General features: G+C 38.5%; 8 protein-coding genes, 1 long non-coding RNA gene and 2 pseudogenes across 14 annotated transcripts; 7 read left to right on the top strand and 4 right to left on the bottom strand.

Moving 5' to 3' along the window:
- Positions 1–14,346: 14,346 nt before the first annotated feature.
- Positions 14,347–16,666, bottom strand: LOC147490966 (uncharacterized). The gene is made up of 5 exons (XM_086565482.1): positions 16,385–16,666; positions 16,075–16,209; positions 15,486–15,827; positions 15,285–15,398; positions 14,347–15,165 (listed from the first exon to the last, which is right to left on the bottom strand). The coding sequence occupies exons 1-5, from the start codon at positions 16,571–16,573 to the stop codon at positions 14,521–14,523; spliced, it is 1,425 nt and encodes a 474-aa protein (XP_086421608.1). The 5' UTR covers positions 16,574–16,666; the 3' UTR covers positions 14,347–14,520.
- A 528-nt stretch (positions 16,667–17,194) lies between these two features.
- LOC147490965 (pentatricopeptide repeat-containing protein At5g18390, mitochondrial-like) lies at positions 17,195–20,018 on the top strand (annotated as a pseudogene).
- A 14,105-nt stretch (positions 20,019–34,123) lies between these two features.
- LOC147490964 (protein-protein interaction regulator family protein) lies at positions 34,124–37,962 on the top strand. Its single transcript, XM_086564710.1, has 10 exons — positions 34,124–34,282; positions 34,358–34,465; positions 34,552–34,617; positions 34,757–34,930; positions 35,012–35,101; positions 35,404–35,475; positions 36,152–36,235; positions 36,462–36,562; positions 36,879–36,963; positions 37,400–37,962. The coding sequence occupies exons 1-10, from the start codon at positions 34,190–34,192 to the stop codon at positions 37,784–37,786; spliced, it is 1,260 nt and encodes a 419-aa protein (XP_086420836.1). The 5' UTR covers positions 34,124–34,189; the 3' UTR covers positions 37,787–37,962.
- A 1,531-nt stretch (positions 37,963–39,493) lies between these two features.
- LOC147490963 (Late embryogenesis abundant (LEA) hydroxyproline-rich glycoprotein family) lies at positions 39,494–42,623 on the top strand. 2 transcript variants are annotated; one of them, XM_086564711.1, is made up of 2 exons: positions 39,494–40,284; positions 42,214–42,623. In XM_086564711.1, the coding sequence occupies exons 1-2, from the start codon at positions 39,628–39,630 to the stop codon at positions 42,298–42,300; spliced, it is 744 nt and encodes a 247-aa protein (XP_086420837.1). In that variant the 5' UTR covers positions 39,494–39,627; the 3' UTR covers positions 42,301–42,623. The 2 variants fall into 2 exon arrangements, with proteins under 2 accessions (XP_086420837.1, XP_086420838.1); XM_086564712.1 differs by having other exon boundaries at positions 42,236–42,376.
- A 2,041-nt stretch (positions 42,624–44,664) lies between these two features.
- Positions 44,665–48,151, bottom strand: LOC147490962 (transmembrane 50A-like protein). The gene is made up of 4 exons (XM_086566238.1): positions 47,795–48,151; positions 47,604–47,691; positions 45,529–45,681; positions 44,665–44,972 (listed from the first exon to the last, which is right to left on the bottom strand). Exons 1-4 carry the CDS (start codon positions 47,925–47,927, stop codon positions 44,939–44,941), a joined length of 408 nt encoding a protein of 135 aa, XP_086422364.1. The 5' UTR covers positions 47,928–48,151; the 3' UTR covers positions 44,665–44,938.
- Positions 48,152–71,589: 23,438 nt separating this feature from the next.
- LOC147490961 (PHD finger family protein) lies at positions 71,590–86,806 on the top strand. 2 transcript variants are annotated; one of them, XM_086563883.1, is made up of 19 exons: positions 71,590–73,121; positions 76,802–76,887; positions 76,995–77,405; positions 77,530–77,613; positions 77,778–78,194; positions 79,138–79,204; positions 80,359–80,500; positions 80,585–80,697; positions 80,888–81,112; positions 81,242–81,489; positions 81,574–81,789; positions 81,872–82,093; positions 82,193–82,246; positions 82,431–82,496; positions 82,590–82,730; positions 82,810–82,863; positions 83,419–83,478; positions 85,619–86,020; positions 86,095–86,806. In XM_086563883.1, the coding sequence occupies exons 1-19, from the start codon at positions 71,801–71,803 to the stop codon at positions 86,260–86,262; spliced, it is 4,497 nt and encodes a 1,498-aa protein (XP_086420009.1). In that variant the 5' UTR covers positions 71,590–71,800; the 3' UTR covers positions 86,263–86,806. The 2 variants fall into 2 exon arrangements, with proteins under 2 accessions (XP_086420009.1, XP_086420010.1); XM_086563884.1 differs by lacking the exon at positions 71,590–73,121 and adding an exon at positions 73,818–73,898.
- Positions 86,807–87,896: 1,090 nt separating this feature from the next.
- Positions 87,897–91,874, bottom strand: LOC147490960 (vacuolar protein sorting-associated protein 9A-like). Its single transcript, XM_086566169.1, has 5 exons — positions 91,504–91,874; positions 91,127–91,274; positions 90,370–90,540; positions 89,767–89,946; positions 87,897–88,996 (listed from the first exon to the last, which is right to left on the bottom strand). The coding sequence occupies exons 1-5, from the start codon at positions 91,611–91,613 to the stop codon at positions 88,139–88,141; spliced, it is 1,467 nt and encodes a 488-aa protein (XP_086422295.1). The 5' UTR covers positions 91,614–91,874; the 3' UTR covers positions 87,897–88,138.
- Positions 91,875–92,760: 886 nt separating this feature from the next.
- Positions 92,761–94,037, top strand: LOC147490959 (proteasome subunit alpha type-4-like). The gene is made up of 2 exons (XM_086566299.1): positions 92,761–92,803; positions 93,139–94,037. The coding sequence occupies exon 2, from the start codon at positions 93,151–93,153 to the stop codon at positions 93,901–93,903; it is 753 nt and encodes a 250-aa protein (XP_086422425.1). The 5' UTR covers positions 92,761–92,803; positions 93,139–93,150; the 3' UTR covers positions 93,904–94,037.
- A 28,761-nt stretch (positions 94,038–122,798) lies between these two features.
- Positions 122,799–123,770, top strand: LOC147490958 (uncharacterized). The gene has a single exon (XM_086567149.1). It carries the CDS (start codon positions 122,799–122,801, stop codon positions 123,768–123,770), a length of 972 nt encoding a protein of 323 aa, XP_086423275.1.
- A 4,987-nt stretch (positions 123,771–128,757) lies between these two features.
- On the bottom strand, positions 128,758–131,494 carry LOC147490957 (uncharacterized). Of its 3 annotated transcripts, XR_015198876.1 has the most exons (5): positions 130,487–131,350; positions 130,316–130,400; positions 129,834–130,139; positions 129,495–129,580; positions 128,758–129,390 (listed from the first exon to the last, which is right to left on the bottom strand). It is a non-coding gene; the product is annotated as an uncharacterized LOC147490957 (long non-coding RNA). The 3 variants fall into 3 exon arrangements; XR_015198877.1 differs by lacking the exons at positions 130,316–130,400; positions 130,487–131,350 and adding an exon at positions 131,361–131,482; XR_015198878.1 differs by lacking the exons at positions 129,834–130,139; positions 130,316–130,400; positions 130,487–131,350 and adding an exon at positions 131,361–131,494.
- Positions 131,495–133,107: 1,613 nt separating this feature from the next.
- Positions 133,108–139,444, top strand: LOC147490956 (cytochrome P450 CYP736A12 pseudogene; annotated as a pseudogene). The gene is made up of 2 exons (XR_015199405.1): positions 133,108–133,733; positions 138,557–139,444. The product of XR_015199405.1 is annotated as a cytochrome P450 CYP736A12 pseudogene (transcript).
- Positions 139,445–144,179: the final 4,735 nt, after the last annotated feature.

Raw genomic sequence — 144,179 nt, 5'->3', positions numbered from 1 at the left:
TGAGATCTTTGAGGTAGTGCTTTAGCCCCCAGCATGCATTAGTCTTGTGACATTTGGCTCGGTGAAATGCGCAGTACGGTTTGTCAGGTCGGTCCACTAGTTGTCGCACATCAGGTCGGAAATATGAAGCTCGCTTGATCTTTTCTAGGATGTAACTGGGCGAGCGTGTCAGGACGGTGAGCTCGCAGTTGTTATTCATTCTGTTACCCGGCTTCCTCTCTTGCTGTCGGGGGCGCTTTTTGGAGACTGGGGAGTCATCTGATATTGCTGCGACCTCTTCTTCTTCTGGTAGGCCTTGACGCTTCAGGCCTTCTTGCAACTTTATATACTTGTCAACTCGAAATGCATATTTCGGATAAAATCTCGACGCTCTTTCATCAGCGATCCGGCGAAAGTGCGTGTTACATTACGGCAAAGCGTTGTAAAATGCCAAGGTGGCGAAAGACTCTTTCAATCCTACTTCTATGCACAGTAGTTTGGCTTTGAACCAACCTAAAAATTCACGAATTGTTTCGTCTTCGCCAAGTGAGAGCTGGAACAAATGAAGTCTAGATCGACTTTTTTAATGCGTTATGCACATACCGCTAGCAAATGAATCGGTAAGTTGCTCGAAGGTCTTTATCGAGTCTGGCTCGAGTGAGAAGAACCAATCGAGTGCTCCATCTTTGAGACTGGCAGGGAACAAGCGACAGTGGAGATGATCGAACTCTGGTGCACTATATAATGCCAAGCTTTAGATATAACAAGCCACATGTTGCCCAGAGCATGTGCTGCCGTCGTACATCGGAAAACGTGGCTGAACGAAATCCTGAGGAGAGGGTTTATTTAGTTCCTCCGTGGTGAATGGCGATGCACGGTACATCTTGAGCATTTTCTGGACGATCTGGGTTGTGTCTTTTCTCACTGCGCTTTGACTGATTCTTTGCGATAGTTCGTTAATTTGCTAATTAACTTCATTGATGCCGTTCTCAGCAACGTTCCGAGCTGGTAGTTGTTGTGCGTCTACTTGTGCACGAAGAGCAGCATTTTCCTGCCGGAGCAAAGAAATGCTCTCATTGGTTAAACCTAGCTGGTTCGCGAGGCTTTGAACTTGAGCTTCGAGGCTTGCCATGCTTCGTGGGTTTGAGACTTTTGGTTTTTTGGTTTTTGATTTGTGTGAAGGTGGTTTCTCAAGTAATCGAGACCACAGACAGCGCCAATGTAAAGGAGCGTTTTTCCCTTACATATACAGGAGGAAGAATAAGGGGATTGGATTTGGGAAAGACCAGGTTCGCTAAGTAGCGAAATGCTTCACTTCTCTTGATTCGGGGAGAGAAGAATCAGTCTCACGTAGTTCATGTAGGTGGTATTTATAGGCACAAGAGAGTGTTGATCTTCGAGACACGTGGTACTCCCTTGTACATATGTAGGGTGGAGATTACGAATGAGTGTTAGGTTGGTTCTGGTAGGAAGGCGGTGATCATTGGGAGTGGGTGCAGTAGTTCATAATTCCCGATAATTGGAAGTACAGATATGACTTTGGTAATGATTATCCTTGGATTAAGGAAAAAGTCTTTATTCGAAGCGTTCTGTTCTAGGTCGTTCAGTCTTCTTGGAACGTTTTGGAGCAAGCTGGAGTGTACCACCTACATAAAGCGACCTGCTTGCGAGTCGCAGCGATCTCTATTTATACTTAGCGCGTGCTTAATATTCTTTAATGAGGATATTGCTCCCTTACATTCTCCTTTGCCAATGAGAAAAGAAGAAATAATACAAAGATAAACTACAAATATATGAATGTTTACATAGGTATTTGCACTCAGCACAACTCTCTGGCAAACACATTATAGTCTCAAACAAATGTATTAATTGGACAAGTATGGTATCTTCCATACTTGTGGAGCGATCCTCGTACAATTTTCTCATGACACACTCATCCTCGAGCCTTACTTAAAAGTGATTATCATGTTCTATCACCGGGCATTCTCTTGATATTAACAGAACAAAACAGGACAACTATTTCGATTATTAACAGGACAAAGCAGCACAACTTTACATTGTAAGTTCTAAAACACTTAAGTGATTGTAGTAGAGTAGAAACTCATACTACTAAATTTATTAGACACCAAATCTTTTTATTTTTATCAAAAAGATACCAAATCAGGATAGCACCTAAACGTTTAGGAATTATACTGAACCACATTCTATATCTTGGGGACTATAAGGCTGAAATTTCTTAATTCAGAGGTTCTAATTAAATCGATTCGTCTTACTAAATTTACTATATTCTAAAGTTATTAACCGTCTTGTCAATTACTTAAGAATATATGGATAGCCATTCTTATAGAGCTAGTTATACCTTATAGAGCTAGTTATAGCCATCCACATTGTTTTGGTGAAACTGCTAAAGGCAGAGGAACATGGTTCCTAGTTCATGTGCTTTGGTCGTTGTATCCGTATTATTGGTTTTAGCTCACAATGTGTAACTTTTCGCAATATGTATACTCATGTTCTTTATTTTTTTACTTCTTTCTTTTGTCAATTTTAATTAAAACTAATCTCTTAGTGTTTGTACTTTGACGTAGTAAATTAGTAATACTGTTTCCAGGAACATAATCTTTCACTGCTAAATATTTTGTTGGAAGAATTGTTATTTTAACTTAAATTCCAAGATTGGTTATTAATATATACTACTAGCGTGTAGGCCTGTGCATACGCACCGGTTCTTTTGAAAACATTTAGATTTTTTTTAGAAAATTGGAACTACCGTTTTGGTCGCTAATTCGTTTTAGTTTTCTAACAAATTGTTTTAAATGAAGTTTTAAAAACCCGTTTTTTCAATTGGGAGAGTGATTCTGTTTTAATAGAAGAATGATTCCCGTTTAATTAGATACGCAAGATTTTCCTTAATTTTCAATAGGAAATGAATTCTCATTTTAATAGGAGAAGAATTCTCGCTTTAATTAAAGTGTTATAGTTTGTTTTAATAGGAGAAAAATTCTCGTTATAATATGAGAGAAATTCCTGTTTTAATAAGAGATGACGTAGAATTTTAATAGAGCTCGAAAAATACCCCTTGTGAGAGCTTTAATATTAAAATATAGATAGTAAAGTAGATTTTACTAGTATATACCAAGTTGTTTGGTTGTGCGTGGATGTGAAGTCTTTTATGTGTGTTCAACTGCAGACAGCATACTCGATCACTTTGCATGCATTGTAACCTCGTGTAGAAGTCTTCAAATCTAGACGTGGGTATTTTAACAATTGGCGCCCTAAGTAAATTGTAATAAGTAGATTGTATAATTAACCACAACTTGTAACTTTGACCAGATATACACTTTTAGTATCAGTACTAGATTTTGGATCTGGGCATACGCCCAGGCTCATTTGGATATTTTACTCGGCTTAAACACTTTTAGTAAAAAAGATAAATCACTAAAATTCATCATAGTTAGATTCCAAAACTAAAATTCCATATAAGCTATGTCCGTGGTAAACTAATAATTCAGTTAATTCCCTTTTAAATCTGATGCTCTTAAAAATATGAGAGAATCACATAAGATTTGTACATTTGGAGTATTTCCATAACATATCACTCGGTGTACTTCTTTCATAATAATAGCTAGAGTTAGTGATTATTTGTCATAAAAATACACATAGCTATAGAAGTGAATTATGTACATGAATAATTTGAAAATACTACCAAGCTCGGCATAATGATCTCTGAGTTCTATGTTACTATAAATTCTGCAAAGATTCACTAAGGATTTCCAAACTTCTATATTCGGGTCAAACAACATCTTTTCAATGAACTCCATGGCCTATTTCAAACATTTTGAACTCCCCAACATGTTTTTTACACTCAGATAATGTTCCATGGTTGCTCATTGATTCAAACTGCAATATCCCCTCATCAAATAGGGCACCATATGCTATAAATATTTGTGCATCGGGTGTTAGTCCCATTTATATCTTCTCCACACCCTTTTTTTTTTTTTCGAGACCCATTATCATGGTACTTCTAATAACATTATATTGTTAAGTAGTAATATAACGCTTAGCAACGCATAAAGATTTAATATTTAGAAAATTTATTTTCAGTTCCACGGGTAAGAAATAAGTTATGCCACTGTCCTACTGTGCTTATACAATCAACCTAGCTAGTTAAGAGTTAAGACCCCTTCTGATAATTAACCTCCAAAAGTTTTCAACAATAAAAACCTTCTAAGGCAAATTGCATGGTTACAACAAAAAAAATGTGACAAATATATGGCAATAAAGTAGGGAAATAGACATATAAAACATTATTTGTACAGGACATAGATATAACACTTTCTAGGATTGTTTATTTGTTCAACAACTCCCAAAACGGTATTTAACATAAATAAAATTGTTGCCACAAAAGGAAGCGATTTTGAGTGGTAATGCTCCGACTCCTTAAGTCCATAGATGTGTTTCTTTCAGCAAATTGAGTTAGAAATCTACCAAAGACAATCAATTTTGTTAAAGAATGAAGTCTGAATATTATTGATGAAGTTTTGCAATAAAAAAACATAAGTGAAACACTACACGGAATGATAGACTTTTTGTTTCTCTTCTTCTCCCTTTTATATTTAAATAAAAATATATACTAAAAAGTGACAAATATATGACAATATAAATAAGAAAATAGACAAATAAAACATTATTTGTACAGGAAATAGATATAGCACTTTCTAGGATTGTTTGTTTGTTCAACAACTCCCACAATAGTATTTAACATAAATAAAATTGTCACCACAAAGGGAAGTGCTCTTGAGTGGTACATGCTCCGACTCCTTAAATCCATATATGTCAAAGATCGAGCTTACATGTGTTTCTTTCAGTATGTTGAGTTAGCAATTCACCAAAGACGATCAGTTTTGTTAAAGAAGTCTGAATATTATTGATGAGGTTTTGCAATCAAAGAACATAAGTGAAACACTGCCCGAATGGGACTCTTTGTTTCTTTTCTTCTCCCGACCCTTTCATATTTAAATAAAAATATATACTAAAAAGTGACAAATATATGACAATAGAAATAAGGAAATAGACAAATAAAATATTATTTGTACAAGAAATAGATAGAACACTTTTTAGGATTGTTTGTTTGTTCAACAACTCCCACAACAGTATTTAACTGACTTAAAATTGCCGCCACAAAGGGAAGTACTCTTGAGTGGTACATGCTCCGACTCTTTAAATCCATAGATGTCAAAAAGCTTACATGTGTTTCTTTCAGTATGTTGAGTTAGCAATCCACCAAAGACTATCAGTTTCGTCAAAGAAGTTTAAATATTATTGATGAGGTTTTGCAATCAAATTAAAGAACATAAAATTCATAAACAAAGTAGAGTGAAACACTGGCCGGAATTATAGACTCTTTGTTTATCTTCTTCTCCTTTTTTCTAATTTTTATTACTAATAAAGAAAAAAATTAAGTTTGGCGGCAAATTTGGAAAATTGTAAAGAAAGTCATATTGACGGTCTGAAAATGCATATGAATAGTAGAATGAGTTGTCAAGTACTCTTTTATATTAAGTACTTGGCAAAAGTAAAAAGGGACAACCGGATTTCATCAAGCAAATTTTTAGCAAATAATCTTTAGATCTAGCCAACTTCCAAATAAGCATATTAAGTATTTGGCAAAAGTAAAAATGGACTACCTGATTTCATCAAATTTTAGCAAATCTTTAGATCTAGCCAACTTCCAAATAAGTCGATCGGTGATTTATAATATACACTAAAAGTGTTTGATTCGTAATAGGAAACTAACTTCTACAAATCACCTATTTTCACCTATTTTTTAGCAAATTTTTTTATTTGCTAAATTATAATGACATAAAATTAAAGAACATAAAATTCATAACCCCAATGGTCACTAGTTCAATTCCCCTCAAGGCCATTGGCGAGGCAGTACCCGATTGAATTTCCAACCAAGGCCCCAGAATTAGTCGAGGTGCGCGTAAACTGGCCTGGACACCCGGTTAGCAAATATATATATATAACGACAAAAGTGGAAATACACTCAAACTCTCCAAAAAAAAAATGTTTCACGTGGCATTTAGGTTATTAGAAAATATTATCTCTCTTATTTGAGTGTCACCTAAGAGAGAAAAATCTCTTTTAGAGGTCTCTACTTTAATATACGTGGCATTGTAGATTATTAGAAAAAGGTTATCTCATATTAGAGTGCCACCTAGGAGAGAAAAAAAATCTCTTTTAGAGGTCTCTACTTTAGTATATAGATAGTAGATAGATATAATCGATATAGACCTTTTTATAATTGAAAACAATGCTAAACTAATTCTTAGTTGAGTGTATAAGTATGTATTAAGCAGTACTTATGAATTATGATATATGTACGAGAAAATGACGAAAAAATACATTGAACTTTACACGGGGGGGGGGGGTGTTTCAACATACTTTTTTTATATTAAAATAAACACGTACTGTACTTTCAAAGTTTCAATTTAGACAAACCGTCCAATTAATTGGATGTCCATCTTACGTGCACTGTTAAAAATTTCCCCAAATCTAATTTGCCTAGGGTAAATTCCTGATTCGGCCATGATAATGTCAATGTGTTCCCAATTCGGCCACAAATTGCAACTTAGTGCATTTTGTCAGCAACTAATGGGGTAATGTCAACAATTTTTAGCACTGAGTTGCTGACAATGGTCGGATTATGAACAAAATGACATTATCATGGCCAAATCAGGAATTTACCCATTTGCCTATGGCATTTGTTTCAACTTTGAGGTGGCATCCATCCAACATTTTGACACACCAACTCATGAAATGTCAACTGAAAATCTGATATTGTAGTGAAACTAAAATTTAAGTAGTTCGAAATAAATCAAGATCAAATAAAACCCAACACTTAACCACATTACTGATTAATTACTCTCACAACAAAGTGAACAAACCAAACTCTAATGCCCCAAGTTACATATATATTAAACAATGACCAAACTACTATACCTCTTCCTGGTGTTAGTCACCACTGTTACTGAGTCAGTCCGATTCACATACCTAGAAGTATATTTCTGTACTTAGAAAGTTGTGAAGAGAATCTAGATCTTTATTGCTCTCTCCAGGTGGGCTTGTAACTTTGATTGGCACTATAGTAATCTGATTGGGCTTAAGAAGTAATGATGTGTTTTCAGCAACACATGCTGATTTAGACGGTGGAATTCATATGTAAATTGTGATTAGAAAGGATTACATTGGAAAGGAAAGAACTTTTTTTTCTTCTTGATAGATGATTGGCTACATGGTTGGTGTTAATGATAAAATTTCTCATGGGGATGTGCTTAGTGAAGTATGGATTCTCTTAATAGGCTATATAAACCAAGTTCAATTTGATTTTTCCTTCCTCACACTTCTCATCAGTCAAGTTTGTTACTACAACCATGGCATCATCAAAAGGAAAATCTCCCATCAACCTCAACAATACTAACCCAATCGAAAACCTTTCTTCTAACTTCGCCAGAAAAATCAAGATGTCCTATCGATCGGCCCCATCAATCAGTTACTTAGACCGAATGAAAGCTAAGTTACTGGAACGAAATAAACTTAGTCTCTTTGTCAAAATTCTAGATGGGAAACTCTTGTCTGGTACTTTCAAAGTGAACCTTGAAAAAACATGGGCTCCATTTTGGATCACTGAAATGCATCTATATAAAGGAGATATTTATCAAGTGTGGATGGAAAATCAACATCAGATTGAGATGATTTTACGAGCTCAACCTTGGGTGGTCTCTCAGCATATTCTACAAATTGTGCCATGGATGGAGATGAAGGAGAATCAAGAACCAAACCTTAATAAGTTTTATGTGTGGATGCATCTCATGAACTTCCCATAACTATTTCAAGATAGGGAAATTGTTGAGGGCAACTTGATAGACTTAGGCTGTTTTGCACCCAATCAATTGATTCATCTGGAATTATACCCCAAATACAATGAGTTTGCTCAGCTGACTTGAGTCAAAGCCCTAATGGATATTTCTGATCCAATCCCACCGGGATTTAAACTGCCTGAAGTTGTTAATGGTGTCGAATGGGTCCAATTCTCTTATGAAAATCTCCCGGTGTGCTGTTTCAAATGTGGTTTCATTGGCCATCATCAAGCTTCATATAATTTAGCATCTGCGGATTTAAGTGTGGAACCACAGTTCACATCAAATGGACAATGCTTTGATCTTTATAATCCAAAAACAAGGATCTTCCCTAAGGCAATGGCAGATCGTCCAATTATTGAAGTATCTCTGCTCAACCAGTATGACTTACCACGAGTGTATCAACAGCTAAGGATTCAGGAAGACAATAACCAAGAGAAAAGTAATAGGCTTTCACCAATCAGAGATGATATGCATGAAGAACATTGCCACCATATGCAGGAGAAAGGAAAAGGACCATTGATCATGAAAATTAACTCCCCGGAACCGTATGTTGGACCTACTAATAACATTGGACCTTCTTCACGGATTAACACTGAATGGACTATTAACAGCAACCCTATCAACTTTGAAACGCAGTTTCTGAGTACATTGGTTTTTACTTCATGTACAAATGTCAGTTCAGCAGATGAATGTTTTATCAAATCCAGCCTATGTTATGACATCTCAAGCTATGATTAATGATCCAACTAATATCCCTTTTGTGGACCTCTCTGGGTATTCTGAATCAGATCTAATTGGTGACAATTCATTGCACTTTAAAAGATAGAAAATTGAACATGGAGCCGCACAGCCAGATAACAGTGAGTTGAGGAATGCACAGCACCAAAAAGAATTTGATGGGAGTATGTTTCAAGACCGTGAATACAGGTGCAAATCATCTTTGAATACAAGGGGCGATGAGAATTCAATCTCCTCAAATGGGAACACACTTGGCCTCTCTGGTAGGCGAAACAAATTCCAGATTGTGAAGGCAGCTGCCCGAAAACAGCTTCAAAGGGCACCATGAGTTGTCTAATATGGAACTGTCGAGATATGGGTCTCCCCTCGACGGTTAGAGAGATTAAAGATGTTCTCAAGAAGCTGAGACCAAAAATCATCTTTTGTGTGAAACTAAGGCTAGCTTAATTAAATCTAATAGTATTATTAGAAGTATTACGGGTGGTTATAAGTCTTTTGCATATCCAGGAAGAGGTCTTTTTGGTGGTTTATGGTTATTGTGGGATGGTGATGTAGACCTTGATATAATGTATGTGGACTCATGGATCATTCATGCAAAAATCAATGAGAATATATAGTGCATCTTTTTGGTATTTTTCTGGAGTTTATGGCAACAATAACTTCTCTGTAAGGAAAGAACAGTGGAAAATGTTGGAATTGTTAAATCCTGGAACTGACCAAGCCTAGTTTTGTGCTAGAGACTTTAATGACATTTTGTATAGAGAGGAAAAAAGAGGGGGCAGACCTGTGTATCAATGGCAATGTCAACCATTTGCAGAGATGATTCAAAATTGTGCTTTCATGGATTTGGGATTTGTTGGTCCAATCTTCACTTGGAATAACAGACAAAGTTTTCTTAACAAAGTATCTAAAAGGCTTGACCGTAGGGTAGGGAATCGGGTTGGGTTTGACCCGAATCCAATCGGACCCGAACCCAAACTATTCAGGTTTGGGTCGATTTTTATATCCGTTTACTTATTCGGTCGGATTCGGGTTTGGATATATTTTTTGGGCTTTTTTTGAATTTTTAGTGTTATCCGATCTAGTTAGTCAGATTTGGGTCGAGTTCGGATATTAAATTTTAGATATAATCGGGTTTGGATATTATGAAACTATTCGGATTCAGATTCAGATATAGCCATATCCAACCCGATCCCTACCCTACTTGACCGTGCTTTGTGCTCAAGCAAATGGAGAGGAATGTTTCCAAACCCAATGATATACCATAAAGCCACATTGGCATCAGACCACAAGATACTTCATTTGAGCCTTGATCCAACAAAACCAAAGCTTAAGAGGCCTTTCAGGTTTGAAGCTATGTGGACCAAGGATGAAGGCTGCAGAAGAGTGATTCATAATATCATGGCACAAGATTTTTATAGGTCTCCTTCATACACTTTCTCTAAAAGGCTGGCAGCATGTAGGATTGATATGATCGAGTGGAATCATAAAAGTTTTGGAAACCTGGATTATAAACTAAATCAGCTTGACTTGGAAATAAAACAATGCCAACAGCAACAACATCGAATTGGGTGTCCCACTGAACAACAACTGCAACAAGAACAAGATCTTCTCATGGAGTATGAAGAGGTTTTGAAATTAAAGGACATACACTGGGGACAAAAGGCTAGGCATGACTGGTACGGAATGGGTGAGTTGAATAGCAAATACATCCACTCTGTTGTGATTCACAGAAGGAGAAGAACTGATATTAACAGGTTGGTGAAATAAAATGGCGAGGTGTTGACATAGAGGCAAGAGATTGGAGATCATTTGATTGATTACTTTTCAAACCTTCTGTCAACGTCAAATCCTGATCCTGATAAAATGTTAATGGATGTTATCCCACTTATGGTGACCCAGGAGGACAATGACACCTTGACTAGATCAATTTCGCATGAGGAGATATGGTTGGCTGTTAAGAATATTGGATCTTTTAAAGCTCTGGGGCCTGACGGATTTCAAGCAGTGTTCTATAAAACATATTGGGAGGAGATTCGCGAAAAGATAGCAAGCCTTGTCCAACACTTCTTTAACTCAGGAACTTTCACTAAAGAGCTCAATCATACCAATATAGTGTTTATTATGAAAGTTCAACATTCATCTGCAGCTAAGCATTTCAAGCCAATCAGCCTAACAAATGTTAGTTACAAGATCATCGTAAAGATAATCGTCCAGAGAATGAGACCGATTCTACAAAGAATTATCGGACATCAACAGAGTGCTTTTCTACCAGGGCGATCCATACATGATAATATATGCTCTTCTGGCTCATGAGGCGTTTCACGTTATACATAAAAGAGCAAATGTTAAGTCCAAACTCTTTGGCCTGAAGTTGGATATGCACAAAGCGTACGACAAAATTGAGTGGCCCTTTCTTGAGGAGGTATTAAATAGATTTGGCTTTGGTGAAAACTAGATCAAGAAGGTGATGTTCTGTGTTAAAAGTCCCACGTTTTCTATTCTCCTAAATGGATCCACTTATGGCTTCTTCTCCCCAACAAGAGGACTTCATCAAGGCCACCCAATATCTCCTTTTCTGTTTGTACTCTGTGCTGAAGTACTCTCTCTTAATATCAATAGACTCCAAGTGCAATGGCTGATTCATGGTCTCAAACTCTCTAGAAATAACTCACCGATCACTCATTTGATGTATGCGGATGATACCATTATTTTCGGGAAAGGAAATGTCGAAGAAGCAAGAAGCGGAAGAAATTAACAGATGTTTAGAAAGATATTGTGATGCCTCGGGTCAAAGTATAAATAGAATGAAGTCACAATTCCTTCACCACAAGAGGCTCCCAGCTAGTGAAATGAGGATTTTTCACCGTATTTTTAACACGCCTTGTACTTGTAAGTTCCCTACTTATCTGGGTATACCACTGGTGTTCAGTGGAAAAAATAAACGAAGGCATTTCTTGCCGTTGATAGAAAAGTTTAACAACAGATTAGCGTCATGGAAGGCTTCCTTACTATCCAAAGGTGGGCGATTGACATTAATAAACTCTGTCCTTTCGGCATTGCCTATACATATCATGGCGTGTATTCAATTACCGGTGAATATTATCGACGAAATGGATAAAATAAGAAGGAATTTTCTATGAGCGCAAGAACCGGTAGAAAGGAAACTGCATTACTTTGCATGGGATCTAGCCTGCACACCACTTCAGTTCGGAGGCCTGGGAATCAAAGACCTTCAAATGCAAAACCTGAAGTTACTTGGAAAGAAAGCTGGGAATTATGCAATCCCCAATCACTCTGGGCGATACAAATGAAAGATAAGTACTTCAAGAACCAAAAAATTATGCATGCTCATCTAAGCACAAGTGCATCAAGAACTTGGAGAACTATGCACTACCTGAGGAATATGTTGGTTATAGGAAGGAGATGGAAGGTAGGTGATGGCATCTCAATTCGAGCATGGAGGGATAATTGGATTCCGAATACTCCTATTAAACTACCCCTCATTGAAAAACCAACTGGTTGCATGATGGACCAAGTGTGTGACTTCATTGACCCAGTTCATAGACAATGGAATACAAGACTTATCAGGGAGCTCTGGCCGGCAGACTATGCAAAAAGGATCATGTCCATCCCACTTACTCTCATTGCGAAAGAAGATTCTACCTTCTTACCTTCTGGTGGCCAAATAAATTTGGGATATATGATGTCAAAAGTGCCTATAATTTGATGCAGAATTATTGTGAACCAAATAGAGAGAAACTCCACCTCTTTTCCAAAATATGGAAATTCAACCTTCCGCAAAAGGTTAGATTTTTTATGTGGCAGTTTACACACCAAGTGCTACCGACTGCTGATCTGTTATGTCATAGAGGTTTTCATGTTGAGTCTATGTGTTCATTGTGTATGGCTGCTGAAGAATCACCAAAGCATCTCTTTCTCCAGTGTCCTTTTGCGAGGGCTGTTTGGTTGGGCCTTGGACTGTCAGTATCGATATCGCACTTTGACATCACAGAAATGAAAGAGTGGTTACACCATATGATGAAATGCTTAGGAAATGTTGATGAGTCAAGTACATGGATTACGCTACTTGGTACTGGACTATGGTATATATGGCTTGCAAGAAATGAAAAGAAGTTCACTGGGACAAAACAATATCCACTTAGTTGTGTGATAAAAGCTAAAAAGATGGCAGCAACAATGCAGGAAATTGATGGCGACAGCTCATCAAACAATCAGAAGATGATGGAGATTAATGTCAAATGGGATTGTCCACAGAGGCGTTGGCTTAAACTAAACATGGATGGATCATCTCATGGAAATCCAGGTGCTGCTGGGGCCATAGCTAGTAATATTCAGTTTTATACCCGTTTTATACGTTTTTCCGTATAATACAAATAATAAGGCGAACGTTTCAAACCTAAGGATTAATACTCGAATTCTATGATCCAGGCTTATAATTGCCAAATAATAAGGTTCGTATTTTTTAAATGAAAAAACACACTACAATTTGGGCAAAATATTGTTTTCTAAACTTATAATGCAACAAAATATGACCGAATTTTTTCGTATTATACCCGTATAAAACACGAATTATATGTTTGACATTTTTTTCATTTTTTTTGGCCGAATTTTTAAACGAATTAGAATCCAAATTTTCGGATTTTTGACGAATAATTTCCGTACCGAATTTTTGCCGTCCACGAATTTACTAGCTATGGCTGGGGCTGGATGTTTATTACGAGATGAGAATGGCAATTTTATAATGGCCATTGCAGTTCCAATATCCTATGAATCAGCATTGATAGCAGAGAAACTATGGCATTAAGGGTAGGAATCAAGGCAGTGAAAGAATTAAACCTTACAAATGTGGTGATGGAAACAAATTGTAGTCTACTACATCAACTAGTGACTAACAAGGCTTCTCAGGTTCCAACACTAATTAAAGACTTGATAATGGAAATACAGGAACTGATGAATGAAGGAAATTTTATCCTGTAGTGGAATTATAGGGAAGTAAATCATGGTGCAGATGCCTTGGCAAATTATGCAGCTCAACAGGCTAAAACTATAGATTGGGATCTTACCACGGCACACATAGATCAATTTCCGGAGAGCTGGAGACAATGGATGCCAAAATTCGCTTTTGTGTGGAATGTAACTCTACCCACATTCTTAGGTGGATGGATTAATCATGATATGAGAGACATTTGTACTACAAGGTTGATTCCTAGATAATGAAATTGTTAGGGATTACACCAATACCAATCGGTTCCCCTACTACACAGATAACTTGTATATGAACTCAATTCAACTCCGGACAAAATCTAAATATCAACTACAACCTATACTAACATGCCCATTCAACTATTAACAACGATAATAATGTAAAAAAAAAAAAGCAAAACCACAACACAAAGATTTATCTGATGCCTACTTAGAAGATTACAATCTCTCCTTACAAAAAAATTCTAATGCCCTAGCTTTAATTTGGCCCTAGCTTTAATTTGGAGAAATTAGTAGTTACGGACCATTTACACGTAGCGGAGTAATCGCTTTTCTTTGTGATAGTTACTGATTCTTGACCACCCTCGTCTCGGGACATGGAAGTAATTAGTTCTTCAGGTGGGGATATTAATGTTAAGTTGGAAACTAGATACAAGTTACCTTTGTCCCTATGCACAAATGAAATGTACAAATTGGAAACTGATACAAAATAACTGAAGTGCAAAACTGCATAATAGTGTCACTGGGCAGAAATAAAAAGTGGAAGTAAAAAAACTGGAGAAATCTGGTACGTTCTCCTAGTCATATCGTATAGACGTATACAGCTGATCAAAAAAAGTCATATCGTATACATATACTGGAAAGACTATTTTCATTACTTCAAATGCTGAAGTGGACCAGAAGCAGGGAAAGATTCAAGAACCCATTTGTTGCTGCTAGAGCTAGCATTCTCCATATTTCTTAGACTTGAATTTGTTGGTGGAACTGTTTGATTTTCTTTGGTAATAAATGATGTTATGGCAGCTGCAACAGCAACTCTAAACTTCGGGTCTGAAGCAATAGCACTTACATTTTCATTATCTACATCTCCCTTGTGAGAATTACTGACACCGTTCTGGTAGCCAGCTGAGTTGTTGGATGCCCAAGGATAATTTATTTGTAGATGTGAATGTGAAGAGGTAGGAGGTGTATATTGTTGTTGTGGACTGTTATACCTATTGTTGGTAAGGTCAAGAACTACACCTTTGGAAGAATCGTTTGAGTTGAACATGCTGTGGATGCTTGATGAATGAGGTGTCGAATGGCTTATCATATGAGGATTCTGGCGAAAATTTGATATTTGCATGTTATCTATGGTGTCTGCTGAAGTATGATTATTTGAATTTGCTCTTGCCAACATATAATTAGCTGTTGCAGATGTTGTGGAAGCCATTGCTGTTGCACCAACTGGTAATGGATGGTTGTGTGTACCTTCATAGGTTGTTATGAGTATCGACATGTCTTCTTGACATCTTTGTACCTATTTGAATGAAACAGTCGTGCAACAGATTTATGAAATCAGTTCAAGTCTAAATATAAGAATTTCAAATTCAGATGTTCTGGCAGGAGTTGAGAGAGGACACGAATTAGTTCTATTACCTGTTTCCTCACCGGGCATCCTGGGGCTACCGTGCATCGATAATAGGCTCTTGGGCAAGGATTTCCTTTTGCAATTTTCTGCCCATATTTCCTCCATTGACACCCGTCATTCATCTACATGAAATTTTGTATCATTATATTATCTATATTATGTTATGTGGAAATGAAATCGGTTTGGATATGTTTGCTATATGAACTTACAGTTGCATCCTGACATCTTGCTCTAACGGAGACCCTGGCTTTTCTATTGGGTGGAGAAGCCATTTGACTTCCCTGCAGTTCACTCTTGCATGTGTTATTCTGGGCTGATGGAGCTAAATTCGGCACCACGTCTTTCTTTTCACCTTCCATGGCTTCTTCCATTTCATGCTCATGCACATGAGCCATCCTCAGTGACAATCCCAATTCATCAGTACTATCAATCTCTTCACCTTGAGGCATTGGACGCTTTTGACTGTTAAGGTTTAGGATTGCTTGTAGCTTCTTCGTTTCTTGAACTGCTTCGTCATCTTTACCCAGAAGTGAAAGAAAGATCTCAGTGCCCTAGATCCAAAAAGAATTATTATCGAATTAGACCCACAAGTATTTTTTTGATAATTGAAAATTTTATTGAGGAACCACATGTACAATGAATAGGAAAGGGCTTGCTATGAAGAAACTAATGACAGTAAGAGTATATACGAAACTTCTGTAGGGAATTATGCACTATACTTTACAGAGATTGGAATTGTAACGGCTTCACAATTAACATAGCTAGCTAGATGCCTAGATTGGAAAAAAAAGTGTCTACCTTTTTGGAGTCATTCTGTTGAAGTGCTAATTTCATTTGGAGATCATAGTAATCCTTCTTGGTTTGTTCAACAACCTTCCTTAGAACTTTGTTTTCTTCTTTGATCCTGTTCATCTCCACCTGCAACACAGACAACTAAAATGGAATTCTACTCGATCAGTAATTTCTGATGCAGCATGGCCGCCTTAATGCTTATTGACAATTACGTTACAGAGTCTCTATACATGCATGCATTTATGCACGTGTGCAGAAAATCAGATCGAGTGGTAATAATAATATGAATGAACTCTGTAGTTTAGTGCATGTGTACCTCTTGTGTCTTAGTTTGTTGCAAGGACTTCCCATGTGATGCATCCTCATCTTGTTCTTGTTCCTCTCCTGAGGAATCTTGGTTTAGTTGGTTTTCTTCTACTTGGTCTACGTCTAATGGAACTTGCTCATTTTCCTGAGTTTCTATCTTGAGTGACAAATCAAATTGCATGGTCTTCTCCAACACCATTGTAGACAAAGCTTCTCTCTATGAGTGTCTACTAGTGCTGCTTTTGAGGTACCAAAGTCAATTCCTCGTTTCTAAGACATATAACAAGGCACACAAGACGCATCTAAGATTGACTTTAATTCTGTATAAAAAACAACAATATGGAAGACAAAGGGATAAAATAGTAGGAGCACACTGGCTTTCAGCCTGGAGTGTATCAACTAAATTCTATACAACAATTTTTTATATGACATATTTATACAACTTAGATAAAGAAACGTTCAATGGAAAGCAATCGTAATGAGAATACACTTAATAAGGAAAAAAGATGATCAAATAGTAAATTCTACAGTCGTACCGCTTGGGTCGAACATCAGAATTAAGGTAGATTAGCGATCTGATATACGTGTATCAGTTTATTCGCATGGCTCTACGCCACATATCATTGACCCTTATTCGAAGAGAGTACCCTTGTGGAATATGCACCTAATACATATCCAAAGGAAAGTATGAGATTTCCGCATTTTGTGAATGAACCCCGCAAAATTTCATAAAATTTTGGATATTAGGTAGCTTTTCAAAATCCTGGCACACAAAGTTTTATGGCATTTTGTTCTATGCTTAAGGAGTTGAGGCTAGGGTATGAGTGTAGCCTTCCTCAAGGTATATATCACTGTCCACACGGGCCTAAGTTACTGCCACAAACCTAACCTTTTGAAATCCATGCCAAAAAAATGTAAAGATGATTCAGTTATGTTGGTTATGGCATTGGACCACCCAGTACTCCTGCATCTGGATCCGCAATTGAAGAGGAACATATATTAGTATTAGTATGTGTCACATACTCACATGTCACAGAAAGATTGGTTCTTGAAAGTATCTCAAAGTAAAATGGCGTACTTTGATTAGTGAAATTAAGAAGTGATATAATACATTTGAGTATTTGACCAAGAATTAGGATCAGGTGTCTCTGGATTTGGAGCACTACCTTGAAGCTTGTTACACTTATCAAAAAGTTGATAGAAGCCGTCTATCCACCAAAGCTGCCTTGAGGTACACGTACACCATAGTCTTAATTAAGATAACAATGGCATTTTGATAAGGGAGGATCGGACCCTCTATCGAAATTTTCTTGCTGGATCTGGCCTTATTCAACCATCACGGTACGCCATGCTTACAACAACTGGAATGATATCAAATGTTATTTTACGACCAATTGATCCGTTCTCTTAGCAGCATAAAATAAACCTAAGTAATGATCTCATGTCATTAGAATACAAGCTCCGGACGCAAACCCATGACAAGGAGACTCTTGATATTAACACTTGAAAATGTCAACTATGTGACCCCGCAACTCTATTTATTTTCTCGGTGAATTCTTTTATATCATTGACCACCCTATTCTTAATCATCATTTGCTCACATTATTTTTCTAACCACATGGCTTGCTCCAAGTAAGATCTCAGTTTCTTATTATATACACTGATCGAATTAGTATTTTAGCATTTTGCATTGATCAATTGAAATGAGAAGAGAATTTCTAATTCTCTTCCTTCAACAAAACACATGTAAACCAGGTATTGTCCATAAATACATTGAAGCCCTTGATTAGTTTTTATTTTAGAAATAATGTGGTATGAACGACGTAGACTATTTAGATTCTTTAGTATGATTGTGTATAACGCAAAGTCATTGCAAAACTCATTCATATAGAAATTGTAAAAGGTTGTTGCTTGTGTAACAAAAGAATCGATAATAAGTAAACACCGTGATGATGAGGTGATAATCATTATTTATGTAAAGATTTTATTTTGCGCTAATATTTAGACGACAATAATCGTTCAATAATAATATGTAAAAGGGTAAATGGTATATATTTGAGAAATGCATTCATAGATATGCAATGTAAGACCTGGATCTTAGTATCGTACATTCCATGGACTTGTATACCTTGACCTGTGTACTCGTGTGGCTTGAATATACAATCATCAAATAGTGCACCAGGGTCTTTCAAAATTCATTCCAACAATTCACCATTAAGTTTTGACAAATGACAATATTAGCATTACTAATTGTGATTATATATGAACACTTGCCAAGTTATTGTTTAACTAATCCTGCATTTATAAGGTTCATGTTCTCCCAGACTACCAAACTGCTCATTCCCCCGTAGACTCTGGAAGAAGTATCAAAGGCTCAAGTCAAAACCCAAGATGGCCAGATCAATTAACACAAATCTGACCTGAGTTTTAGAACTTTAAAATTTTGCGTTGATAAAAAATGTTTATTCAAAAAACAATTCTATAACAAACTAATTAAGTTGCTAGCTAATTAATTCTGTGTAAATAATTATAAATTATTTCTTATCTCATGCCAAAAACGATTACGCGACTAAGAGCTAACCAATGCAAGCATGACTCGCGCCCTGTAGAGTTGTAGGTGGATTTGGATTACGAAGGATGTAATTGGGCCTCAACATGGGCCTTTAATATTAGAAACTTAAAACCAGCCATGTCCGAAACCTTTGTACCGAAAAAATGAAGAACAAAATTTTGTCTGCAACATTATTTCTTCTTCTCATTTCTCACCTAAAACCCTAAACCCTAACCCTAATTTCAAATTCCTAAAAACCCTAACAACACAATCCCATCAAATTCCACCAACTTCCCAGGAACATTCTCGAGAAGGAGTCTCAAATGACAACTATTTCGCAGCAATTCATCACATTTCAAACATAGTACGTCGAGATTTTAACATGGAAAGAATATTACAAAATATGCAAATTAATGTGACGTCAGAATTAGTTTACCGTGTTCTACGTTGTTGTAATAAGTAAGGTATAAACTCATTTAGATTTTTTTAACTGGGCTAGAAACCAACCTCGTTATGAACCAACCACATTAGAATTTGAAGAGTTAATAAAAATTTTAGGGAAAAATAAAAATTGGGAAACAATGTGGAAAATAGCTGAGCAAATGAAGAAATGGGATTTGTTTTAACACCTAATACATTTAGTATGATTATTGAAAGGTATGGGGAAAATGGACTAGTCGATAAAGCGGTGGAAGTTTTTAATAGGATGAAGAATTTTAATTGTGAACAAACTATAGGTGATTATAATTCTTTGTTATTTGCATTTTGTGAAGTTAAGAATTTTCAAGGTGTGTATGCTTTGATTAGAAGATTGATTAAGAAAGGTGGGGTTCCGGATAAATGGACTTATTCGATTCTAGTTAACGGGTGGTGTTCAGCGGGGAAGCTTAAAGAGGCGCAGGATTTTTTGGAGAAGATGAGTCGAAAAGGGTTTAATCCGTCTACTAGAGGTCGTGATCTTTTGATTGAAGGGTCATTGAGTGCAGGTTATCTTGAGGCGGCTAAAGGGCTGGTGAGAAAGATTACGAAAGAAGAGTTTTTGCCTGATATTACAACTTTTAATTCGCTTTTGGAGGCAATTTGTGAAAGTTAAAATTAAAAGTAACTAGATTAAAAAAAAAAAAAAAAAAAAAAATATATAATGTAAATAAGAGGCAACTAAAATAGCCACCATGTGAATCTCATAGAAGTGCATAAACTTATATAAGATATACTAGTATCTCACATGCAACCACCCAATATTTTCGGTTTATAAATTCACACAAAAATGACATATCACACTTTTGTTTCTCCATTCATGGCAGTATGGCATGGACAATATGAGCAAGCTAGATCCTAGGATATGCTCTACCTTGTTTAAGAATACTGCTCGGCATTCTTAGTCATGGAACACGCAAGATTAGTGAAAATAAATTGAACTTATCAAACGTTTAGCTGTGTCACGCTCCATTTCTAAACAATAACAAAGTGAATATTTGAAATATAAATATCTCAAACATCACTATGTTCACTTGTTTAAAAACCCAGACTATGATACAACACATACAAAACCCTAACAGCCATATCATAAAAGAATCAACTTAAACTGCACAATCCCCATAATTTTTTCACCATGACTTTATTAAACTATCTTCCATCCAAATAAAACATCAAACAAACTCTCTGAACAAAATTCCTCACTATCATGTTCTCATGTCATGCTAAAAAGTAAACTACATTATTACATCCTTCTAATAAAAATCAGACCTAATAAAAGAACTAACGGACTGCTCCAGTCAAGAATCCAAATCACACGCCGCGGTTCCACTGTCTTCCACCTATGTTCCCAAGAACACACCCACGTTGCCAAAAACAAAACAAACATGGGTCAGCAAAATGGAATTTGCTAGTATGAGTAGACTAACCACATATAAACATTTTTAATCTTTACTTATCCAACTAACACTTTAAATATATCATAAAATAATTATTCTCAACTTGGAAGACAGGTAGTTCCGTCATTTCAACCGGCATAGTTTCTTCCCAAGCAAGACTCCCATCTTATTAACTCGTTATAATAACTTGTTTTAATAACTAAGTAATTGAACTAAAACTTACCGATATCCACTGTTGTATTAGGGTAGGACCGTGTCCCTGCACAAAATATTATTAAGTCCTACCCTCCTGCAAAAGAAAATTAGAAATCTTATATAACATATGTAGATATCCTATAGGTATTCAAATGTAAGCCCAAACACACTCGCATAATCAAATCAATTTCTCTTATCAATTAATCAATTACTTTTCTTATACACCCATCCTTTAGTACCTACTCCACGATTTGCACTCCACACATTTGCCAAATCACACATTTGTGTGCCTCTCCCCCAATCAATACCACAATATCATAGCTATCTCTCGGGCTTTCATACACATATTTCCACGCCGACCTCTTGGGGCACAAAAACTCGGGTCATTCATGGCACATTCAATGAATACCTTAGGTCATTCCTGCCACATTTAAAGAATACCTATCATATCACTAACGGGTCATTCATGGCACATTCAATGAATGCCCTGGGTCATTTCCGCCACATTCAAGGAATACCCAACCCTACATTTCCGTACACTCAAGGAATACAACTAACATGCAAGGCGAATACCTTAGTTCCTCTCTAGGGCAGTCCAAACAATCTGGTCATTCATGGCACATTCAATGAATACCCATTTATAACGCTAACGAGTCATTTATGGCACATTCAATAAATGTCCACCTAACATATGACATCATCAGTCATAAAACTCATTTCCAAAACTTGAGGCGTGGAGAGTTCTAAAAGGGTGCAGTAAATTTGCTTACACATTATTGAATTTTATTGCATATCTTATTTCAGAGAACGAAGGAGTATCTTGTTTCTTGTATTTTTGGTTTACGTGTTATTAATTATATGGATGTCTAAGTGTCATAGCGTCGTATATAAACTGAAATATCACATAGTAGTTAATACACATACACACGTATATATAAAGGTCTTAGCCTAAAGCCAAGCACGCTAATAGCCCTAGACCTATCCTAATAAACCGAATCATAATCCGAGTTAAAAGTCAAACTAGGTCAACTAGTCAAAGTCAACATTGGTCACCAGTCAAAGTCAACCTACCAAAAGTCAACATCAGTCAACCAGCCATATCAACAGCAGTCAACCAGCCCCAAACTCCTCTAACCTAAAAGCCCAAAGTCAAAGACTTAAGGCCAAAACAGAAATTTCAAAAATTAAACACCCAAGCCCACATTTTTTAGTTCGCCCAAGCCCACATAAAAAAAAACACTGTTCATCTTCCTCTCTCACACTCTCCAGCTTCTCCACCACTAGTCAACCACCGCCATCCACCGCTCGCCACCACTTTTCAACCTAGCGGTTTGCTTCCTTTTGAAAACCCCTACATACCTATACCAACCAATCTCAATTCCTTTATAATGGATAAATCGGGATCGACGCCATTAATGGCTTCTCTGGAGCTTCAACAGCCCCAACCCACTACGAAATCAACTCTCCAATCTAACCAAAATTAACCTACAACAGAATCCCTACTACTTTAATTAAAACAAGAAACCAAATTATCGATTCACCAATTCCTCCCTCAACCTGGATCGATACTTCGACCTCTATTAACGCCTCTTCCAAAGCTTCTTCTCATACTTCCAACACCCAATCAATCCTTAATAATCAACATCAAATCCACAGTATAACATCACAGCAAATTCAACCAAAACAATTACATTCACACAAAACAAAACAGTGCGAGTTGGGTTCTTTGTTTGGACGTCATTACTGCTCCTCTGGAGCTTCAACAGCACACCCAATCACCGATTTTAAAACCCCGACATCAACCAAATCAAAACAAACAACCCACACCACAACAGTATAACAATCCATGAAAATTTGGTCTTTTGGCGAAAACGCGAAAGCGCATAGCCAATACATAAGTCGACCACTGTTTTTATAGCAACCATCATCAATTCTAAAACCCCTCGTTTTAAGTTTTTTCCCGAGACAGACGTTTATTCATAATTGTATAGGTAGTTAACACTAAAAAGTATACAGTCTAAATCAGACTCATACAACAGTATATGAACAGTCAAAATCATATTGGTTTCATCCTCATGCAATCTACAGTAAACAATGAGAACTTTATCAAAACATAATATATCTACTCACAGTTTATAAACTGAACAGCTTTCCGAAAGCGGAACAATCCCGAAAGACCGAAGTCGACTGTCGCGCGAAAAGATGATCTTTCTTGTTCAAAATATTTTCAGTAAAACTCCCTTTTTTTCTAAAACTCTCGTTGTGTTTTTCCCTCAAAAACTCTACGTAAGAAAACTCATTTTTTTTATGTTTTTTAAAACCTCCCCGAAAAACAAGGGTTGAAACTTATCTATTTACTTACGGGACTTTTATCCCTAAGCTGATAGTTATCATATTTTTTGTTTTATCTTCTATCATTATTATTATTATTATTATACTAGGAAAACAAAATAAAAAGACGGGGTGTTATAAGTTGTATCAATTGGAAGTCTACGTTTCTGAAACTAATGTACAAAGCCTCTCAAAGTAAACTACTCCTTCTGAAGTCTAAATACTTTTTGAATGCATAAAAAGTATAGTTCTTACTATAAATTATACGTTCAATATATAGCAATATTGTATAAAAGGGCATCTCTCTTATCAACGCCTGCCTATTGAAGGCATGCCTCCATTATCAAATCTTAAATTTCTCACTAACCATTAGTGTTAACTATTAAGCACTTGTCTTTGACACCACACATACATTTCATAACTACATCTAGCTTATTGTGATTTCCTTCCTTGAATGTATAAGCTTTCATAACTACAAAGAAAATAAAGGCCAAAAAGATTAGAGAAACAAAACTCCATTGAATAGATATGAGTATCAACCTTGGATTATGAGTTCCACAACTTAAATAGCCTAAATAGATATAAGTATCATACTAACAAAAGTAAAAAACAACAGAATTGCATCATCAAAAGTAAATAGCTAGGGTTTGGGTAGAAGGAGAGATAAAACAGATAAGAGAGTGAGAGAAAGAAAGCGTATATACCTGGTTATTTTCCATCTTCATCGGCGAGGGTTTGACAGAGGAGAGGTTATTGCCAGATTGGGCATTTGAGCTCTCTCTACCCATCTTCTCTAAATGTGCTGCTAAACCACCATTTTACTTATTGTATTTGATTTTGAATACAAAAATAATAAAACTAAGAAATTGATCATGGGATCTTTGATGGAGGCTTGAAGACTTGAGAGACACGAGTCATCGGGGAAGAAGTTGTTTTTAGTTATAATCTTTTCCGTTGGCCCTTTTGGTGTTTGTGTTACGTGTTTTTTTTAATTTGTTTCCTAACGGAAGTAATTGTTACCAAACATTAAAATAATATTTTGATAATAATTAGATAAATAAATTGAAATATACCAAAGAACCTCACAGTTATGTCCGTTAGAAAAATAGTAACAGATATTTTCGTTACAAATAAAAATTTTGCCCTATTACAAAATGGCTCTTATGGTGTAATGAATTATAGAGAGGGTGTGGAGAGTTGAGTATTTGTTAAACCAACCATAACCTTAGCAAATTTGTGCCTGTTTTGCTAAGTGTATAAAGATGGAGGCCTTCATCTGTTGAAGTTGAAGCAACTGAGTGACTGAAACTTCTGATAAAGTATGGAATTAAAGCATGAAGTACTATTGTAAGCAGTCTAGTGGATATAATAGGGTTGTCAGTACAGTGGAGATAATAGGTATCTCCACTTATTTATTATTGCTGCGCGACTGTACTTCTATCGGAGTGAACTTTGGAAGTGTCTTTTGTGAATTCCTTGACTTCATGTAAAAGGATTGGACAAGTGCACAAGGCTCTCGCCAATGCTGGGTCTGGGAGGGTCAGATGTACGAAGCATTACCCCAAGTCCCAGCAAGCAAAGGGATGTTACTACCATTTGGACTCTTGACCTTCAGGTCACCAGTGGACAACTTCAGCGTCATCTAAGGCCCACCCTTAAATATGTGGCTCCATGTATTCCTGGATAAATGAAATGTAAACAACCTTGATAATCTTTCTTCATAAAATGCTTGCTTCATGTTCTATTGGCACATTAACGGCCAATCCAGACAGAGAAGGCTGGGGAGTAGCTGAGATACCGTCTGGGTGTGGCAGCTCACGTGGAAGTAGAATGTATGGCTATGGCATAAAGCATTAACGTGGCAATACAGCAACACATTCTGGGACGAAGTTTTGTGGAAGGTATAACAAAGGTGATCATGGAAAGAAATTAATTTCGCAGCAGATCAATGTGCCAGCAAAGGAGTCTATTTGATTTGTATAGAATGGAAACTATGGTAGAACATGTAGGATTTTATCGATATCTCATGCATGATTCCTATGATATATACAATTACGTTATACCACATGCATAAAATAGCGCGTGAAAAAAAGAAGATCGTACCTTTGGTCACGACTTTCAATTTGAAGTTCCAAGCTTTGATCTACGGGGAGAAGATGTTCTTGACACACTTCAAGATCTTCTTCTTCTTAACTTTGCTTGAGTCAAGTTCCAACCACGAACGGAAGCAACCTTTTTTTTTCACGAACCAAGAACCAAGAACCGACAATGGCTAGGAGGATACCACCTATGGAATCTCCACAAATTACCGGGCTTCTACTTTAGAAAATGTTGGAGGCTGCCATTAAAGGAGAGAGAGCTTTTCTTGTTGTTCGGATGATTGATATGTGAGAGGTGGGGGTCTATTTATAGAGGTTCCCACCTCCTCAATATTGGATAGGATAGAGTCCTATACTCATCTAATATCGAGATAGGATAGAGTTATATACTCATCTAATATCGATAGGATGAGTCCTATACTCATCTAATATCGATAGGATAGAGTTATATACTCATCTAATATCCGATAGGGATAGAGTCCTATACTCATCTAATATCGATAGGATAGAGTCATATACTCATCTAATATCGATAGGATAGAGTCCTATACTCATCTAATATCGATAGGATAGAGTCCTATACGATTGGTTTATCCTTATCTTGGTGAAGCCTATCCAACCTTATTTCCAACATCTCCCACTCCCACAACGGCGAAGAAGGTTTCTAAGAGAAGCATTTAAGTAGAATGCTTAGCCATTTGTGTGTCTCACACGGCAAATGGTTCGTGTGACCCTAGCACACGTATCATGATATCTGTGAAGTAGCAAGTCGCAATGAAAAGCACGACCCAGTGATCTACCATGAAAGTGATCTTAAAGAAGATGAATCCGAAAACCTAATATCCGGAGAGTGTGTGTATACCCCAAGATCTGTTTGTTTCATCACTTTGACAAATAGCACTCATCCCTATGAGTCCACACCATAAAGTCAAAAACGTATCACATGATTCACAATTATCATCAATTGTCCCCGCCGTAGAATCCGATGATTGTGTGATAAACCTTCGGTTCTTTTACCGCTTTGCAGACGCAAGTCATTGTCGTCGAGTTCTACCAACTTCCCAAGATGCATCCAAATGGCCTTTTAGTAAGAGCTTGTGGGGAGCAAACCAAAGTTACGAGTAGTCCTCTTATTTTTCTTGACAAGGTCAAAAGTTCAAGGAGGGTACCATTCGATATGTTTTAAACAAAAATATATCAATAGAGCTCACATAGCAAGAATTTTAGGGATATTTCTTTTCTTGCTCTCGTGTGGTCAACTATACACATGTTGTGTGAAAACATGTCATGGCAAGAGTATCTAATTTGTTTACTCAACAATAGATATCTGTATATCCACTCATACCATGCAAGTGTTGTCATCCCTAATGACAATTCCAAGGATACTATGCTCCCACTTGGCAACAACCGTTTGTAGGTTTAGACGAATCTTCCCTATGAAGCCTGTTTCTTCTTATCCAATTATAAGAAGGGGCATGACTCGACTAGGTCCACCCTTCCTATAAAGTTTTAGTGACTTGTCAAGCTAAACTCCCATGTTTAAAATGGAAGTGACTGTTCATGTGAGTGAACCAAATCAACCCTACCCGACATACATATGAGATGATAAAAAGATATAATGAGAATGCAATCGATCCGGAAAGAATGCACTTTTATTCATTAAACCATCAAAGTGTTCTTAACATAATCACATCCTCTTTAACCCAAGCATTTTTACATGTGCAAGGAAGAGTTCCTTTGGAATAGGTTTGGTCGATGGATCCGCAAACCATCCGATCGATGGATATATGTTGTAGAACCACTTTCTTTTTCAAGATCATTTGTCGTGCGTGAGTGGTATTTTAACTCTATATGCTTGGTTCTTCCATGGTACTTTGGATCTTTAGCATATGCAAGAGCGCAGCCATCTTTGTCGATCCGGATGTGAACCGGTTCAAGACTCTTGAGAACACCGACAAGTGTTTGATGAATCGTCGAGCCACCACGGCCTCCTGTGGCGGAAAGCAACATCTGATATACTTTCGGCTTCCATAGTTGAAAGTGCTATGGAAGTTTGCTTCTTTTGCTCGGGGATATAGCACCTCCATTCATTATGTAGGTATATCCCGAAGTTGACTTCCTCTCACCAAGGTCTCCACCCGATCGGCGGCATCGGATTACCCAATCAACTTAAGATCTTTCCTTGGTAGACAAGTGAGTAGTCCACGGTGCCTTTTTAGATACCTCATTATCTTCTTGGCTGACCTTCCGATTAATGCGACCGAGGATTTGTTTGGAACCTTGATACTAACCCTATCTGATAGCAGATGTCTGGCCTTGTACACAACATTGCATACATAAGGCTTCCTGCGCTTGAGTATGGTACATTTTTCATAGCCTGAGTTTGAGTAGGATTCTTGGGAGACATTTTAGAACTCAAAGACTCTCCTAGACTTACTGGGAGATCCACTTGCTTACAATCACTCATGTTGAATCTTTCCAAAACCTTCTTGATATATGTCTCCTGAGACAAAGATAACAAGCGTTTGGGCCGATCACGAGTTATTTTAACTCCTAAGACATAACTTGCTTCACCCATGTCCTTCATTTCGAAGTTTAATGACAACCACTCCTTAGTGGAATTTATCAATGCCTTATTGTTACCTGCTAACAAAATGTCATCCACATATAGAGATAGAATCACAAAACCATTTTTAGATGTCTTGACATATACGCAATGGTCCTCATTTACCATTTCGAATTTGTCTTGAAGCATTGCTTCATGGAATCTCGATTCCAATCGCCTAGAGGGCCTGTTTTTAAACCATATATGGATCTGTTCGGTTTACACACTTTGTGTTCCCGACCCTTGATTGAAAACCAGATTAGGTTGATCCATATAGATTTCCTCTTGTAATTCTCCATTGAGAAAAGCGGTTTGACATCCATCCGGTAAAGCTTTAAATCTAAATGGGCAACCATTGACAAGAGGAGACGTATGGAGGCAAATCTCACTACTGGTGAGAAGGTGTCCTCATAGTCTATTCCTTCTTTTTGGGTGTAACCTTTTGCAACAAGCCTAGCTTTGAATTTGTCTATGTTCCCTTCCGCATTTTTCTTGATCTTGAGAACCCACTTGTTCCCAATAGATCTCCTGTTTGGAGGTAGATCAACTAAGTCCCATACTTTGTTTTTCTTCATCGACTCCAATTCTTCCTTCATAGCTTCCATCCACTTACTTGTATTGGACCCAGAAATAGCCTCCTTGAACGTTTTAGGTTCATCAGATATTTCTGTAAGTGCATTGGTCATATTTATCTCCCCTTCAATCTCAAACCGACGTTTGGGGATATGGCCTCTAACACTCTTACGAGGTTGGGATTGATCAATCATTTGACCAATGCCATTGTTACTAGAATCAGGGTTGATGAAAGTTTCATCTTAAGCCTTGTTCATCGGCCAGCTATAAGGTTATCAACTTCGTAAAGTTGTATATCCTTATCAACCTCACCCCTCATTGGGTATTGATCCTCTAAGAATCTGACGTTACGTGCTTCTATTTCTGTGACATGCCCTTGAGTATCCTCCCCTAGGAAGACATACCCCTTAGAAGTCTCACTGTATCTTATAAAGATACACTTCTTTCCGAGGGAGCACTCAACTTTCCAAATTCTCGATTTTGAGAAGTGACAAAGGCCGCGACACCCCCATGGTCTAAGGTAGTTCAAAACGGGTTGTCTACCAAATCCATAGTTCATAGGGTGTTTTGTCAACAGTTTTGAAGGAACTAGGTTAAGTATGTGCGGCCGTTAACAATGCATCACCCCAAAATGAGATAGGCAAGTTAGCCTGAGCCATCATAGATCTAACCATGTCCAGCAGGGTTCTATTCCTTCTCTCAGAGACACCATTCTGCTGAGGGGTATAAGGAATAGTTAGCTGTCTAGCTATACCCTTATTTTCCGCAGAGTTCCTTAAACTCATCAGAAAGATATTCACGTCCGCGGTCAGTTCTTAAGGCCTTTATTGTCCTATCAAGTTGATTCTCAACTAAGTTCTTGTACTTTTTAAAATAGTCCAAGGCGTCTGATTTGTGAGACATCAAGTACACGGTCCCATAACGTGTATAGTCATCCGTGAAGGTAATGAAATACAAAGCCCCATGCCTTGGCATTTACATTCATTGGTCCACGGATGTCCGAGTGAAATAAGTTGTAAAGGATAAGTTGCCCTTTGGGCTTTCCCAAAAGGTTTCTTGGTGGCTTTTCCAAAGAAGACAACTTTCACAGGTTTTCCATTTTAACAGAGGTTAAGTTACCTAATAACCCCCCTTGCTAAGCGGTCTATCCTATTGGTCCAATATGTCCTAGTCTAGCATGCCACAATTGGCAACCAACCATTTTAGACATAAAACTTCAGTTTGTGCTAAGTGTAATGTCATAAAAGAATTCATTAAATAAGCATGACCTATCAAACCTGTTATTTAAAGATATCTCAAGCGAAGTTCGGGAAAAATTAAACACATAGGATTCTTAAAGTAATTTCAAAATCGATAAAAGATTTCTCCTAATTGAGGGTACAAAGAGTACTTCTTCAATAAGGATGGATCTCCCACTCGCAAAATCCAACCTACAAGTGCCTGGTACCCCAAAACATCAGCAACACTTTGGTTTCCCATGTGGACTCTCCGAGTTCCTTGTGGAAGTTTCCGGAAATCTTCAAATAGGGACCTATCCCGCTTATGTGGTCATCATGCTGAATCTACAATCCAATATTGTGATGAATCGACAAAGATGACAAATACTTATCACATTGATGATCTTTTAAAGTAAAACTCACCTCAGGAGAAGGACATGCCCTAGCATAGTGTCCCATCTGATGACAACGGAAGCATTCAACACTAGTCATGTCTATCGACTTCCTAGGTTTCTTTTGCTGTGGGTTAGGCTTGGCCTTTTCCTTGCCTTTCCCTTTTCCACTTTTCTTGTTCCAAGGAGCCTTCCTCTTTTGGAGTTGACAACATTTGCTTCGGTTTGAACAACAGGCTTTTCATTGAGAAGCCTTTGTTCCTCAAGCTCACATTTCCTTTGCACCTGCAAAAAGTTGTGATATCGTCGCCATCATCGTCAAGATAAAGGCGAAATTGTTCCCAAGTTTTAGGTAAAGACCTAATGACAGCTTTGAATTTGTTTGTTCATTTGACAGACCTCGCCCCGCTTGGGCTAACTCAAAGAACCATGTTTCTCATCACCATGCAATGTTGTGTCATAGAGGTATGGGGCAGCTTTGATAAATTTGTCAAAGCTCATTTGTAGCCTCCTCACCGGTAAGCGGTAGTCATACCCCAAGGTCCGCTTTTATCGCTTCCCATAGCTCTTTTGCCGATCCAAGGCCATCATACCGCATCATGAAGTCATTCCTCATGGTGCCAAGTATGGCAATTCGGGCAACATTATCTTTTTGCTTGTATACTCATTGTACTTTTTTAAGTACGGCCCGAAGATAAGCAGCTTATGTTAATCCTTCAAATGGTAGGTTCTCGCTCATCGTCTCGGTTATTACATCAATGACCTTCCTATCCGCGAAATTAGCCTAACTTTCCTAGACCAAAGTTCGTAATTTTATCGTTTAACAAGTCCTTTTCGTAGCATCGTGAACGGGGGGATTTTCCATCGGGTGCCATTCTATCAAGTTTGAATTCCAAAAATAAGATACTTTAATAAGAATCATCTCTTAAATTTAAATCTAAGTAATCCACATTTTCACATATGAGATGATCATGATAATCTACTAGCATGATTCTAGCCATTAAATAAAATCAATGCATTTGACTATCAATAACATAGAATATGCAAAAAATCTACTACTTAAATTTCCATTTCATAAAATTGTTTCTACAAAAAAAGAGTTTCCTATCTTTCAAAAAACAATGTAGAACTAAACAGAGCTAGTCAACCATGAACATAGAAGCTTCCTGGGTGCCCAGGGGAGTCATCCTCATCCTCACAGAGTCACTATCAGCCATTCGAAAATTACTAGCCACTTCCTCTGTTTCCCCGTGAGGTGGGAAAATAAACCCTGATGACACATCATATGGATTTGGTTCCTTAGCATCGTCCCATAATCGATGTAGGAGAGATTTAAGTGGTCGAGCCTCATTCCTATCTTGAATAGGACTGGGGCTCTTTGGTGTATATTCTGGTGATGGTGGCTCTGCTCTCTATCTTATCGATTTCAAGACAAGGGCTTCAAAGTTCTCCTATATTTCTTTTTTCATACGTTTCTTGGAAGCCCGTCTCCCAAGATCTGGTTCAGTTTTCCTACAAGTTTCGGGTCTATGTGACTTAGGCATTGTGCCTTAGTTTTCATATGACCGTTGATAGAAAACAAACAATTTTATATTCATGCAATAGTAAAAATCCAGATTCAAATAATTACTGCATGGTAAAAATAAACATCCTAATGTCAATTTTTAATTGTGGAAAAATACATGTGAAAAAAAATCCTAAAATTTATAGAGAAATAATCTCAGAAATAAATTTCCATGTAAAAATTTCTAAGAAAAAAATTTCCTAGAAAAAAATTTTCCACTAATTATTTCCCATAAATAATTTATTTTACAAAAAAAATTAAGCAATATCTAATTAATTTTAAACAACCTAATTATTTAAAAATTAATTAAAATATTTTGAAAAAAACGATTTTTTCAAAATTGTAGATCACAAGATCAAAACCGCAAAAAAAAAAACATGCAAACCATGGAAAAACCGCTCGATGCCAATGTAGGATTTTATCGATATCTCATGCATGATTCCTATGATATATACAATTACGTTATACCACATGCATAAAATAAGCAATGAAATGAGAAGATCGTGACCTTGGTCACAAATTTTCAATTTGAAGTTCCAAGCTTTGATCTACGGGAGAAGATGTTCTTGACACACTCAAGATCTTCTTCTTCTTAACTTTTTGCTTGAAATCAAGTTCCAACCACGAACGGGAAGCAACCTTTTTTTTTTTTTCACGAACCAAGAACCAAGAACTCGACAATGGCTAGGGGGATACCACCTATGGAATCTCCACAAATTATCGGCTTCTACTTTAGAAAATGTTGGAGGTCGCCATTAAAGGAGAGAGAGCTTTTCTTGTTGTTCGGATGATTGATATGTGAGAGGTGGGGGTCTATTTATAGAGGTTCCCACCTCCTCAATATTGGATAGGATAGAGTCCTATACTCATCTAATATCGAGATAGGATAGAGTTATATACTCATCTAATATCCGATAGGATAAGTCCCTATACTCATCTAATATCGATAGGATAGAGTTATATACTCATCTAATATCCGGATAGGATAGAGTCCTATACTCATCTAATATCGATAGGATAGAGTCCTATACTCATCTAATATCTGATAGGATAGAGTCCTATACTCATCTAATATCAGATAGGATAGAGTCCTATACTCAGTGGTTTATCCTTATCTTGGTGGGCGTCTATCCAACCTTATTTCCAACAGAACATGAAACCACCCTTTCTTAGCAGGCTTTGAAACCTGATCTCACCCACTATATGTTCATTTCTTGTCTACAATGGGTATGGTGAAATAAGATGTAACCCACCCACCACCTCTTTTTTCTCTCTATTTGGTACTTAACATTTGTTTACGATCTAATACAAAATAAAGTTTAGCAAACAAAAAAAAAACACACTCAGCACTAAGGGGCGCGGTATTGACACCCCACTTTATGGGATTGACACTCCTTTGACAAAATGATAGAACAATAATGGTTATTCCTTATATATCCTTTTACACCCCATATGCCCAAGAGTTCTACGGCATCACGTTGTTGCGAGATCGCATATTTCATGGTATCAAGTTGTCGTAAGATCGCAAAATCCACGGCATCGGGTTGTCGTGAGATCCCATATATATCCCACGGCGAGGAGTTGTCGTTTTTTTTTTTTTTTTTTTAACACACGGCATACGGATATCTCATTTTATTCTTTAGAGCTTATTTATACACTCTAAAAACAACACCAAAACCATGAAAAAAAAATGTACAATCGAGGTATAGTTTTGCTATCTTGCGGCAAATTTTTTTATACGCTATAAGAAAAACTTGTGAACAAATTAATAAAGAAGAGTTTTGATAATTAACACAATTAAATACTCTATTTTGGTTAACACAACCATCTTGCAACTTATTTTTTTTTATAATGACTATCAAAAAAAAAAAAAAAAAAAAACCCACGGCAACAACTTTCTATGGATTTGTCATCTCACGACAACCTCTTATTGTGGCCATTACCTTTTCGCGGCAACTTCTTGTCGTGAGTGATTTATTTTTTTATTATTATTTTTTTTTCAAATTTGAATTGTTATGTGCACTTGTTGTCAAAGTTTATAAGATTGAGTGATGAACGAGGTTTTAGATGCCACAAGTTGAGCACCAGAGTTTTTTTCTTTTGTATTTTTTGTTTGATTATTTTTATGTATAAAAACTATATTTAATAAGAATTAGAAGAGTGGGTGCTTGGTTGATAAAAAGAAATGAGGAGTGTACAACAATTTATATGATTAATGGAGGGATGCCCCACTACCTTGTAATTGGTAATTGGTCGGGGTGCCAATCAGCACTAATGGGATTGTGATCGTTTGCACCGATCCTGTAGACTGTAGTTGTGTTTTTTAGGCCCAATATGAAAGTACGAACCGAGGCCCAAGAGCAAAGGCAAAGAAAAGAGGTGCACACTCGAATCCACAAGAGGAAACGAAAACGATGATGGGGAGCAGCAGCACAACAACAGCGGCAGAGAAAACAGAAGGAGAACTCTTAGATGAAATCCAAGAGCTTCATCGTCAACAAAGAGAGGTGCTTTTTTATCCCAAAAGTTTCATTCTTTTTTAATTTTCTCTCATGTTATTAATGTTACTTTTATTATTTCAGATTACTGATCGTCTTAGAGACCCAAGGGGTCTTCGTCGAGGTGGTTTACCAGCTAATGGACCCAGAAATTTTCCTCCTAATGCTCGACAACGTGCCTTTGTTAGACCAGTAAGTTTATTTTCAATTTTTTATTGGTTTTAGTTCATTACATGTTTTTGGCTTTGTTGGGGTTTTTAATGTTGTATTGTTTTTAGGCGGGTCGCGTGGATCCAGAAGATCAACCAGCTCCCAAAAGGCGTCTTTCTTCAGCTGTTGTCATGGTTTATATTTTACTACTTGTACTCTATTATGCACATTGTAGCTGAGATAGTTATAGATGAAAAGCAATGATTATTTTTGTATGATGAGGTTTTCTTAAGTAAAAGATAAGCAAGTTTTGATTTCTGTGTTATAATGAAGGTGAAGGATGGAGACGCCACTGAGGATGTTGCAGATGGAGCACAGGATGTGAAAGAGAAGGAGTCTACTACAGAAGGTGATACTAGATTGGATACTGAGAAGAACATCTCTAGTGAGTATCAGCAGAGTCGTGATTTCAGGAGGAGAGATGGTAATCGGGGACTGTATAGGAAGGTACTATATGTTCACTCTTCATATAGTAATTTTTTCACACATGCGACTGGAAAGTTTAATATCATGTTTTGTATGTGTTAGGATTCTGGCAGGGCATCGAGGGAAGTTACTGACCCCACCTTGGTTAACAGGAATAGGAGAATGCTTGGATCGCTTTTGGGCACATTGGAGGTAGTTGTCTTTCTGACTAATTATATCATATCAGGTCCAGTTTTGCATTTGAAACTAGTCATTAACAACTCTCTTATATTGGTAGTGACTTGAGTTTTTCAATGAATATGCATGCTGATGTGTACATTATTAAATCTTAAGGATGTCATTATTTCGTCCTACATTATTTAAGTATTGAGGTTAAAATGAAATCCCAAAGCATTTTTATTAGGGATAATTACTACGAGATGAATGTGTAGTATGATTTTGAAACAGTTTGGATTTTCCCCACTTTCCATTTACATCTTTTATTTTCATTTCAGAAATTTCAGAAAGAAGACATACATCTATCGGGAACAGAGGCGTATATGCGCAGGTCAAATTCTATGCAGAAAGTGAGTTCTTGTCAGCTTTTCTTGGTTTACTTATATTTTTAGTGCACTTACTTTCTTTTTCAATGGATGGATTTTGTATACCCAAGAACCAGTAGAAAGCATACAAATACATATTAAACATAAAAGAAATGTCTTGCACTTGAAACAGTGGCATGTAATCATTAGTATGTCCCAGGACTCCATGGTATCCTAATTTTTAAGATTGGGCTAGAATAGCTGAAGACAGAGATAAGTAACAAGATGTACAAAGGAAAGAGTTAGATGACATAATGTGAGGATACTTAGCTTGAAAGAATCAACTGATTTGCGACCGTGTAACCGTCTAACAGAGCCTTGTTAGAAGTGGAAATTGTGGTGGTTCTTTTTGTAGAGGAGAAACCTTAATGATTTGCCATTGCTTATTAGATTTGACTTCCCAGCTTGGAAGTGTCCCAACCTGTACCAAAACATTTCTGTTTTCAAAATGGTATTAATAGCTTGAATTAAGTTGTAAAGAAGCTACTCATTGCTTTCTCATCCCAACTGGCCCTTAAACTTTTCAAAACAATCTAGGAATTTGTCAGTACTGTATCATGTTGAATCCTTAATGCAGCATTTCTTGAATATGTTTATAAATCTCATATATGAAAGCATGATTTTTTCATGTAGTAATCAAAATATCAAACTTTCTATGTAGGCTGAACAAAGGGCGCGAGAAGAAAGCGACAAGTTGAGGCAACAAGAGCGTGAAAAAATTGCAGAAAATCGGAGGAGGGATTTGGTGTGTACTTTCTTCTTTACTTATTTATGAAACTTGATTGGAGACTTTATCAATCATTCCATACCTTCTGTAGGTTTCTCATACCTTTTTAAGGATTTTTACCAAGATATACCTCTCGACTTCTTTACTTTTGTACTATGGCTGAAAGAAAGGAAACAGACCTTCCAAAGAATTTACCTAGGAGTTGATCTCCAGCATAGCCTAATTCCTCGTGTGTTTACTGCAGACTCTCCGAGCTCGGGTAGCTGCCAAGGCAGAAGAAAAAAAACTGGAGTTGCTCTTTCTCAAGTGGAGTGAGCACCATAAAATACTTGGCAATTATTTAAGGTAAATTTTCATATGATTAGATGTGCTATTTCATAAGGTGATTTTGCTGCTGGGACTCTGGGAGGAGTTCACCATTTTTCTTTACTTTGCTGAAGTTGACTTTGTTGCTCCTTTTTCTCAGGTTATTTTTTATTTCGGTCCAAAGTATCCATATTCACAATTTTGTTGAGACAAAGATAAGTTTCTGTTCGTGCGGATAGTTTTTGTTTGAAGCATCTGGAGGCTTTCTAGCTTCCTAGTATAATAGGTAGCATAGCTGCATTTTATTTTGTTTAGTGATACCCTTTTATTTGATTATGCATTGTGCTTGTGTTAGGACCAAAACAGAGCCTTCAATCTGTTACATGCCTGTGAAACCGTTGGATGATGATGAAACTGTGGCTGAGCAGAGAAAAGAAAAGGTTTGGTTGCCCTCTATTTTCAGTTCTTTTCGTTTGAGGATTAACATATTCTGCATCTCTTTTGTACATATCTTTTTGAACGAAAAAGATACAGGATTCATGTATCTTAAGCTATTTCATGACTGTCTTTTATCTGAACGTTGAGCCACCTCAGACCAAATGATGTCTGGCAATTTGTCTGAGTTCTATAAAAGCTCCGTCTTAGGTCTCTAGCACACTAAACATGGTTGGGATTGCAAATTTATATTTCACTAATAAGATGTTGGGACAATTATAAGTGCTATTTATCTGGCTGATCAACTACATTTGTTTATTGATAAGGAAATACAATATTCTGTTTCTTTGACAACTATTGGTAGATAATTAGATATTTGCCTTGGAAGTATAACAATCTCTCCTGGAAGCTGGTTATTTATCTTCTTACACCCTTTTCCAGGCTTTTCTAGAATGGAAAAATGCTAGAAGGGAGGAGCTATCAGAGTATCAAAAGCAGATTGGGGAGCAATACGTAGCAAATGTGGAAAAAGAGCTGGAAAGGTTGCAAAATGGCAGAAATATGAGGAGAGGAAACAACAATACAATTAATTTACAGGAAACAATGGACAAAGAGCTGGAGACTCACCAACTTGAGCATGGTCCAAAGACAAGAAAGATCCCTGGAAGTGCTGAAAACAATGACGATGATGATGACGTGGAAGATATCAATGTCGGGGAAGATGATATAATGGATGACGTGCTTGTGGCTGACGATAACAACAGGAGCCTTGATGTTGCTACCAAGCCTGAAGCAGGTGATGCTAGTCCAAGCCCGGATGATATCTAGTTTATGCTGATATTCATCTTTTTTGGTATTTTGTTATTTTATTTGTCCTGTGTCTCGGTAGTTATAATTCTAGGTTGGTGTATTAGAGCCCTTCTCAATGAATTTATATTTGTTTTTCTTGTTTTATTTTTCTATATTGAACATTTCTCCTAATCTGAATATTGAGTGTGAATCTAGTTACCGTGTGCTTATTGTTGATGCATCAATTACACACCAGTGACACCACTTTGGAGGGTCTGATATTCCATATGGAAAGCAAAACCGTAAAGAATGAAAAGCAAAAAGACAACTAAACAAGAAAGCAAAAAGGAGATAGTGGAGGTAGATCAATTTTACAGTTCCAGCGCACGTGGGGGGTAATGAGATAAGAAAAAGATCTGGGCTACCACGAGAATATCCCTATAGGGATGAGTGTTTCGAGACAGTTGGATCCGAAATCCAACGGTCCGAAAATCAAAAACAAAAAAGAAGAGAGAGAATATGGGTTTGTTTTTTATTTTCGGACCGTCGGATCCAACGGTCTCGGCTGGCGTCCCTATGAAGATATCTTTGGGGTAGACGAACTCTAAGAAAAAAACAATCCAAGCCAGCAAACAATAGTTACTGGAGTCTAGAGAGGTGCTCCACTCGTCCATAAGGAGAATGTGTCTCTGATTTCAGAGCCAGTGGTCACCGAGGCAATTTTGAGCAGTGCTTTCATGTCCCTTGAGAGCTTTGAGGCGAAGACCAGAATTGTAGTAGTTATCAGTCACTAGCACGGCTAGTGACTTGCCAATCATACAAACACCGACCCAGCCTATGGCTAGTGAATTGGTAGAAATGACTACGACACCGTCGGGGATAGGGAAAGCTCTAATGTCAAATGGGGATGCTCTATGTACATCCAAGTCTCTAACTGGAATAATATTGATGGGAGTTAGGAGTATAGCTCTTCATCACCCATATGATGGCTGCTGGGATGGAATTGCTGACAATCACCATGGTGGAATAATGCCACAAACTTCTTTTGGTGGATCACTACTTTTGTTTACGGGCTGCTAAAAGTACAAGTTACTTTCTACGCCTACAATAGCTCAATTTCAATGTACTGTTCCCATTCAATCGTGGGAGTATGGATGCTTTCATAAGAAAAAACAATTGAGACCGTGCTCTTGTCTGCACATGTCTCACGATTGCGTGAACTGCAACAGTTGAACTTACAATCATGTGGTGAACTTGTCAAAATAAAATTTTGAACACTTCATCCATCTTCCTTATTTTTTGCGCACTTGATCATTTTTAACCATTGGAAACATGTTCGGAAACAATGCACAATAAGATGTGGTGGTGCCAATGCACGAAAATGGGTATACATTTTGAGCATGAAGTGATAGACCAAACCAATAATATCCAAATGAGACATGACCTTGACCCTTGACTCCTTGAGACATGCGTGGATGTACAATTTATTCAAAGAATCATTCTGAATTTCTGATGGTAATCTAGCATTGAATTCAAAATTACTACTCAGTTTCTTTCAAAGAACATAGAAGTCCAGCTATAGTAATTTTTCTGCTAATTTTTCCTTGAGTTCCAAACTTCCAATAAAGGAAAACAGAGGTATAATGATGCCACGAGCCCATGATGACAAAATAACTTGTGTTTCCATCCGCCCATTCTCTGCTTTTGTTTTTTGCTTATTTGTGAAGCAAGCAAACAAAGAAAAAAAAGCAACCTCCTCACTCCATCTCTCCTCTCAAAACAAAATCGAAGAAAAACTGATGTTGGCCAAGAAAGAAAGAGACTTGAGCTCATATCCTTAGCTCTCATTCTCTCCATAATCATAATACACTCATAAAAATATGCCTTCAGCAACTAACATGAACTCACACCCAGCTCCACCTCCACCTCCACGCCACCATCCCACTAATCACAGCCACCAACATACTAACAACAACCACAACCAAAACCGTTACCATCCCGATTCTTCATCATCATCAGCATCATTCAAAGGATGTTGTTGTTGTCTTTTTCTACTCTTAACATTTCTTGGTCTACTAGTCCTAGCTGTCATACTTGTAATACTCCTAGCAGTAAAGCCCAAAAAACCTCAATTTGAGCTAGAACAAGTAAATGTTCAGTATGTTGGAATCACCCCAACAAGCTCAACAACACTTGCAAGCCCAGCAATCCCATCAGCTTCATTGTCACTAACTATTAGGATGGTATTTAGAGCTGTGAATCCAAACAAAGTTGGTATAAAGTATAGTGGAATGGAGTTTTATGTAATGTATAGAGGTGTGCCTTTGGGTGTTGCTTCAGTACATGGGTTTTATCAACCAGCTCATAGTGCTAGACAAGTTGTTACTAATGTTAATGTTGATAGAGTTAATTTGCTACAAGCCGATGCTACTGAAATGATTAAAGATGCCAGCCTTAATGATCGTGTTGAATTGAAAGTCATTGGTGATGTTGGTGCTAAGATCCGGATTTTGGATTTCACTTCTCCCCGGGTTAAGGTTAGTCTTGTCCTTGTTCTTGTTTACTTTACACTTTTTCTGGTGCCGGTGATATAATTGATAAAACGTGGTACCCATGTGATTGACCATATTTTAAATAGTTGCATTGTGCAACCCCCATTGTCTAATGTTGCATGCCATTCATATCCTTTGATGTACTGAAAAATGAGTTCATATATAAATGTTTGGAATGATGGATGTTGCTGTGGTGGTATATTTGGCAACTTTGTATGCTATCCACATTTTTTTATATTCCTTCCTTGTGGTTGTTAACTTTATAAGAGGATATCCATGTTCTTAACTTTGTTAAGAGTGTGTTACTTTATTGGGGTGTTTTTTTTTTTTTTGTTTTGTTAATGTTAATGTTGATGGGAATGAGGAAGAATAGTGTCCAATGAGGTTTGGCACAAGTGTGTCAATTTGCCAAAATTCCACATGTATTACTGGTGTGGAATTGATGTTGATTTCCTGTTTTAAAAAACAGCAATTCACTATCTATTAAAGCATAATAATAATGTTGCTGGTGCCCACTAGCAAAGTCGGGATACGAGAGGTCTGGGGCTTGTTGTATATGATAGGTTTACAAACTTAAAGAAAAGTGAGCACCCACAAGAATTCTTATACGAACTAGGGAATGAATCTATTGAGTTGAAGCATAATTATATATGGATCATTATATATTTAGCTGATGTGACAGCATAATAGTTGAAGTGGAACACAATCTAACTTGTGTAGGGTAGATTTTCTCATCTTGCAATGAATTGATTTTCGAGCATGATTATATCTATGAAACGGGTTTGATTTGAAATCTATATAGACTGAGATATTCATAAAAAGAATCAGACATTTTGTTGATGGACCGTGTCAATTGTAATGAGGTCATGTTAATGCTTATAGGACAGACGCATTAACATGGCTTCTGTTTTGGAAGATGGAAGTAGAATTAAGATACTTGTCTCGAATCAAAATTATATTAAGGAAGATTTCATTTTTCATTTTTTCCATATTGAAATGGATTTTGTTCTTTCCTTGTGAATAATTGCGGAGTTTTGGTTTGGCCCTTTTATTTTGTAGGCCGTACACGTAAGTCCTTTGCCCTGTTTTATCATTAGCAGAGACTATGTATTTAGTAATGTGGAAGGAGTAATTTAGATGGAAATTGTACCAATGGAACAAGAAGGCAAAACATAGACTTTAGGGTGCGTTTGTTTATCAGGAATCGGACTTGAGGAATGGAATTAACTGGAATTTTTGGTGGACCATTCACTTTTAGCCTATTTGGAGACATAGTTGGATTCTAAACGGACTCCAATTCTTTTTATTAAGTCTTTAACCGACCCTGTTAATCCAAAAGAATCCAAATAATCGGTTTTTTATTTCTAATCCGAAAATGGAGAAATAAACTAAAAATTGGAGTCTGTTAGAGGATTCTATACGGCAACCAAACACATTAATTGAAGTAGGAATTGAATTCCGATGATTTCTGAACGTTTGCCAAATACACATTTTGTAAGTTGGAATCAAATTCTATTCTAATAGATTCCATTCCAATGGTTTGCTACTTCATTCTATTCCTAATTAGTTTCCAGTCTCAGTTGCCAAACACACTCTTGGTTACTTACTGAAAGTGCTCAGATAACCAAATAGGCTAATCGAACTCTTATTTCAGCATCCCGATAACTTATGCACTTATCTATGCTCTTGTCTAGCTTTGTCTAGAGGTGCTACTTTTTAGTTGAAGAATTATTCACTTGTGTAGATGTGTAAATTTGTATGAATGTTTTCTCAAATAAATTTTTTGTTTCTCTTTTTCATTCCATCACAATTCACTATTGCAGTCTCTTTCACACTAAATATATGATGATCTTTTTGTTTCTGTACACTTTAGAATTAATAAGTGGAAATACTAATGTGAACCTATCACTAAAGGTTTCGGTGGATTGTGCAATAGTGATTAGTCCTCGCAAGCAATCAATGACATACAAACAATGCGGAGTCGATGGATTGACTGTCTAATGTTGACAATGGTGACTTCTTTGTAATATGTTAACTTTTGAATCCAACTTTTAAGGCCATCGAAGAGTATGAGAGAAAGAAAGGCGGTGGAAAAGAAGCCTTCAACCTAGTCTTACGACATTTTGTGAGCAGAGGAGGAGGATGGGAAAGGAGGTTTTGTATGAATTTTTTTGTCCACAGTTTTCAAATTGTAAATTCTTTCCTCCCGCACCATTCTTCATTTTCCATTTTCCATCAAATACTTATTTTGACAAATTACCATCTCACTTGTATGGTGCTTTACAACCAGATAATGATTTTATAACCCTTTGATTATTGACTAATTTGTATCTTGTGCCTTTCCAAATGCCACCCTGCACTCTCTCTGTGGGGCGGACCTGCTTTTTTTTTTTTTTTTTCTATTTATTCATGTTTTAGTATACTTTGGATCCGAAAAAGCTGTTTGAATGATTGGTGGTGTCTATTCTCATACGTAGTGTGGTCGCCCATGGACCTGGCATATGGCATTTTCATTGACAGTGTTTGTCCGCCTTAATCCTATTTTGATTAGAGGTGCCATTGATCGAACAACTTGTTCAAGTGACTTCGCAGGTTCCTTCGAAGTTTGAACAGCTTGTTTGAGAGAAAACTCTGCAAATTGAGAAAATCCAGTGTTTTTCAAGACCATTGTAAAATTGGACCTAAATAAAAGCTAGATTAATATGAGATTGGTTTGAAAAGTTCATCAATTTCCATCATTTGACATACTTATTTAGTTTAACGTTAAAACATCCCCTCCTTATGCTTTTAGGTGAAAAACAATTGTAAGATAGGGAATTTATGCACTTACACTTCTTGCTGTATTAGTCCTGTATCATCTGCTTAATCTTATTGAGCTGTGAACAAGTAGGCGCGCAAGACAGCGTCCACACAGAATCAGAACCCAACAGAATTTCCAAAAGTAGTCTGCAATGTGTATAAGAATCTACGAAAAAGGCCTAAAAAAGGTATCGAACTTTACAAATTTCAATACTATAAACTTTTTTTTTGTCAAATTGGGGACCAAACTTTTTAATTTTTGCAATGTGGGGATATGTGTAACATGACATCTAAATTTTTCACACAGTGTTTTACAATTCGAATTAATTGTTATACACTTTGATAAGAAAGTGTATAACAATGTATGTAACTTGTGAATTATGAAACACCACATGAGAAATTTAGACCACATGTGTAACTAGTCCCCACATTGCAAAAATTAAAAAGTTTGATCTCTAATTTGACCGAAAAAATAGTTTAGTCCCCATATTGTTTTTTTTTTTGTTTTTGTTTGGTAAGCCTATTTTAAATGAGATCAGTAACTCTTTGATGCTGGTGGGATTCGATCCCCATACCTCTGGTATCATCACCCATATTGTCATAACTTGTAAAGTTAGATACCCTTTTAATCGTTTTTCATATCGATTAAAGCATTTTTAAGATGACTTGTAGATATTAGATAATACTAATGGATAATTATATACTTGTTTAGATAAAGTGGACAAAGAAAAAAAGGGATTAGAGGTGGGGGTGGGGTTGTTGTTTTTTGTTTTTTAATCACATGGACACCGCATGATCGGGGGATCTCGATGACAAAGTGAAAGCAGCTCCATTATCCAGCCATGAATTGACTGTGTGTAACCAGGAAACCGCGAGAAAGTTCTTGCTAGATCTACAAAAAGAAAGTGGACTTGCGAAATGCGTAGTCGGCTTGTCTTTGTTTAAACTATTTTTTATTTCTCTTTTTCCTTTTAAGTAACATTTAGTGTCAAAGTATTAAATTTAGTATGGCATTTAGTATCAAAGTGTTACTAGATAACATTTAGTATCGAAGTATTACTTTTAAGTTTTAACAAAGGAAAAACAACTTCCTGCTTCGCAACCGATACTCTCGGGCATAATTTATACGAAAAATTGGAACAAGTGTATCAAAAAATTCAGTTACGTAAAGCTCTGGCACTCACAGGAGTCACAGGTACGGGCTAGTACTTCTGATCAAATTCGAACATATTTCCCTCAAATCCTACTTCAAGTGAAGTCTGGCGTCAATACATCTCCAACCATGTTGGACTTCGTTGCCAAAAGGTTGTTGCAGACTTGCAGTCAATCTAGAGATCTTACAGAGGGTTTCACTTTCCGTGAGGCAATAATTCTCAATCTCAAGTTTTCAGTATGTGACATAGTTGACACCTAAGTGAACGGACACAGGACTGCTCTGTGTGGGCCAATGGAGGCAATCTTGGACGAGCATTCAACGTCCATGGAGAACATGTTCAATCAGCAATAGTCTTACCAGAAATGTCAGTACAATTCTTAAACCTCGAGAATGACTAGCTAATAAAGATGTTTATGACTAAAGATGTACATATAATAATATCTTGAACTACCAATACAGCTGAATCTGTTTAGCAGCACCAACAAGGGAGGCCCACTGCAAGAGATAGACCACCAATAATTTAATAAGAGTAGCATTTAAATGCTTGTACACATTTACAGGAAACCACGCCGCTACAAGAAGAAACTACTTTTCTTTCCACCAACTAGAAAGTTAAAACGTTAATACATGGGTGGTTGCTTGATCTCTGATTCACTTCCCCACAGTAAGCCATGAAACGCCAAACTATTCTGAATGAGATGTCCAGTACATGAGCCCACTGCAGAAGTACATCAAAAAATCAATAGAGATTGGGAACAAAGTTCAGAACAACTAAACACCAACAGCTTGTTGTCTAAAACTTTGGTAGTTCAAAACAAATCTCAGCCAAGTGAAGTGAATATCATCTTTGAGTCCTTTTATATAATCTTAGTTCTTTTCCCATATCAGGCATGAATGATGATGTTAATTGAGACCTTGCAATTTTGTATTTTTGTCTTTTCATACCAATGCTATCCCACGTAAGAGCAACGTTAAGTAGGTCTGGACTACATGTGTAATTAAGCGTGTGTTGAAAAATATAATAGGTAGTTCATTCCTAAGCATGTAATAGCAGCTACACTTTAAGAAGACTATGAAGAAATGGAATATTAAGTTAACAAATTGTTGCTACAGACCATCCATCAATATCTATATTACTATGCAACAAAATGGTACGGTTAAGTTCTGCGCTGTAAGATTATCCAACAAAAGGTCTGCCATTAACAGGGTCCAAACAAGTGATAGCTTTCATATTTATGTACCAAAAAAATACTATGACAATCGACTAAATATACCTGATTAGTACAAACACACACTGCAAAACACCAGCAGTGCCAGTCCACACAGAAGGTCCTGATTTCACTAATGAATCCTGTACCAGTAGGCCGACAGATGCTGCTAGAGACACAAAGGAAACAACATACGCAAAGAAAAGCCAGAGCTTCAACCTGCATTTTAATAAATTACATTAGATAAGAGCTACTTCATGTCGGGAGAAACAAACACACCCTACAGACAGCATAATACTTAAGTTGCGTTTTTAACAAAACCAACCAATGTAATCTCCATAGGCTTAGGACATCAACATTCATTACCAATACACTTCAACCCATCAGAAAAAACTTTTTTTAAAGTTCACCATCCAATTAGAAGAGAATGCAATTTATGGGAAGATGTTTGGACTTTTTTTGTTTATTTATTAATAAAGACAAAACTAAGCATAAAAGGCCTACTTATGATCCGACTGAACTGTAATGAAGATACCCATAAAACTTGAAATGAATATCCAATGATGTCTCATAAGGATATGATAATAAACAAAGACCTGATAAATAAAACTTTACATAACAACGACAACTAGCGGTATCCAGTAGTAGCATTCTATTATAACTCAAAACAGCCACAAGGGTGAATTTCCACTGCTACATTTTTATTTTTCTTTCCTTTTCTTTTTAATCAAAAAATGGTAGTTCATTAGTGAAAGATAACAGGTACAAAGCATAATGACTGTCCCTTTAGCAAGAAGATAAAATGGTAACACGGATCCCAACAACCACAATACCAGTCCTCCACCGAGTCACAACACTAAAATGCAGTTACATGATGAATGGGTTCCAATCAACCGACAAATCAAGAAATGGTCCAGAGAATCAAGTCTGCAATGAGCATGCCCCAATATCCATCTATCTGTCATACTCAGACTGACCATAATACACTTAATCTTTGGAATCAAAAGGAAAGTCAAAATTCGAGAAACTTCCAGTCACATCTTCTACCATGTTCCTTTCCTCTGCCCTCAGTGCTCTCCTCAAACCGAGGACGCATTAACTCCCAAAATTGACAGACTCAAGCCTATCCTTCTTAGATAATTCATTAGTTACTCCAACATCTATCGGATTTTTCATGTTTTTGCAATTACAATGACTAATCCGGTCGGTTGTCCTTTGCAGGGTTAAAGCATTCTTGTGAGCAATTAGCCTATTTTTGGCAATTCTCTCCCAATTTGACATGGTTTTTCAATCCAACACCACTTCTTTCAAACTGAAAAACCGTTTCCCCCTAGTTCACTAGGTGGTAACGCCGTAAGGGTAATCTTTTCTATATCTCTTTGCAAGGTGTTCCACGTTATAGTATACGATCTATCAATCACACCTAATCTGATCAAAATTTGTGAGAAACTGTTGGCAAAAACACTCTGACCAAATTTGGACAGGTAGCAACCACTCACCTTCCAAAACTCTCCATCTCCCAATAACTAGGTCCTGAATAGCATTTGATCTATATCCACACCCACAAGGCCACAATGAGGCCAAACAGGATATGATAAGGATTCAGTTGCATGGTTTAGATCTTTAAACAAAAACAACAAAGAAAAAGAAAACTGAGTAGACCACTTTTCCCCAACCTACTTGTCAATCCATGCACCACCTCAAAAAACAACATCTACTCCTCTGGAGACATTTACCTCGATTAGCATCCCTCTCAAAGGAGACTATGGTGCCATACTGCCATCCACAAACATTGATACTCTCCCCCACATTGAAGCCACTGAACGCATCCTGCATGAACCCACCTATTATCTATCACCTTCTGAACACACAACCCACTACTCCCACAAAATTTAAAAAGATTCTTCCAATTAACTCGCGCAAATTAGCAATTCACTAAAAAATAGTTCCTCCAACACAAGTTTCAACTCGTTTTTCACCCTGATCAGCTCAAATAAAATCCCACACACATATAGTCAACTGATACACACTCTTCTAAACAACATTGAAAACAATTTAACCGTAAAAAATCAGTAAAACAAACAAAAAACTCATGAAACTAAACTAGCCACAAAAGATACAAAATTTATTAAAAATTGCACCTCCATTCGCCTTCTTCATAAGGAGAATAATCAATATCTTCCCTTCTAACACAATTGAACATCAAAGCAGCCAATGATGCAAATATACCTGGTGTTAAAACAACAAACCTCGTTCCCATTTAATCAAAATCACTAAAACATAATCAATTTTGAAGATTGAGTAAAAAAAAAAAAAAAAAAAAAAAACTCACCGGGTAGATAATGAAGGAAAGAGACTTTAACAGAACTACAAACAACAGCATCGACCCAAAACCACCAACCCGCTCCAAATACTGCTCCTGATACACCTGGTCCGAAAATTGCCCATAACTCTCCCAAATCCATTGTTTTGAGTATAAGCTTCGAAATTATGCTTTGGGAGAGATCGAAAGTGAGGAAAGGCCAACTGATGAGGGACGAAGGCCAATATGATGATTTGATTTAAAAGGACAAATCCCGATTTTTTTTTTTTGGCCAATATCCCTTTAAAAGTATTGTTTGTATTTAAAAGGACAAAATTGCTAACGATTTTATTAGAAGCCACTTCGAATGTGTAAATAGGGGTGGGCAACTGTCAATGGGTCGGGTTGGGTCGGGTTCGTATCGTGTCATATTCGGGTTATGTGGTAGGAGAATAGGCACAACAAATCCAAACCCGATCCAATTACTAATCGTGTCGAGTTTGTTAAACCCAAATCCAACCCGCCTATATAACGGTGACCCGCTAAGCCAATGGGTCAATTTTAAATCAGTTTCGAATCGGATTTACAAACAACCTGTATGCAAAATATTTAGTATTTAATGATTTTATTTATCAACAAAATATGTATTAATTCTCAAAAACCATCTATAATTTAATTACATATTAATAAAAATTGAATAATTAAACATATCTTTATTGAATGAGTCAATATGACAATTAATCCTTCTCATTTTAATCATTTATGTTAGGTAGTTGGGATGATAGATGAGATTTTAGATCAGTTTTGGATCGGATTCACTGACAATGTATGCAAAATATTTAGTATTTTACTATTTTACTATTTTATTTATCATATATATATATATATATATATATATATATATATATATAAATTCTCAAAAACCATCCATAATTCAATTACATATCATTGAAAATTGAATATCGATGGCTAATCCTTCTCCTTTTAGTCGTTTATTTTAGATTGTTGGGATAATGAAATTTTAAAAAATAATGAAACTTATCTTAAAACAGGTTATATAGGGGTTGATGACCCGACCCATTAGACCCAACTAATCAGGTATACTATCGGGTTACTTGGGTTAACATATATGACCCTAACCCAACCCATTTATTTGCAGGTTCGACGAGTCAACCCTTAAATAACCCAAAAGCCTTTTTTCTCACCTCAAACCTGCTAATTTCGTATCGGATTCGTGTCGGGTTAGCGGGTCATGTACAAAACTACCGCCCCTAAGTGTAAAGGTTCGCTAACTAACTAGCCATATGCTCCCATGTTTCAGCTGCCACAATAACCAAGTTTCATTACTTCCATCTTAAGATGCACCTCAATAAACATGAATTTACCTATTGCTTAGAGTATTTCCAATGCAAGCCACTATTATTCACCTCCACGTAGGCAGTATTTCTCCTCTTTTCCACCATTTTGGTGAAAAGCAAGGTGAGGCTGCCCAATGCAAAAGTGAAAAATAATCTCAAACGGGACGTTGGATTCCGTCTGAATGTAAAAATCGAAAAAGCGCGGGATGGAATGAAACATCCCGGCCTCGAACGGGTTAAAAAATCGAAAAAGTCAAAACACATGAGACGGATCCAACATCCCGTCCAAAAATTTAAAAAAAAAAAAAAAAAAAAAAAAAAACAAAACAAAACAAAAAAAAAAAAAACACACACACACACACACACACACACACGAGACGGAATCCAACATCCCGTTTGAAGTTCACAACTCAACCACTATCTCGGTTGAAGGTTTCATCCTCGTTTTGACTTAGGAAAATAGTCACCTTGATATTCACCTTTGCATTGGGCAAATGTTTTGAACCATAAAGAGATGAATAAAATCACATTCCCACCATATCCACCTGTATTGGGAATGCCCTTACAAACTTTCTCTGCTCAACTACTTGTTGACTTTTGAGTCTTTTTCTCCAACTCCTTTTTGTAAGTAGGGTCATAGGGGGGCTCCTATTTTTTCTTTAATAATCCAAAAGATATATTTTAATATTTTCCAATATGGCATTGATATTTGTGTTTTGATTTCTAAACTTTCCGGAAAAAAATGATTTGATCATTTTATTTCATATACTAACACTAAATCATAACCACCAATAATTTACAACCAAATTAATAATCCTTATATTAACTAAACCTATCATGTTATTTTACAATTATTAGAATATAATTTTCTTCTTTTAATTGAATAGGTCATAACTTGTGGATTATTAAAATCTAATAATGTCATCGAGACTGATGCCTGTGAACGCTTTCAAGAATAAAATGTTCACAGAACTACCACAATCCACCAGTATCTTTTGCACATCATACCCAGAAATACGCAAAGTGATTAATAATGCATTATCATGCGGCAACATCACCTTAGACAAGTCATTTGGTACGAACATAATTGCTCCTGGAATGCTAACCGATACCAGACTCTGATTTACTGGAATAGACTCGACATTGACCTCGAGCACTTCTTTTACCATCGAAATCTTTCTTATTTTATCTATAATGATTTTCTTCTGTGGTATCTCCCATTTGTAGATCATATTTATTACTCCAAGAGATTTCTCGTGTATAGTTGCAGTTTCTGCAGGTCTGACATTAGCCCTGAACTCTCGCAACTTACCATATCTTTCATCAGCATATCAATTTTTTTTAATAACTACAAACATCTGTTCGTCTCATGGTTTTCAATGTGGAATTAACAATAAAGCCTACCCTTCATCTCTCTGAGTGTGTATTTTGGCCATATCACGAAACCTTCTTTTGCAATCCTCCTTAATATATATTTCGGTGTGGAATTGACGGTAATAATTTTTTTTGATCCAACTCTTCTTTTAGTGTCTTTTCATATCTCCTCCTTTGCTCCGACTAATTATCTTGATTTATTTAATTTTCTTGAGGCCTTTTGTAATCTGATCTCGAGGAATCTCGACTCTCATGTCGATCTCCATTATCCCTATCTTTCTTTTCTGATACTTGCAACACATTTTGTGTCATGGCTGCTTGTATACCTTCTTCTACTCGAATATCTATGTCAACTTTGTCATACAACTTTTGTAGACTTTTAACTTCCTTACGTAAAATATATTTGTGCATATATGAACCAGGTATCATACCTGTTTGGAAAGCCATAACAGCTGTCATTTCAGACTCGTCCAGCCTCTCGACTGATTGAGTTTCAGCCTTAAATCTGGCCAAGAAATCCTTCAACGACTCTTTATTTCCTTGTTTCAATTGGAATATGACCGACACCTGTTTCGGCTTCACCCTCTGATGACCATAATTGGTGAGGAATCTCTATTCAATTTCACGAAAACACGAAATGGTTACCTCAGGTATTGTACATAACCACTTCAGTGCTTTGTCTTTTAGGCTTGAAGAAAATGACCGACATAACACGGCATCCCAATACTCCGTTCCATGATATATTGAGAACTAGTGTCGATAGCTGAAGAGATGGTCTATGAAGGTTAGTTGTCCCATCATATTGGGCGAATTTGGGATTTTTAAATTTTGGAGGTAATGGCACCCTATCTATGTCCTTTTTCAGCGGGTTTCGACCTACATCATCAGCCAATTTATGAATCAAAGATGATACTTTTTCCAGTAGCTAGTCCCTAAATTGCATCTGCATCATCTCTTGCACCATTTCTTTCGTGATTGGTGCTTTTACCTTTCCTCTTGCACCGCCTTTGGTGTCGATTTCGCCACTGATTGCACCTCTTCGAGATGGTTTTTTCTCACTTCCTCGTGATGACTGTTCCTCACCACTGAAGTGCCTGAACTCAATTCCTCTCCATCTTTATCGTACATCACTTCTAATGCACGCTTCTCATTCTCCTCTCACAACTTTGTTTTCGGCCATTAAAACTTTGTTTTGCTTCTCCAATTCTTCAAACTTTCTCACAAGACTTTTAAAGAAACCTCTTCTTCATGTATCTCTTCTACTTCTTCCACCAACCTACTTGCCGATCGCCTTGTTCTGCGTTCCTCATTCTTGGATGTTGCTTGAGAAGTGATTCCTTCGTTAATCATCATCATTTTATTTGTTGTAGCACGCTTAGGAGGCATCTTGACAAAAAAATGAATACTTCACTGATCTCATAGAATTTCCTCGAACACAACCAATTATTCTTTATCCCAAATATGTACAAATGGATTTGATCTTCAAAGAAAAAGAAAAGAAACGATTTTCTTGTCTTTGAATCATGGACATCGCCAATGTAGTGATCAAATTATTCTTCTAAGACCAGTTATGAATTGAATATGTTTGGATTGAATTGAGAATCATAAAGAAGTAAAGTAAAGTTTTGTATTAATCAGTAATGGCGGTTACAAAGTCGCTCAAACTCTCTCTATATTGCTCTGGTTTTACTAGTTTTTCTGGAATGAATGGAATGAATTTTTCTTTCTTTTGATCCTCGCTTTATATAGTCCTTCAGCTATGGTTGTATCCAATCCTGTCCTGACGCATGTCCATTCCCATTTTTCTTCCTCTTCTTCCCGCTTAATCCTACCATTAAACACTAACCAGAGATGTTTCATATTAGTTATGGTATTACGGGCTGAAATATCGGCTTGACAATATTTGCCCACGACAACTTTATTAACATGGTTTTGTATAGTTGTTACGTACGAAATGACTGTGTATAGTAAAATAGATATCTCTTATATATAAACATATAAAACAAAAAGTCTACATTTAGGGTCAAATGAGGTATCCAACCAATACACGAGATCTCCAATGAGTATAAAAAAATATACGATCATAAAAATCCAATCAAAACATGAGAGACTCCCATTTGCACACAAAAGATATTATATCTTCAACTCAATATGCTAAGTACATGCTCAAACTCCCTAAAAACATTTACTACTTCAACTTGGTTAGCTAAGTCAAAAACCTATGAAATGAGCTCGATCACGATCTTAAAAGCCAAGATAATTCAACAAACTCTAGCGATTTTAAAAGCCACAAACGCTTGAACTTAGTCCAATAAGTTAAAACATTGATCTCATGTCTTACATGCCACAAGCATTTCTAAGACAAAATATAAGATCTAACAAGATCTAAACAACATCATTGCTGCAAAAACAATGATAAAATAATAATAATATATATATATATACACAATGTCCCACAACTTCACCCACAAGACGAACTATAACCTAATTTTTTGTGAATATGTCCAACAAACCGTGAAAATCATCTCTACAAAATTTCATCTCATTTGAAGTGTTTAACAATGTCAAAAGATAATTGCAAAATCAAATAATCTAGACCGATAAAAAAAAAATATTCAAAATTGGCAACAATTTTTAACTAGGTTAGTGGTTTCCAAATGAGCCGAATTTTGGTGAATAGCTATCCATAGTTAGTAGATCATATCCACAAAATATTATCTCTTAACTCATCTTGTAAAGGGGCGTGGTATAAACCACGGTATAAAAATCGGGTCTTAATGGGGAGGGATAGAGCCACTCCTGAGACTTACAAATCGAATTAAGACTTGATTTTTTGTGGATATGATCTTCTTATAATGGATAGATTGCCCACAAAATTTTATCTTATTTGGATATGTCTAACCTTGTGAAAACTAGTGTTCAATTTTGAACGTTTATCTAACGGTCCATAATTTTCCGATTTCATAATAACATTATATATATATATATAGTCGTGCATTTTTTCATTAAGATTCATGCCTTCTTCTTGCGCTTAATATTCTTACTATCTCCTTATACATTAGTTAATATTATTGCATGCATTAATAATAAGTTTGAAACAGTTGCACTTATAGAGTTCATCCGTTTACTAAATTTTTCCTACCTTAACCTCCACTTAGAGAAAACCAAACAAATTCCTTAGCGAAACTAAAAACTATTTAATGTTATAGTTTGCCAACTATGTAGGGATTGCAATTGACACGACAAAAGCAGGGTTCCCTCTCGTCCCTCATTTTCCACTCTTGGTGTTTTAATACCCAATGGAAGTAGTAGAGGAAGGTTTACATGTACAATTGCACCAAATTGATAGGTTCTTTGGTAGATTTTATAGTCATCGAAATCAACATGCTCCCCTACCAACTACTACTCGGCTGTGCCTTCATAATCGTCGCCCACGTAACTCTTTCGCCCAAATTTCAACATACCTCAGCAGGTTAAACTGCCTACCAGAAATTGCCTATCCAATTACTTGAAGACGTATAATTCGTTCTGGCCGTACTTCTTTTCGGCGTCTAAGAGTGCTACCATCTCAACCTCAGAGTTCTATGCATATTCATAGGATACTTGATCAGCCAGAATCTTCTAGAAGTAATCACATGGTTAGAATCTCTTCAGCAAGGGAAAGGGTCAATGATCTAGATGAAAATTGCCCACTCATGGAATGGGTTCATAGAGTGGATAATCATGCAGAAAATTCTTTGCCAGGGGAGATTGTATCTGATTTAGCTTAAAATGCATCGTCTATTTGATGGGTTGACAATCTACCAGATCAGGCAGCGACTTCAAGAGGTTATGACAGGGTTGGAAGTCAAGAAGATCAATCTTTGCAACTGGATACTGTATCTAATTCTGATTTAGCCGACAATTGCCCGCTCATTCAGTGGCTCCGTAATTCAAAAGTTGCAGGCCCAGTTGATAATACTTGCCTTACACCGTTTCATGCAGAACCTTCAAGCCGTTATTCTTTGCAGAGACATTGCATTTCTAATCACGATTGTATCTCCCTCCGAAGGCAAACGGTGGAGCAAAATCGGGCTAAAGATACTGCTAAAAAAATAGCTCGTGCAAAACAAACAAGTGAGCAACGTGCATCGACACAATCAATTGATACATCTAGAAGAAAAGAAGCACACATTAGCCAAACCTCCAAGCAGAGAGATACTCATCGTGGCCTAGACACTGCTCGTAGAGCTTTGGCTCGTGGATTGCAAATGGATGAAGTAAGACATTCCAGACAAGCTCTATGTAGAGCTTGTAGAAGAACAACATTTGAAAGGCCAAACCCTATTGAAAGGGCTGTTCAAAATGCCCTCAATGTGCTCCATAGAAGAGTTGTTAGGCGAATAGTTGCACGTTAAGCAATTGCCCGCCAAACAGTGGTTATTTCTCGTCATAGAGTTATTTCGCAAAACGTTGTTCATCAAACCCTTCCGGTATTCAAGTTATGGTGGGTGAAGACAATATCCGTGAAAGCCCTAATCTACCACCTACTATGGACGACTGCATACCACTTTCCAACGCACAAGTCTTTTGGAGATCATGCAATGATATTTCATGGCTCAGTTGTCCTCTATGCAAAAGAAAATTTCCCGATCTAAAGATTTCTACAGGTATTTGCTCTTCTTTGTATATTTTGTTGGAATATGTTTGTATTAAGCGAGGACCTCACCTATAATAACAAATAATGTTGTAGATATTTGTACCTCTTGCAAGTTGGATAACCAGGCCAACCCTGACGCTGGCATATTCAATGTTAATAATAAAATGGATCCGGGCATTGTGCCTCTGAAACTGTCTCGTTTGTCCGATCTAGAAAGAATTCTCATTGCCAGGGTGCACCCCATGATGTCTATGTATCGTGTTAGGGGTCAACAATACAAGTACAATGGTAATGTCATAAAGTTTGCCCAAAATGTCAATCTGATTGCCACTATTCTGCCATTCAAGCCCGCTAATTTGTTTGCAATTCTTGTGGTTAATAGAGGGGGACCACATGCAAGCAAGGAATTTTGTGTTCGGCGAGAATTTGTTTGCACAACATTAGTTTGGTTGAAAACTTATCATCGGTACTATAATAATATAATTATTGACAATGAAACTATAGAAGGATTACATGTAGATGGACAACTTGAAGACATACCACAGATGTGCCACCCTGTGGAAGATACCGAAAATGGAGTTTCTGCCATACCGGGGGGAAGCAGATGAAGATGAGGGACCACTTGAATTGCATAACCATGATTTGCACATTGACGAGTTTTATGCTATTGGAACCATTTCTATTGCGGCACAACCCAATCAACAAGCACGTCTTCAAAGGGCATTCAAAGTACCAAATGTAGATCAAACTAATGTTCATATGCCTTTTACAACTCACATCATTGATGAGTTCTCAACCCCTGGATATGTTGCTATGGCATTTCCAACTTTGTTTTCTTATGGTGATGTTGATCTACGACAAGCTCGCCAGCAAAAAGTCAATCCATTGTCGTACTTCTAGTATCTGATGAAATATCATGATGGGCGTTTTGCTAGAGATTCGAGATTCTGCTACTTTGCTTGGAACTCTCTGTCAAGGTGGCATATACTTTTTTTAGGTGATGTTTTTGTCAGGAAAAATCCCGGGGATGCTGAGTTGTCAATTGAAGAAATTCAAAATATGGTTTCGTCCGGCGACAAGCAACTAGCTAATCGTGTCTCTTACTTTGCTAACAACATACGTGGTACCCGATCTTATTGGTATACAAGATTGAAAGAATTGACTGCCCATGGTTAAACAGTTAGGTGCACTAACCATTTTCTTCACACTCAGCGCTACTGACATGCAATGGCCATAACTGTTCCATATTTTAGATCCTTCTAATGATCTTGAAAAGATGTCTCCTTTAGATAAAAGAAGGGGACGCACAAAGTTAATTAATGATAACCCAAATGTTGTCGCTTGGTTCTTTCAGGCAATGGTGGAATTCTTCTTCCGGGATTATTCACAAGATGAGTTCTCTGTGGTTGATTATTGGTACCGGTTTGAGTGGCAAAATCGTGGTAGTGGTCATGTTCATGGATTTCTTTGGCTATCGGATGCTCCAGATGTTACTAAGATTGGTACAAGTGCTATAGATATAGCTAATGTCATTGAATATTTTGATAGACTTGTTTGCACTATGAATCCAGACTCAAGCATGTTTAGAAATATGCAACAACATCCTTGTTCACGCATTTTGCCACTCGACTTACAACTTGATACAAACGAAGATGACTATGTTTCATTGGTCAATTGGGTCATGCGACACTCTATATGTGGAAATCATTGTTTGCGCTTACACAAAACAACAAAACAAATGGTATGTCACTTTAGATACCCATCTGATGTAATTGGTCAGTCGAAGATTGTAGAAGAGCCTCCCAACAGTAACATGTATAGTTTTCTAGGGCGTCGGAATGATGAACTTGTGTGTTCCCACAATCGAAAGATTTTGCAGACCTGGCGTGCAAACATTTATTGGTCACCTGTCCTTTCAGTGCAATCTGTTGTAAATTACATTGCTAAATACACCGCAAAATCCAAACCATCCTAAAAAAGTTTCAAAGATAATTTCCAATAAATTGTTGAAGATTTTCGTCGACCTTGTCAAAATGCAAGATCTGCTTTCAAGCGCCTACTTATGAAAAGTGTCTCTGAAAGATATATTTCTGCCCAAGAAGTATGTCACTTGCTAATGGGGTCCCCATTGACACGATCATCCAGAAAGTTTGTACTCTTAAATGTAAGCGAGAAGAGCATGCTAGCATCAATTGTACGCCGTAGAAGAGTGGACGACGATGATGAAATTGTTGGAACAGATCCAACCTTTGTAGGAAGATATATGCAACGACCTTCTTGCTATGAAAATACTTCCCTCCTCAATATGGCAAAGAGTCATTACTTTAAGCAAAAATTTGGCACACATCTCGAGTAGCCGCAGTTGTGTGTTTGGTTTTGGAGCTAAACGGTGACATCCTACTAGACACTGAAAAATGGGAATCATTTTGTCGTCAACAAGTCTTAATTCATTACCATTATCGAACTCTTGAAGAAGCTAAGGGAGAATTTGCATTGTGGTCTGAAATATACTATGACTTGGGTTTCAAAGCCGCTCATAGGATTATTCTTCCAGAACCGATAGATGAAGAGTTTGAAGATGGTATTAAGGTAAAGCTTGGTACTGAAGACTTACTTCGGGATGAGTGGATGATGGTAGCAGCAATGGGGCCCACGTTTGTCCCTGGAAAAAATATGGAATTAGGAAGGAGAGATTTCGCCATTTCGCACGATTGGGCTGAAAGTTTACACCGGTATCCAAATATTGAAATTGATAAAAAAAATTGTGCATACTATGCATTATGGCAATGAACTGAATAATGAACCTCAACCCGTTGTACCAGATAATGATTTATCTCATGAACAAAGAGTTGCTCATGATATGGTTGTTAGAGCACTACAAGATGGAGCATTTATTCGCTTAATTGTTTGTGGGGGAGCAGGTACAGGAAAGTCCACTCTCATAAATGCAATTTTGTATTCAGTTACTGCATTTTTCAGAACATACAAAGCAGTACATATCATGGCTCCTATTGGAGTTGTCGCTTTTAATATTGGAGGTGCATCCATCCATCATGAACTCGCTATCACTATAGAACATAAAAGTGTTAAAAAAACTTTCAAAAAGATTGAAGGTGATCAATGTCAATGTATGCAGGAAGACTTTAAAAACACCAAACTTATCATTATCGATAAGTATAGCATGGTCGGAAGAAGTATGCTTGCAAATATTGACCAGCGTTGTCGAGATATTTTTGTAAAGAACGAGCCATTTGGTAATGTATCTATTATCCTCGTTGGTGATATGCGTCAATTACCTCTTGTATGTGATAGTTCATTATATGTCTAAGGTGGGTCTATTAAAAAACAACATGGTGGAATTGTGTATTCTAGTTTCGAGAAATGTGTTCGGTTATCATATATATTTCGACAAGCAGGAGATAAGCAAGCATCATTCCAAGAAGCACTGTTCAGACTTAGTAATGGAACTTCCACCGTCAGTGATTGACAAATATTTATAACTTGAGATATTTCCTCCTTCAATATGGAAGAGATTAACACCTTCAAAGATGTTTTGCATTTATTTTCGACAAAACAGCCTGCACATGATTACAATCTCACCCGACTAATTGAGTTTGGGAAACCAATTGCTCGAATTGTCTCAAAAAATAATTGTGATGCCGCTACCAAGGCTTTGTCAAATGATGCAGAAAGGCTTGGAGAAAGTTGTGTGTTTATGCCTTGGTGCACGTGGTTATGCTTTATTCAAACCTTGCCACAACAAATGGACTGGTTAATGGTGCAATGGGCACTGTTGTGGATATTGTTTACAGAGATAGTTGCAGATCACTAGAAGATATACCTTTTGTTGTTATGGTAGACTTTGACCACTATCGTGGTGCTAGATTCCATCCAAATTCTAATACAATACCAATTACGTACTCCACAAACATCTCATTGGAATACAGGTGATGCTTCGTGTCAGCGCATTCAAGTTCCTCTTGTACTATGTTGGGCTATAACAATTCACAAAAGTCAGGGGCTCACTTTTTTTTTTTATTTATTGGCAAGTCTGTTTTAAATGAGATTAGTAACTCTTTGATGTCGGCACCTGTAGGGGCTCACTCTTGATCGGGCTGTGGTTGATATTGGTGAAAGGGGAAAGTCTCGGTTTGACTTTTATTGATTTGTCTTGCACAAGAAAGTTGTGTGATCTAGCATTTAGCCCTATGTTCTCTTTGGAGAGACTTCAAACAATTGGAAAATGTGTTGGTCTTAGAGGCTGATTGCAAGAGGAGAATCGTTTGTTGCACTTGTCTGCTTCAACCATTTGATGTTCTTGGAAAATCTGATCGTTGAAATGTTAATTTATTGTTTTAATTAATCTCGGTATGTAGTATTCATCTTTCTAACTTTATTTCTATTTATATTGTTTGCAAATTCACTTCATCAAGATGTTTTATATTTCTCATAAATGAATATCTAATGTCATTATCATGCTTAATTTTGTTGTTTGGATTTATGTAGGTTCTTCCACAAGTAATGTATAGGAGGATATTTTTTGATAGTTATTGCAAATGGATTTTGTCATTTCAGCTACTGCCTTTTATATTATAGTTGTTTAAACTTTTGCTAACCCCCATCTCTGTGTCTTTTGAGTTGAGTTGAGCAGTTTGTAAAATAAATAACTGTACAACTTGTTATATGTATAGTATTTTAGAACCTTTGAGATGTTGTTACTCTGGTTTGATGTTGTTACTTATTTGGTTCTTCAAATGCATGTTTCTACATATGACAGGTTTAATGATTTATAGATATGACATGTTTTTTATGATTTAATATCGAAAATACAAATGAGACTCTGTCAAAATTTTCATTCGTAAAATATGTGTTATGATTTTTTTACGTGGATAATATAATATTTGTTTCTAAAGTAAATAACTGTGTAACTTGTTATATGTATAGTGTTTTAAAACCTTCGGGATGTTACTTTAGTTTTCTGATGGTGTTGTATATATGTATTTTGGTTTTTAAATAACGAAAGACAAAAATATGTTTCTTTGGAATGACAGATTTTGTGATTTAATGTTGAAAATATAGATATGTTTCTTTGGAATGATAGGATATTATGTGACTTGGCTCCAAACATAAAATGGCTCCATTGGGGTGCCCATCGTAATGCATGACTACTTAACAGGGGAAATTTTCGCAAATACTAGCTTCTTTCATTGTTGGGATAATGGTATACTTCTTCACATTTACCGCACATGTAATTATTGATAGATAATTATGTGTATATGCTAAAGTGTTACACATGTTAATACACGATTGTTGGTTCAAGTAAGCAATAAAATAATCGCAGCAAAAATATTCAATCAATATTGTTCACATTTACCACACACGTAATTATTGATAGATAATTTTGTGTATATGCTAAAGCGTTACACATGTTAATACATGACTGTTGGTTCAAGTAAGCAATAAAATAATCGTAGCAAAAATATTCAATCAATATTGTTACACTTGAATAAAATAGACAATGATATAGTCTATTTTTATTAATTTATCTATCTAATTATCAAAAAATTAATCAAGTCATGGAAATAAATAAATAAATAATAAATATATATATATATATATATAAGCCAAATAAATTATATACTACGCTCACGCCCCCGCTGCAATGCAGTATACTAGTTAGACAGTTGTAAACTTTCCTTGTATGTTACAATTGGATTAACAGCTAACGCAAATGCTCGTGATATATATAGCCAAGTGGGCATTAAAGTTTAATGGAGTAGAGCATCCACTAAGCTTTATGAATGGTAATCCGTTTTATTTTGAATTTTATTATAAATGGAATAGTATTATAAGGACATAAAAAATATATAAAGCAATATAATCACTGCCCAATAGTATAAGGGTGATCTTGGACACACTCGTAAAAACACTCTCGTACCCCAATTTTAAAATAAATAAATAAAATGATTTTAGACACATTTAGTTTCCTAAATTACTATTCTTTTTATTTGACGTACCCAAGATATTTATTGGAAACAAGGAAAAATAACTAATATTAAACACTACCAGTATAGAAAATCATTTCTTTGGATCATAAGCTCATATCAACAATGGCTCTTAATTATCGTCTAAATAACTAAATAACTATGAACATAATTGAAGTGTTTTTAAAACAAAATCAACATTCCACTATTCTTTTTAAATAAAAAGTCTCCAATGTTCAAAGCGAACACGACTAAAACAATAACAACCAAGTACATGAGCTTCATGTAGTTCTAATTGTCAGATATTTATATGAGATAACTGCCATGCTACGTCTCATCCAACCTCAAAAAATAAGCATCTATATGCTCTAAACTTGACAAGCAAAAAGAATAATACACACCAAATTCCCTTTAATCACAATAATTATGAATTTATAAGCCTCCAGGTACAACTAACCATGAATTCCCAATTTTTGTAATTACATAACAATAAAGAACAGTCTTGGCGGATATCCAACAGAGTTTAATCTATTTACACCTCAAACTACCGTCCATTTGAATTTGTTTGGAGTTCCATTTTCTGCTCATAGATTACACCTTCCCACATTGATATAGTCAGCATATAAGTATCATAGCTAATAAAACCATTGTATAAATACTGGAATATATAGATTTCGCTTGTGGAAGCTACACCAACATTGTTCGACCTAGAAAGAAATCGATCAAAATTATCTCCAAACGGTCTCATTTGCATATGTGAAAATTGCATTATGATGCTCGATGAGACATTGAACTACCTCAATAACACTGAAATCAGTGGGAAAGCCGTCGTCCAAAGGAATGGCAGAGGAGTCGAATTGTCTTGACGAATAATGTTGTTTATATTTGAAAAGGAGTATAGCGAATATAGAAAGGTTAAAATACAATGAAATTTTTATGCCGGTTTTATTCTGGTTTTAGTTTTTACCCATTTTTTCATATTTCTTTCGGCAGATCGACAATCTATGGTCCAAATCACTGCGCATTGAGTTGCACACAAAGTTGTTCGCATTGTAGATTTGGTATATTTTTTAATACTTCTACCCCTATTGGAAATGCCCCAAATTAATTTGGGAGATATTATTGGATTTAGATAGTTATTGGGGTACAACAAATATTTATGTTAGTTATGGCGTACGAAGTATTTTTATGGGTGTGTATAATCCTAGTATAATCATTGGTTTACAACCAAATAAAAAATAACGATATTAACTAAGTCTAGTTGGGCAGGCCTATCATGTTATGTTTTAGCTACTACTTCATTAACTGATTTGAAATGTTGTTTGGGTTGCCCTTAATTGTTTTAAACAAAAAAATGAATATAATGTGTTACAACAGGTGGGATGAGTTGATTAAAGCTCAAAGATGAATGACGACTAATTCTTGGAATATGGATATGGATGTTATAGAGGACCTTGTGGATTGTTGATATGTAGGCCTTTACAATTTGATTTGTTTGGGAGAGAACATATGTTTAGTTAGTCGTAGATGGAGTGATGGACTTATATAGCTATATGAGGTTATGCTGACTCGACTGATAGCATGATGATAGGGAGTGCATGGCATGGCCTAGCTGCCTAGGGGAGGGAGGGAGTTTTTTTTTTTGGATAAAAGGAAAACATTTCCAAAAAATTTAGGAAGCGCTTTCTACAGAGTTTTCATCTACGGACAACTGAATCAGAGACCTAGCCGTAGCTGGGTTCAAACTAAAAAATGGAGGAGCTCTCCTTTCCCTACTAGCTAGTGCATGAGCAACAAAATTAGAGTATCTACGAATAAAATGAAAATGACAGTCATCCAACAATGAGATACAAACATAAATATCATGCGCTATTGAGGTAGCTCCCCAAGATAAGCTTGTTCTCCTCTGTTCCAACATTTCAGCTAAATTTTTACAGTCCTTCAAAATGGCGAGACATCGGATCTGCAAATGCCGAGTCAGGTCTAGTCCTCCTCGAATAGCTCGTGCCTCTGCCTCTTCTAGATCAGAGGCTATGTCTCTACTGTGTCCTGCACCAAATACAATAACCAAAGTTATTCCATAAGGCAAAACCTATTCCTACTTGCTTTGTGTTACAATCCCAAGAGGCATCCGTGGTGAGGTAATACCAATTGTTGTTTATTTGAGGCCATATGTGTAAATGGTTGTTTTTGGAAAAGGGTTTTTCATTGTTAGTAATTAAAGTTTCAGCTCTACATATAATGCTGGAAACATTTGTTTGTTTTTGGCTGAAGACAAGGTCATTTTTACTAATATAAATGGAAAACATAGTAGTTGCGAAATTACTCATAGTGCTTCGTAAAATAGTTTTATCATGTAGGTTAGAACAAATAGTACTAATAATATAGTCGATTGAATATGTTTGGTTCCAGTGGTCCGTTCTAATGGAAAATTTAGAAGCATACTAGATGTCTGAGCATATTGCAATGGAAGAGTGCGTGAGAATTAGATTCCACTTGGTTGTTGCACCACGGGCAAATTATAGAGTTGGTAATAGTCCTATTCCTCAGGTTCTCTCGTGTAGGAAGGCTGTTTGTGACAGCTTTCCAGAGGAACAATTTTACTCTTTATGATGTATCAATATTCCATATCTTTTTCCAGAGTTGCTGATTTTGCCCGTTGTCAGATGTTTTTGTGCTGAGATATTTGTACACAGATTTGACGCTGAGTTCCCCATTTTGTTCCCTTGTCCATCTGATGGTGTCTACATGTTCGTTCTGACTGAGCTGTATTTTCAAGATTTCCCTGACAATGTTGGGGAGAAAGAGGGTATCTAGAATATTCGTTTTCCAGGTGCGGTTTTGCTGGTCTATAAGATCTGCAACTCTCTTGTATGCATTGTTTGATGGTGGAGGACCAGAAGGTTTTTTATTTGGCAGAGTAGGTATCTAGGGATCCAGCCATATGTCTATATCATTTCCTGAACCGATATGCCAGCATAACTGAGGAAGAATTTCGTCTCTCGCATTTATAATGCCTTACCAGATCTTTGAGGCACCCTTTGGGCATTTAACAGAAAGGATCGGTTTTCCTCGTGCATATTTCTTTAAGAGACTAGAGGCCCATTGTTTGTCCGGTTATTTTACAATTCTTTAAAATAACTTTGCTTGTAAAGCGGTATTGTGGTGCGAGGCAATTCTAATTCCAAGTCCTCCACTTGATTTTGGGTGGCAAGTCTTGTTCCAGCATATATAATGGATCTTGTTTGTGTTTTCTTTTGTTTTCCCCCAAAAGAAATTTGCATTCAGAGAGTCTAGGGTATTGCAAATTGATGTTGGTAACGGGAATACAAACATAGGGTGAGAGGGTATAGCTGAGGTGACGGCTTTAATGAGGGTAAGTTTTCCCGCTTGGGTAGGAGTTTAGCTCTCCACCCTTCCATTCTTTGAAGAACCCTTTGTATGACTTCATCAAACTCAATTCCACTTTTTCTTCTGAGAATCAAGGGGGTACCGAGATATTTTTCATGGGTGATTGTTTTTTCAATCTCAATGATGTTTTTGAGATCTTGTTTATTCGAGTGGTGAGTGTTGCGGCTGAAGAGAATACCCGACTTTTGGAAGTTTATCTCTTGCCCGGACACATTTTTAAAGGTCTCCAAAATATCTTTAAGGTGATTTGTCTCAGAGAGGTTGGCTCTGCAAAAGATAAAGTTGTCATCAGCAAATAGGAGGTAAGATATAGGTGTGTCGCTTCGACTGATTTTTACTCCATGTATTTTCTTTTCTTTCTCGGCTTTGGTGAGAAGCCGTGATAGAAATTCCATGCAGATGATGAAAAGGAAAGGTGAAAGCGGATCTCCTTGTCGGATGCCTCTCTCTGGCTTGAGAAAGCCTGTACGTGACCCATTGAGCTTGAAGGAGAGAGAAGTAGTAGAAATGCATTGGTTTACCCAATTTATCCATTTTTCGCATAAACCAAGGGCTTCCATGGTATCCAAGAGAAAATCCCATTCTACTATGTCAAAAGCTTTGCTTAGGTCTAGCTTTATAGCCATATAGTTTGGAGTGCCTTTTTTCATTTTCAAAGTTTTGACTACCTCATGGGCAATGACAATATTGTCAAAATTTTGTCTTCCTTTTACAAAAGCACTATGGGATGAGGATATAAACTTTTCGATGAGAGGTTTGATACGTTTGCAAGATTTTTTGTGATAATTCTAAGGCTAACATTGCAGAGGCTAATGGGACAGAATTAGTCTAGAGTTTATGGTTTCTGGCATTTAGGGATTAGGATGATATTTGTGTGGTTTATCTTAGTCAGGAGGTAGTCAAAGTTCATGAAGCTTTTGATGGTATTTAGAAGATAAGGGTGGATGATATTCCATTTGTAGTCTTTATGGGCAAAAAAAAACAAGTGTTAGAGCATCTTTAGGAGAGTTACCAAAAAAACACCAAGCAACTTTAGGAGCAACATCAAAATTTCACCAAGCAACTATGCGGTTTTGCCAAAATCGCACCATATAGCCCACGCGGTTTTGCCAAAACCCCGCCATTAAAGCCCAACTGACAAGCCTAAGCCTACGCGGTTTTCAGAAATTTGCATTCAGAGAGTCTAGGGTATTGCAAATCGATGTTGGTAACGGGAATACAGACATAAGGTGAGAGGGTATAGCTGAGGTGACGGCTTTAATGAGGGTAAGTTTTCCCGCTTGGGACAGGAGTTTAGCTCTCCACCCTTCCATTCTTTGAAGAACCCTTTGTATGACTTCATCAAACTCAATTCCACTTTTTCTTCTGAGAATCAAGGGGGTACCGAGATATTTTTCATGGGTGATTGTTTTTTCAATCTCAATGATGTTTTTGAGATCTTGTTTATTCGAGTGGTGAGTGTTGCGGCTGAAGAGAATACCCGACTTTTGGAAGTTTATCTCTTGCCCGGACACATTTTTAAAGGTCTCCAAAATATCTTTAAGGTGATTTGTCTCAGAGAGGTTGGCTCTGCAAAAGATAAAGTTGTCATCAGCAAATAGGAGGTAAGATATAGGTGTGTCGCTTCGACTGATTTTTACTCCATGTATTTTCTTTTCTTTCTCGGCTTTGGTGAGAAGCCGTGATAGAAATTCCATGCAGATGATGAAAAGGAAAGGTGAAAGCGGATCTCCTTGTCGGATGCCTCTCTCTGGCTTGAGAAAGCCTGTATGTGACCCATTGAGCTTGAAGGAGAGAGAAGTAGTAGAAATGCATTGGTTTACCCAATTTATCCATTTTTTCGCATAAACCAAGGGCTTCCATGGTATCCAAGAGAAAATCCCATTCTACTATGTCAAAAGCTTTGCTTAGGTCTAGCTTTATAACTATATAGTTTGGAGTGCCTTTTTTCATTTTCAAAGTTTTGACTACCTCATGGGCAATGACAATATTGTCAAAATTTTGTCTTCCTTTTACAAAAGCACTATGGGATGAGGATATAAACTTTTCGATGAGAGGTTTGATACGTTTGCAAGATTTTTTGTGATAATTCTAAGGCTAACATTGCAGAGGCTAATGGGACAGAATTAGTCTAGAGTTTATGGTTTCTGGCATTTAGGGATTAGGATGATATTTGTGTGGTTTATCTTAGTCAGGAGGTAGTCAAAGTTCATGAAGCTTTTGATGGTATTTAGAAGATAAGGGTGGATGATATTCCATTTGTAGTCTTTATGGGCAAAAAAAAACAAGTGTTAGAGCATCTTTAGGAGAGTTACCAAAAACACCAAAACAACTTTAGGAGCAACATCAAAATTTCACCAAGCAACTATCGCGGTTTTGCCAAAATCGCGCCATATAGCCCACGCGGTTTTGCCAAAACCCGCCATTAAAGCCCAACCGACAAGCCCAAGCCTACGCGGTTTTCAAAATTTGCATTCGAGAGTCTAGGGTATTGCAAATCGATGTTGGTAACGGGAATACGAGACATAAGGTGAGAGGGTATAGGCTGAGGGTGGCGGCTTTAATGAGGGTAAGTTTTCCCGCTTGGGACAGGAGTTTAACTCTCCACCCTTCCATTCTTTGAAGAACCCTTTGTATGACTTCATCAAACTCAATTCCACTTTTTCTTCTGAGAATCAAGGGGGCACAAAGATATTTTTCATGGGTGATTGTTTTTTCAATCTCAATGATGTTTTTGAGATCTTGTTTGTTCGAGTGGTGAGTGTTATGGCTGAAGAGAATACCCGACTTTTGGAAGTTTATCTCTTGCCCGGACACATTTTTAAAGGTCTCCAAAATATCTTTAAGGTGATTTGTCTCGGAGAGGTTGGCTCTGCAAAAGATGAAGTTGTCATCAGCAAAGAGGTGAGATATAGGTGTGTCGCTTTGACTTATTTTTACTCCATGTATTTTCTTTTCTTTCTCGGCTTTGGTGAGAAGCCGTGATAGAACTTCCATGCAGATGATGAAAAGGAAAGGTGAAAGCGGATCTCCTTGTCGGATGCCTCTCTCGGCTTGAGAAAGCCTGTAGGTGACCCATTGAGCTTGAAGGAGAGAGAAGTAGTAGAAATGCATTGGTTTACCCAATTTATCCATTTTTCGCATAAACCAAGGGCTTCCATGGTATCCAATAGAAAATCCCATTCTACTATGTCAAAAGCTTTGCTTAGGTCTAGCTTTATAGCCATATAGTTTGGAGTGCCTTTTTTCATTTTCAAAGTTTTGACTACCTCATGGGCAATGACAATATTGTCAAAATTTTGTCTTCCTTTTACAAAAGCACTATGGGATGAGGATATAAACTTTTCGATGAGAGGTTTGATATGATTTGCAAGAATTTTTGTGATAATTCTAAGGCTAACATTGCAGAGGCTAATGGGACGGAATTGGTCTAGAGTTTATGGTTTATGGCATTTAGGGATTAAGATGATATTTGTATGGTTTATCTTAGTCAGGAGGTAGTCAGAGTTCATGAAGTTTTTTATGGTATTTAGAAGATCAGGGTGGATGATATTCCAGAATTTTTGATAAGATAAGGGAGGGAGGGGTTAGTCTAACCATTTGTAGTCTTTATGGGCAAAAAAAAACAAGTGTCAGAGCATCTTTAGGAGAGCTACCAAAAAAACACCAAAATTTTGAACCCAAAAAACACCAAACCAAAAAAACACCAAACAACTTTAGGAGCAACATCAAAATTTTACCAAGCAACTACGCGGTTTTGCCAAAACCACGCTACTAAAGCCCAACTGACAAGCCCAAGCCTACGAGGTTTTCAGAAAACCGCGCGGTGTTCAGAACACCGCGTGCTACTTCTATATAAACAGCTCCAAAGCTGCGCGGTTCATTCACTTTCACCTCTTCTCACAATTATAAAACCCTCTCCTTAGTTTAAAAAAAAACAAAAACCTACCTAAACTTTTGAAATTTTATATGGATCCTTTTGAACCTTTCGACGGTGATGATTGACAGTACACACATGACATTGGCGATGGGGGAGAAACACCCGAGAAAGTACAATACGGTGGGGGAGAATAACTCGAGGATGTCGTGCCGACTGATAAACATCCGTATATACTGGAGTATCAGATGAACGACTTCGATTGACAATTTGCACCTGGAGAAGCACTTGATATGGAAGTTGTGTCTTTACACGTGATACAAAACACGGTCGAAAGTCGCGATGGCTAATACTCGTAATTAATTAGTTTTGATTAAATATTTTGAATATTAATTAGTTAAGTTGGACCAATTAATTATTTATCTTATACATATTATTTTTTTTCATAATATCAGCATGTTATTGACTACCGAGTTAGATCGGGTTTACATGGTGTTAGAGAGTAGTGGAAGGTTATTAAGAGTTTGGATAAGTTTGTACATATTAGAGATAATATTTTGTATACACCTTTGGGTCTTTTGGTTGATGTAGATTATGAGAAGACTGATTGGGCAGTGGTCATAACTTTAGTAGAAATATGGTGGAGTATAATTCATACATTTCATTTTCCTTGTGCGGAGTTAGGGTTCACACCAGTAGACTTCACTATGATTTTTGGCTGGAGTATCAGTATAGGCCAACCGATACCTTTTCATACAAATTATGAGAATATGGATAGTATACTTATGAGTTTTCTTTGTTTGTGTGTGAATGCTTATGATTCTTATGGTATTAAGCTATCTCATATTAAGACTGCATATATGGACCCCCTCTTAGATCCTGATACATGAGCGGAGTTAGCTTTGACTGTTATACCTGGTAGTGAGGGTGCTGATATATATGTTAAGGCTTTTTTGATGTTTTTTATTGGGCATGTTCTGTTTTCCAATGGTCATTCTACAGTACGACTGGAATATTATGCTTATGTATATGATTTGCATGCTATGAGAGATTATGACCTGGGTAGCTCAGTATATGCCACATTGATAGTGGCGTTAGATAAAGCTTCACAGACATTCGGAAGTAGAAGTTTTCAGATTGCAAGATTCACAGGACTTTTAGAGATTTGGTTTTATGAGTACTTTCAAACTCTTTGTCCTAACATACACATGATTGCTGATACTCGCCCTAGATTTGGTAGTTGGTTAGGGCCTCACTTGACTCGTAACAGGGGGTAGATTAGAAATAATGTCTATATGGCTCGTGCTCAGATTGATATTAGTTCATTGTCATTTATTGAGTGGAGACCTTGGCGTTTGACTACTGCCTTTGACGATCCAGTTGTGTAGCATGCTTGTGTGTTGTCACGTCACAGAATTATGTTTGCCGCACGTGACTTTATGGTTTGGTACTGTGGCAACAAATGTTGGAGGCAGATGACTGGATGTTATGGAGTTCCATGTGCTCCCATGCCAGATGTTAGTGATGTGAAGTCGTGGGGTATAATTCAAGTTCATGAAGTTCATGCCAGTGGTGGTCCTTGGCCAGATGCGTCTTTTTTTGTTGTTGAGCAGACTGCTGATTAATATTATAGATGATGGAACCGTGTCTCCATGGGTATGTTGTTGCCCCCTGTTGGTTGGGCTAGCAACTTTGAGTTTGTGGGCTTGGAAGGGATGAGACGTGAGCTACGTATTCCTCATCCACCACAACCTGTTTACAACCCACAACCTCTGAATACATATCATCCAACTCTTGTGTCTGCTAGTAATCCTCAGATGTTTGCCGTGTGTGGACCTAATGGGAGGCTACTTACATTTCCATTCCTGAGGTGCCTCGTGCTATTTGCCATGAGTTAGAGCCGCAGATTGACCAATATACCACGGTGAGTTTAGTTATTTTATTTTTCTTATTAATTATATATATAATATGTACTCACAATGTATTTTTTTGGATTTTCAGGTTGAGATTCGGGAAAGATATGAGAACCAGATTTGTATGTTTGATGGGATAAGGACTGCCGTGTATCATTATAGCCAAGAAAGGGAGGAGGCATATTCTCGGACATATCGGCAATCAACGATGTGTATATGACGAGACTTGAAAAGCGAACGAGGATATTCAATTCAGTGTACACGCAACAACATCGGGGATATGAGAAACTTTAGGGTCGAGATAGTTAACATTCGCGGACATTGAGAGAGGATTTTGATTCTCGAGTTCTGAACTTAGAGGAACAGCTTAGGAATATCCAAATAGAGAGAGGAGAGGGATCGAGTGGTAAAGGGCGTAAGAAGAGAGCTAAATAAATTTGATGTAATATGATAGGTTTTAGATCATTTTGGATATTATATGATTATATCATAATCATAGATTTTGGACTGCATAATCATAATCATAATCATAATCATAAGTTTTTAGTTTATTTAATTTTTTCTATTTTGAATCACAATTATTAATTTATTCAATTGCATAATTATTAATTTCTTAACTTCTATGCAAAACTCATAATTTTTCAAGTTCTATGCACCATAATTCTAATTTTCATAAAAAGCGCACGCGGTTTTGCCAACACCGCGCCATAGAAGTCTAAGCCTACGCGGTTTTCCCAAAATCGCGCCATAGAAGCCCATTTAGCAATCCAAACCCACGTGGTGTTGGAAAAACCGCGTGGTTTTCCCAAAGCCGCGTGAGTAATTTGATACAACATCAAATCTGGAACCAAATATTGGCTAATTTGGTGTTTGATTTGATATTTTATTTGTGTTTTCAAACCTGGAAATTTGGTATTTGGTGCTAGGTTGATATCACTCCTAAGTATGCTCTTAACACTTAACAGGAACACGTTGAAAATATTAATCGAATCAATATATTAACAAAATTATCACGGGACTACCTGATATGTTGTCATTGAGACGTCACCTTAGGTCAGTATCTAAGATTCGCGCGAAGTAAAAAAAATAAACATCTCAAATTTCAGCGGTCACACAAATTTACAAAAAGAAACAAAAACAAAAACAATATACACCTTACTAGTAAGTCGGTTCACAGTTGACACAATCACACAGTTCACAATTAATAATTAATTTGTCTATTTCCCACCAATAAAATAAAACCTCTCTCTCTCTAAAAAACTCTCCCGCACGAATCTCCCTCTCTCTCTCTCCCCATTTTTTTCTCTCTCCTAAAAAAAAAGAAAAGAAAAAAGAGTAGAGTCTTCGACAGATCCGAAAAACAAACCACACCTCAAAACAGAAAAATTAAATAAAAAACCCTAACCCTAAAATTCCCACTTGCTTCTCCACCCTCGTTTTAATTAATTAATTAATTAATTGGGTATTAGGGTTTCATTTAATGATTGAAAACCGATGTCAACTACAAAACAATATGATGATGATGGGTAGAGGTATAGAAACTGGTTGTGGTCCAATAACAATCTCTAAAGTATCCTTAAAACGCCCACAGCAACAACACAAAGAACACAAAGAAGAAGAAGAAGAAGAAGTGGATAATAATAATAATAAAAAGATTGACTTTTTTGAACAAGCTAGAAAAGCATTGAGTGAGAAATGTCTATATGATTCTGAAGAAGTGTTGAATTCATCTAGGGTTACTACTTTACCTGTTGGTTTATCTGAATTGTTGTCCAAAGCTGGTGGGAGTAGTCATCATAAGAGGAGGAAAAAGAGTGGGGCGCATTTGAATTTGAATTTGAATTTGGATTTACAGTCAGGTGGGAATCATCATAAGGTACGTGGTTCGACTTCTAGTAAGGGTCGTAATAATATCTGGGTTGAGACTGAGGATTATTTTAGACCACTTGAGTTGAAAGATATTGATGTTTTGTTTGACAAGTCTTCGTTTTGTAGTTTAGTTAGTGATTCGTGTTTTACTCTTCGTAGTAGTAGTAGTAGTAGTTTAGGGGAAAATGCTAGTGTTGGGGAAGTTGTGGAAGGTGGTTTGGAGAGTAGGGATGTTGTTGTTGTTAAAGAGGAGAAGGGGAATGAACAACGGTTGATGGAAATTGATGGGGCAGAGGGTAATGTAGGGGATTTGAAGGAATCGGAGGGTTGTTCGAATTCTACGGAATGTTCGAGTTCGAGTAGCATAGAGTGGCTTTTGGGGGCTAGGGATAAGATATTACTTGCTTCGGAGCGTCCTTCGAAGAAACGGACTAAGTTGGGTAGTGAAGCGGGATTGGATAGACTCCGTCTTGTGTGCCCGTCTGAAGGATATGATTCGCCTGTTTGTCATGTATGTTGCTTGGGGGACTTGGGTGAACAGGCAAACCAGCTTTTGGTATGTGATTCGTGTAAAGTCACGGTGCATCAGAAGTGCTATGGCGTGGAGGAATTGTCTGATGGGGTGTGGCTGTGTTCATGGTGTCAGTATTGCAGCGAAAATGGTGTTGAATTAATCTCGACGCCTTGTTTGCTTTGCCCAAAAGCAGGGGGTGCTCTGAAACCTGTGGCCAGTGGAAATGCGGGAAGCAAATCCAGTGTCCCTGTCAAGTTCGTTCATTTATTTTGTAGTCAGTGGATGCCTGAGGTTTACGTGGAGGATACGAGGAAAATGGAGCCAATTATGAATGTTGAAGGGATCAATGATAAAAAGAAGAAGTTAATTTGCCATGTATGCAAGGTGAAGTGTGGTGCATGCATACGTTGTACTGAAGGTAATGTTTACTGCTTCTCCATTTTTCAAGAAAATAGCTTCATTTGTTTTCATTGTCTGGATTACTTAAAGTGCCCTGTGTTGACTATACTGTCTGTATATGTATCATGGCTGTCATATATATATATAATCGTTACCCTGTAGACATGTTTTTTAATGATCCATGGGCCGTGGTTATATGGTAGTGGGATTCATGGTGATTTTCAGGTATCTATTAGAAATTTTGAAGATTTAAAGTTGTTCAGGTGTGTTGTAAGTTGCATCATATTGTAAATAATAGTGTTAAATGTCATACTATGTTTATTTATTTATTATTTTTGTTGCTGCTGTTGTTGTTTTCATGCCCACACATCTGTTCCAATTAGAAATAACTCAAAAATATAACCAAAACAATATAATACGCAGTAGCTGTTTGAATGCTGTTTGTTTGGAACCAGATATTCTCCATTTACGAGTGAATTTATATCAAGCACATTTTTTTGGTCCCAATATCAAATTGTTGTTCGTCTTGAAGTCTTTAGGAAACGGTCATAAGGAATGTTAAGCACAGAGAAAACTTAATGAAGGAAAGGAAAAGTGGTATGTTTATAATTTATAGCTTTTTCCATAAGACCATAAGTGCTTCCCATCGTGTTGTAAACTAGCTTTCCTTCAGAAATTGTTTTGAACTTTTGGCTCTTGGAGGGGTGACAATTAGGTGTTTATGTATGGTTTGGGGGTGTGTTCTCGACTCGGGAGGAGCAACATTTGGATGGGATTTCATCAGTCTAGGTAAATGGTAAGTAATGAGAGTAAATAATGCTTATTTATTCTTCACTCTCTGTAGATACGTATGATCACCAAGCACATGTTTAATCAGAAAAACCTTATATATCTATGTTTTTCATTTTGTTTGCCATTTTGCCTTATGTCTCATTTGATTTATAGGGTGGGGGGAGGGGAGGGGGTTGTTTATTCTGGAGGTTAGCTTGATGCATAGACACAAATTATACTGAATTTGGGATCTTCAGCCTGTTGGTGTTTAGTGAATTCCAAAGTTATGTCTATGGATTGATGGAGTTCTTCTTTCTAAAATGAATTTTCTGACTTCAGACAACTTAGGTCAAGAGATTTTAATTGAATGATTAAATGTGGAGAATGAGGCATACTTCGTTTTCAGGACTTCAGGCTGTATGATTGTTTGGTTTTATTTTTGTTAGTTGATTTGGGTTTAAACAAGGACACAGTTATGGATGATAAAAATATGGTGAAAAAAGGAGAAACACTAACTGACTAACTAACGTACTAAAATTACTGATAAAAAGGTTTAATCAACGATAAACAAATTAGTGACAAAAGGATACAGCAATTAACTAGTATGTAATATAATATATTTGTGTGCTACTATTAATATTTTTGGCTTATTCTTTGTAAAGTTGGTATCCTGAAAATGTAACTTCTAATGTATTTGCAAGGGATCCAAATCCTTGTCTTTTCTCGCACTCTCTCTCTCTCTCTACTGAGAAGTTATTCGGATCTTTCTTTTTTGGTTTATGCGTTTGGAAAGTTTTTTGTGCTGGGCATTGACACCCATATTTTTTGCTGAAGCAGACCTACATTTTTTATTGTTTTATTCCAAGTAATTTAATACTAATAATGAAGAAGATCTCTTAGCCTTATCCAATAATGTACTGTGTATAATGGCATTTTGAAAGAGTTGCGTATACTTGATTGCTATAAGTACACTTACCCGAGCAGTATCCAGGTATGCACTGGATGCCAAATTGAGTGTGTGGATGTGTGGTTGTTAGATTTTACTCTCTCTAGATGGATTGCAGATTGTGGTGCCTTTTATCCTTGGTTTGTTTTATGCACCTCTCAGTACTAGAAAGTTTCCTCACAATTGATGACCTTAGAAAAAGAATTAGATTACTTGTAAACCAATGTTCCTGTGTAGGTTAGTTGAGGGTCCTTGTAATTGCTTTGTAACTCATCACTTTTTGTGGTACTATGGTTGACACGATACTAGTATGATATGTGGCCATCAAGGTCTAGTTTTGTTCTACACCAATGTCATTTTGCTAGAACCGTTGTATGGGCGTTTTTTTTGTTATGGGTGTACGCCTGGGGAGGTATATGGTATTCTAATGTTTAACTGGTTGTACTGTGTCTGTGAGACTCTCTCACATTTGTATTTTACTCTGTTTACGTCTTAATCAATAAATTTCACTTATCCAAAAAAAAAAAAAAAAAAACTTGATGTGTGAAGGTGGTCGAACTGCTTGAAGTGCAGGCGGCAGGTGAGGCACACACTTGCTCGAAACGCTGTGCATTGAACGATATATGAGAACTAAATATTTGACTGCTTACAATCCAACTGGCACACACGTTGCACATATTTTACAAATTGGATTATTCTGATTTTGTATTATATTAAGATATCTCAATAATTATTTTTGCATTCTAATTTATTGAACTAAATTTATGCATTGATAGATTGTAAGAACTAATTACTTTTGTTTTTGGACTTATCCTGGGTAAACTTTTTTTTTGGGCTTTGAAAGACTAATGGTTACTTGGATTGGCCAAGCTTGTTAGCAGTGAACACATGAATGACTCTAATTGGATAGAGGGACTTATAGTCTCTAACTCACATGGAATGTTCATCCACTTGAGGATCTTTATAAAGTAGTTAGATATTACAAAACTACATTACATGGTAATTGAAGTTGTATTAACTCCTCAAAATTATGTTTTGCTTAGATGTAAAGAAGTATTGCGATTTTAGTATTTTTCATTGTCTTGCTGTTGACAAGATAAACAAATTTATTTGAGGTAGAATTTCATTTATATGAAGTTGAAAAGTTATGGAGAGTGTGGCATCAGTTTTTCTAATAGACTGTAGGTTGTCGTTATGAAATGTCACATGCCTTGGTCACAATCGAGTTATGCACTATATTATCAGTAAATTTATACCTCCTGTTTGGTATGTAAGGAGATCATTGACATTACTTCCCATTTTACGTATCAATGCAAAGCGGAAATATAGTGTTGTCAGAAATTCAAAACAAAGATAAAGTGCCATATACATATCAAAAAGGAAAGTCACCCTCCCCTAGGTGTATACTTGACATGTATATGTGAGGCTTTCTTTTAGCTGGTGTTCCTTTTGGAACTACTGACATGAGTGTCTATCTTTAACATTAAGAAACATCCAGGAACTTCTCTTTTGATTGGCTTTAGCATGCCATACTTTTAGAGCTATTAAACTTCGACCGCCTTTACGTTTAATAGGGACGCTGTTTTGCTATTGTTTGAGTTGTAACCTTGACTTGTGTTGCTTACGTCAGTGCCTTGTGAAGAGAGCAAGATGCAGGATGGCAAAGTTTGAGGGGCTAACGGGTGCCAACCTATTTGGGATATCTTAATACCCATGCAAATGCCTAAGCACACCTTTTGATTACATTATGATGTGCTTCGTTATTTATTAGATAATCTAACTGATTAGGAAAAAAACACTGGAAACAACACCTTTTTTTTTTGGGTCTAGTGATAAATTGTCATGCCTTGCTGCAGAAGTGTTTTCATATCTCATGGCACTTGATGCAACCTTAATAAGTGATCTTGATACTGTTGGATGATATGACCTTGATGATGATTTATCCTTTTGTTTAATGGGTATTTATTTGAATGTTGGTTCAGGAATTTGCAGAACTTCTTTCCATCCTATATGTGCAAGGGAAGCGAAACACAGGATGGAGATCTGGGGAAAGACTGGAGATGAGACTGTACGTGTTTTATATTAATAACTTTCAATGATTTACTTTTATTGTGGTATCATCCAGTGTCATCCTTGGAATGTGGGAATAATTTCGCTATTCTGAAACTGAATTAGGTTGAGTTGAAGGCTTTTTGCTCGAAGCATTCAGACATTCAAGAGAATAGTATTCAACAATCAGATAATCATCCATCTGTACCTACTGATTGTGATTCCTCCTCCGTAAAATTGCCGGTGAACAAACCACATAAATTGAAGTTTGGGCGTAAGAACGGAGACAAAAACATGGTCCTTGTTCCTAGCTCAGATACAATTTCTACTGAACCGGGGAACAGTGAGATATCATCGGAGCAAAATTCAGTGGTCCCTAAATCAGAGACAAAGCCTGAGTCAGAATGTCGTGATGCTCGTTCTTCTTTCAGCGTGGAGACAGCTGATGAGATTGATGAAGAAAAGACTCCCAAGGGAACGGGCAATTGTGATACCATGGCATCTGATTCTTTGGATTCTGTCCAAGTCCTGAAGAAGGTAGCTAGGATAAGTATGCCTTCAGAAAATGTGTATTTTGAAACTAGTTAAGGACTATAAAGGATGCATGTATGCATAATTCGTTTGTTTAACTCTTTAATCATTTGTTCTGGTGGTGGTGCAGTTAGTTGATCGAGGGAAAGCTATTTTGAGTGATGTAGCATCAGAGATAGGCATTTCATCTGATTTGTTGGCCACCACTCTCGCGGTACTATAGAAAATAATGCAACATATTGTGTTTATGTAATTTGAAATTTGATAAATTTCTAGAAGTGTACGCGCTGCTCAGTTGGTTTTCCCTTTCTTTTGTGAGATATCAAGATTGTTTATAGGTATATTTGTAATTTCGTTTTTCTTATTTTTCCTTGCTAGGGTGATCTCCCCTCCAACATCCCTGATCTGCGTTGCAAAATTGTGCAGTGGCTTCGTAGTCATGCGTATATGGGTCGTGTTCAGAGTGAAAGCAGTTTTGCAATTTCATTTAAGGCTATGGCAGGGCCTGATGGTTACAATGTTGTTGCAGTTGAAGGGGACAATAACTCCAATACAGTCTCTTTGAAGTTGACACCTCCAAGAATACCATCGAGTAACATATGGATTTTGAAGGATAAGAAAGTCTTGTGCTCGAAGGGAACGGATGTACAGCTAAATGATAATGCAATAGGGATAGGTGAGACTAATGTACATGCACTGGTTCCAAATGGAGACATAAAAGAATTTGCAAATGGTAATGGATCCCTTTTTCTTGACGGCAATTCTTGCTGTAAAGACAAAGATGACAAGGAAAAGGTGATTTTCTAAGTTTGAAGTTGCTTCAAATTATCTTCTTGAATTAAGTAGCTGATGGTTTATGGGTATGGTAGTTAAGTCATGTGACTTGGAATTGAAGTTATTCCGTCTTTTATCACTTGAAAATATTATTTTTCATCATAAGAGCACTTAGTGGTTTGCATAGTATGTAGAAACTTGATCTTTGCCACCGTACATGAGTCGGAAGATTTTGTTTTGTCGTTGAAATTTGATGGACTGGTAATTGGAGTTTCATCTTTAGTATGCCTTGGTTGGTCTGACACGGGTTGCCTCATAATCACTTGGTTGAGACATCTTTTTCTTTTTATTGCTTTTTTTTGGACGCTTTCTAGACATATTGAATTTAGTAACGAGTCTTACTTTCACTGAAGTCATTCATTGGTAACTCAACTTTCACATTATTGCTTGGATTTACTAACAATTCAAAGTTAGTCTTGGACGCAATTACAGAAATATCGAAATGAATCCTATATAATGTTATATGGACCCTAATTTTCTTCGCCAGTTATCAAGAAGGTGAGAAAATAGAGAGGAAGATGTGAGGTGTTGGAAATTTCGTCTTGAAAACTTCTGCTGGTATTGATGCACAACTCTTAATAACTCAGGTCACATGCTTTGTAGCAACCAACTTGGAATCTTGTCCATGGTGCACTATTGTGGAAGCTTATGTTTCCCTGCAAGCTCTTTGTGTTTTGTTGCACAGGTTTTTTTTGGAGACCTAGTAGTAGACTGGTAGTAGGTGTAGCAAGTGTAGATGGCTTTTCCAATCAAACACACTCTTTGTTTGATCTCAACTCTTGTTCTATTTCTTCCTTTTTCTTTGATTGATCCCTTTTTCATGTTTTTAATTTTCTACTTTGCTTCTAATAATTCTACATTTATCACCTTAGTAACATCTATAATTGTGAATCTTATTTGTCAGGTTTCTTCTGAGCCTTCAGGCTACCAAGAATTAAGTTCTTCAATTGAGCAAGCTGTTAGACCTCAAGGTACGACATCATGGGTACTCTTTCTTTCTCTTAGGTTAGAAATCGCCTTTCCTGCTCAGCACGCACCAATGCGCAGTATCTTAATTATGGTATTACTCATTGGGTTGGCTTTGTCTTGGGCTGAGCAAGCAGGCTTGCAGCCTGTTTAATACATCACATGCAAACATGTTTTTTTGTTAATCTTATGTTTTGTCAACCGACCTAATAGTTATAAAATATCTAACTTCACACATATAATCTCTATTATAATTTCTAGTGTTAGTGGAAATATTATTGAATGTGCCTTATTCACATGGAACTCGTCATATAGATAGATCTTGCTAATATATATTTTTGTCTCACTATTTTCCCTTTCACTTATGAGGCTCGTATGCATATGGATATCATTGTGAACTGGTTTAACTATAAGCTTTATGCAAAATTTTATTGTGTAAGGACAGTGGCTTCCAATTTGGATATATCTTGGTGCATGGTTGAGTTTTTTTGGTGTTTGTATGACTCAGAAGTGCAATGAAATAATTTTTTTAGTTTGTGCATGTAATTACTTGAAAAGTACTTCGTATGCCTTTGAGCAACTTTTTAGAACAGCAACTAGCCAATTTGCATTATAGAGGCACTAAATGTTAATAGACAAGTCCAGTGGTGGGAAGGAGGGAAGGTTAAGGTTGAGGCCTGAGGAAAGGGTTAGGGGGGTAATGAAATCAGAGGGATATGACAGATAAAAGAGAAAGGTTGGTTTCAATAGTATATAAGAATTGGAGCTCTGAACTGAGCAAAATAAAAAAAAAATAGTAAAGATTTGGTTCTCTGTACAGCATCTGAGTCTGGATCCTGACAGATCTCAATTATTTATAATGTTACTAGATGCCATATGCAAACTATAGTGAACCTACCAAGATATTTGTGGGTTAGATCTCAGTTGTTTTTGTTACCAACAGTTCAGATTGGGGGCTTGGCTAGGGTGGATTGGAATCTGAAATGGTAGAGGATAAACCAAATTGGAAGCTAGGTTAGAGAAAAAGAAGTCATCTATTGTTTTATAGTTGTGGTTTGTGTATTGGAAATCCTAGCATGTACGCTGATGTGAATGTTTTCTCTAGAAGTGTCATGTGTCTATTGCTATTCTGATTTCTTGTTTTGCTTTGTAAATCTAGTTGAGCTTGCTAATGGCAGCTCGTATGAGAATGATCAAGCAAATGCAGTTGATGATTCTGTGCGAGATGGCTCAACAAATACTAGTGGGGAGCATCCTGTTTCTTCTGTTGATTTAGTGACTCCTGTTGCACCTAATCTCTTGTAAGTTTTTCTAAGTGCATACTATCTTGTACGGTGATGGTGGAACTTTTGGACGCTCCGTTCATTTTCATATCCTCATTGCAGAACCGCAGAGTCAGCCTCTTCTTCGTTTATTCATCCTTTCATCCAAAAGAGGTTGATGCAATTGCAAAGTGGTGGCTTGGTCGCGCAGAAAATGATTAATTTTGATTCCAATGGTAATTATGTGCTACGAATTAGTCAATTATTGTAAATTAATAGTCAATTGCTATTGTTATTATTATTAGTACTAGTATTATTCTTATTACTATTATTATTACTATTGTGATAATAATAATAATTATTATTATTATTATAGTTATTAGTTATTACTATGTGACTCAAATGTCAGGTATTTCTACTCGGCAGGTGTGAAGGAAAGGGAGAGCTTCAACGTCTTGTCTAAGAACAGTGGCTGCTGTTCCCCTTGCGCTGATCCAGATCATACATCATCTGATCTAAAACTGGAACAATTGGTGGAGGCCAAAAGGATGGAAATTTTGGAGCTTTCGCCAGAAGATGAAGTAGAAGGAGAGATTGTATACCTTCAGAATAAGCTAATTGATCGTGCTGTCACAAGCAGGCGCTTTTCTGGTATAAACCTAAGCCCTTTTACTTTCCTAGGCTATTTCTCCCATTCATTTGGATAATCTGGCTTGTCAATTAATCACATCAGACATTCAGTTTTCCTCTGACAATAAATTGTGCTTGAATGCCTTTCAGATGATTTAGTTTTTAGGGCTATAAAAGCTCTTCCAGGAGAACTTGATGCTGAAAGGAAGCGAAGATGGGATTCTGTACTGGTCAACCAATATTTATGCAGCCTTAAAGAAGCTAAGAAGCAAGGAAGGAAAGAGCGAAGGCACAAAGAAGCTCAGGCTGTTCTTGCTGCTGCAACTGCTGCCGCAGCAGCTTCGTCAAGAATATCTTCTTTTAGGAAAGACTCAAATGACGAAATGGGTCATCAAGAGGTTTTAAAATTTTATTATAAAGTGCTAACAAGTTCTTGAATTTTTCTATTCTCTTTTATTTATTTCTGATCTATCCTTGTGTAGTTGAATGCTTTTGGTGGAAGGACACCCCTGCATTCTCAGCTGATGCCACGGGCAAAGGAAACACTCTCAAGGTTGGCTGTTGGAAGGGTTCCATCAGAAAAACCTTCTGATGTTTTCCAGTTAAAATCAGTTTTGAACGAACATCAGCAATTGTGTGATATCTGTAGAAGATCCGAGACAATGTTGAACCCAATCATTGTTTGTTGCAACTGCAAGGTTCTCGCGCAATTTTTCTGTATTTAAATTTTGCTTTATGTTGTTTGCAAGTCCTTTGGGATTTAACGTCTTACACAATCAGGTATCTGTCCACTTTGGCTGTTATCGTGGTGTTAAAGATCATATTGGACCGTGGTACTGCGAACTCTGTGAAGAGCTATTTCCATTTGGAAGTCCTAGATCCCTATCTATACATTCTCGTGAGAAGTCTGCAGTTGCTGCACAGTGTGGTTTATGCGGTGGCTCTACTGGTGCGTTCAGAAAGTCAACTGATGGACAGTGGGTTCATGCGTTTTGTGCTGAGGTAGTAGAAGCAGTAAATTTCAACCTTATCACCCAAATATTAAAGTCCTTATTGAAATGCATTGACATGGATTTGTATAATTGTTCTTTGCTGTATTAGTGGTTGTTGGAATCAGCATTCAGAAGAGGTCAAGCTAACCTAGTTGAAGGAATGGTATGTGTACAAATGCACATTTTGTTGATCTTTTTTCAAGAAAATCATAGTGATTCTGTTGCATGTATTCTCATGCATACTTGAAGCTCGATTTTTTTTAAGTAAACTGATTTTAGCCAGTTACAACTTCACATGACTTATGGTTACTTGACAAAATTGCATCTGTGTATATTTCAAATATCAGGAGACCATTTTGAAGGCAAGAGAAGTTTGCTGTATTTGCTGTCGGAAAATCGGGTTGTGTATTAAGGTTCGGCTTCCAAATCGCTGGTCACTGTATCAGATTTCCTTTTGTACCCCTCAGAGCATGTGGATAATTACATTTTTTGTTGTGTAACTGCAGTGTAACTATGGCAATTGTCAGAGTACATTTCATCCCTCGTGCGCTAGAAATGCTGGGTTTTACATGCATGTGAAAACTGGTGGAGGCAAGCTGCAGCACAAGGCTTACTGTGATAAGCATAGCTTGGAGCAGAAAGAAAAGGTATGGTTCTGTTTATTTTTAGAACTATTGTGTATGGTGTGGCGCCATGCTCATGTTGCCTCTAAATTATCGTTGACAGGTTGAGTCTCAGCAGCATGGACCGGAGGAGCTAAAAGCCGTGAAACAAATTAGAGTAAGGGAGAACATTAAGCAAGTTAATCTTGTTGACTTGATTGTATTTTGTTTCCTTCAGTAGTCAAGTGAATGCATAAGTGTTCTTTGGTTAGTTTCTCTCAATTAGTTGATTAACCAATCTGTTTGATCATCTTTCTTCTCCTTTTTGGCTTCTTATTCACTTACCCCTGCATAATGAAGATACTGTAGAATTCGTCACTAGGTTGAGTTGGTCTGGTTATATAAATTTCCTCAACTAATGAGAGTGTCAGTCATAATAAAATATGTGATCTGGTATGATTACAAAAGTGTCCTGCCGTTTACTTTGTTGTGTTTGAGGTATCAGTATTACTCACCGGGCTATAGCAGGTTTAAACTGGAAGATGACTTCCCTATGAATTGTAATTATGGGGTTTGTGCAAAAAAAAATGTGTTGATGATGTTTGGGTCGACACTTTCATGATTGTCGTATTTTGTTTTAGAAACATTTGTAATCTTTTTTGATTGTCTTATTTTGTCATTAGAAACATTTGGAAATTTATTTGCTTCTATTTTTCCTTTGTTTTTTTTTCAGGTTGAGCTTGAGAGGGTACGTCTTCTTTGTGAGAGAATCATCAAGCGAGAAAAAGTGAAGGTTAGTGATGTTACTGGTGTCATAAGATGTGCTTATTGTAATTTACCTCATCATTGTATCTATTACAATTTTTTGTTGTTGCTTGTTAGCCTACTATTTCTATATTCTGGCACTGAAGGTAAATATTGGTGCAAAGGTAAAACTTACATTTCTTAAACTGTACACTCCGCACAATTGCTTATTAGTGTAATTTCACGCAAAGCGTGCATATCTGATGTATTGGAGTGCTAATACACAATAGATCCACTCCTAAACCTTGTGAGCACGTTTTGGGATACTAAGAGAATAACACACCCTAGTTGACAAAGTGAGGATTTCATCTGCCTTTATTGTTATTGCATCTGGATTCTCTGTCATTGGCAGTCCATGTCAATATCTGGTGGAGTCTATGTATTCTGTTCGTCTCGAATCAAATTCCTTACCCGATCGCAAATTATAGAATGTTCCACAGTTTGCTATCCTTAAGAGGAACGAATTCTCTGGACTTCATTTGTTTTTCCACCAAACAGGGGCCCTGCAACCCTGATGGTTGAGCAAAACAAGAATAAACTGCCAGAGAACATACAATGTTCTCTTATGCAATACTACAGGTGGTTGCGTATGGGCGTAAGGTTGGTTATTAAATAAGTTTTTGTCTTGCTGTCATGGCTAATGAGATCTAAGGGGAGATTAGGAAGAATATGTTGGAATAGAACTTCTCAGTCTATTACTCAATTGAGTCTATATAGTGTTGATCTTGTAAGATGTATAAATGAAGCTGACCTAAGTAGTATAGCACGATCCTGACCCTTCATTGGCTTGGAAGCGCCAAGAAACACGTGCTAAAATTCAGAATTGCATCAATTTCTCTTTAGTTCCTTCTTTTTGCTGAGCATAATTGCTCATTTTTAGAACCACACTATCTGAAATGGAATCCAAACATCCAATGATTTTCAGCAGAATGTGAACATTCTCATTTTTATTGTTTGAAACTAACTCTGTCACTGCTATTGTACAATATAAACAAACACAGTCCATACGGGGTTTGTTCTTCATTGGTTTTTATTCAAAATTGTAATTATTGCTGGTACCTTAGTCTTTAACTGAAGCTCAATCCTGGTGACTTACTGTGTATGTAAACAACCTTTGTTCGTCTTCCACATTGGCTGTTATATTAGTGCAACACACCTGTATCTTCTCATACAGGGGCCTAGTCATTTGAACGAGGTCTCCTGGCTGGTTGGATGATTAATTATTCTGGACAGTATAGTTGCATGTGGCAAGGTGCATCAATTGATGCTTTAAAATTTGATGGTCCACTTGTAAACTGCTTTATCGTTTTATCGAGACCTGGACCTAGTGATTTGACCAATTCCCCCTGGAGGCTAGCTGGATATTATCCAGGATAATCTAGTCACATTAGCAAGGTGCTTCAGAGGTACTTTAATGTCAGGATAACCTAGTCACATTAGCAAGGTGCGTTAGAGGTGCTTTAATGTTGCATGGCCCAGTTGTAGAGACAATGAACTGCTTATGTTAAGTTCTTGGCAATTTTTGTTTAAACAATAAAAGGGAATACTTGCTATTAAGTGCTTTGTTTGGTTCAATGTATTTACATGCCAATTGCACCTATTACCATGTAACCGCCACAAAACAGTGTTTGGTAGCAAAATGCAAATAGGCGGTTGCTGCAACAAGTTGCAATTATGTGCACTATATAAGTAGTTTCCATGACATCCACTTGCAACCAAAAAAGTTGTGTAAATAGATGCAAGCACAAGAGAGGTGGTTTCTTGAAAAAAAGAAGTGGGATGATAATGTAACCAACTTTATATCCTTTTGCCTTGGGTTAACCAAACACAAGTAAGCTGGATGCAATGCAATCACATGCCATTTGCAGCCATTTGTCATTTGCAACTCGGTGCACCGAACCAAACAGAGCATTAAGATATTCATGTGTTTTTTCAATTCCCATGCTCTTAATAGAGCTCCAGATTCGGAGCCATTGATATTTGTAATAGCATTATGTTGGGCTTGTATTTTACTTCTTTGACTTTAGCCATGCTTGATTTTATGATTGATTTCTTCTCCAAATTATTACTTTACAGTATTTTGTCGTCATTATGTGAAGTCCCCTTACTTACTGAATACTTATTTGCAGCGGGAGTTGGTTATTTGTTCACACAACATACTTGCTTCAAAGAGAGATTCTGTTGCTTTCTCAGTGCTTGTGCGTAGTCCTTTCTTCCTTCCTGATGTTAGTTCTGAATCAGCCACAACCTCCCTCAGAGGGCATGTAGATGATAACAAATCTTGCAGTGACGCAATGCAAAGGTCTGAAGATATTACAGTGGACAGCGCACTTTCTGGTAAGCGCAGAGTTATTTGTCCTGTGCAAATGGATATTGACCAGAGGACTGATGACAGCTCCACATCCCAACAATTTGATGCAATAAAGCCAACTGACCGCCCCCTGTCTTCTGGGAAACAACTTCCTCAGAGACCAGAATCCATTAATTCTCGGAACCTAACAGATGATGAGGAGAGATCAAAGTTAAGGAAGGTAGAAACATGAGCTCTTATCTTTATTTCTTTCATTTGAATATTGATTTTGTGCTGTTTTGTATGAATATGCAGTACACTGAGACCTTTCAAAAGGAGCTTGTGATGACTTCGGACCAAGCATCTGTTCAGAATCAGCGATTACCGAAAGGATTTGCTTATGTTCCTATTGTTTGCCTGCCCAAGGAGAAGCCAGCTCACTGTGAAAGAGGGTCTGATGAGTTGCTAGGACCTGATGGCTAGGGGCAAGATATTATTCTTGTTGGATCTTTGATCTCCCTTCTAGAGGCCTGAAGCCCGTTGACCCAGAGAAATACTTCTGCTTGGAGTTTGGACAAGTTAATGTAATTTTGAAGCAGGAAGTGAGAATTTTAAGGGAAAGAATGACGGGTTGGCGCTGGTGAATGTATCCATATCCGTAGGAGATGCCACTTCGGTTAGGTAGAAAGTTTTGACGGCAGTGTTGTATATGATTTCTGAGAGTAACTGTATAGAGCGAGGATTAGTTTCTAATCCCTTTAATGTATGCCAACAGGCTTGAGTAGCTTGCTTAGCGGCCAACTCACCTGGTGGATGTGCTGCATGGGAGCCTTGATGTAAACTGTATATTAGATAGTAGAAGGCATCATTTATGTTGCATGTTCTGTAAAGTTTGTACATTTTGTGATGCTAAGAGCGCAAGGTCCCATGATGCTAGAATTTTTCTGATAATCGCTTGCAGCCCATTGTACAATATTTTTAGAAACCGAGGAAGTTAATTAATGCAATCAGAAATGTTCAAGAATAATCAATATTTGATTCATTAACAGGTGGATAGTCATTTGTTTACACAAAGTATGGAATGTTTTGCGTGTTGTTCACAGGTGTTGCTATTCTTTGCTTATGAGATCCTCACATGATGGATTTTGGGTGTGAATAACTCGTTTTGTTATCTCTCTTTACATGAGATCTGACTTCTGAGGTTTATTGTATTTGGTAATTTGGTATTGTTGTTTTCTGGGGCAAAAAGAAACAAAATAAAGATAATTTGGACGTTAGGCAAGGTGGGGATGGAATCTGAAGTTAGAAAAGGCGACCATTCTGGTGAATTCAGATGTATTTTCCGTTCAAATTATCTAGCTCCAGCACCAGGTTTTTCGTTCTTTTTTCTGAAAAACTAAGCAAAGGAACAAATGATCTAGCTTCAGTACTTGCTCCTATGTATGATCTTCTTTTCCTTTCTCTTAATTTTCACCATGATTTGCGATGATAAGGAATTTCACAAGCGGTCTAAAATACAAACCAGCCAATTACTTCAGTAGAAAATTGAACAGTTATTTTGGAGGTTCAGACTGATTTTTTTATAGTGGACTTCTGCATTCTCACGTGAGACTTGAATAAACTCTTAATAATTATCCGAGACTATAATTTGTTTACATAAGCAAGGTTAAATAATTGGAAATTCCAAGTCAAGCTACAATAAACTTTGGTTGACATTACCTAGACATTCACAATGTTATACTCTGGACTGTGGATGGCGTGCAGTGGGTGCCTACAAAATCCTGCCGAGAGTTGAGACTTGAGACAGTGGGTGCTATTCGTCAGGGTGTAGGTGTGGAAGGAGCTTGCCATTTTATGCTCAACTTCTACTGCAAATCATTTAATCATTTTATACCGTGTCAGGGCAAGCTATTTCGGTATTCACATTACGATGAGCGTGTTTAATAATGCCTATGGAGAAAAATTCCCATGGGACTGCCACATTAACTAAAGTTCTCATTAAATATGAGCATGCCTTGGATTTCTCTCCACCCTAACTGTGCTGCTTGGATGATTCCGACTGCCCAATGTGTTTCCTTCAGATAATACTAGATTTAAGTTATAGTTAAAACAGTAAATACGAGAACCATCCGGAGACCAAATGTATATCACGACACTAGTGTTTATCTCTATCATTCTTACATCAATCCACAATGCTCTGACTAAAATATGCATCATAAGGAAGAGAATACAAATGGATTTGTAGTTGCTACCAAGTTACAAGTGATGATCTGCCATTCTACAGGACTATAGGCAAAAAGGAAATGACTGAACTTGCTATGGTGTAAAATTTGAAATTACATAAAAAAAATTTGGGTCATTAGCGGGAAATCTCATCTTTGTCATCTACTTGGGGTGTTGATTCGTCCCGTGGCACCTCGGACTCCTCGGACTTGGACTCGGAATTTTCCATTCGAACTGAACCTTTATCAGGATTACCATCCTCCCCATCCACATCTTCATAGTTCTTGGTATTCATCTCTGCCGCCACTGTGTTTTCAGATTCTTTCTCAGTTTCACTGTCTGGTTGGGTTTGAGTTTGTGATATAGGCAAAGGAAGTGATGGAGAAGCAATATCCATCCCTTTAGAAAGACAAACATATTTAAAGACGAGTTGCTTGTAACCGTTTAGCAGGTCCTCAACATCATTGATCGTCAGATCACCGACATGTGCATACAAGTAAGGATACTCTTGGAAAGCTTTGCTGGCTTGATCCTCTTTCAAGAGCTCAGCAGCCCCTTTATTCTCCAAATCTGATATGGATGGCTTCTTTGTTATCAAATCTTGATTATTCACATCTGGAACCTCTTCAGATTTCTTTGGAGATGCTTGGGGTGGATGCCCCTTAAGAAAAGACATACTATTCCGTTTATTCTTGACATTTGGCTTGGACTTCATTGATTCAGTTATTGAAGTGAAACCATCCCGATCCATTTCTCCACGTATACCTTCACCATCTAGATTGGTAGCAAGGCCTGATAGGAGTGCTCTAGCAGAATCCATATTCTCTTCGAACTCGGTCTCATCCATTGAAAGTGATTTTGCATCAATATTTGAAATGAAAGACTCTGCAGAGAGCATGTTTGTGAAGAAATAAGCGGATTCTGAAACTAATCGTGACTGACACCTGTAACGTTGTATATACAGCAAGTTCGAGTGCAACTGTGGAGGGTTAGCCTGCAGAAGACAAACTCTGGTTTATGCAGACACTAGAAAGATTTATGCATGTTGTGTTACCACATATCATCAATACTTTAACGTGTGTATCTACATTAATATCACCAACCATAAATCAGAAAACCACTACACATTAAATTGAACTACATGACTAAGACACAAGTTCATGAAATTTTTATCGAAAAAACACAGGAGCCCAAGAAATAAAAAGTTTGAAATCTTTAACTCGTAACAGAAGAACATGTATGCTACTGCATAAAGAAGAAACAACTAATAAATTACACCAAACATGTAAATAACTACTTTAAAGGGCAAGGGCTGTTGAACAGGATATTTTCAGACGGCTCCTACTTGAAATTACCAAACTATCCCTGTACTTTACCAAAAATTGCTAAACTGCCCCCTATGTTTAATTATATTACTGAACAGTTCCTATGCTTGACGTAAATTACAGAACAATCTCTATTCTTTATGGTAATTACAGAACAGTCCCTATACTCTGTCTAAATTACAGAACAGTCCCTATACTTTGTCTAAATTACAGAACAGTCCATAATACATAACTGCCCCAATGTAAATTACAAAAGTGCCCCTATATTGCAAATTACGAAACTGCCTCTAATGATACCATTTTGATTTTGATTTTTTTTTTTGAAATCTCAATACAATGAGCACCAAATAAGTGCGAATGAAATAGGCACATCGCGCGTCCCAGAATGCTAGTCTATATAATGAACAACCATTTTTTTATCGAGAAAAGAAATGAGTACCTTTAGTGTAACATAAATAAGTACAGGAAGAAACTCATCGGCTCCAGGAGGATGCTCGTGTGAAGCAATAGAGGCATTTAGCAACAAATTGTTGATGACTTTGCAACAATTTAGGATGCAAACAAGTTTCTCTCTAGGTGCTTTGTACATATTGATCTTCTGGAGCTCTTTCTGTGCAAGCTGCAGAAAGGAACACAATTACATAAAACTGCATGGATAATAAATGCATGTGTATATGTACAGACATGCTCAAACATATATAGAACTAAGCTCTTTTTATCACTTAATACAAACATGAAAGCGAGTTTAAACATCTCAAAACTATTTACTTAGATAGAGATCACTTCTTGAGAAAACCAGATTACATACAACATTAAAGAAGGCTCCATATATTCTATGTTTTTGTAAGAGCAGGAAAATACGAAGAGCGGACACTGGGTTTTTTTTTTGGGAAAGAAGAAGTGTCACCATAGTCCCTAACATGTTTACAAACTATCACAGAGACAGGAGGAGCACAGTAGGAATAGCAAGTGCTAACAATTCCTAAATGTAGGAATACAATGATGGTATGACCTACCCGCAATTGCACCTAAATTTACTCACCAACCATGAAGTTTCATTCTGGAAGGCAGGTTGGATGTCCAAATTTTCTGGCCGAATGAATTGTTGTACTAATGCCATCTTCTCGGATAGTTTCTCATCATACTTAACATCCTCCGGAAGTGATGCAAATACACGAGTAAATAGTTTTGTCATGACATACTTCTCTAGGCCCTGCAATTTCATGCATATCAATTACAGGTAAGTGAATGTATCCAGTATCAATATCTACTAAAAAAACAAGTACTACTATCCAGTTATTGGTGTAAAGCTATTGAAGTGAGGCCGGTTAAAGACAGCTGGCCTTGAATCATTGGAGTTTCCAAAGAGATATGTGACTTTATGCAAAATGTTTTTCACTCAGTCTTACAAATTTCATTCGTCCGTCTATATGTTGGTAAATGCAATGGTATACAACAATTGTAAAGCTTAATATCACCATAAGCTGAATTAAGACTTTAATATAAATGCAATTAAGGGATGATCAATTTCAGGTAATTACATGGTACTTTCCAAAACCCTTCACGATTCCGGATTAACGATTGATGTCTTAAAGATTCACGAATCACAACCCCCTCATTTATGATAGTCTTAGAAGAAGCATATCAAACAAACTCGTCTGAGCACTGTTGAATTTATTACAGTTAGCTTGATATATCTTATTAGCTGTCTAAACATAATACTGATTGATGCAACACGTCAACTAAAAACTAATTTGGGGAAAGCCAGAAAAGCTAGAATAAATGTAAAATTAGCTCACCTCACCGGCACTCTCCAATTCCTCCTTGGAAGAACCAGCCCAAAGTGAATGAGCCCTGAAAGCTCCTTCCATTTTGGTAAGAAACTCTTGTACGGCAGCACTATCTTTTTCTGGATCATGGGCATCGTTTGAAAGGGAAACAATAAAGCTGTAAAATAGAAAAATGAAATATAAGGAACAAATTTCTAAACAGAATATAGAAAACAGACAGCTTTGTAATCAGCATTGTTATAAAACTTATAACATAAGCTCTAGTCACCATGCAGTCTTCAAACCAAATTAACAACACGATAGTCACTAACCAAAATCCACAATCCAATATCAAGTTTCACAGTTAAAAATTCCAAACAGAAAATAAAGGAGAAAAAAGAGATAACCTTTTGATGGATTTAACGAAATCAGAAGCAGATGGGTGACGCATTCTTTCCAAGAAATCATGCCAAGTAAGTGGAGCTGTTGATGAGCCAAACACATCCGCGTTCTCCATATCAACTTTCACACCACTTCAAACTACAAGAACAAGTACTAGTACTACTATTGCCACACCCAGAATTGAAATTTAAGTAAAGCCCAGGTTATATATTCATCGATTATATTGGATCAGAGCTGCCCATGTTTGAGTTTTGAGATAAAGTATTGATTTTTATGAAAAATGGAGAAGAAGAATGGCCCGGGGGTTTTTATGGTTGTTGAGTCGGGTAAAAAAACAGAAAAGGGCAGTTGCAGAGCGTGTGTGGACTTTGAAGACGGACGTAACAAGGCCTTTAATTTGGGCCACTTCATTTTTGCCCAAGTTACCGTTACAAAAAATTGAAAAGTTATTTTCAAAATTTGTACACTGATAAAATATATACTAACTCGAAATTTTAGTTTCAATCATAATAACATTTTTTGTTTTCTTTATCTAATTTATCGAGTTCATTCATCGAATCAAATAAAACTACATTTTAATACGGTGATTAATGAGCTAACTATAAAGTTGAATTTTGAGATGACGACCAAAGATTTAGATTTTAAGTTGTTGTACAATCGTTAAAGCATCATTTTGAAGCACCAAAATAATTAGTAATCGTTACTCAGTTAATTTTTACCGTCACCTTTCCACTTCAGGTACACCACCTTCCTTAAAGAGAATACATTAGAGGATAAATCATTATAACCTCTTGATTAAAAAACATATTATTTAATTTAGCTTTTTTCAATTGGTAATATTGAAAAAAAAAATTAAAATTTCATATTAGATTAAATCACTAAAAGAGAACATATTATCTATACCTCAAACGCAATATGGTATTTATAGAAGAAATGTTATCTTTAGCAAAAATAAAAAATAAAAATTGACTGTGAGCTTATCAATCTCAAGAGTATCTCAATTAGCATATCCTCATTGTCACTAAACATAACCTCAAAGAAGTTGCAACTTTGCGACACTACAGGCTCCCATTGTTCGAAACCTAAAGTCTAAGCCCGTCCCTAAAAGGCTTGGAGTCTGGGCCGTTGTGAATTAATTGAGCCCATACCATTTATGTATAGCAGTATATACTGCAGATATAAAGCCCAGCCCATGTCCAATTTCTTGGGGAACAAACACAAAAAAAGGTTTTACTTATTACTTGAAGCATCAATTATTTTCTGCGTTGAATCCATAACAAACAACAGCAGCAGATCACTCTCTCGGTAATTCCTTCACCTTATTTTGGTTCCAATCAATGCTATTAATGTCTCGTGTTAAAGAAAAATGATTTATTTAGCTCAAATTTACTTCTAGACCAGGTGTAGTGTAGTCAGACTAGTTTTTGGCTTGAAAAGGCACATTTTTTTTGCATACTGGCGTTTTGGTAGGGAGATGAAAGGGTGGATTTTGGTACACAGTGATGAAAGGGGATTGGGTTTAGCTTATATCTATGCTGCACATGATGCATAGATAGTCTCAGTATGGTATATATTTCTTGTAGGTTATGCATTGTCTATTTATCGAGGTTAAGCCGTTTATTGTATGTTATTTTTTGCAGTAATATCTGACCATGTCTCGGAGGTATGATAGCCGCACAACAATCTTCTCACCTGAAGGTCGTCTCTACCAAGTAGAGTATGCAATGGAGGCCATTGGAAATGCTGGTTGTGCAATTGGTCTATTGTCCAATAACGGTGTTGTCTTAGTTGGTGAAAAGAAAGTTACATCCAAGCTCCTCCAAACCTCAAAAACTACTGAGAAAATGTACAAGATTGATGACCATGTTGCTTGTGCTGTGGCTGGGATTATGTCGGATGCCAACATCCTTATCAATACTGCTAGAGTCCAAGCCCAACGCTACACTTTTTCTTACCAAGAGCCAATGCCTGTTGAGCAGCTTGTTCAGTCTCTATGTGATACTAAACAAGGTTACACACAATTTGGAGGGCTTCGTCCGTTTGGGGTGTCATTTCTGTTTGCTGGTTGGGACAAAAACTACGGATTCCAGCTTTACATGAGTGACCCCAGTGGAAACTATAGTGGGTGGAAAGCTGCAGCAATAGGAGGAAACAACCAAACTGCCCAGTCAATACTGAAGCAGGATTACAAAGATGATATCACAAGGGAGGAGGCTGTCCAACTTGCACTTAAGGTGCTCAAGAAGACCATGGACAGCACTAGTCTCACTCCAGATAAACTTGAACTTGCTGAAGTTTTTCTATCACCTTCCGGCGAGGCTAAATACCAGGTTTGTTCGCCTGAGGCACTTGGTCGCTTACTGATCGATGCTGGGGAAAACCAGCCTGTTGCAGAGGAGCCTTGAGTAACGTCCCGTCTTTAAGAACTGTTTTCGCTGCAATCTTGTTTCAGGCATATTTGGATTACTTTAATGCGTCTTTTATGGGTACTCAACTGGATGCTTATTGCTGATGCTTTTTACGTATGGTTTCTTTGTACTTATCTGAACCATGCCATTGTATTTCCAGGTGATGTTCTAATGGTATATTTTCAGTGCACATAGTTCTCCTTAGTGAGTTCAATTTAGCCGTCAATATTAGCTCAGCAAGTTTTAGGCGTCTGAAACTAAGGCATTAAAGTGAGCATAATGTTGTATAAGCTGATACTTGCAGAATTGTCTGTGAATCATTTCCGAGCTTGTAATCTCCCTACATGGATCTCATTATTAGTTTTTGCATCGAAGAGCTTAGTATTTTTCACATGAGTAGAATTAGGTGCATCGAGGTTTGCACTCAACAAAGTTAATATGCAATTTGCCTTATGATAATTAGACTATACTTAAGGTCGTCTTATTTTTCGAATGTGCCCTCAAATTTGTTCACTCTTGGGTCATGTTTTTGCAACACGTTCGAGCAAGACAAAAATGAGTCGTGTAGCTGGGTTAAGTTTACCTGTAGGGATGCTATTTGAACCGAGTCAGTGGAGCTTCAACATGCTCAAGTAGTCAAATGTCAAGTTCGATTGATATTGCAACTGGGCCGAGTTTCTCAGTTTGTTAGCAGCCCATATGAAATACCAATGAAACTTTGCTAGCCCGCCGTTGGGGTATATAATAACCTTGCTTGCAGTTAAAGTTTCATTAGAATTTGGTTTCCACTCCACTGATTTGGAAAAAAAAAGCAATATTTGCACTGAAATTTTACTATTTGCTCTAGATTGGAACAATCATGGGCCCTGTGCGAGAGCCCATCTGGCACACACTCAGAGCCGGCCCTGATAACACTGCTTCCTTTGTAAAATAAATAAATAGAGCCAAAATTCATTAAAGGTAATAACAACACTATCCAAAATTCTTCTTTGTTTGTTTGCTTGCTTTGTATATTAACTGAATCTAGGTTGTAAAGGTGTGATGTGATATTCCCTTACAAACAGTCTCTGGGGGACTGATATGGATGGATGGGTGAGACCGAGTTCGGCTTTTGGAAGCGAAAAACGATCTTACTCCTTTTGGGGGCTCGAGTAGAATCGAATTCCGGCGTAGTTCATAGGAGTGGTATTTATAGAGATTGGGAGTGTATCCTCACCCTCCACGTGTAGAGGATGTCACCAACGTGGGGTGTGGATCATGGGAGCACGTGAGAAATATCTACATAGGTCTGCTGTGATGATGAGGAGTGACAGTCTGAGCAAGTAGCTTGCGGCCGTGATCGATGGTCGCGGTCGAGGATTAGTGCAAGTACTCCTTGGTCATGATTGCTTATGGATAGGAGTCCGTGTCATCCCGTGTAGTTCGCGTGATGTTGCGATCGTCTTGTGGCGTGATGTTGGCTCGTGGATGCGACGATATCATAGGTCGGTGCATTAGTTCCACCATGCTAAAGCGTCTTTGGATAGAGAATATCACTCCCTACCACGTTCCGGTGGGTTGTGGTAACGACCTGGCGAGAAAACGATAACACGCGCGTACTATGTGATATTTGGGAAGCGGCCCGCGATCGGTGTAGAAACGGTGGTGTTAACCGCGTCGCGTAGTTAGTATGATCGTGTGGCGTGTGCGTGCGTGACGAGGATCCGGCGATTCGCGAGAAGAAAAAAACGGCGCCCGTTTTTTCGGGATCGCGAAAAGACAAAGACGATTACTTGGAAGTCGTGGATGGCTAGGGCTAGGGTGTAATCATAATGCCTTGGAAACCGGGAGGGGCGGTTGTTCAAAAATCCTACTTGCGTGACCGAGACTTCATTTTTTGCCGGTTTGGTAGAGAAACTTCATTAAGCATCAATCTTCGGGTTAGTGCTCTGCCATTTTGAACCCGTTTCCCTTGTTTGGTGCTAAGCTTAAATGCTAGAGTTGTTAGGGGTACTCTGTTAGATACTAGTAGCTAGATTTGATAAGTTTAGAGGAGAAAGATGTCGGTTCGATGACACTTTCGTTCGAGCGAGATCCGTGAAGTTTCCCCTTGGTTGGGAGGATGAGGAGGAGACAGGATGAATCGGTTGGTATCGCGGGGTGAGGTGATGAGGATGAGGGTGAGTGAGGAAAGGCGATGCTTTCGATCTTACGTAGTTTCTTGGCGTTGGCACCGGACGCGGTGAGAGGTCGTCTTCGGCGAAACCGCCAACTAAATTGTGGATAAACACGCTTTGAGGCGTTTCCATATCGAGGAAAAAGATATGGTATAACCGTAAACGGTCCGGAGATCCACGAGCCCGAACTGTCGCATCTTTAGTCTTTAGCGATAGGTACGTCCCACCGCACCACGGGGTGATCGTCTGCGAGGGGCAGTTGAGGGCACATATGACGATACCATTTTCGAAGTTGGTTTGTCAATTTTTGAACCACTGTGGCAAAGCGCCTGTGCAGTTCGTTGGTAACACGTGGCGGTTGTTGAAGGTGTTCGACCTGTTGAACGCCAGCGGTGAATATCGGATCGAAGTCGCTGATATTATTGAGCACTTCACCTTGAAGCGATCTAGGGCATATAACTTTAGCTTGCAAACCCGAGCTACTCTGTCACCCGTTCTGGATGGAGTGAGTAACGAGTCTTGGGATAAAAGACCGTTCTGTTAGTGGGTAACTCTTGCGCGAGTGGGTTCGGTGTTGACAAAAAATTTGTGATTTCACTGGTGGGTACCGATGCGTTTTCTTAGGTTTTATCGCGATAACGATTGATCCTATTGATCTAATATTTGTTATGTTGTCTTTTGTACGGATAACCGTCCCGCATTGAGAGACGAACCGGCGATGTCGAGAGCTTTAGGTTGACTTCGGGGCGAAAAATTGCGAAGTTGCCCGAGGTCGCCGAATTCTTTAAGGGAGCGTGGAGGGCTGTCGTTCGAGAGAAGGGAAGCTCGAGAAAAGTAGGGCTCGTGGTAAGGGGCGTCAAAGTCGTGTTATGGAGAAGCGTGGGAGTGATCCGGTGACCGAGAGGATAGAAATCGGGGCGTCTTGGGGTTAAGCGACCCCCGAAGTCTTTGGGGCCTCCGGTCAGGTCGGGGATGGGTCGGGAGGATGCTCCGTTCGACGTGGAGGACGTTCCCTCCGGCGTTCGAGATACCGGACCTGCTAAGATCTGCGAGGGTGGCCGGACCGCCTGAGGTGGTGAGGTTCGAATGGGTGGGAGGCAGCTCTCGAACCCGAGGTCGAGGCCGATGCCCGACTTCAGCGTTCTGGTTGAGGACGGCCCGGAGGTTGTCCCGGAGGTCGTTCGACCCCGTGTTGTTGGAGATGCCTCAGGCAAGATGAAGGGAAAGTTGGCTCAAGATCTTTGGTAAGGGGCGTCCGATCTTGGAAAGGGACGAAATGGAGCGCAACCTGATGTACATTGATGAGACAAACGGGGAAGAAGCGCTATGTGAAGAGGTCGGATGCAGCTACAAGTCCGCACCCATAGCCGCTTGCTTGCCGGAGGGATGGCGCTTGATGGTGATAGGAAGGATCTTGATGCCAAAGGAGGAGGAGTCGAATCGAGAGGGGTGGATAAAGGCGATTTGTGCGGTAAGTGGTCGTTATTCTTGTTTTTTGCTATTACTTATTGTACATTGCTTTTATCGTTTGTTTGTGGTACTATGTGCGAAAATTTTGCGGTGATTGCGGGTACCGAAATTGAAAACAACCTGCTTTGTTCTTTGAGATGGAGAAGTCGGAGGTTGAGTCCTTGAGGCTCGAAGTCTCCGATCTCGGCGATAGCTCAATCGGAGAAGGTGGAGCTGGATCTGGCGAAGGCCTGGCCCGGGTGTATCTCTGGATAGGGCGTCGGTGAACGAAGCGGTAAGGCATGAGGTCGACGATCTGAAGAAAAAAGTTGCTGCTGCTATCGCTCGGCTCGCTGCGTTGTAAAACTTCTGCGATGGAAGCGAGGGAGGCCTATCTTGCTATCCGTCTTTGAAATAGAAGAACCGGAGGCGAGATCGGCGACCGCCCGAGAATGCCAGCCGCCGCGTGGACCGGCAATAGACCGGCAATCGATTCACTCGAGGTCGGTAGTCTTTGGTCCCCGGTTTTCTTCTTCTTCTTTGGTGAGGTGGTTGGGGATCGACCTCACCGCCGTTGGCGGTCAGGGTGAATACGTTAAGCGGAAGGAGTGGTGGCGTCCCCTGGTGATCCGAGCTGTTCCCAAGTGTTGGACGTCCCTCTTGTGGAAGGCTTCGATGGTGGTATTTGAGAGGTCGTTGTCTGGTTTTTGTGTTTGTAAGCGGCCTCTGGCCTAAAACAATAGAGCTGATTTCCTGGGGTTACCTGGGCAGTTCGTCCTTTTCTTTGTCTGTCTTTATGATACTGATGTTTAGTTGGGCTGGATTTTCTGGGTAGACCCAGCAGCTCGGCTTATTCGGCGACCTGAGGCTGGACTGCGGTCGTCAGTTTGCTAACTGTTTTATATTAAGGCTATATTGTTATTCTTTGCTTTTTCTTCCTTGCTTACTGTATGTCTGTTTGATTTGTATGCCTTTGGGTTGGTAGACCTGTGTCACCCTTGAAATGTTTTGCGTGTAGCCGGTGTTAGCGTCCTCTAGCTAATCAGTATATAAATGCACGGAAGGAAGTCCCGTGGCGATGGTCACTTCCATTACTGATCGCGTCTTTGGAGCGCGTGTCGCGGAGATGAAGGGTCTGTGAAATATGAAATGATGGTTGCCAGTTGGATTGGGCGTTTGGCGTCTCGATGCCTTAATGAGTTGCCTCGGGAAGAGCGTTTCCTTTGCATAAATAGAAATGTTCGGGGGGAGCAACGGCATTTGGACTTCTATTCTTCTTTGCCTTCTTCTCCTCGAACTTGCTTGCTTTCGTCGGTCATCTTCTTAGGTAAGTTTGTTCTTTCATTCTTTTGATAGTGACGTTGGATGCTGTCTCTCGCTTATTGGCTTTGTTTTGTTCCTTGTGCTTTAGATTTTTCTATGGCTCGGTGTTACGCTTTTAGTAGGGGAGAAGGCAGTGTGCGAGAGAGCTCTCCTCTACTGATGGAGGAAATGGAGTTTCATCCTCACGTGCACGAGGACCGTGGCAAGAGGAAGGCGGTAGCGTCGGGGTCCAAAAAGCTAAACGGCCCCGGAGGTGGCGGCCCTACTTGGAGGTGTTGTGATCGAATTAAGCCCCACCGGAGGACGGCGTCCCCGAATCGCCCGAGCGGATGGAGGCGACACAGGCGGGGGCCACGTCGCTAGTGGGGCTTCAGCCTCGGCGTTGGGGGCGATGGGGAGTGAGTTCTTCTACGTCGGGATGTCGGGGAAGAGGCGTCTTTGTAAAAGCGCTCGATTGCGGCTTCCACTCCAGCGCTATAGCGGCGACGAAGTCTTCGAGGGGTATTGTCTTTGGGCGAGGGACAAAGGCTGAGGTCGAGGGCGACGACATGGATACATCTCTTGGGGACCATGGACATGGCGAAATGTTTGGTGAGGGCGTTGTTTGTTATTATTTTTCGGTTGTCCTCTTTGATTGATTTTCATCGTGCTTCCGTACTTGTAGTTTTCTTCTTTGGTTATGATAAAGGCTGAAGAGGGTTGTCTGGCAACGCCTCGATCGATATCGATGCCCGAAGTCGAATTTGGATGTCTGCTGAGCTGCTTTCGGGTAGCCGATAAGAAAAATTTGGAGACTATGTTGGCTAGATGTCGTCTTTGTTCTTGATGAGAATCGCGAAACTTCTTTGCGTCGATGGCGATCGCAAGTGGAGATCGCGGAAGTCACCGAAAGCACTGCCGAAGCAATGCCGGAGGGTTGCCCGTAAAGGCTCGGGGACGCGTATACCACTTTACTGTAGTGATGCAAGCCAAAAGCGGGCGAAATCTTGTCGGCTTAAGAAGGCGGATGGTGCTTTCAAGAGGCGGTATCGCGTGTTGTTCTGCGGTACCCGGGCATGTTCCCTCGACCGATAGTTCACGAGGATAAACATGTGTAATTCCGCTCCGTGATCTTTGATTCGACTATTGGTGAGGATCGTTTTTTCATTTTGTTTGATTTGACCGCGTGTTTTCTTTGCCCCTAAGAGGGTTAAACATTAGAGCTGCGTTTTTTAAACCGAAAGCGGCTCGCTTCTTTTGATTTTGGAGAACCTGGTTTCCACGAAAGTGGCGATTCGTTCCGCTTTATATTTGTAAGTTGGTAACCGACACGGATTTTCTGGGTAGACCAGCCGGTCGGTGCTGCTTTCTCGAATGATTTCAACGGATCCGCTATGTGTGCTTCTTTTGGTGAACACTTGATTAATGATGTATATGTTGTGGTTACGATTTGTTCATGGCTTTGATTACGTTTATGAATTTTTGTCATCAAAATGTATTCTTGTTACATGTTATCTTTGCTATGGCAATGCACGGAACCGCTATGTAAGTGTTTGATCTTTTAGGGCGAAAGGGGCCTTGCCCCCGCAAGCTCATGGGTTATGGTGCTCAGGGGGCGTTCTTCGTTAGTGAACCCTAGGAATATCGGTTCTTGTCTAGTGAGGATGAAAGAGGCTATGAGCACGTAAGCTCTCTAGGGCGTCTGCTTTCGGATGAGAGTTTGTTTTAGTCGTCGGGGTAATGCTCTGGCGTTCGCTTAGTTGATTCGAAAAGTGTATGCCCCAACTTAGCGAGACTTCGGAGCGTTGAGCTGTAAGCTCTGAAGGCGTCTTCGCGTATGGCGTGTTTAGCCCCCGAGGCGTTACGCTCTGAGCGTTCTCTCGCTTAGTTTGAATCGAAAAGTGTATGCCCCCAACTTAGCGAGACTTCGGAAGCGTTGAGCACATAAGCTCTGAGGCGTCTTGCGGCGTATGGCGCGTGTTTATCCCCCTCGAGGGCGTTACGCTCTGAGGCGTTCGCTTAGTTGAATCGAAAAGTGTATGCCCCCAACTTAGCGAGACTTCGGAGAGGCGTTGAGCACAGCTCCCGAGGCGTCTGGCGTATGGCGTGTTTAGCCCCCCCGAGGGTTTTTGCTCTGAGCGTTCACCAAACTTAGTTGATCCTAGAAGTATAGGTCCTCAACTTAGCGAGACTTCGAGGCGTTGAGCTGTAAGCTCACGAGGCGTCCGCGTTCGGCGTATGGCGTGTTTAGCCCGAGGGGCGTTACGCTCTGAAGCGTTCGCTTTAGTTGATCCTAGAAGTATAGGTCCTCAACTTAGCGAGACTTCGAGAAGCGTTGAGCTGTAAGCTTTAGCCCCGGCGTCCTCCGCGGCGTATGGCGTGTTTAGGTATGGAGCTTGCTCTGTGAGAGGTGTGGTTTGGAGATGTGAGTAGGTCCGCCATTTATGATACCATCTTGAGTTTCTTTCATTTGAACTTTGTTGTGCACAGGAGCGGGAATTACAATCGTAATACAACTATTGGTAAAATTGTTTTAGAGTATGTGTTCCATGGTCGGGCGGCATCCTTCCTTCTTGGGTTTTAATCTATCTGGCGCCCGTTTAGCGGCGTTCCGTTCCACGATAAGGGCCTTCCCATGTTGGTGCTAGCTTAGCATCGTCTTGAGTTTTCTTCAATCTGAGATCCCGGTTGAAAAGATCGTGGATGTACTTTCGTTTGTTGTAAAGATCTCTTGAGGACTGTTGGTAGGCTGCCACTTTCGGACGGCTGCTAGGTCGCCGTTCCTCGAGGAGGTCGATCTCTCGAGCTAGAACGAGTCATTAAAGCTGTTTCGACAAGTTCAGATCGGGTTGTCGTGATTGTCATTTCGGTGGGTATGGCGGCTTACGTGCCATAGCATAGGGAGAATGGTGACTTCGCCCGGTGCTTGAAGCGGTAGTCGCGATGAGCCAGTATGTTCTCCGGTGATTGGGCCAATCGGCTTTTGTTCTTTTCAATTTTCTTTTCAAATTCTCGGAATGGCCTTATTCTTTGGCCTCTGCTTGTCCATTGCTTTGAAGCGTCTTGTGGTGTAGAGAATGCATGAGCGATCTTCCATTTGGCGAAACTCTTTGATTTGTTTTGCCCTTGGAACTGGGAGCCATTATCCATCACCAGTGTATGTGGTAGGCCAAACCGGGTGATGATATGAGTCCAAATGAAATTTCTGACATGTGATTCTTTGACGTGTGCTAACGGAATTGCTTCAACCCACTTAGTGAAGTAGTCTGTGGCAGCAAGGACGAAGCGGAAGCCGGTGCTCTTCTGAGGGATGAATGGTCCCATAATGTCCATGCCCCACATGTGGAACGGCCAAGGACTCGCGATGTTAATCAGTTCGCGGGCTGGTTGTATGATGTTGTGACCAAATGTTTGGCATTTGACACATTTGAGGACATCACGCTTTAGCATCGATCTGCATCTGAGGCGGTACCCCTTGGGAGATCGCTTTGTGGGCTAGTGACCGACCTCGAGCATGGTTGCCGCACTCTCCTTCGTGAATTTCAGCAAAAATTAGTTGGCCTTGCTCTGGATTGATACATCTCAGATGGGGTCCCCCGGCGGATTTGCGGAATAATCTGCCGTTCACCAAACAATAGCTACGTGCTTGGTGTGGGACCTTCTTGGCTTTTGTGCGCTCCTCTGGGAGTGTGCGTCTTTGGATATCTTGTATAATAGGCTGCATCCAGGAGCGACTCGTCTGATCTTCAGAGAGTGGGAACAGGTCGCTAATTGTCAAGACTTGGTCCGCTTGGTAAGCAGGTCGGTCGACTACGCCGATAATCGGTTGTCGAGGGACCACGGTTCGATGTCGAGAGTGGCCAAGTATGCCAAGCTATCTGCGTGGCGGTTCTCGTCCGCAAAAAAAAAATGGTATATCGTCGCTCTGCTAAATGGCCGGAAGCAAATTGTTAACAAGTTGAAGGTATTTGGAGAGGTTACCCGGTATTTGGTAGTGTACTCTTTTTGCAACTGGCGAGCGACCGATTCTGCGAGTCACTAAAGATTTGGATTTCCTTTACTCCGAAATTTGGATCGCGTAGCATTCCCATTATTAGTGCCGTTACTCTGCCGTTGTTTGGCGTTCGCGAAGTCTATCCGAACTGCCTTCTTCTACCATAGCTCCCTCGGGGAGACTAAGGCGATTCCCATACCACTTTGCCTCGGGGTTCTTTGGAACCATCGGCGTAGAGGGACCAGATTGTTTGCATGCTTCGCTTTCTTGGAGTGCGACCTCGGTTTGACCTCCCAATTAGGGTCGTCGGTTGGGAAATCTGCTAGGAAGTCCGCAGCGACGACCATACGTGATATCGCGGCGGGGCCGAAGTCCATGTGGTGCTTCGCCCGACTCTTGACCCATATTGCCATCCCGGTAGTCTTGTTTTCTTTGTGAAGAATCCTCTTCAAAGGGAGATCGCTAAAGCACTTTGATTGGATGAGCACGGAAATATGGTGCGAATTTTCTTGCCGAGTATAACAAAGCAAGGACCGCTCTTTCTATGTAAGAGTAGTTCTTCTCGGCTGAGTGAGTGTCTTGCTTGTGAAGTAGATCGGCTTTTTCTGAATTGTGTTAGATCCTTGAATAGGACCGAACTGATGGCGAAATCGGATACCGCCAGATAGAGCCCCAAAGTTTCTCCGTCGGTTGGTTTGGCTAGGACGGGAGGTGTTGTGAGGTACTCCTTGAGGGTGGCGAATGCTTGGTGGCATTGATCGTTCCATGAGAATTGCTCGCCTTTCTTGAGTATCTGTAAGAACGGTCGGCATTTGTCTGACGCTCTGGATATGAATCGGTTGAGTGCGGCGACCATACCTGACAACTTTTGTATCTGTTTCTTTGTTTGCGGGTCGGGCATGTCGATGAACGCCCGAATTTGGTCTGGATTTGCTCGATGCCTCGTTGAGAGACGATATCCGAGAAATTTTCGGAGGGCGCGCAAAAGACACTTCTCCGGGTTCGACTTCATTCGGGTTCGTCATAGTGCGGAGAACGGCTTGCTTTCGAGGTGAGTGAGGTGGTCGGCTGCTTTTTTTTTTGACAACCATATCGTCAATGTAGACCTCCATGGTATCGCCTAACATGTCTGGAACATGTTAGTTACTAGCCCGTGATAGGTTAATCCTGCGTTCTTTAGTCGAGCGGGAGAACGTTGTAACAATAAATTCCTTGCTTTCGATGATAAATGATGTCTTCTCCTCGATCTTCTTGACTAGTGGTATCGATTGTACCCGCTATCTGGCGTCCATGAATGATAGCGGCTTCGTGCCCACAAAGTCACGGTCGACTAGTTGGTCGATTCTTGGTAGGGGAAGTCTTTTTTGGAGTTTCTTGATTGGCGTTGGTGAAGTCGGCCTTTCAAGCGGTTTGTGCCATTCTTTTAAATTTGCCACTATGTTGGCGATCCACTCTGGGTAGTCGACCTTCGGATGAAACCGACTTGTTTGAGCTTATCTACCTAAATCGTTGATTGCTTTTTGAAAGCGTAGTGACAATCGTCTAGAATTATTTGTCGAACCGGTTTAGCGCCCGGGGTTGACATTTAACCGGTGGCATGCAACACTAGGGTCTATACCGCGGGTACATCGATATATCGACCAAAAGCGAATACATCTTTATTCATGGACAGAAAATTTACAAGTTGAGCCTTAAGTGTGGGGTCAAGGTTGGCTCCCACATAGACGAGTTTAAGTTCGTCTTGGGTTCCCGAGTTCACTTGTTTTGCTTGTCTTGAGTCGGTGCTTGGCTCGCAATGCGTTACCGGCGCTCTGGAGGATTGTTCTTTGTAAAGTCTTTGCTAGTCTTTTTGGTTGGTAGTAGTCGTCGAAGGCTGGGGCGTCCTCGTGGTTCACGACAACGAGTCGAAATGATCGCTGTTGGCGTGACAAAACAACTGAGGCGATTCCACCCTTTCTTCTGGTTGGAGAGGAGGTGGTGGTGTTGCCACGAGACTTTGCTTGTTAAGTGATGCTTTCCAATGGGGGCGACCTCGGGATTTGTCTTTGTTAGTGCGCTTTCTTTGCTTTGATAGTGGTCGAGATCGGGGCAGCGTTCTGTTTTGTTGCGCTAGTTCTCACTTCAGCCACTAAATCTTTGGCCATTGTATAGTTGGTAGGTTCGTTGCTGTCGGAGATGGGAGGTTCCGTGGTCTTGGTTGCGGCAATGATCTGGTTTGCAATGATGGGCCTCGAGATTGCTTGAAGCTCCATCATTCCCCTTAGGCGGAAAAGCGGATGACTTGATGCGGCGTGGATGGTGCGGCACGCATCGATGTATCAACGTCGTCCTAGAATTGCGTTGTAGGGCGACTTGGTATCTAGGAACCCGAAAGCGTGCGTGTTAAAGCTGACTTTGTCTTCCCGGATCCCACCGAGGCGGGAGGATGATATCTCCTATTGGATTCGGCTCTGGAGCCGTTGAATCGAAGAGGGTGCAATGGGGTCTATGAAGACCGACTTTGGTAAGTTCATCTCTTGGATCGTGTGGTAGAACAAAATATCGCAAAAGAGCTTCGAGTGGTCGATCAAAACTTCGCTTGACGGTCCGATCAGCGATTTTGGCGTGGACCACGAGTGCATCGTTATCGCGGGGAGGCGGACCTTGTTGAGGTCGGCCTCACGAGAAAATGATATCTCTGTTCGCCACTGAACTGCGTGGCATGGCTGCAACTTGTGAAGAGAAATTGTATACTTCATGGAGGGCACCTCTGGCGCGCCCGTTTTCCGTGAACTTGAGGCGGAATCATCTTGAAGAGTGATCATGTGGATGGTTACATGCGTGCTCGCGACCTCTTGGCCGGTTGGGCGATCTTGATGGGCCGCGTTCTGGGGGCGTCCTCTGCGTGAGGCGACTTTGAGAACGCTGGTCGCTCCGTCACGGGTGGGGACTGCCATTATCCTGCGAGCCATGAGTTTGTGGCGCGAGTAAGCCGTCGATTATATTAATTATCTTGCTTGATGTGCCCGGCCGATCGAGTCTTGCAAGTAATGCTTAAGCCCCGGCGACGTCGGTCTCCGTGGCAATTATGCGGTGAAAAGCGATAGGGCTGGTGCAGGCGATCTGTTGGCTGCCTTATCTCCAGTCGGTAGAATGCAAAGACGCTTGATTTTTCTAGTATGTGACTAGGAGATCACGGTGAGCCGCGGCAAATTCCGATCATTTCTTGGTTTGGATGCGGATGGTTGCCCTTGTTGTCGGGGTTAAACTTCCTAGAGGATGATGCTACTTCCGTAAACCTGTCCCTCTTCTGGCTTCTTCTTCTTCTTCTCCGTTTACGCTTTAGCAAAGCTTCTTGCGGCTTGATGTATTTATCCACTCGAAGCGCATTTCGATAGCGTTCGGGTTGGTCTTTCAAGAGCGACACTGGTTAGGTCGGTTTATTCTGGTCGCGGCGGTTGTGAAAGCCAACTGCGGCAAATGATTCCTTGAGGCCGCTTTCCATGTCCAAGAGTTACGTTTTTGAACCGGCTTAAGAAGAGCCGTAGGTTTCCTCCACGCCCAGTGAGTTGGAAGAGTGAATTGAGATCACCCTTCTTGCGTCATTTATTAATGCGTCTTGGCTCGCGAGCAATTCGGTAAAGGCTTCGAGAAGCTTCTTATGGAGTCCGGCTCGAGGGAGAAAAACCAATCAAGTGGGCGTCCTTTGGAAACTTCTTTGGAAAGAGCATGCATCGGAGATGGTCGAACTCTGGCGCGCTGTAGAGCGCGAGGCTTTGAGCATATCGTGCTATATGCTGGCCTGGGCATGTACGACCGTCATACAGTGGAAACCGTGGTTGGACAAAGTCTGGAGGTGAGACCTTGTGAAATACTTGGCAAATGGAGATCTTGCGATAGGTTTTCAACATTTTACGCACTATCATGGTGGAATCATTCTTGACCGCATTCTTGTCGAGCCTTTGGTTTAGCTCGGTGATCTGTTGACTGACGTTGATGACGTCGTCGTCTGCGGTGCCAGCTAGTGGGCTTTGTGTATCAACTTGTGCACGTAATGTGACGTTTTCTTGCACGAGTTGGGCGATTTGTTCGTTCATTGTTCCTAGCTGGCCGGCCAAAGTGTTGAATTGAGCCTCGGGGCTTACCATGCTTCGTGGGCCTTGAGAATCTTTTAGTTTAGTTTTTTGTTACTGATTAGTGTGAAAGTGGTTTGGTTTCTCAAGTAATCGAGACCACAGACGGCGCCAATGTAAAGGTGTGATGTGATATTCCCTTACAAACAGTCTCTGGGGGACTGATATGGATGGATGGGTGAGACCGAGTTCGGCTTTTGGAGCGAACTGCCTACGTATCTTACTCTGGGGGCTGGGCTCAGAGTAGAATCAGGTCTGGCGTAGTTCATAGGAGTGGTATTTATAGAGATTCGGAGTGTATCCTCACCCTCCACGTGTAGAGGATGTCACCAACGTGGGGTGTGGATCATGGGAGCACGTGAGAAATATCTACATAGGTCTGCTGTGATGATGAGGAGTGACAGTCTGAGCAAGTAGCTTGCGGCCGTGATCAGTGACTGTCAGTCAGGATTAGTGCAAGTACTCCTTCAGTCATGATTGCTTATGGATAGGGAGTCTGTGTCACTGCCTGGTGTAGTTCGCGTGATGTTGCGATCTGTCTTGTGGCGTGATGTTGGCTCGTGGATGCGACCTGATATCATAGGTCGGTGCATTAGTTCCACCATGCTAAGCGCGTGCTGGATAGAGAATATCACTCCCCTACATAGGTACTGTCTGGTTTTAGATAAAAGTTTTGATTGATTTGGATTGAGATTGAAGATTATTATTTATTCGCGGGGTCTGTTTTTAGTTATTACATATATTGAATCTGTGATTGATGACATTAAAAAGGAAAAGAAAAACGATGAAATTTTAGTTTGTGGAGCTTAATCTAGAGACTAGGGGTGTTCATGGGTCGGTTCTTACCGGTTTCGGTTCTGGGTCTATTTTTAGCGGTTTTTATCGGGTTTGGTTCTTTCTTATATTTTAAAAACCCGGACCCATACCCATTAATTAAGTCGGTTCCGGTTCCGGTTCCTTATCGGGTTATACATTTTTATTGCTAAAATTATTATTTTTAGTTATATAACCGATATAAAAGTTGGTTTACGAGGACTATAACACTTGTCATCGATATTTTTGTCCTCTCATAAGAACTAATGGTCATAAACTCAATAATAATATTTGAAAGTTATCTAAAAATTTTAAATACATTCTCATACATTATATGTATGTGTAAATTTTCAATCGAACATATGTATATTATACTATATGTAATGCGTCATATATAGAATAAATACCATATGTACTACAATTGTTAGTTAGCATTGCACGTATTCGTTATTTAATATATATACATGTAATATATCAAGCACGTACACGTTCATGTATTAGTTAATATAGACAGTGCATAAGTTAATTCATAGTATCACGACTATCGTTATAGAGCGTGAACAAGTAAATATTATTATTAATATTTATAATACACATATTTAATGTAATATTATAAAAGATGCATTTAATAACACACATTCACTATTATGCTAAATGTTATATATATTTAGTATAATTTTACACCTAACAAATATAGACTATATATAATAATAATGTTTGGGTTTGTTTTTATTTAGTGTAATATAATACTAAATTCTATATATCAAAATCAAACTAATCGGTTCCAGTTTCGGTTCGGGTACCCATCGGTTTTTTACTATTCGGTTCTAACGGGTTCGGTTCTTTATCGGGTCGGTTCTTGAAGACGGAAGACCAACTTTAAATGGGTCTAACATTTGAGGACCCAGACCCACTATAAATGATTCCGGTTCCGGTTCGGGTAATTAGGTACCCATGCACACCCCTAGTCTAGACATTCAACGATTGTTTTATTAACTTAATGTACTTTTTTAGGACTGGCATCATATTATTACTTTATTTTCAAGAGGAGCTGTAATTATAAGCTGACATTGACAAGCTTATATAAGATACATGCTTCCGTGTCAATGTCACTTGGCTTTTATGTTATCGTAAAGCTACTTAAAATCATTGGTAATACTTACTTGGCTATTCTCCTGTAGGAAAAATGTTTTGTTCTTTTTAATTCTGAGCATTCGAACAAATATTATAGTTGCAATACTGATTTTACAGTACTGTATTAGGCAGGGTTTGATGTTTTCTTTACGATTAATCATGATACACGTTAGATTGGGTAATTTTGAAGCATAATTGGTTATATTGTGTTGCATATTTGTTGTTATTGTCTTGGTTTGTTAGAGCATTTTTAGGAGAGAAACCAAGAAAACATCAAATTTTTTAACCAAACAAAAAAAAACCAACCAATTTTAAGAGAAACATCAAACATTCGACATCAAATGAGGCGGTTTTGGATAAACCGCATCATATAGTCCATGTGGCTTTTTGAAAACCGCACCACTAAAGCCCAAGCCCAAGCCCAAGCCCTAGCCCTATGTGTGCACATCAACTTTTTTGTTTTTTCTCTTTCCAAATCTCTGGCGCAGTTTTCGCAAAATCGCGTGATTGAAGTCCACACTCTAGCCCAAGCCCATGCGGTGTTAAAAAAACCTCCGTTTTTCCAATAACACACAACCGCGAGCCAATTTGGATTTAGTGTTTTTTTTGTATTTTTATCAACATGTGTCTCTCCTGAAAATGAAAAAACACTTAAATTATTGGAAATTTGGTATTTGATGACAGTATCTCATATTTTAGATGCTATTAGTATGAATTTGTTTTAGCCTTTTAATAGGGCAATAGCTTTGTTATTGCTCTGCCTTCGTCATTTTCTTGGTCCTTGTTAAAAGTTAGCTTCGCCCTTTTAATAATGCAATGGCTTTGGTGTCGTCAGAAAATCGCAGTTTCATCTGCTGCAGTTGCAAATATTCAAAGTGTACTGTGTTTTTGAAGTTTCTTTTATATTGCACGTGCTTCTCTTTTGTGGGGATCTATTGGATTGCTTGGAGAGTATCGTCCTACACCTAGAAAAAAAAAGATCGTACTTTCTTTTAAGAAAGATGGCTTTGCAAAACATAACATAACAGCTGAAAACAGCGATGATGCCTTCTATATGTATAAGATGTAAGAGTATTATTTCTTGTATATACGTAGTAACCATTACATGAGTTTATATAGATTAATTATTACAAGTAAATCTCATAATTTTAGGAGAAGAATAAGGAATTGATACCATTCTATGGGAAGTTTCCTATCACGTAATTATATGATAGAAAACTTGATATATATCCTAACACCCCTCCTCAAGGTGGTGCGTGGATGTCATTCATGCCCATCTTGATAAGAGAATTGGTAAGCACATTTGTTGCCACATCTTTAGTCAGAATGTCTGCAAGTTGTTGAGCTAACCGGACAAAAGGAAATCTGATTATGCCCGCATCAAGATTCTCTTTTATAAAATGCCTGTCTATCTCTACATGCTTGGTTTTGTCATGTTGAACAGGGTTATAAGCAATTTCTATTGCAGACGTGTTATCACAATAGAGATTCATTGCTTGTAGAGGAGGAAATCCCAATTCAGTTAGTAATATTTTCAGCCATAGTAACTCACACACTCCTAATGCCATACCCATTATTAAACCTGCTACTTGGATCTTGAGACTACCGATTGTTTCTTACTCCTCCAAGTCACAAAGGTTCCCCAACAAAAGTGAGATAGCCGAGGTAGATCTTCGATTATCAATGGAACACCTTGATCGGCATCAGAAATCCATCCACATTCAAATGTCCATGTTTAGAGAATAATAGACCTTTGCCCGAGTCGACTTTAAGTATCTCGAATCGCGCTTCTACAAAGATCCATATGTGGTGCGTGGATCATGCATAAATTGGCTTCTTGTACTTACCGCGATAGGCAATATCATGTCGAGTATGAGACAAATAAATCAATCTCCCAACAAGTCTTTGGTAGCGTCCTTTAATGCGTACTTGGATCACTCAAGCAATGGGAAAGTGAGTGGTGGTCTTTGTTCAATGGGTGTATTAGGTGGTTTGCACCGAGAAACCCCTGCTTTGGTCAACAGTCTAAGATGTACTTTCTTTGAGATAGAAATATACCATCTTTGAGAGTGTGCAACCTCAATTTTTTGAAAAATACTTGAGATTGCCAAGTTGTTTCATCTCAAATTCAGAAGTCAAATGACATTGTAGGCGGAAATTTCATCACATCATTACTGTGACTATCATGTCATCCATTATATGATCAACAACACAGTGAGTTTACCATTTTTATGCTTCAAGAACAAAGTGTGATCAACATTGCTTTGTTTGTACCCAAACATGACCATAGGTTGTGTGAATCGACCAAACCATGCCCGTGGAGATTGCTTAAGTCCATAAAAGGCTTTCTTGAGCTTGCATACTAATGAAGTATTCTCGAATTCTGAAATTCCTGGAGGTGGATCCATGTACACATCTTCAGTAAGATTGCCATGTAAGAAAGCATTTTTAACGTCAAATTGTAGAAGAGGCCAGTCTTTATTAACAGCCAAGGATAAGAGAACTCGCACTGTATTGAGCTTAGCCACAGGTGCAAATGTATCTTGATAATCCACACCATAGGATTGAGTATATCATTTTGCCACCAAGCGAGCTTTAAATCTTTCAATAGTACCATCTGCTTTGTGTTTGACGGTAAATATCCATCGGCAACCAACAGTCTTTTTTCCAGATGGTAAAGCAACAAGATCCCAAGTGCCATTTCTTTTAAGAGCATCCATTTCCTCATCCATAACCTTTGTCCATTGAGTATCTGTCAAAGCTTCCTGCAATGTACTAGGTGTAGCGACAGATGATAATTGACACACATAAGATGCATATGAGTTCGAGAGTTTGCATGAGGAAACATGATTACCTATTGGGTATTTGATCTTGGCTTTGGGGTCAGGTTCATATTGAATAGGTGGTATACCTCGATTAGTACGTGGTGGAAGGGTGTAGTGAGAATTTAAAGTATGTTCAATTGAAGGAGAAAGAGATACCTCAGGTAATGCCGAAGAGGGCGGTGGTGATAAAGTTGCGTGATGGATTGGATTATCTATTGGTAGATCAGTAACATGGTCAACACCGGCAATACTGTCTTATGGAGTATTCTCCCCACTAGTGCCACTCTCAATACCGGCAATACTGACTTCTGGAACACCTTCTGGAGTATTCTCCCCTCCGAAATTCCGTGCGGTGCAGGTTTCTTTGGTGGAGTAATACAATTCGGATTCATGGAATACAACATCCATAGAGATATAAAATTTGTGAGTAATGGGATCGTAACATCTATATCCTTTTTGAGTTGTTCCATATCCAACAAAGGTACATCGTATAGCTCGTGAATCAAGTTTAGTGCGATGTTTGGAGGATAAGTGCACATAAACTACACATCCAAAAATCCGTGGAGGCAAACGAACATGAGGTGGAAGAGTACAGTGTTCTGCCAGCACATCTAAAGGTCGTCTAAAAGACAGAACACTAGATGGTGTTCTATTCATCAAATACACAGCAGTACTAAGGGTTTCCCCCCAACTCCCTCTTCTTATAGAATTGTTCGACCGAATCGGAGTGGTAGAAATCATCTATCGAATACCACAACCTATTCCAATCCCTCCTAATCATCTCGTCACGAAAAAACGACCTAAAGCGGTTGGCAGTAAAAGGTTGTTCCGGAAAATTCTTCGTCTTTGAGCCATTGAAGTTTGGAGTCGATTTGTGGGCTTGAAACAATGTAGGGAACGAGTTTGAATCCAAATCACTCAAAAATTGGGAGTGGTTGCAGTGGTGGTTCGAATTTGTTTGGATTTTTTTGTATTTTTGGTGGTTTAAACTGTTGGTAATGGTGGTGGAGATGTTGTGGAGAAGTTTTGGAGTGGGGGAATCCTAATTGGCATGGTGAGATTTGGTTTTTCTTTTTTATATTTTGGTTAGGGTTTTGTGGGTGCTAATGGCGGAAGTGATTATCAAATGCCGATCAAACTATCATTTTACCTATTATATAGGCTACTCAAATGGTGAAATAATTACTTTCTAGAATAGAATAGAACATTACGAACTACTCTATACTAATCGAAATCAAGTTTCATCAATGTTTTCTCAAACCCCTCTAATGGAGGTTTTAGCCTTGAATTATTATACTATCATTTCTTAAACAAGAACAAATATAACAACTCATTATTGAATAAATAATTAAACTTTATAATCTAATTTAACAATAGTCTAAGATTCAAAATGGATTAAACTAAATTTAAAACTAATTTAGAACTAAGATTATGAATACTAATTATCAAATTAAAACAAACTAATTAAGAATTTAAGATAACTAAATCTAAATAAAAATTGAATCAATAAACTAAATTGAAATGAAAAACTAATACTTTATTATAAAACTAAATCTGATTCTAAATAATAATCTACTTTGTTCTAAAACTAATTAATTGAATGTAAAAACTAGATCTAAAAACAAGTTCTTGGATAATCGCTAACTAAAAAAACTAGATAGTTAAGAGCTAAGTCTTGTGTCTTCAAATGGAGGAGACAAGATCCACTTTTTCATGCATGGGCTGAGGAGCCATGTTTTGGGCCGAAAAATCGAGCCCAAAACCTAATTTCTTCAGTCCATAGAGGCCTTTTCAGCTGGATTTGACTTCAACAGCCTTTTTTATCCACTTCTGCTCTTTTGATTGGGTCAAGGCTTGAACCATTAGAACGCTCTTTCCGATCCGGTCGTTTTGACATAAGGTATGCCCAATTTTGAGGTCTTAGTCCAAAGATACGGCCTTCGGAAGTTCTATTGACTTTTGTGCGTTGTTTCTGCCCGCGTTAACTTTGACTTTTTAGCTTTGACCGAGCTTTAAATGGGATTTTTCTCCTTAGATCTTGGCCTTTAATCATAGAACTTCTTAACAACCAACCCTTGCTCTATTATCTCGTAAAAGGCATTTCTGCACATATCCGACTCCAATGCCTGAAATACATAAGAACACGATAAAAAGCACTAACTCTTACTTATTAATCACATAATTGGTCAAAATCGATATTGTTAAAGAGGTTAAAACTATAGTTTTGGGCTCTTATCACTTCCCATGCAAAAATCATTTTATAGAAAGGGATAGTGCCTTGACAAGATGGAGAGGGCAGTTCACCTTGAGCATGGAGAGCTTCAGCTGCCAAAGCCTAGGCTCGAGCTTGGGATGATAATATTTTTTTGGTATATCTGCATAGGGTAGGCTTGTCAGAGGTACCCTTTTTGGGTTGTGGTCTTTTCTAGGTCGGGGGAGAGGCCTGGGGCTTTCTTTCTTTAGGGGGCGGAGGGCGGTAGTACGGAGCATAATACTTTCAAATTGTGTGGAGTTCTAGGTTGGACAGCAGCAGAGTACCAAGGGTGGGGTGAATGCCTTGAACGTCAAATTGAGCAGACCCTAGATTGCAGAGCTGATGAAAGATAGTTGAAGTTACTCCCGCGTAAATGCACGACTTAGAGTCAGTCCTCTAACCTGCACAGGGAGATTGCCAAATTTCACTTCGTGACATGGATTACATGCAAGAGAGAAAAATTAGAAGGAAACTCACTACTGGTCAGGAAAACGAGTTGATTAAGAGTCATATCAGGTGGAAGGTCCGCGGATAGAAAGTTCCCAGAAACATACAATGGATAATAATGTCATGTCTTGTCCGAGGAAGTGATACGAAGGACGGACGATTGCTTTTTTTAGGGCAGACACAAAAAGAGTGATACCCCACGGTGACATCCTTGGTGCTCTTCTTTATGTAATAATGAGTAATTATGTCATGACAGAAGATCTTACTTATTGTAATAGTTCGCGGCATACATAATCCTCCAGAAATTGGCAGGGAGGGATATTGAAGTGATTGCACACCTTGACATCCAGAAGTGATAAAGGGAACTGCAGACTGGATATAATTTGCTGAATAGTGGCCATGGCTACTAGATACCCCGGTTTGTCAGGGACTAAATGGGGGAAATGTGTTACTTCAGGCACATGTTCTAGGATGACATCCTCAGGAATTCCATAGGCAGCCCTAATTGCCTTTAAGTCAGGTCTACGGAATCGAGATGGGGATGGCAGTAAGCTGGTGGGTCTCCCAGATGTGGAAGGGGTCGCAGAGCTATCAACAAGGGGAGGGGACGCCACCACATTGGATCTGGAAGATGAAGAGTCACCGGAACGAGACTCAAACATCGTGAGAGTGACAAAGGTGATGCAGAGATTCAAAGAGTAGGGAAACCCAAAGGACAGAAGCAATCTAAAATGAAAGTGAGAGAGAGATGGAAACAAGGAGAAGAAAGAAACCAACTTGGAACAAAGCCCTATCTAGACCAAGCACGTCGGAAGGGTTATAGTAAGGATTGAGTCCAAGAACGAGAAGCACCACCGATGGGGAAAAGAATGATTTGCAGGAAAAGGGAAGGGCAATAAAAATTGCGGAGAAAAATAGGAGTGAAGAACTGGGGATGAAGAGGTGAAGGAAGAAATAAAGAAAGAGAATTGAGCAGGCTTTGAAGGCCAGGAGTGGCAAAAGGGGAAAGTAAAAGGTTGGGAATTTAGGAGCCACCAAAAAGAACAAGGGGAAAAGTGACGCGTGGAGGCAGAAGATCGAAATGAAGAGGCATTGACGAGGATGCATGTGATGGTCACACGAAACCAAACTTGCACACTGGTGACGTGAGCAAGGGAGGAAATATTGTTGGGATGATTGGCCTAATGTGCCTTTGGTAGCCAAATGCCGAAATAAGCCAAGATTTCGTATTCCTTCGAAATTTTAGATACACTATAAAAACAAAGTTAGGGTTTTAACCAAAGGGTGATGAGAGATTTGTGAGCTCTTCTAAAAAGGGGTTTTGGGTGTTCTATTGAATCAGATGAGTGTGTAACACTATTTGATTCTCTCAATTTGAAACTTCTCATTTGGTTGTAGATTAGGCATAAGCCAAACCACTCAAATCTTTGTGTCTCTACTACTTGGTTGGTTATTTCTTGCATAGTCGATACTTTGTTTACTTTAGTTGGTTGTAATTCACTCAAAATTTTATGTCTCCACTCAAATCTTTGTTGTTGTTGTTATTACCATTTGTAGTTATTATCGCTTCCATTACACAACAAATTGGTATCAGAGCCAAGGTTTTACTTTGGGTTTGTACTTGTGGTTATTGGAGGAGTCCAAGTATTTGAAGAAATTCTCAAGTGAGTTTCTTAGTTGATTATTGCGGTTGTTGGTATTTGGGTTCTCTTTTGACTATCAAATGTTTGTTGAAATTCCCAAGAGGGTGTTTCTTTGGTTATTGTGGATTGTTTTGGGTGTGTGAAAGTTTGAGAATAGTATGTTGACAGAGTCCACCATTACTCCTACAACTTCTACGTCTAAAGAGAAATCTCCTACGACTTTGAATATCAATCATGCGAAAATTGATGTGGAGAAATTCGATGGATCTAACAATTTTAGTATGTGGCGTTGTTAGATGCACTATGCCAACAAGACTTAGATGATGTGTGAGATGAAAAACCATCGGATATAGAGGAGAGTATTTGGGTTAAGAAAAATAAACGAGCTTGTGGTATCATAAGATCGTGTTTGGCTAGGAATGTGAAATATCTTGTTCTCAATGAGACTTCGGCCAAGGAAATCTAGAGAATCCTTGAAGAGAAGTATTTGGATAAGACAATGGAAGGTCGTGTCTTTATGAAAGAGAAGTTATATGAAATGAGAAAGAAGCAAGGTGTTTCATTGGCCCAGCATATGAATGAGTTCAATAAGTTACTTATCGACTTGTTGAATATTGAAGAAGAAACGAAGGATGAGGGCTAAGCTTTCCATTTATTGAGATCTCTTCCTAAGGAGGAGTACGGGAATATAAAAGCCACCATTATGTTTGGAAAGAAATCTTTGAACTTTTGTGAGGTGCAGACTGAGTTGACAAGTTAGGATATGATGAACAATAATGAAAGGGAGTCAAAGGAGTCGACGAGTTCTACTTTTGTGGTAAGAGGGAGGTCTAATGACCACCCGAATTCTGGTGGAGGAAGAGGGAAATCTCGTTCTAAGTCGAGAGGGCGAACTCTGACCAAAGATAAGTGTGCTTTTTGTCATGAGGTTGGGCATTGGAAAAAGGACTACAAGAAGTTGAAACACAAGATGAAAGATACCGAGCAGAAACAAGCCAATGCCAACATTGCTCAAGGAGGTAATGATTCGGATGGTTCCAATTTTTCTTTTGCCGTTACATCTAGTATTTGTTTCATTGACTATAGTTAATGGATTATGGATACGGGTGCTACCTATCATGTTTGTCCCATACGGGAGTGGTTTTCAAGCTTCAAGGAGCTTGATAGTGGAGATGTGTTGATGGGGAATGATCAACCTTGTCACACTTTGGGGATAGGTAATATTCATCTTAAGATGTATGATGGAATGGTTTGGGAATTGGAGGATGTTAGATATGTTCCCACATTAAAGAAGAATCTTATCTCTGATGGTTTTTTGCGGCTAAAGGCTACAATGTAGCTATTGCAAATGGTGTTATGAAGTTAGTCTCGGGAGCAATGGTTTTCATGAAAGGCATACGACAGAATAACTTGTACTATTTGAAGGGTAGTACAATTACTGGGGAAGTAGCTGTTACCTGCTCAGAGGCAGTTGCTAAGGAGGCCACCAGATTATGGCATATGTGTCTTGCACATGCAGGTGAGAAGTCTTTGCAAGCATTAGTGAGGCAGGGACTGTTGAAAGGTGCTAAGACCTGTAAGTTAGATTTTTGTGAACATTATGTTATGGGCAAGCAGACAAGGATGAAGTTTGGCACACTATCCACCGTATGCGTGGAACCCTTGATTATGTTCATTCAGATGTTTGGAGTCCTTCCAGGAATGCATCTCTTGGAGGGAACAAACATTATTATGTGACCTTTGTTGATGATTATTCTAGGCGTTTGTGGATATATACCATGGGAAACAAGGATAAAGTCTTAGATATCTTCGTGAAGTGGAAGAAGTTGATTGAAACTCAAACTGACAGAAAGATCAAAAGACTCCGTACTGATAATGGTGGTGAATACACGAGTGATCCGTTCTTGCAAGTATGTAAAGATAAGGGAATAGAGAGACACTTCACAGTGAAAGGTATGCCGCAACAGAATGGGGTAGCTGAGCGCATGAACCATACTCTAATGGAGAAGGTGCAGTGTATGTTGTACAATGCTAGATTGGGCAAAACGTTTTGGGCTGAGGCTTTGACTTATGCATGCTACCTTGTTAACAAGTTGCCTTCATCTACAATTGGGGGTAAAACTCCTATGGAGGTTTGGTCGGGTAAACTTACTCAAGATTATGATTCCCTTCGTGTGTTTAGGTCTCCTACTTACTTTCATGTCAAAGAGAGCAAGTTAGATCCTAGAGCAAAGAAAGCTATCTTTGTGGGTCTGAAAGGTGGAGTTAAAGGCTATAAGTTATGGGATCCGCAAGATAAGAAGTTTGTCTTGAGCAAATATGTGACATTTGATGAGGCTTCTATGTTGAAGTCTGCTGGCTCTCAGCAGGTAGAGAGTATGGCCAAAGAGGTATTGCAGCAGGTGGAGATTGATGCGACTTCACCTAGTCCAGATGGTTCTGTATCTAGTAAATTGGCAACCATGGGTAGTTAGTCAGTTGATGTTCCAGTTGAAGACACAGAAATAGTGAATATAGGTGATGGAACAGATGATGATGCAGAAAATGTGGCTCCATTAGAGGAGCAAATTAATGTTGGTCCTTTGGCTCCGGTTCATGAGCCTATTGCAACTGGTAAATCTAAGAGGAATGTTCCCCCATTGTATTGGCTAAACAATTATGTTACCTATACACTTTCCGTTATTGAAAGCCTTGATGAAGACGCTCCTTCCTCATATTATAGAGCAATCCAGTGCTCGCAATCAGAAAGGTGGAAGACATCTATGGATGAGGAGATGCAATCTCTTCATAAGAATGATACTTGGGTGCTTGTAAAGTTACCTAATGATAAGAAGGCGATTGGTGGGAAATGGGTGTTTGCATTGAAAGAAGGATCTCTAAGTGATGAGTTACGTTACAAGGCAAGATGGGTAACTAAAGGCTATGCTTAAAAGGAGGGGATTGATTATAATGAGGTGTTTTCTCCAGTTGTGAAGCACTCCTCCATACGCATTTTTTTGGCCATGGCAGCTCAGTATGATTTGGAGCTAGCCTAGCTCGATATAAAAACTACTTTTTTACATGGTGATTTAGAAGAAGAGATCTATATGACTTAGCCGAGTGGATTTAAAGTTGCAGGAAATGAGGATTTGGTGTGTAAACTGAAAAAATTGTTATATATATATGGTTTAAAACAGTCTCCCAGGAAGTGGTACAAACGGTTTGATCGGTTTATGCTAGGGTTTAAGTACACAAGAAGTCATTATGATCATTGTGTCTACTTTCGCAAACTACATGATGGTTCTTTCATCTACTTGCTCTTGTATGTTGATGATATGCTTATAGCTTCAAGAAGCAAGACTGAGATTGATGAGTTGAAACAGCTTTTGTCCTCAGAGTTTGAGATGAAGGACTTGGATGAAGCTAATAAGATTCTTGGCATGGAGATTTAGAGAGATAGAGCAAAGGGTAGAGTTTGGTTGTCTGAAAAGACATATTTAGAGAAAGTACTATAGAAGTTTGGTATTAATGGGAACACTAAGTCTATGAGTACTCCTCTTGCCCCTCATTTTAAACTTAGTGCTACTATGTCTCCGAGTTTCGATGAGGAACGTGAGTACATGACTCATGTTCCATATGCTAGTGTTATTGGTAGTTTGATGTATGCGATGGTATGTACTAGGCGAGACATTTCACAAGCTGTTAGTGTTGTTAGTAGGTATATACACAATCCTGGGAAGAAACATTGGCAAGCTATGAAATGGATTCTATGGTACATTCTTGGTACTGTAGATGTTGGTTTGAAGTTTGAGAGGGATACTAGTCACTCTGTGTGGGCTATGTAGACTCGACTATCACAGTGATTTGGATAAGCGTCGGTCCACTCTGGGTATGTATTTACTTTAGCTTTGGTGCTCCGGTAAGTTGGAGGTCTACTTCTGATCTGATTTGCATTGTCTCTGACAGGATCTGAGAATATATATAGCGATGGATGAGGCTATGAAATAGGCTATTTGGTTTGCAGGGTTTGTTGGATGATTTGGGAATTGTGCAAGATCAGCTTAAGATTCATTGTGATAGCATGAGTGTTATATATTTGGCCAAGAACCAAGTTCATCATGCCCGATCGAAGCACATTGATGTGCGGTTTCACTTTGTCAGAGAGATTTTGGAATAGGGTGATATCTTACTTACTAAGATAGACACCAAGGAGAACCCCGCTGATATGTTAACCAAAGTGGTTTCTGGAGTCAAGTTCCACTATTGCTTGGACTTGATTCGTATCCTTCATTTGAAATGATTTGGCTCTTATGAGCAATTGTGAACTACGATTGGCTTGATCCCATTTAGAAGATACATAGGCAACCATTATGTGGTGCAGTCATTATTGGTCCTTCGGGACATTTGCTTGGTTCTTCGAGATTTTTGTTTGTTTTAGTTTGGTGTAGCGGATTGGTTAGCTTGAATTTGAGAAATTCTTGCTGAGGTGGAGAATTGTTGGGATGATGGGCCTAATGGGCCTTTGGTAGCCATATGCCGAAATGAGCCAAAATTTCGTATTCTTCCGAAATTTCAGCTACACTATAAAAACAAAGTTAAGGTTTAACCAAAGGGTGATAAGAGATTTGTGAGTTCTTCTAAAAGGGGGCTTTGGGTGTTATATTGAACAAGGTGAGTGTGTAACACTATTTGATTCTCTCAATTTAAAACTTCTCATTTGGTTGTGGATTAGGCGTAAGCCAAACCACTCAAATCTTTGTGTCTCTACTACTTGGTTGGTTATTTCTTGCATAGTTTTTTTTTTTTTTTTTTTTTTTTGAAATAACTAGGGGTTCATCCCCCAAACTTTATTAATTCAGGTTCTCAAGTACAATATTCCTTCCTTATCCCTCATGATCAATACATGCATTTTTTTATCCATAGGGGGAATAAAGAGCAAAAAACTATTACACTCTTCTCTATTCAAATTTCGATAGGTAATCAGCTACTTGGTTAGCCTCCCGGAAGACATGGACAAAGGATAATTTATCAAACTTCAAACTCACAGCTTGAATTTGTGCTACCAGGTTCCTACAGTACCACGGTGGCTTTCCCTTTTTAGTTAAGATTTGGACCCCCTGCATAGAGTCTGATTGCACTTGAAGTCGTTTAATGTTCAGCTGTACCGCACCTTCCAGCCCTTTTAGAACCGCGAGAAGCTCCTGATAGATCACCGATAACCTCTTAGAACTACCAATGTACGCCATTATCACTTCCCCATAGCTATCCCTCAAGACTCCTCCATAGCTTGCCACCCCCTCTTGCACCGACCCATCAATGTTAAGGACCACTATACCCACCTCTGACTTTTCCCATTTAACCCATCTTTCCTCTTTGTGTATGACTCTTACCCCGATTCCCAACTTTGCCAACAACAATTTGGTTCCCACATCTTCCTGGACTGATTCCAGTGTTTTCCCCATGTAAATCTTCATACTATTTAGGTCCTTTTGACTTACCTCATCAGCTGCTCTAAATCGGTTTTTCTTCAACCTCCAATTTTGCTCAGTCCAAATGGCTTGAACTGCTGCGCAAATAAAAGCTCTAATCATTTCCGACACCATGGTATTCGTTCTACTTAATCGCATTAAGTAGTACCATTCATCATGGGATGCATAGTTGATACTTTGTTTGCTTTGGTTGGTTGTGATTCACCACTCCTCTCAAGTTGTTGTTGCTGTTATCGCCATTTGTAGTTTTTATCGCTTCCATTGCACAACAAATATGACATGGGCTAAAAGATAATAGAGGAGGAATTCTGGAATCCCCGACCATAACCATGTTCGCGGATTTGAGAGGGGGCATTTGTAGTGGTTTAATCCATGATATAAAGAATTAGTAGTAGATGGACCCTGAAGCAATGCAAGACAACAAAGAGAATCGAGAGGAGATAATCAAGACCGTGGATCCCTAAGTTACTTGGCGGAGAAAGTCACACGTAGAGAAGAGGGGACTGTGAGATGAAGGGACAGGTGGGCGACTACGAAGATGGGAGATGAAGGTATAAAGAGAAAGAGAGAAGAGAAGAAAAAGTGCCGAAAAACAGATTAGAGAGGGAGGACATAGAAAAAGAGAGAGAAGAAAAAGAGTGATACTACAACAGTCTATAGGCTCGCTATCTGAAGCCACTTCACAGTGGATTCCTTAGCGTTAATAAGTAACTCAGTTGCACCATTTGAAAAATATTTAGTCAAGTCCATAAAGACTATATCTGAGTGACGATCTTTGGTTGGCTGGTATTAGGGCTAAGGTTGATCGAATTTTCCTCATACGTACATAGTAAAAATATATTAACTGATATTCGTACTCAAGAATGATAGTTTCAACGTTTAAGTTTAAACCATGCATTCTAGAAGGCCTGAGGTTGAGGCTCTTTCAGTTTGGCTGATTATATACCTTAAGTTGTTGGCTTGGAGCCTTTGATCTTGGAGTAAGAAAACGTTATCTAAGGTTATTTCTTTGAAACAAATGCACTCCCAAGTTCCTTGGGTACAATGTATCAGTAAAATGCTATAAGGATGTACGTCTCTCTAAACAACGACTGGAACTTTAGAGAGCTATACTACGGCTGAAAGCAGCTTCCCTCTATCTTTTCTGAACTTCAAAATTCAAATTCAAATTTCAACTGATGTCTATAGGCTCTCTTCCTTTACTGAATAACATCTCTTTCGATCTTTCCCTTTATAGTTTTGGCTTTCTTTTCTCCTTTTATTTTAGTTTCTTTTTGGGTTCCTTTTCCTTGTTTATGGTTACTGTTATATCGTCTTTGGCTAGATTGGCATCTGCCATGGACTCCCCTACAGGGGAGCCACCAACAAGGATGGAGTCAGGTGAATCATCCAAATCTAAAGTTGAAATACTACAAGCTGAGATGCAAAATCTTTTCTGCAACAAGGAAAAACGAGTTATTGATATTGGTTGCAAGAATGTGGAGACCAGTGAAGGGGGACAGTACACCCTGTTGGGAAAGTTGTTTGGAGGTAAAAATATACCCCTCCAAGATCTTGCGGAGGAACTCCATAGATGCTGGCAAACGAGGGGTAACACTAAGATACAATATGTAGTGAAAGGCTTGTTTAAACTGGAGTTCGAGAACCCTGGGGAATATGAACATGTAAGAAAAAATGGGCCTTGGATGGTTCAAGGGTTCGTCCTCTCGTTTAAAAAATGGAAGGCATCTGAACTAGTAGATGAGAACTGGAAGTTTGATATGGTGGATTTATGGGTTCAGATATATGGGCTACTAAGTAATCGGATCAATGAGGAAAATGTAAACAAGGTGGGGCAAAGCTTGGGCAAAGTCAAGGCGGTGGACCTACTGTGCTCACCGGAGTTCAACAAACCGGTAGCTAGGATTAGAGTGAGGATGGATATCAAGAAAACGCTATTAAAAGGCATAGATCTCCGAACAGAATTGGGAGAAACCTTCCCAGTCACTTTCAAGTATGAAAAATTGGATATTTTTTGTTACTTTTGTGGATGCATCGGGCATGATCTACATTATTGTTACCATCGTGGAAAGTACAGTATGGATATGAGGAAATATGGGGGATCCCCTAGGGATGTAAAAATTAATTTCTCATTCATGCTGCGAGCAAATGTGTTCTACAATGGTGCAGCAAGCTCAAGCCCTGTGTCAGTTACGATCTCTGGAACACCACAAAAACTAAGGTATGACCAGATTCCAACAAAGAACAGAGGCTCACCAGTGAAATAGAACTGGAATGGGACTGGGATTCTGGCAACACCACCAAGAAGACGAACGCACGTGGAATAGCCCACTGATAAGAGACATGTGGCAGCTGATGAGAAAGTACTAGGTTTGGCAGATAGCAGAACGACACTATTTGAAAAGGCCTTGTCAGTGGTCGTTGCTGGGTCTGGGCTAGGGGGCCCAAATCTCGATATACCTGATCACGGGTCAGGTACACAAGTCCTAGCCCAAGAGGTACGGGATGGACACATGGGCCTTACAAATTTGTCAGGAACCAATTATGGGGCTTTGGTGATATGGAGCCCAGTCAGTAATGGATCGAATATGGACCTGGATGAGGACATGGGTAAGGAAAATGGACCGATGGGCTTGAAGAAGAGTCTATGGTATGATCCAACTTCTGGAAGAATTGCACCTAACCCAGGTTCGGAGTGTGTCACGGTAGAAATAGGATACCTAGGCTTGGAGGGTGCTAGCTTGGGAACTGGAAAAGTAATAGGGAGTGATTATACCTCGCCGAAAAATAGCAACACGAGGCAAAGTGGGGAAAGTTGGGGTGGCTCGAGGAGGAAAACATAAAAAAGGTTTTTTCAGATGTGTTAGAAAGGAATCAACAGAGTCTGGTGTGGGAAAAAAAAGGAAAGTGTTTAACCTCTCAGATAACGGTTTAGAAACAGAAAGGATGGGTGATAATGGGTGGCGTAGGATCAGTTGGAGGTTGGCAGTACAGAAGTCAAAGAAAGCAAAACTTGAAGATGATGATCTAAGGTCTAGGGGAATGGGGAACTTGCTGATACCGGAGAATGCCCCAGTCATCCCAGTATCGAGTGGGTCGATGGAGTCCAATGTACCATCTGAAGGGTCGCTGGATTCTAGTGAGCCCTCTGTGGATGAAGGAGGGGATATCCCTGAAGAAGATATTCCTTCAGATGCTTTTACAGAGGAAGAAGAAGGTTACTCAACAAGTGACGAAGAAGAGGATCCAACTGATAAAAAGGAGTAAGGTATGATGGTGTACAATGAGAATTATCAAGAGGAGGTATCAACTGGAAATGCCCCTCGTGATTTGGCTTATGAGTCTGAGGATAGTATCACACAACCTCAATCTCTTGCTTTTGATGACTCAACGGTGGGGAAACGTCTCAATTCCAAGTTCAGAGAGAGGTGGAAGAGCAAGAGAGCCAAGAAATCAAGGGGTGAGTGTAGTGGCAATGGTGGGGGTGCAAGAGTAAGAGGCAACAATAGTGAGTCAAGCAGCAGTGGGGGTCTATGTGGTCCTCCCCCAGGGTTCGCGGCGGCTGTCCCCAAACAGCTGCCTAGTCAAAAATGATACAAGCCTAGAATTGTCGGGGAATAGGTTTCTTCATGGCAATTCAAAATCTAAAGGATCTAGTGAGGCAACATCAACCAGAGATTATTTGCTTGTCTGAAACAAAAGTAGGAGAAAATATGATAAGACAGTTAAGTAGGGAGATAAAGTATGATAATTCCTTTTGTGTTCCGGCTAGTGGGATGAGAGGTGGTCTGGCTATGTTTTGGAAAGAGGGAGTGAATCTGGAGGTCCTTAGAGCTACGACATATCAGATAACAGATAAACTTTCATATTACCACAATTCTACTTCTTAGTTCTTTAGTTTTGTTTATGGGGAACCTAATGCACATCTTAGACATAGATTCTGGGATGAGCTTAGAGATACTGCCCCTGCTATACCTGGTCCTTGGATCATCTTTGGAGATTTTAATGCCATAAAATCTTTGGATGAGAAAGTAGGGGGCAGAGCTATTTTTACCAATTGCATGCTTGAGTTCAATTATTTTATTAATGATTTGAGTTTGATTGACCTGGGCTATAAAGGCCCCAAGTTTACCTGGAATAACAATAGAAAGGTGAAAGATAACATCCTGGAAAAGCTAGATCGTGCTTTTTCCACTGCTGACTGGATGGATCTGTTTCCCAATATGGTAGTTAGGAATATGGCTAATGCTACATCAGACCTTGCTCTTATGATCCATCTCAAGCCAACAGTAGAGAATGTAGAGAGGCCTTTCAGGTTCTTTGATATGTGGCTAAAGGATGCCACTTGTAAACCTGTTATTGATAAGGCATGGAATGAGGTAATTCATAATATGCCGGACTGAAGGGTTATAAACAGGCTAAAAAATACTGAAAAAAGGCTTTCCACTTGGAATAAAAAAGTCGTTGGTAATATCTTTCACAATATTAAGAGAATCCAAAAGGATCTGGATAGAGTTCTTCAAAGAGCCTTTAATCCTACCAACCATGAGAAAGTAAAACAGCTGAAAGCTAGTTTGTTCGAGTGGTATGAAAAGGAGGAAGACTTCTGAAAACATAAGTCTAGCCAGCACTGGATCAAAGAAGGTGGCAGGAACACCAAGTTCTTCCACCTATCCACTGTTTATAGAATGAGGAAAAACCACATTGATAAGATTAAAGACAATAAGGGCAGGTGGAGGGAAGGAAGGTAGGAAGTGGGACATGACAATGAAAGAATACTTTGATGGTGTATATACCTCTGATAAACCAGATACCAATGAAAATATTATAACTTTGTTCTCCCCATGCATAACGGACAGAGAGAATGAGATTCTCATTGCTGTCCTACTGGGGATGATATTTGGAATGTGGTAAAGAAGATGGGGGCTCTAAAAGCACCTGGACCTGATGGGTTCCAGGGGTGCTTCTACTAGCAGTGTTGGGATGTTATTGGTCCCTCTATTATTGATTGTGTAAAGAATTTTTTTATTCAAGGGAGCATGAACTCTAGCTTCAATTAGACTTTTATTGCTCTTATTCCAAAAATCTCTAATCCGGATCATATGGCTAAATTCAGACCTATTAGCCTCTGTAACTTCTGCTACAAGATTATAGCAAAGATTCTGGCTAATAGGCTCAAAACACATATTAATAAGATTGTCTCCCCTTTTCAAGGTGCCTTAATTAAAGGAAGAAGTATTGGAGGCAATATTAGCTTAGCAAGTGAGATCTTTCATAATATGAATCATATGAAAACCAAAAAAGGGTTTTTGGCCCTTAAGATATATATGGCTAAAGCATATGACAGAGTAGAATTGTCCTTCATTGACAGTATCTTTCAAAAGCTGGGGTTCAGTGATAAGTGGGGACTCCTCATCTCCCAATGCATCACAACTGTTTCTTATAGGGTATTGTTGAATGGGTCTCCCCTTAAGCAATTTAATCCGGATAGAGGCCTGAGACAGGGAGATCCGCCTCTCTCCCCATACCTGTTTATTCTAGTGTCAGAAGCTCTCTCAAGGATCATAGCAAAGGCAGAGAGTAATGGAGATATACATGACATTAAAATCAGAAGAAATGCTCCTCCTATTACTCATCTGTTGTATGCTGATGATCTTATCCTTTTCACTAAAGCTAATCTAGCTAAGAGTGGAAAGCTTAAGAACATCCTTGAGGACTACTACAAAGCTTCTGGATAGAAAATAAACTTTGGCAAGTCAAGTATCTTCTGTAGTAAAAATGTGCACAGGATGCATAGTAAGATGTTAAAATGATTTTGGAAGATGAGATTCTTTGATAGAAAAGACAAATATTTGGGGGTTCCTATAGTCTTCTCCCAAAAGAAAAAAAATGACTTTGACTTCCTAGTGAACAAAGTGCACAATAAGATAAAAGGTTGGAGGGCAAAAGTCCTCTCTCAAGCTGGAAGGACAACCTTACAAACTACCTCGATCTACTTGTCAAAAGATTGATAAATTTTGTAGGAATTTCTGGTGGCATGGGCAGGAAGAAAGCAAAAGTATCCACACCATAGAGTGGGATAGTATATGCAAACCTAATGCCTTGGGAGGCTTTGGGCTGAGAAAAGTTGAGGACATGAATAGGGCTATGCTTGCAAAGCTGGCTTGGAAAGCTGTTATATATAACACCTCTATATGGGCAAAAACCTTCCTAGTTGCCTATGGGAAGTCTTGGTTTGATGTTAAAGCTGAACCCCTACCGTGGGCCTCTTGGTTCTGGAAGGGAGTCCATAGGACTGCTAGGGATATCCTTGTTTGGAGCATTGGCAAAGGGGACAAGGTCAATGTCATGAGGCAACCTTGGATCCTGTTCAATGAGGCCCCCATCAAACTGGTAGAGATGTTACCTGATAGACCAGACCTTGAGTGCCTAAAGGTGAAGGACTTGATGCTTAGGGATGATTCTGGATGGGACAACCATAAGATTGCCAATTTTTTCCCATCTGAGATAGCCACTCTCATCAAACAAGTGGTGATAAGACCCTCTACTTTGGTAAGTGACTTACCAAATGGGGGGAACCAGGAATGGTAGACTCTCTGTGAAGTCTGCATATTTTTTCATGAATAACCACTACACCAGAAAAGGCGTATACTAACGGTTATATCTGTTACTTATATTTTTACTAACGGTTATATCCGTTAGCTCTGAGACGTCACTCTCACTTAGGCCAAATTTAGTAACGGATATAACCGTTACTGATAATAATTTTAGTAACGGTTATATCCGTTACTAAAATTATTTGTAACAGATAGCCAACAACCAATGGCCCGATTAAATTTGTCATTTGTAACGGATATATCCATTAGTAATGGATGTGGTCACTTGTTTACTTAGCTATTGTTTGTAACGGATATATCTGTTAGTAATATACGTGGTCACTTGTTTACTAACTATTGTTTGTAACGGATATATCCGTTAGTAAACTGTAGCCACTAAAACAAAAAAAAAAATCTAGGTCAAATATTGTCCACCATGCACATCTAGTCCACCATGCAGTCTTTGCTACTCATCCCATTTACCATTTGGAAGGTTAGTGTCACCTAATGTTCCACAACCTCATTGTATGTGTTAGCTTCAAGCTTCAATTCACAAGTGAAGCAACCACAGATCGCAACCAAATGTATTAAATACAGATGAATTCCAAAAATGCTAGTAGATATTGTACAAGAAGCACAAACAGATGACACAAAAATAAGAAGTATAATAAGGAACATTTGACAAAAAAATATAGAATATGTTTCTATAGTGCATCTACAATTAAAATAAAAAAAGGCCATGAAAAAGTAGAGCACTTTTTAACTAGATCAACTTACATGTATAGTCACTTTAATTAAGTAGACCACAAGAAAACTGGCACTTCATAACACTAATAGCAATTGCAAATATCATCTTCAATTCATGGTGGCAAATCACCATTAGTGGAAACTACTCGTCAAGATACAAATGATAGCATCTTATATTCTTATGTACTTACAGTGCTTCATTTCGATATGAAGCCAACCATTTACTAGAATGAGTATCCGTGTGTAAATATCCATATCCACTGTTCTCAGTTGTCCTTTTCAGTGAAATCGATGCCTTGTAAAACTTGAACCTCACAAGCTTGGCAAAAGTACGGACTTTGCAAATGAAGCTATTCCATTATTGGAAGCGCCTTGTATCTTCAAAACTGAAGTAACCATATTGTTCAATGAGGCATGGGCTTATTTCTAAGAAAGATTTAAACATTATATAAGCATGTTGAGGGCGATGAAGGGGAACCTCGTGACCTGCTCCCTCTATTGCAACAAAGGTCAGTCCAGCATATAATTGACTCCAGCCACCAATCTAGATCACAAAGAAGAGAAAAGAAAAATGTTAGGCAAAAGATAATTAAAAGTTTCTTGTGTTTAACAATTGAAAAACCAAAGTTTCTCTGTTATTAGACTAACCTTTCCATTGTCATACCAAGGATACCATTTGCTAAGGGTTGGCAGCTCAAGAGCTCATCTTCAAGCCACTTCACAGAACTAACAACCTGCAGGGGACATTTTAAATTGCAAACTCAGATCTGGAACCAATCGACCATGACGAAATGCATGACCATATAAAGGGGGAAAAAGGGCTAGATTCTAGAGCTGCCTGATCATATAAACTTACAAAGCATCCAATTAATAGACAAACAGAGAGTAAAAAGATGCAGTTCTTCTAAGAGTTGACTCTAGGAAACTTCTAATAATTGAACTTGACAGGAGCTATGATATCAGATGAATACTTCTGCTCTAACTTACAAGGGGTGGGGTTCCTTGAGCAATACGCTGAACAGCTACAGACCATTAAGTATTCCACATGTAGGGTCCAACCACAACTTGAAAAGTTGTTCCACTCATGCTGCCCACACTATTCAGTATTGTGGAAAACTTTGTTGGAAGCACAATTTTATGTATTGGCAGTGCCAAGACAAAGAAAGCAATATAGAACCACAAGTTGCAAAACAATTTTAAAAGTGAAGGCTCCACAATTGCAGTGGGATCAAAATCTGAACAAATTTCCGCAATGGCAGGAAGTAGAGATGCCCTAAAAAATCAGCTCCACTTCTGCAGGATAGTATCAATGTGATCAACAGCAGAACAAATTAAGAATGTCACTCTCGCCCCCAAAATCAAACATATATTAACATATGAAAAAGGAATAGCTAGCAAATTAAGAAGCCTCCTCCCTAATGCATAAATCAGTAGAATATACACTACGTAGTTGATGAACCAGAATATACCCTATGCAGCTTGGTATACAGACAACTTAGAAGTGATCCTAGCTTTTAGCATTGCCCCGTCCTCTGCCCAGTCACGTTTTCTTATCTACCTCAAACCAAAACAAGATACTTAAACTCTAAACTAAACAAGAAAGTTAGCACATCATTCTAATAAACAAACTAACAATGTACCTTTAGAAAAATCAATAACGATTGTAACTACTTCTTAGAAACCATTCTAACTTGATCAAGCAGCTCATGTTTAATCGACACTTTATCCACAATATGCCCAATCAATCTCAACTCAATCACTTGCTTCTTCAAACTATCAAGCCCCTCTTCTTCAAACAAAGCAAGACGTCGTCTAAGCATTTCCACTCCTCCATCACTATTCCCAAAATTACCTCCCACTTGATCGACACTACTCCTCCAACCAATATTCCCATTCATTGAAGCCCCACTGGATGACGGTGTCTCCACTTCTCTAAAAACCGAATTACTCAAAGACTGTGACACATTACTAATAATCTCATTTCCCCCCGATGAACTCTGTATCAAAACCGATCCCAGAGGAGACACCGGTGGACAATTATTCGACAATGCAATTAAAAACACCCTACCAATACCAATACCAACATCCTCACTACTATTAACAAAATGAACAACATTAGTAACAATCTCACATACAAAACCCGCAACTTCCTCCACAAAATCACCGAATAATTGACTCGCCTTAACAATATAGCCTAAAAACCCAGCTTCTCTAATCCCTCTCATCTCCCATCAATTAATAGTACTATAGATTGTTGTTGGTGTGTTTCAAACTGTTAACCCCAATTAGAAAAATGAATTAAAATCCCCATTAACAGTGAGAGGGAGAACCGACTAAGGAGCTTACCTAATTGAAGTTGTTCCAACTAAGAAACATGTTTCCAAACAACCATGTGAATTGAGAGAGAGAGAGAGAGAAGTGATCTTTCAATGGCAAAAAAGTAATCTTTTTTTTCATCGTGAATCTAAAGTGAGAGATGTAACATAAATTGAAGAAAAAAGATCGAAACCTTACCTCACTAACATAACTAGAATTTTACGGAGATAGAGAAGAAGATGCTTCAGAAAATAGGGTTATTCAGAGAGGGTTTTATGTTTCCTTAATAACCAAAAAGGAGGCGAAACGGAAATTATAAGTGTTAGCCGAAAAATACTGCCCGCTTCTGATTTTCTTTTTCTTTTTAAATTTATTTAATTTCGTTTGGATCAATTTTCCCATTTTCTCACGGATATAAGTGTTAGCATATCCTAACGTAATCGTGAAACTATTAATAAATATTAATTATGGACTTTAAGTAACGCTTGTGGTCATAGGTTACTTAATGCGTAACAATTATTTCCGTTACTAACTAAAAATTTGCCCTGTTACAAAATAGCAGTTATGGTGTAGTGAACTCTGGATGGCAAGGAGGTACATCCTCCTTTAACACCAATAGCATCAAGACTCTCTGGAAAACTAAAATTTGCCAGACTAGTACTTCACCGTTCTTATGGAAGTGGGGGGATGTCTTGGCCGCACAACCTCAAGGGAGACTATGTTTGTCCTCTCTTTGGTTCAAAGAAAACCATTTGTTTTTCCAATGTGAATGGATAAAGGTGGTTTGGTTTGCCTCGATTTGGGAACAAAGTGGATGAGAAGGCGCTCTCGACTAGTTGGGCCGAAGAGTTTCTAGAGTGGACAAAGGATAAGGACCACGGTATTATGGTGCGCTTGCATGTATTCCCCTACAAGAGATATAGGAGATGAGGAATAAAGCAAAGTTTGGACAAAACACCCCAATAGAGATGGTCGATCACATTGCAAGAGCCTACACTAAGAGGAGTCGATATGTTTGTTTCTTCGATGCTCGAGTGAACACACATCCTTTTAACTCAGGAAATTATGTCATAATGTGGATTTGTTCTATTTTCCCTGGACAATAGAAAAAACACTTTGGTAATCAGGATAAAGGTATGAGAACTTGGGCTTTGGCTTGGGATGGGGAAGGCAAGGCGGGTGGATCACGACTACTTTTAGATTTGATCTTTGGTAGTCAAGGAGGTTGAGATGGTGGGAAGTGGGGCTAGGACCACATCGACCACCAGAGATTGGCTTATAACTTAATTCTCTTAAGAAATTCTCTATCGATTCAGTTTTTGCTTTCACCTTTTGTCCTTAAATTACAAGCTCAAATGTTGAAGTCATGACCATAAGGACATCAAAAACCTAGATGAGTGTTATGTTGAACTGTAGAATACCTTTGATGCTATAAGATATGACATGTTTCTACCGAAAAAAAAATATATATTATTTCTTTGGAGTAAATTTTAGTTTTGTACCTTACCGAAAAGCTTTTGGCATTACTGATTAACTTGTCAAATTTTACTGTAGCGTGTGTTTCTTTTTTTCCTTATGGCTTCTTGTATTTTTTATCTTCTAATTTTTCGTTGCTTTGTGCCTTTGTGGTACGGTTGTTGTCTTGTATTCAACGGTAATTTTGTTTATCGAAAAAATCCAAAATTAATTGAAAATTGGATCTCCAGAAAGAACAGCCGATCATTCGATCAAAGAGTTATGTAAGATGTTTGACTTGTTCATGACTTATTGGTACGTTTTTAAGTTATCGTTAATTACATGTGCAGAAAATGCTCAAGAATCTATTTTTTCCGATCCTTCTTTATGATAAGTTTAACCTATCGACATATAGCTCTTGAATAAAGTCTCCTCTCTTCCCTCTAATGTATCAAATAATGGGATCTGAGATTGCTGCCCTCTTATTTGCTTTCCTTGCTGGCTTATGGTCTCTATCATATTTTTTAGCTCATTAAGAGCAAAGAAAAATGGTTCATTAGGCCTTCCTCCTGGTCCATTGGGACTTCCTCTACTTGGCCACCTTCATATGTTGGGTGATCTCCCTCACCATAGCCTACATAAGCTGGCTAATTTGGTCCAATAGTGTCTATACGCCTTGGTCTTGTCCCAGCAATCGTCGTCTCATCACCTGAATGGGCCGAGTTAATCAATTCACGATTCAGTTTTTGCTATTCGTCCTTGCGGCTGAGTGCATGTTTGGACAGAAAAATCTGGTGTTTGGGAATATGGTCCATATTGGCAAATTTCTCCGTATGTTTGAGAGCTGCTTAGCAATTCAAAGGTTGAGCTGTTTAGGCCCATGAGGAGTGAAGAGTTGGTTAATTTTGTTGAAAAAAATAAGGTTGCAGCTAAATCACGGACTGTTATTGATGTTAGTTAAAGGTTGAATCACTCATCGAAGACATGACATACCGAATGATTTTTGGATTTAAGGATGATAAGTTTAACCTCAAAATCAAAAAAGAAGGTGCGAGTATCGCTGGAGCTTTCAATCTGGCTGACTTTTTCCCTTACCTTAGAGCATTTGATCTTCAAGTAAGTAATCGAATTAGAACAATACGCGAGATTCATTATTTTGGTAATGTTTGGTAATGGTAGCAGTCAATTTCTCCGTATGTTTGAAGTATGACTTTGATTGTGTTTTATGATTTGTTAAAGCAAGTCCAATTTGGACTTGCTAAATTGGGCTACTAAAATGTGCCACACAGGACTTTTAGCTTGCCAAGCCAAATTTAGCTGCCCAAAATAAAAAAATCATTCCAATAACGTATTTTAGCAGATATTAAGTCTGGGAGACGGACGACATAAACTGTGTCGTTTGTTTGTTAAGTTGTAACAGATGTTGTCTGTATAGTTTAGACCATTCCAACGGCTAATTTTTATGAAATTGCATATTTATACATAACTACTTCACACAACTCTCTCACTATTTGCTCACAATTCTTACAAAATTTCTATCTACTCAAACTACAACAATTACTACTCTAACTACAACAATGGATCCAAATGAACAAATAACCATATCAAAAGGAAAGAAATCTACTACAAGGTCTGCAAATTTCTCAATTAAAGAAGACAAGGCTCTTTGTTAGGCATGAATATATGTTGATGAAGATCCAATTGTTGGTGCGGGGCAACGGATCATACACTATTGAGAGAGAATATATTAGAATTTTCGAGAGAGAGAGTTGACGAAAACAACAAGAGAACCAAGAATTTGGTGTCCACTCGATTTGGACACATCCAACGAGCTTTCAACCAGTGGGCGGGAATTATCTCCATTTCGGAGAGGACCACAAGAATTGGCACAATGATCCAAGATTAGTTGGCATATGCAAAATCAACATATTCGTTGGCTCATAACTCATACTTTCAATTTGAGCATTGTTGGGTCCTCCTCAAGAAAAGTCCAAAATTGAATGAAGAATTGGAGAGTCGGTCCACTACTACGAGGAGACAAGCAAACACCATTCTCGATGTAGATGACAAAGTCGTGTCTTCTACACCCACAACGTCGTCAACAACTCTTGGTGACGTTCCAATTGATCTATTTTCTACACAAGTTGGGGATGGAAGTGGTGGTGGAGGTGGAAGTGCAACAAAAAAAACGAAGTACCGGGAACAAGGGGTGAGAAAGAAATATTGAAGAAAGGAGGAGAGAATTACAAGATGATGGAAAAGTATTTGGCACAAATGATGAATGTCGTCACCGATAGGGTGAAGTTGATGAGCTCAAGAAATGGAAAGATGACAACAAAATATTAGCACAAGACACTTCGACTCTTGAGCCGGAAGCTACCGAATACTTCAAGATGATGAAATTAATTGGAGATAATTCTCCAAAAGAGAGAGAGAGATAGTAGAACGTTTGGAACTCCAAATGGTGCTTCTAGTGGTATAGGTGTTTCTAGTGAGGGTGCGTGGTGTTTTTACTAATTAGATTAATTTCAACAATGTTGTTAACTTTTTCATTTCCATTGTTGTTGTTAGTTCATTTCCAATATTATAATTTCAATTTTAAGTTTTAATGTAATTTTAATTTGAATTGTCTTGAAACAACGTGAAGTCAAACATAAATAATACTCAAACAATAGAACAAACATAGATAATACTCATACTACATTCTTTGATTTGCACTATATTGCCAAATGTGATTGATGAGGTCAACTCTTAGTTGAACATTAGTTTCTCTGTTATGAATATGGCGAAGTGTATTGAGTCTTCTTGCAATGTCCTCATGTCGATTTCCTACAACATGCAATGTGACTGGGGGCTCCCAAGAAACATCAATTTGCCAATCTTCGATATCAATTTCTCATTCATCCTTGACAATCATATTATGTAAAATGATATACGTCTTCATTATCCGATTAATGTCATCATATCCCTATTTCACATTCGTGTCGGCCTCTTGATTATCCCCCACCTAGCTTGTAAGACACCAAATGCACGTTCGACATATTTTTGACACGCTTCTTGCATCTTAGAAAAGAATCCATCCCTTTGAGTTATTGGGTGAGGAATTGTTTGCACAAATGTAGCCCATTTAGGATAAATCTCATTAGCTAGATAGTAACCCATTTTGTATTGGCGACTATTCGCGGTGTAATTGCAACGAGAAACATCACCACGCATAAGATTGTCAAAGAGATGAGAACGTTGAATGAAGTACGTTGACGTCATTGTTTGAACCCGCCATACCAAAAAATGCGTGCTAAATCCACAAGTCTCTATCGGCAATGACTTTCAAAATTATCATAAGTTTCTTCTTATGTCCTACATATGTACCTTGTCATGTCGTAGGACATATTTCTCATTGCCAATATATACAATCCAAGTTTCCAAGCGTACCCGAAAAGCCACGATTTTTACCTTGTTGAATTAGACGTTAAATGTCTTCTTCGTTTGGAGCCCTCAAATATTCTTTTTCGAAGACCGCTATCACAACATCACAAAAATGCCTTAAGCTTTTGAAAAGAGTGCTCTTTGCTATTTGAACGTATTCATCCCACGCATCCGCACCACAACCATATGCAAGCAAATGAATACAAGCAACCACCTTTTGCATACCCGTCAAACATGGCTTTCCATTGCCATCAACCTTGTATATGAAATACTTGTCATGGTCAGAGACGGCTTTCAAGATTCGGAGAAAGAGATGGTGTTGCATCCTAAACCTCCTATGGAAGACATCAAAGGGACACTTCAAGTTTTGCACGAAGTAATCCCTCATAATCCTATTGTGAGCCTTGATTCGATCATAATAAATGTATTTTCTACCGGTGACCGAGCCTCGATGACCACAACTAGTTTCGTGCATGTCTTGTAACAACGAGAAGATAGGTAAGAACATGTTCTTATCATCATTCACCATGTTATCTTCTTCGGATGAGGAGCTTGATTCAACATAGCGAGAAGAAGACGTCATTTTGAATGTGAGAAGAAATGTTTGCAAAGTTGAGAATGGTGAGGTTTTGATGGTATAATGAAAAAAAAAAGGTGAGTGAAGGAGAATATTAGAAATTTGTGGTCTATAAAGTTGACACAATAAATAAAGTTGGTGGAATGGATGAATGTGATTGAAACAAGAAATTATGCATGTCTTGCAACAACGAAAACATAGGTAATAACATGTTCTCATTGTCATTCACTATGTTCTCTTCTTCGGATGAGGAGCTTGATTCAACATGGCGAGAAGAAGACGCCATTTTGAATGTGAGAAAAAAGGTTGCAAAGTCGAGAATGGTGAGGCTTTGATGGTACAATGAAAAAAAAAAGGTGCGAGTGAAGGAGAATATTAGAAATTTGTGGTCTATAAAGTTGACACAAGAAATGAAGTTGGTGGAATGGATGAATGTGATTGAAATGGTATAAATGAAGTTAGTTGAAGCTGTAAGGGTTGAGGATTTTAGAGTTGAGACTTTGATAACAAGTAAATGCACATGAGTGAATAATTTGTTAAATTTGGCTAAGTAAAAATCATGTTGAATGCCTGGAAGGTACGGACAGCAGTCTGCCGTCTGTCCATTTAATTAAAATGGGAGATAGACGACACGTACAGTTTCTGCCATCTGTACACAAGTTACCAACGGACGGCAGAAATTGTGTCGCCCATCTCCCGAAACTTAATTATGGTGGCTGCTAGACAAGGCCACAAATTTGGCACACTAGCCAAATTTATGACCTTTCTAGCAGCCCCATTAGAATAACATTTTGGTGTTTTGAGTGCTAAATGGCCCTTTAACAGCCCATATAACACCTCATTGGACTTGCTCTTAATGTAACTAAGGCCCAAATTAAGTATCTATGTCTACATAAAGTAAGACCGCCGCGTCAAGGAGAAAATGAAAAGGAGAAAAAAAACGCAAACTTTTGTGGACATCTAAAAAATAATTAGTTGTTGTTTCTAAGGGCATCTCCAATTGAGGGTGTAAACCATATAGAGTGTAAAGTTTACACTCTAAATATAAAAAAACTCTTTCCAATGGGGATGGTATACCGTAGATAATAGAGTATTAGTTGATAGATGAGGTGGGGAATTTCCCATCTCGCTATCAGTTGATAAATAGCTCGGGCGACACTTTAACCAACGTCCGAACAAAAAAAAATTCAAACGTCACTTTAAGTAACGTCCCTTTCTAATTCTAAAGTAATTTTTTAACTCGGACATCACTTTAAGTGACGTCCCAATTTAAATTAAAGAGGGATGTCACTTAAGTGACATCCGAGTTTAAAATCTATTTTTTTTTACACTTTTCCATTGGAGTATAGAATGTGGATATTCATAGGTTATATAATATTATACAATTAGAGATGTAAAATCCTAATGGCACCTACGTAGAGCCTAGGTATGGAGATGCCCTAAGCAGGTCATGAATTTTATTTATAAGTACTAATCTCAGTTAATGTGACGTGTGATTGGCAATTCAAAATTCAAATACATTTGTGTTTATTAAGATCCTAGCCATAAAAGATAAATGATATACTTGTGCATCAATATATCTAAACTACTCTAAAATCCGCGACCCTCATCTACAGCCTGCAATTTACTCCTGTATTTTTTAGTAGATTAACAATATTACCCTTCTATGATTTAAGCAAAATGCACAACGTGGGTGCATCAATCTAATATATATATAAATCTATAAACTATTGTTATCTCTTTTGATATTCCTAACCCCCCTCCCCTCTGGAGGTTTTTCTTTAGTTAAAAAAAAATGCCTCGACGAACAAAACGTATCATGAAAGTTATGTTAGTGTAGGTAAATTTATGGTTCAAGGAACAATCCATTTGTTAAGAATAGTTTTTTCTTTTAATCCATGCTCTTATTAGAACATAAGAAAATTCCTTTTTCCAGGGTTTTGGTCGCCGTATGAAGGCTATTAATATGGTGCTGGATGGATTTTTGGAGAAGATCATTGATGAACATGTACAAGATGCAAAAAAACTACATGGAACACATAGGGACTTCATCGACGTGATGCTATCCTTGATGGAATCTAATAATGCACGGGAGTTGCACCTAGGGCGTGACCATATCAAAGCAATCATGTTGGACATGCTTGCCACAACAATGGATACTTCAAGTACCGCAATTGAATGGGTCATTGCCGAACTTCTGAAGAACCCGCGTGTTATGAAACTAGTTCAAGAAGAATTACAAATTGTCGTTAGCTTGGATAGAATAGTTGAGGAAGCAGATTTGATTAAATTGGACTATCTGAAAATGGTGATCAAGGAAAGCATGAGGCTTCATCCAGTAGCCCCATTGCTTATTCCTCATGAGTCCATTGAAGACATAACAATCAAAGGATACTTTATACCAAAGAAGTCTAGGGTCCTTGTAAACACTTGGGCAATAGGAAGGGACCCCAATGTTTGGTCTAGCAATGCTGAAGAGTTCTGTCCTGAGAGGTTCATTGGTACCAACATTGATTTTCAAGGACAAGATTTTTGTTTTCTACCGTTTGGATCTGGTCGTAGGAAATGCCCAGGGATGCAATTAGGTTCAACGGTGGTTGAATTAGTACTTGCTCAATTGGTTCATTGTTTTAATTTAGAGCTTCCGGATGGTATGTCACCTCATGATCTAGATGACCTAAAAATTTGACCGAAAAAATTTGATGGCAGTCCCACATTGCCAAGAGCTAATCATCTGATGGCAGTCCCAACTTTTCGCCTGATCGATGATCAACGTATTTTCCGTAGGCCGGTCCACTATGCAGCCTCTATGTTTTCCGGCTAGCTATTGTATAGCAATTTGGTTATATCCACCGAATATTTTCCAGCTTCTATTTTAGCATATAAAATTTCCGATATGTTTACGTAGAGTACTGGTCGGAAGCCAGAATCATGTTGCTTTTGACCAATTTTTTAAATGTTTTGTTGCTTTTCCGATTGGTATCTCCGGAGTTTCCGAAATATGACTATATCCGAAAATGATGCAATAACTTTAGATTAGGCGTCTATGATTTATCCGATATTTCACTCTATGGTTCCTTTATGAACCGAAGTTATTTTGGGCCTTGACGTGCGGTCCTATCATGTTGCTTTGGAATTTTATTAAATGTTTTTTTTTGTTTCAAAATGACTAAAGAAAATGATGCAATTATTTTTTTCACTCTATGTTCTTTATTTTGAACGTGTTTAAAATGCCTTTATAAGGCTGAGTTGGGGTTTTGAGAAGGCAATACTACACTTCAGCCTATGAACTTGCTAAAATATTCTACTTTACCTCATATACTTTTTTAGAACGCAAATGCCGCAAACCATCTTAAACTTGTAATGAAATTCAATTTTACCTATCCAGCTCATTTCATTTATCCGACACAATGATGTGGTAGATGATACATGTCTTGTATCATCGTGCTACACGCCATATATCATTGTGTAAAAGGGTGATACATGTCATATATCATGATCATGATATATGACATATATCATCTGCCACGTCACTGTGTCGGATGAAGACAAAAAACACGTAGCGTAAAATAAGACACATCAGCAATCCGGTGCCTGAAATGGAATTTCATTACAAGTTTCAAGTGGTTTGGCACTCTAAAAAAAATAGATTTGCGCTCTAAAAAAAATATATATATATGGGGTAAAATGGAGTATTTTAGCAAGTTCACAGTGTTATAAGCGGTAGTACTGCCTTTTGAGAACACACTACTTCGTTATTATTATTATTATTCTCGATCAACTCTTGGTTAAAGATTGATTATTTATCATCATTTTTCTTGGTTAAATAACCATATTTAGATTGTGTGAGAGCTAACATCGCGCTTTTCATACATTAGAAAAGCAAGGCACTGGAGTAGCAACCAACTTGACAGGAAGGCTTATATCGAGATATTGAGTCCTTAAGACAACAATTTACTTCTTAGCAACTAATGATTTGGCGGACAACAATATCGACGAATAAGAAGAATTTAAACCAGCAACTAATGAACTATTTGTGGACAACGGTATTATCACTGGCCAACAAGCAAAAGATTAATAGTTTAGGAACTAGTTGTGTTCGTGCATTTAGTGTTTTAGAAATCCATTTTCTGTGATTACGGCATTTGTAAGAGTATTATTTCTTATATATCCATAGTACCCATTACATGAGTTTATATAGACTAATTGTTACAAGTAAATCCCATAATTCTAGGAGAAGAATAAGGGATTGATACTATTCTATGGGAAGTTTCCTATCACGTAATTATATGATAAGAAACTTGATATATATCCTAACACCCCTCCTCAAGGTGGTGCGTGGATGTCATTCATGCCCATCTTGATAAGAGAATCGGCAAGCACATTTGTTGCCACAGCTTTAGTCAGAATGTCTTCAAGTTGTTGAGCTGACCGGACAAAAGGAAATCTGATTATGCCCGCATCAAGATTCTCTTTTATAAAATGTCTGTCTATCTCTACATGCTTGGTTCTGTCATGTTGAACAGGGTTATAAGCAATTTCTATGGCAGACGTGTTATCACAATAGAGATTCATTGCTTGTAGAGGAGGAAATCCCAATTCAGTTAGTAATATTTTCAGCCATAGTAATTCACACACTCCTAATGCCATACCGCGGTATTCAGCTTCTGCGCTGGATCTTGAGACTACCGATTGTTTCTTACTCCTCCAAGTCACAAGGTTCCCCCCCAACAAAAGTGAGATAGTCAGAGGTAGATCTTCGATTATCAATGGAACCTGCCCAATCGGCATCTGTAAATCCATCCACATTCAAATGTCCATGTTTAGAGAGACCTTTGCCCGGAGTCGACTTTAAGTATCTCAGAATGCGCTCTACAACATCCATATGTGGCTGGCGTGGATCATGCATAAATTGGCTTACTGTACTTACCGCATAGGCAATATCATGTCGAGTATGAGACAAATAAATCAATCTCCCAACAAGTCTTTGGTAGCGTCCTTTATGTCCTCTTGGATCACTCAAGCAATGGGAAAGTGAGTGGTGCCGCTTCAATGGTGTATTAGCCGGTTTGCACCGAAACCCCTGTTTCGGTCAACAGTCTAAGATGTACTTTCTTTGAGATAGAAATATACCATGATGAGAGCGTGCAACCTCAATTTTGAGAAAATACTTGAGATTGCCAAGTTGTTTCATCTCAAATTCAGAAGTCAAATGACATTATAGACAGAAAATTTCATCAGCATCATTACCTGTGACTATCATGTCATCCACGTATATGATCAACACAGTGAGTTTACCATTTTTATGCTTCAAGAACAAAGTGTGATCAGCATTGCTTTGTTTGTAGCCAAACTTGACCATAGATTGTGTAAATCGACCAAACCATGCCCGTGGAGATTGCTTGAGTCCACACAAGGCTTTCTTGAGCTTGTATACTAATGAAGTATTCTCGAATTCTAAAATTCCTGGAGATGGATCCATGTACACATCTTCAGTAAGATTGCCATGTAAGAAAGCATTTTTAACGTCAAACTGTAGAAGAGGCCAATCTTTATTAACAGCCAAGGATAAGAGAACTCGCACTGTATTGAGCTTAGCCACAGGTGCAAATGTATCTTGATAATCCACACCATAGGATTGAGTATATCCTTTTGCCACCAAACGAGCTTTATATCTTTCAATAGTACCATCTGCTTTGTGTTTGATGGTAAATATCCATCGGCAACCAACAGTTTTTTTTCCATATGGTAAAACAACAAGATCCCAAGGGCCATTTCTTTTAAGAGCATCCATTTCCTCATCCATAGCCTTTGTCCATTGAGTATCTGTCAAAGCTTCCTGCAATGTACTAGGTGTAGCGACAGATGATAATTGACACACATAAGATGCATATGAGTTCGATAGTTTGCATGAGGAAACATGATTACCTATTGGGTATTTGATCTTGGCTTTGGGGTCAGGTTCATATTGAATAGGTGGTATACTTCGATTAGTACGTGGTGGAAGGGTGTAGTGAGAATTTAAAGTATGTTCAATTGAAGGAGAAAGAGATACCTCAGGTAAATGCCGAAGAGGGCGGTGGTGATGAAGTTGCGTGATGGATTGGACTATTTGTTGGTAGATCAGTAACATGGTCAACACCGCAATACTGTCTTCTGGAGTATTCTCCCCACTAGTGCCACTCTCAATACCAGCAATACTGACTTCTGGAACACCTTCTGGAGTATTCTCCCCTCCGAAATTCCGTGCGGTGCAGGTTTCTTTGGTGGAGTAATACAATTCGGATTCATGGAATACAACATCCATAGAGATATAAAATTTGTGAGTAATGGGATCGTAACATCTATATCCTTTATGAGTTGTTCCATATCCAACAAAGGTATATCGTATAGCTCGTAAATCAAGTTTAGTGCGATGTTTGGAGGATAAGTGCACATAAACTACGCATCCAAAAATCCGTGGAGGCAAACGAACATAAGGTGGAAGAGTACAGTGTTCTGCCAGCACATCTAAAGGTCGTCTAAAAGACAGAACACTAGATGGTGTTCTATTCATCAAATACACAGCAGTACTAAGGGCTTCCCCCGATAAGTATTTTGGAGTATTACCTCCAATCAACAAGGAGTGAGAAATTTCCAGAAGGTGGCGATTCTTCCGTTCTGCAGTACCGTTTTGTTGAGGAGATTCTGGGCATGAAGTATGATGAATGATTCCATTAGATTGCATAAAGTCAGTCAATTCTTGCTTAAAGAATTCTCCTCCATTATCGGTGCGAACAACTTTGACAGATATACCAAATTGTGTGAGTATCATTTGATAAAAACGTCGAAATATCATACAGACATCACTTTTATGTTTCATCAAATATACCCAAGTCATTCTAGTGTAATCATCCACAAATGAAACAAACCATTTTAATCTAGTGGGGGTAGATACTGGAGATGGCCCCCACACATCTGAATGTATCAATAAAAAAGGAGTTATACTTTTAGTTGTTGATGAAGGAAAATGAGTACGATGGCTTTTAGATAGAGCACAAGTTTCACAAACCATATCCGAAATATTACAGCCAATAAATAATGAAGGAAAAAGCCGTCGAAGATAACCAAGTGACGGATGACCTAATCTCTTATGCCACAGCCATATTTGCTCTATATTGTCTTCCAATTTCTGTGAACTTACTGCATGTGCCAAGCTTTTATTAACTGGTGGAGCATCACCTTCCAGATAGTACAATCCATCACGCAGCTTACCACTACCAATCCTCTCCTTGGTATGGAAGTTCTGAAAAAGACAGTGAGTAGGAAAGAACAAGCCAACACAATTATAAGCTTGGATAAATTTATTTACCGAGAGCAAATTGCATGCAAGAGAAGGAACAAATAGAACATCAGAGATAGGTAATGAAGTAGGTAAAATAACTGTACCGATACCAACAATTGGTACTGAAGCGCCATTGGCATTAGTAATGGCATGTTTAGAATGAGATGCAAATAATTGACTAAAGTTAGATGAGTTGCATGTCATATGATCGGTAGCACCTGTGTCAATTATCCAA

Source organism: Coptis chinensis, chromosome 6, assembly GCF_015680905.1.
Source record: "Coptis chinensis isolate HL-2020 chromosome 6, ASM1568090v1, whole genome shotgun sequence".
NCBI lineage: Eukaryota > Viridiplantae > Streptophyta > Magnoliopsida > Ranunculales > Ranunculaceae > Coptis > Coptis chinensis.
Note: the sequence above shows the minus strand (reverse complement) of the source record. Positions and strands in the feature narration are given on the sequence as shown.

Bases quoted from the DNA above. Each gene is read 5' to 3' on its own strand.
- LOC147490963 (XM_086564711.1), top strand. From the start codon at position 39,628: ATGCCTTCAGCAACTAACATGAACTCACACCCAGCTCCACCTCCACCT. The intron at 40,285-42,213 runs GTTAGTCTTGTC...CTATCACTAAAG, and splicing joins TCACTTCTCCCCGGGTTAAG to GTTTCGGTGGATTGTGCAAT.
- LOC147490960 (XM_086566169.1), bottom strand. From the start codon at position 91,613: ATGGAGAACGCGGATGTGTTTGGCTCATCAACAGCTCCACTTACTTGG. The intron at 90,541-91,126 runs GTGAGCTAATTT...ATGAAATTGCAG, and splicing joins AATTGGAGAGTGCCGGTGAG to GGCCTAGAGAAGTATGTCAT. The intron at 89,947-90,369 runs GTGAGTAAATTT...TCCTTTCTGCAG, and splicing joins AGAATGAAACTTCATGGTTG to CTTGCACAGAAAGAGCTCCA.
- LOC147490964 (XM_086564710.1), top strand. From the start codon at position 34,190: ATGATGGGGAGCAGCAGCACAACAACAGCGGCAGAGAAAACAGAAGGA. The intron at 34,283-34,357 runs GTGCTTTTTTAT...TTATTATTTCAG, and splicing joins TTCATCGTCAACAAAGAGAG to ATTACTGATCGTCTTAGAGA. The intron at 35,102-35,403 runs GTAGTTGTCTTT...TTTTCATTTCAG, and splicing joins CGCTTTTGGGCACATTGGAG to AAATTTCAGAAAGAAGACAT.
- LOC147490962 (XM_086566238.1), bottom strand. From the start codon at position 47,927: ATGGATTTGGGAGAGTTATGGGCAATTTTCGGACCAGGTGTATCAGGA. The intron at 47,692-47,794 runs GTGAGTTTTTTT...TTTTAACACCAG, and splicing joins TTTCCTTCATTATCTACCCG to GTATATTTGCATCATTGGCT. The intron at 45,682-47,603 runs GTGCAATTTTTA...ATTAAAATGCAG, and splicing joins TATGAAGAAGGCGAATGGAG to GTTGAAGCTCTGGCTTTTCT.
- LOC147490961 (XM_086563883.1), top strand. From the start codon at position 71,801: ATGATTGAAAACCGATGTCAACTACAAAACAATATGATGATGATGGGT. The intron at 81,490-81,573 runs GTTTTAAAATTT...ATCCTTGTGTAG, and splicing joins ACGAAATGGGTCATCAAGAG to TTGAATGCTTTTGGTGGAAG. The intron at 82,094-82,192 runs GTAGTAGAAGCA...TTGCTGTATTAG, and splicing joins TTCATGCGTTTTGTGCTGAG to TGGTTGTTGGAATCAGCATT.
- LOC147490959 (XM_086566299.1), top strand. From the start codon at position 93,151: ATGTCTCGGAGGTATGATAGCCGCACAACAATCTTCTCACCTGAAGGT.
- LOC147490966 (XM_086565482.1), bottom strand. From the start codon at position 16,573: ATGGTGTTGGAGAAGACCATGCAATTTGATTTGTCACTCAAGATAGAA. The intron at 15,828-16,074 runs GTAGACACTTTT...TTTTGGATCTAG, and splicing joins AACAGAATGACTCCAAAAAG to GGCACTGAGATCTTTCTTTC. The intron at 15,399-15,485 runs GTAAGTTCATAT...AATTTCATGTAG, and splicing joins CAAGATGTCAGGATGCAACT to ATGAATGACGGGTGTCAATG.
- LOC147490958 (XM_086567149.1), top strand. From the start codon at position 122,799: ATGGTTACTGTTATATCGTCTTTGGCTAGATTGGCATCTGCCATGGAC.